Here is a 143163-nt window from a genome sequence, read left to right as displayed (position 1 = left end):
CTGGGCTGGCATTTGTGTTCTCTTAGGGTCTGTATGACATCAGTCCAGGATCTTCTGGCCTTCATAGTTTCTGGCGAAAAGTCTGGTGTGATTCTGATAGGTCTGCCTTTATATGTTACTTGACCTTTTTCCCTTACTGCTTTTAATATTCTTTCTTTATTTTGTGCGTTTGGTGTTTTGACAATTATGTGACGGGAGGTGTTTCTTTTCTGGTCCAATCTATTTGGAGTTCTGTAGGCTTCTTGTATGCCTATGGGTATCTCTTTTTTTAGGTTAGGGAAGTTTTCTTCTATGATTTTGTTGAAGATATTTACTGGTCCTTTGAGCTGGGAGTCTTCACTCTCTTCTATACCTATTATCCTTAGGTTTGATCTTCTCATTGAGTCCTGGATTTCCTGTATGTTTTGGACCAGTAGCTTTTTCTGCTTTACATTATCTTTGACAGTTGAGTCAATGATTTCTATGGAATCTTCTGCTCCTGAGATTCTCTCTTCCATCTCTTATATTCTGTTGGTGAAGCTTGTATCTACAGCTCCTTGTCTTTTCTTTTGATTTTCTATGTCCAGGGTTGTTTCCATGTGTTCTTTCTTGATTGCTTCTATTTCCATTTTTAATTCCTTCAACTGTTTGATTGTGTTTTCCTGGAATTCTTTCAGGGATTTTTGCGATTCCTCTCTGTAGGCTTCTACTTGTTCTCTAAGGGAGTTCTTTATGTCTTTCTTGAAGTCCTCCAGCATCATGATCAAATATGTTTTTGAAACTAGATCTTGCTTTTCTGGTGTGTTTGGATATTCCATGTTTATTTTGGTGGGAGAATTGGGCTCCGATGATGCCATAGTCTTGGTTTCTGTTGCTTGGGTTCCTGTGCTTGCCTCTCGCCATCAGATTATCTCTAGTGTTACTTTGTCCTGCTATTTCTGACAGTGGCTAGACTGTCCTATAACCTGTGTGTCAGGAGTGCTGTAGACCTGTTTTCCTGTTTTCTTTCAGCCAGTTATGGGGACAGAGTGTTCTGCTTTCGGGCGTGTAGTTTTTCCTCTCTACAGGTCTTCAGCTGTTCCTGTGGGCCTGTGTCTTGAGTTCACCAGGCAGGTTTCTTGCAGGGGAAAAGTTGGTCCTACCTGTGGTTCCAAGGCTCAAGTTTGCTCGTGGGGTACTGCCTAAGTCCTCTCCGCGGCGTCAGCAACCGGGAAGATCTGCGCCGCTCTTTCCGGGAGCCTCCGTGCACCAGGGTTCCAGATGACGTTTAGTGTTTTCCTCTGGCATCTGGATGTGCACAGAGTGCAGTCTCTTCTGGTTTCCCAGGCATGTCCACCTCTCTGAAGGTTCAGCTCTCCCTCCCACGGGATTTGGGTGCAGAGAACTGTTTATCCGGTCTGTTTCCTTCAGGTTCCGGCGGTGTCTCAGGCGCAGGGGTCCTGCCGCTCCTGGGCCCTCCCCTACGGGAACCCAGAGGCCTTATACAGTTGCCTCTTGGGCCAGGGATGTGGGCAGGGGTGGGCAGTGTTGGTGGTCTCCTCCGCTCTGCAGCCTCAGGAGTGCCCACCTGATCAGGCAGTGAGGTCTCTCTCCCACGGGGTTTGGGAGCAGAGAGCTGCTGCGGGCGGGGATCCGCAGTTGTGGGACTTCCGGTAAACCTTGTTCCCCTTTTAAAGAAGGAGTGAAGCATTCACATTTTGATCATCCGTCTTGAGTTTCATTTGTTCTAGGCATCTAGGGTAATTCAAGCATTTGGGCTATTAGCCACTTATCAATGAGTGCATACCATGTGTGTTTTTCTGTAATTGGGTTACCTCACTCAGGATGATATTTTCCAGTTCCAACCATTTGCCTACGAATTTCATAAAGTCATTGTTTTTGAGAGCTGAGTAATATTCCATTGTGTAGATGTACCACATTTTCTGTATCCATTCCTCTGTTGAAGGGCATCTGGGTTCTTTCCAGCTTCTGGCTATTATAAATAAGGCTGCTATGAACATAGTGGAGCACGTGTCTTTTTTATATGTTGGGGCATCTTTTGGGTATATGCCCAAGAGAAGTATAGCTGGATCCTCAGGCAGTTCAATGTCCAATTTTCTGAGGAACCTCCAGACTGATTTCCAGAATGGTTGTACCAGTCTGCAATCCCACCAACAATGGAGGAGTGTTCCTCTTTCTCCGCATCCTCGCCAGCATCTGCTGTCACCTGAGTTTTTGATCTTAGCCATTCTCACTGGTGTGAGGTGAAATCTCAGGGTTGTTTTGATACAAATACTTTTTAAACTTTGTTTAAAATATGTCCAAGTCTTGGGAGTCCATCAGCAGCTAATCATCTACCACAACAATTCTGACAACCTCCATTTGATTCCCCAAACCCACAATAAAGGAAGAAGGAGAGAAGGACAAGGATCACATGACCACACTTCTGTGGGGAATACAAAAGCTCTGGTATCAGAACTGAAGGCTACAGGGGGGCTGCAAAAGACAGTGTGAAGGCGGGGATGTAAAAGATCGGCCAAAGAGTACTAAGCTACAATTAGAGGAAGAAAAAGGACACTACTGCAAAAAAGAGTGACCAAAGTTGACAACAATGTATTGCATCTTTGAAAAGCTGGAAGGGTTTCTAAATATTCCTACCACGAAGAAATGTCAGGGATTTAAGGAGATAGGCTTCTTTAAACTGACTTCAACTTGCTTTGTACTGTATTACACAATTCAGCCTTTCACTGTCTTTGAACGGCTTCCATTTCCTCACAAATTAGAATCATGAAATTATTTGAGTGGGTTATGAATATCACTTTTTAAAATAGAAAAGAATAAAAATCAATAATGCTGATAATAATTTTATACATTTCCTTTGATCATATGATACATCTGGTGGGGATAGAAATTTTATTAGTGTTGCATCATCAAGAGTGCTTGAAAACATCACTATAACAGTGGTAAGGGAAAGGGGGAACAGGGGTGTGGACAGAAGAGAAGCCCAGAGGGCCAAGAGAATGGATGGATATATGCAGCCTCAAAGGGTGGGAAATGAGGGGACCCTCTAGAAAATACAGAGACCTGGGAGGTAAAAGGCTCTCAGGGGTAACTCACATTGGAGGTGACCTTAGCCAAAATGCCCAACAGTGGGGAGAGGGAACTTAACGAGTCCACCTATAGTAGATAAACAGGGCCTCAAGTGGAGGGACTGAATTACTAATGCACAGTCAAAATTTCTGACCTAGAATTGCTCCTGTCTAAAAGATCTGCAGTGACAAAAATTGAGAAAAGACTGAAGGAAAGGAAGTCCAATGGTTAGCCCAACTTGGGATCCATCTCATGTGGGTTAGGAGGAACACCAAGGCCTGACACTATTACTGATGTAGTGATGTGCTTACAGATGGGAGCCTGGCATGGCTGTCCTCCAAGAAGCCCTACCAGCAGCTGACTGAGACAGAGGCAGATACTTACACCCAACCATTGGACTGATGTCAGGGATGCCTAAGTCTGAGCTAGAGGAAGGATTGAAGAAGCTGAAAGGGAGGTTCAATAGACTCAACTAACCCAAGGAGCTCTTGTGAGACTTGAGTCACCAAGCAGGAGCATACATGGACAGGTCCAAGGTCCCTGGCACAGATATAGCAGAGGTCTGCCTGGTCTGCCTGCAGTGGAAGAAGATGTGCTTAATCCTCAAAAACTGTGATGCCTCAAGGAAAGGGAGGCCTGGTGGGGGATGGGGAGCAAGGGGTAAAGAAATGGGATGAGGACCTGTAGGAGGGGGGACCGAGGGGAGGGGGCAACAACTGGAATGTAAATAAAATAACTTATGAAAAAAGAAAGGGGCTAGAGAGATGGCTCAGAGGTTAAGTACACTGGCTGGTCTTCCAGAGGTCCTGGGTTCAGTTCCCAGCAACCATATCCATTGATAATGAGATCTGGTGACCTCTTCTGGCCTGCAGGTATACATGTAAGCAATAATAAATAAATCTTTAAAAAGGAGAGAGAGAAAACAAGCAGAAAGGCATTAAAAGAAATAACAGTGGGAAATCCTATAATACTGATTAAAGTAATTTTAAAGTTATTAGGCACCACCAAATTTTGTTCCAATTCATTAAAAGTTGGTATCAGTATGATAAGCTTTTCCCTACTTTCATCAAGGGTCATATAGGAAATATCCCTGCAATCTCTGCTTACCTCTATGATTGCCATCACAATCTAATGTAGCTCTGCTTATAAAAGAAAGAATAATTGGTCTTCTGTCCTTGGACATCAGCCTCTATTCTTTATTCAATAAGTCTATCTTCAAGTCTACACACACAAACAAACTTCCGAAGGACCCTAGGGTAACTCCACCCAATCTCTTTTAAAAGTGGCTTTAAGAACTATTGAATTGGGGTTGGGGATTTAGCTCAATGGTAGAGCGCTTGCCTAAAGCACAAGACCCTGGGTTCAGTCCCCAGCTCAGGGAAAAAAAAAAAAAGAACTACTGAATTGTACTTTCTCAAACATACTCTCTGAAACATCACATTTTAGGCAACTGGTAACTTTGGTAGCTGTTCAGGGGAGAGCTTTCTTCTATCTTGATCACTTCCAGTAATATTCAGCTTTTTGGAGAAATGGCTTTCCGCAGAGCAGCCTTGCTGACCTGCTCCTTAACCACCCGGACCTCACCCTTTGTTGGGAAAAGCTAGTCTAAATCCAACAGACTGAGTAGCCATCCTGGCTGCGTCAAACGAATGCTCTGGACACTTGTTTGGACTCACTGTATCCTCTCTAGTTTCTTCATATTCAGACAAGGAACACTCCTGCTTTACAGTCCTCTCCAGATTTTTCTAAATCCATAATCTCATATAATGAGTGAATACTTCTCTACCCCCCCAAAAGCTGAGTATTTATGAGGGTAGAGTTCAGAACTCAAAACCATGCCATCCTTTCAGCCATTATTTAAAAAAAAGGTTCTATTATAGGGTTGGAGATATAATTCAGAGGTCCAGTACATGTCTAGCATGCTCAGGGCCCCCGGTTCGAACTTTAGAAACATAATGGAAAGTTCTACTATAATTGTTTCGTTCATTAAATCCTTCTATTTTGTTTGGATTAAGGTACCCTGGAACATAATAATAAATATGACAATCCATTAATTCATTTCAAACCTTTGTTGGGTAAGCTCTAAATGTCACACACATTGCTACATGATGGCATTTTCTTATGAACAATAGATGGGCAGCTATCATAATGCCCAATCTTCCACAGGACAGTTACATGAAGGTCACCTGTAAACTTGAAAGCACAGTGCGAAACAAATATGTTTACATACATTAACTGGGTGCAATTTTGTTTTAAAATTCTCTGGCTTTGCATAAAATATTCTTTTAACCCAGCATTACTGGTGTGTGGTGTTGAGAAAAGCACAGCTGACAATATCTACATAGCCAACTGCAAGACAAAAAACACTTTGTGAACATAGCTGAATTAAGTTAATAAAGATTAACTGAAATATCATGTTTCCTCTCAAATGAAGAAGTTCTGAATGTCCACACCGTTACAAAGTGAGAGTACAGACGATACAAACATGAGAATGACCTGACCTTATTGATCTGACTCTCAGCTTCCCTTAAACAGACTTCGATATTCCTGGGCAGACACAGCTGCCACACGTTTGGTTCTTTCATAGTAACCACAGAAGGCCCGTACCACAACACATTTGCTTAGTGAATAAAATCTGACGTGCGCTTGATTCTCTGGATAATACTCCGTGGCCCCCTCTGAGATAAACAGAGTGGATACTAGTTTAAAGTGACAGTTAAGTCCCAGTTCAAAGAGAAGAATCACCTGCTTGTCCAGCTATAAGCCTCAGTTACAAACATTCTGCATTTCAATTACTTTTAAGGCAAGAAATTCTAGAACATTCTCACTTAAGTGCCAGATTTCACCTTATTCTGTGAATAAGCAGAGCAAGTGTAGACTCTGAGAAATATTTCTTGTTTCACCTCTTTACAGGATCTCCGGAGAGCAATGATCCTTAGAAAAGGAGATGTCTTTGAAAGATGAACATGAGCACTATGTAAGCTTGCCCTATAGAGACAACGACACCAGGAAAGTTGACTAACTGACAAGTCTCAAGTGACAATAGGATTTGGAAAGAACCTTTCACATAAATCCTGATGGTTCTCAAAGTCTAGCAGGTGAATAAACCGTATGCCGGTTACATCCAGAGATTTAGGGAGATAATCAGATCACATCTGTTAATAACTTTGAGCTCCACAGAAACGGATGCCAGAGAAATTCCTGACATTGTTAGAGGAATGTCACAGAGGCCAGAAGGTAGAACAATTCCTCAACATTATAATTCCAGAGAAATTATCTTCGCATTGGTTTCTGTTTCCATCACACACACACACACACACACACACACACACACACACCCCATATACACACACACAGACACACACACACACTGTAACATTTACCAACTTGTGCCCTAACAGCAGCTCTGGAAAACTGAAAAGGGAGCAAGGCTGATGATAATGGTAACATGTAGCAGTAATTTAGGGAAATGTGTGTGTGTGTGTGTGTGTGTGTGTGTGTGTGTGTGTGTGTGTGTGTGTGGTATATGGTATGTATGGTGTGGGGGGGTATATGGTATGTATGGTGTGTGTGTGTGTGTATGTGTGTGTGTTTAACAGAGAATAAAATAAAAAACAAACTATGTCATCTTTATTTGCATAAATAACGTTCAAATGAGGATGCTGAGGGATGGTCTCATTAGTCTAGTGTCTAATTATGGTTGGACCTGAGAGTGGCTTCCCCAGTTCTATCACAGCTCAACACATTCTGGATGCCCTTAAGAAAACATCTAAGCAGTCTACTTCCCAGAGTTAAGATAATGCCCACCCGGTCCTAGAAGTCCAGAATTAGAGATTTCAATACAACCATAGAGAAAATCTAAATATGGGTTTCCCCTCAAGGTACTCTCAAGAACAGAATTGCCGGGGCTTACATAAGGATGTGTACCCCTAGCTCAGTTCTCATAGTATGGTGGCCTGCTGCTGTTCCTTCTTCTTCCCTTCATGTTTCTTTACCATCTAACTTTTTATCTGAAAGTGACAAGTCACTAACCTCTCCAATTTTTCATTTCTTCACTAGAAAAATTGATGGAGATGTTGGAGGTGGGCTACATCTAGATAAAACCACTCCTATGCCCTTACAGAGACTCTCATTTTTTTCCGGAAACAAAGGAACAAGTTCCATCCCCACACCCCGCCTATCCTGGCAGAGTATGGAGACCAAGGTGAGAGGAGACTGAAGCATAGACATCAAAAGCAAGCTCCAGCTGTTGCTACAACAAAGAGTGATTGTAGTGTAATCAGAGCCATCCAGCCTCCATAAAACACTTCATTTACCCATAATACTCATTTCAGCTCCTTCCCAGTTTCGTTCCTCTGTCCTCAACTTGGACATACAGGGGCCAAAGAGACTCACCCATTTATGGCCCTTAAGCCATTGCTTCCATGTTTTTAGACCTACATAAAAAGCATAAAACATAAAGCTAGAAGGGTTCTAGCGTCCTCCCAAACAATAACCAACCACGTGACCTCTATCCCATCATCAAGGCCATGCAATGAAACTTTTGGTCCTTATAAACTTTAACACCCCTTCTGACTTAGGAAACATCTCTAGTTTTCTAAAACGTTCAATTCTTTTCATACCCCTTACCTTCTGCCTTCCTTAGCTTTGTGTTCCTAAGCTCCTGCTTACACAGTCACCAGAGACAGAAGAGCCAATATTAAGAAGCAAGAATTCAGGGTTGGGGATTTAGCTCAGTGGTAGAGCCCTCGCCTAGCAAGCGCAAGGCCCTGGGTTCGGTCCCCAGCTCCGAAAAAAAGAAAAAAAAAAAAAGAAGCAAGAATTCAAGGTCTTATTACATACAAAATGGGTGAGAACTATTTTTCCTTATTTACTTATTCATAAAATGAGATGGATAATAGTATCTGCCTTAAAAGGTTGTAAGGATTTTAGGGCGTGCTGCATGCCCAGTGTTTCACACACACATGCGCGCACACATACACACACACACACACACACACACACACACACACAGTTACTCAAGCATTTACTATGCAATAGACTCTGAGACTGAACACTGTGAAAAAGAAAGTGTCTGCCTGTGCAGGTTGCCAGCTAGGGAGGTGGCAAGCTCTTGAGCAAACTGTAGCTAGAGAATGAGAGTGATAAGGGGAATGTGGGGGTGATACAGAGATATAGTGGTGAGCAACACAGTGAGGACAGAATCCTGCTGGTAATATAGCTGAAAAACTTCAAGTGGAACGAGGTCCAGGGAAAACTGAGAATGAGTCAAAGCAATGTTAGGGAAGGACTTTGAAAAGAAGCTATAGTGGTTCCCAACCTATGGGTCAGGACCCCTTTGGCAAACCTCTATCTGAAAAAATATTTATATTACAATTCATAACTGTAGAGGAATTTTAATTCAGTAATGTGGCTGTTCTGGCCCGGGATCACACCCAAAGACCTTCCAGGTCTGTGTGATCTGGCTGGAATACAGACACACCTTTAATCTCTCTGACTGGAATACAGACAGGACGTTAGTACACACCTTTAGTCCCAAACAATGTAGGTAAAGTTAGTTTGTAGAAGGAAGCAGCCATGTTTGAAAATGGTGTCTACTGAAGGGAAGACAAAGTGACAAGTTAAAGAAAGATTTGACAGAATGAGTCAGAGATAGGATACACCCAAGTCTCATGAGAACAGACAGGAAAAAGAGGCAACTTAAAAGAGTAGTGCAGAGTGAGTCAGGAGTGGAGAGCAGTTCAGTGAGTGCAGTTCAGTGAAGTTTGGTACAGTTCGGTTAAATACAGCTGAGTTCAGGCAATTTTATTCAGTTCTATTCAGTCTGTGCAGCCAGTGCAGTTCTGTTCATGGAATTCAAAGGCAGTTTTTCCAAGCAGAGCAATTCAGGGAGAAGCCAGAGGAAGCCAATTTAAATCAGTCAGCTTGGAGAGGAGTTTTTGAGCCAGAACAGGTGAGTTGAACCAGGCCGCCAGAGCTCAGAAAGAACTAGAAAGGGCCAGGTTATTCTTGGAGTCTTGGAGATAACAATTACATCTGAAAATCAAAGTTACTTTTTCACATAACAGTAGAAAAATTACAGTTATAAAGTAGCAATGAGAATAATTTTAGGGTTGAGGGTCACTACAACATGAGGGTTGTGACATTAGGAAGGTTGAGAAACACAGATTAAATCTTAAAGGGATTACAATGGCCAGAGACCTTGAGTATGAGAGAAGTAGGCAAAAAAGGGGGGGGGGGGGCCGAAGGAGGCTGCTGTCCTCTTAGGCAAACAATCTTGCAAATGTTAGTTGATGTTAATAGCTCTGCCATGGGGATTTAATACACGCTAAACAGAAACTCCTTTTTCATTGGAACCCCTCTCTCCAGTCTTTCCTATTCTGTTGTCATAGTAATTCTACTCTGATGACTAATATTTGAGGTTTTGGGGGGACTTTTCTCCCCTATGCCTTCCATTCCTACTGTCTGTGCTGAAGATACAACTTGTAGCTTTTCAAGTTTTGGGGACTTCCTTCTAACCTGTATTCTTGTTTCCCTCCCCATGGTTTCCACACAACCCTTCTAACCTCATGCCTGAGTTATTGCAGTAGCCTATTTACTAGATTCTTATCATTTTTATCAACTTAAAGGAGTCATGCCCTTACATTAAACATCACAAAACATTACTTTATGAATGAATTTTAGAAAGGCTTATAAAAGATCAGAGGCCTCTGACCAACTTTGAGATAACACAAGATTTCTAAGTCCTTTGAGGTGTTGTCTTCTACTCATACACTGGCCTGAGTGTGGGTGTGTAGAGAAACATCCATTCTCTCCACACCGTCTTGCCCTCTTGAAACACTTAAGACTCATTCCGAAAAGTGTTTATCACTCTGGAGACCAACTCACTATGAGCTGTACTTTTTGAACTAAGTCAGAGTATTCAAATACGCTTGCATGGTTGAGAGCTACTGCATGATACATTCTGTCCTGCTAGTTCAGTGCCAAGGACCCCTGCTATCCTTCATTCCCTGATCCTATCCTATCACCTCTGCCCTGTAGATTCATTAATTCTGTCTCTCCCTGTCTGCTCCTTATTTCACCCTTCTCAAGTTCTTTACAGTATTATCAGTTTGGATCCATTGTTTGGGGCCATAAGGAAACTAGTGGAAGTCACATAATAGTGACCTCTGATATACTTTAGAACAAAAACAACTAACAAGAGCTAGTCAAGCTACTACGAAAGTCCATCAGAGGGAAGGCAAATCTGCTCCTATTGGAGATGCTAACAGTCATTAGAGAAATGAATTCAGACTTCCAACATGGCCCACAAATCTCTTTTGCTCTATGGGAATGAAGAATTTTATTTCCACAGCCTCTTACAAACTGGCAGAAAGACAAACTTTTTGAGGCCTGGTGTTGGCTTCTATGCTCTCAGGCAGCTACCACCATTTAGAGAGTTTATCACTTTAGTGAGTGTAGAGTGCTGTGTTCTCTTCTGGTCTTGAAATAAAGCAGTTACTATAGATGTATTTTCTATGTAACCGAGTATTATTTGTCCTCAGTCACAAAATATGGACTTACTCATTTTATCGCATTCTCCACTGAATGTAAGTAAGTAGTAAGTTCAGTGAGTAGACTGAAATCACTGTTTCTGCCACTGAAGGTCTTATCCTGAGCTCAGATTTATGTGATGTCATACAGATCCCTGGGAAGGTTTCCACAGCACTTACACGGTACCTCATATGCATGCAATTGGCATACACCACTGACAGGAGGGAAAGTGTTAAAGATTGACAAAGGGTTGCTGCGATCTGCCTGAACATTACTGTGCATGCCCTGCCCCCTGGCCACAACAAAACCTTGCTGCCTATATTCTGAAAGGAAGTCTGAGGGTGACAACGTCTTATCTGACCATGAGTAGAAGAAACTTGATGACAAATACTTTTTTTTTCTTTTTTGACGATGTCGTCTCATAGAGCATTAGGTTTAAGGAGCCAGAAAAGAATATAAAGAAGGGATCTTCTTGTTTTATGACAAGTGTTTTCCTTGCATTGGTTATGAAAGTGGTTGAGGTCTCCTTTGGTAAGAAATTTGCAATGACTTTCAAGTTACTATTTCACAGCTGGCAAAACAGATAAGGCCTTCTCCCCACCCTTACCTAACCACAAAACATAAATTATTGAAACCGCATAGTATGGCACTGAACATTTGCTTGCGATTAACAAAGCTATAGGCTCAGAATGTTAAAAATGTTCTTGTGACCCCCATACTCAGAGCTTGAATGTTTCATGATGAAGACAAAGTTATATGTTATACCTCTATATAGCTTCTTGAACTCCTTCAAAGGCCGCATCATATCTCCAAACATACTAACGCAAAGCAAGCTCCCTCAGATGGCAAGTTATCAGGAGCCTCAATTATAATACTACTTGCCCTAATTAATAATTTTCTGATTGCTGAACTTGTGGTGAGTGTCCTAATATATTTTCTTCCTGCTCCTGATATTGCTCTTTCTCAAAGAAAGATAAGATTATTATAATAATCAATATTACTTCTCCATCTACACCATTGGATAACACCTTTCTTTTTTGTTTGTTTGGGTGTTGTTGATGATGTTGTTTTGGTTTTGAGAGTGTTTGTTTTATTTTATTTTGAGACATGCCTTCTCTATGTAGTCCTCACTGTCCTTGTCCTGGAACTTACTCTGTAGACCAGACTAGCCTTGAACATACAGAGATCCACCTGCCTCTGCCTTCCAAGTTCGAGAACTAAAGGCATGGACCACCACCATCCAGCAGATGCCCCCTTTCTAAATGCATGTGGATTGATTGCTGATCCTCTCTCTCCCTCTGGCATTCCCCACCCCCACTGTTCATAGACATTTAAAATGAGTCAGCAAGAGCACTGGTGCACTTAAGGCAATTTGTGATCCAGTTCATAACTTATGCATTAGAGCCTAGAGGAGCTTAAGTACTTAACTCCTACTTTACGATAAAAGAGTGTGTAATGGCATCTCTCATCTTTCTCTGATTCAACTTGCTCATTCAGCTCTTTGCACATCGAATAGGTTCTCAGTCAACACCTTAAACCCTAAATGTGGAGCTACAATCAAATATGTGTGGTTATCCAAAGGGCCTTATCTCTAGATCCAAGGCAAGGCGTTGTTTATAAGGAAATATACAGGGAAAAGAAGGAAACACAAAGGAGGACGTGAAACAACAGGCTCGCGGTTTGGGTCTTCTAGACTAATAGTCAACTATTTCCCAAATTTTCTATTTGTATCTTTGAGATTCTCGCATAAAATACAAACTTTTCTCTATGGTGTTTCACTGGGCACATTAACTACACATAAGGGTACACCCCACGCCCAGCAGTGGATGGACAACACAGAATGAACCCAGTGGTACTTTTGTAGACATCTCATCTCATACAGCTTTGTTTAGACATTTTTGACATATGAGTATTTTGCTTTTATGTTATGATTTCTGATTTTGTACCTATACAGGTTTCCTTTGACTGTGTATGAGTGCGTGCACGGTTCTTGCGATTCTTCTTTGGCTTGCTGTTTTTGTTGTTGCTGCTGTTTTGAGTTTTTTTTTATTCTGGTTTGTTTGTTTGTTTGTTTGTTTGTTTGTTTTCCCAAGAGAATAAGAAGGCACATGAAACCGGAAGGGGTGGAAACCGTTATCAGCATATATTGTATGGAAAAAATCATTTTCAATTTAAAAGAAACAACTCCTTCCCTTCACTTATATGCGGGGAAAGAGAGGTCCAAAGAAGCTGAGCAATGAGTATAGAAGTCTGAAGAAGCCACACATTTTCAGAACTAATAGTAAACCCTTGGTGATTCATCTTAGCCATCAGATGAGGCTACACAATCTTCACAGGCTACATCTGCCATCAGTCAAGATCCATGAGTCCATCTCCCTTGGAATTTCGTGTACCTATATGTGGGAATGTAATTTTTCAGTTGCTGCAAGTTGCCCTGAGGATGCTGGGATGTTACGATGCCCACGCTACAGGTGACCTGCTGCTTCCAAGTTCAGTCCCTCGTGCTAGGCAGCTTGTACCTATGGAATGCTGAGAAGAGTCTGTTCTGTGCTTCTCAGGTGTCTAAAATGATTCCTTTCTAGGAACCTATAACCAATCCTGCCTAGACTTCTCTGTAGCCAGCTCAATTTCTGCGTGTCAGCCAAACGTAATACTTGCTGTTCAAGATGTGGGGAGAGGCCAGTTCTGGATTCATTGATGCTTACAGGCAGATCATTCTCAAATTTGGTTTGGAGAAGATGTCTTAATTCCTAGATCAAGAGCTTCCTTTCTTATGAAATACTATTTATCAGTGAAATGGTTCTGGGGTTTTGGTTTCATTGTGCAGTATGCAGAGCAGAAGAGTAGAGGAAGGTACAACCACTTCAGCTAACAATAAAAGCATCAGGTAAATTAGCACCGGCAATGTTAGTGATGGACACTAATCCTTCTAAGCGCTTTTCAGCAGCCACCTCATTTAATCCTGAAGCGATATTAAAGTAAGCACTAATGCAATACCATTTCACAGACAAGAAACTGAGACACAAGTATCTTCAACAACTTGCTCAGAGTTGTTACAGCAAACAAACTTAAGACCAAGATTGCATGCCCAGCAGCTGCATCTTTTCCACTGTATACCTAACACAAGAAATTTGGGGGGTGGGGGGACACAGAACTTTTTTTTGTTGTTTCAAGTTAGAGAATTTTGGAGTCTGAGACAATTATTTGGATGACAAATTAAGTAAGTCAAGACTGAGTTAATCAACTGATAATTTTTATAATCTAATTCACAGCTTTATTAAAACTGAAAAGATCCAGTTAAATGAATGAGAAATGTTCCATATCACATATCCTCAGTGATAAACTAATTCACCATCTCTCTATCATGTGCACGGCTCTCAAACAATGCCATGAGTTGGGTAAGGTCGTTTTGCCTTGTTAATAAAAACAAGAATCAGATAAAAGAGAAAAAGAAAGAAAGAAAGAAAGAAAGAAAGAAAGAAAGAAAGAAAGAAAGAGCGAGCACAGGCAATGCATGCTATATGTCAAATTGACAATCTGACAATAAATACATTTTTTAATTCTTCTAGAAATAGTTGAACATTCGACATTCCATGTATTAAAGATTATTTTTAATTTGAAAATGATAAAAAGTAAAAATCTCAATCGTTTTTATAAGTTTTATTATAGTTATGGCAATATTGTTTTTTCTGAATTTAATGAAATGAAATGAACACCTTACTAGATGCTTATCTTAATTAAATATTTTTATGAAATTTAAAAGATTATGAATTGGATACCAGGTAAATATTTCCTTTGTTACTAAGTGGCAACCTCAATTAGAGCTTCATTTTGTTTAATGTTTACACTTTCTTTCATCATTTTGGTTTTTCTTCCAAAAATAATAAAGGAAGTACCATAAATCCCTTTGACTATAAATTGTAGAAAGGTTTCAAAACAAACCACTCAAACATGAGAAATGCAAGCAATTTTGACAAGTTAATTCTCCGACGCTGCAAATGCATGACTTCTCTGACAACACGCCATGCATTCACTGTGTAGCATAAAGTCAGTTACACTTCAAATTGCCCATTTACTCTTCTTATCTAGTTTTCTCCATTTGCATAATGTGTTGGTAATCACCCTCATTCTTCAGTGAGCTATCCCCAGTTAATTTCGGTCTCAGGATTTCTTATTCATTCATATCCTCAATTCATTTTCACTGGGTTCTGTCAGAATAATAAAGAGCCCTGTAAGAATTGTCTTCCCGTGGGCTGGATTGGGCTGCCCACTCTCTGAAGTTGAAGCTGGGAGTCCCAACTTCAGAATGCGACTACCAGTAAAGAGGGAAAGGTTCCCACGGGAGTGAGCAAGGTGACGTGTGTTAGGGTCGTGTGTAATCCAGTCTGACTAGTATCCCGACAAGAGGCAGGTTCTCTGGGAACACAGAAACTACAGAAGCATGAGATAAGGCGGTAAGAGTCTGGCCATCTGTATAGCACAGGGATGTGTCTAAATCTTACCTTGCCAATAGCCTTTTAAGACTTGCAGCTTCCACAACTCTAAGGAAGTCTGTTTACCTTGCTTAACCCACCTTGTGTGTGGTATGTTATTTTGGCAGGACAAGCAGACCATGGAGAACCTTGCTCAGCTCCCCCACAGAGCCAATTCCATTGAAGCACAGCTCGAGAATTCAGGGTGATGTCTTCCTTCTCATTTTTCACCTTTTCGTTCACAAATTTTCCCTTCTCTAGTCACTCCTACATAAATGTAACCTCATAAGATGAGCGAAGTACATCAGTTCAGAAACACATGGTCAAATCTTGATGATGGGTTTATTTTTAGCAGGGAGAGGACAGGAAGTGGAAGATAATGAAGAAACCTTATGGAAATAGACTTCTGTGTTGCTCCAGAGTTTGGTCAGAGAAGCTCCTTTTTTGCAGTAGGTATCGTTTAATTCAGAGACTCATAACTGGGCAACGTATCCAGGATACGTTAACAATGAGGGCTCAGCTGCGAGTGAATCGTCTGCTGGATCAACTGTCCACTATGGAAGGATCAGGCAACAGGGTCCGAGAAGGAGAGGAAAGAACGCAAGAGAACCGTGAAGTGCTGCTGACTTCCGGACACAGCATGACAGATGCAGACAGTACTTATGGTGCCTGCGCAAGACCAAACCGGTCAAAATTCCAGCATACATGGGAAAGTAGCCCTGAAATCCCTACCGTTGGTGGAGTAGTTCTTGGCAGCCGGTGGTTGCTGAGCACGGGAGTCACTCTCCTTTAGAACCTGGCCACCGGTAGGTTGCCATGCCCCAGTGAACAGCCCTACATTCCATGTACTCATTGGACTCGGAATTATTGATAACAACAACAAGAAAAAGAGAGCATAGAGTTGAAAAGAAATGGAATGGGGACATGGGGGGGAAGCAGTAGATTGATAGGACCAAGATACATTGAATAAATGTGTGAAAATTTCAAAAAAATGAGGAAAATATTTTAAAGGCAAAAAATAAATAGAGGTTCAGGGGAAACATTTGCAGCTGGTGGATACGTCGAAAGCATTAGCTGTAGTGACGATTACACAAGTGAGTATTTGTCTTCAAGTTCACTGTATTGTATACCTTAAATGTAGACAGTTCTTTTAGATGTCAGCCTAGCTTGGTCCAATTGTTTTGGTTTGTTTTGCTTTGCTCTGTTGCTTCCTTTTTGTTTGGTTGTTTGTCATGGCATTTTTACTCTATATTTACTTATTATTTTGTAATTTCATACATTTACACAATGTACTTAGATCATATACAACTCCTCCAAAGTCCCGCTCACCAGCTCTTCAAGTCACAACCTGTGTTAACTCCATGACTTTTTCTTTTCTTTTCTTTTTTTTTTTTTTTGAGATAGGGTTTCTCTCTGGATAGCCCTGGCTGTTCTGGTACTCACTCTGTAGACCAGGCTGGCCTCACCCTCAGAGATCCACCTTTCTCTGACTCTTGAGAGCCAGAATTAAAGGTGTGCACCACCTTTTCCTTTTTCTTTTTCTGTTTTTAATGACCCATTGAGTTCAATTAGACTGCCCTATCTATGTGCATGGGTATGAGGCCACCCATAGGAGTATGGGAAACCTACCATAATCCAGTTTTCTTCAAGAATTAAATTTGCTTTTTCAAAATTGAGCTGACTGTGCAGCCCAGGTTAGCCTCAAACTTGTAATGCCTCTGAGCAAAGGGATTACAGGAGCAAACCACCACATCCAACACACAATCTAATCGCTTTAAACAGATAAATGGATCGTTTTAGAAGGCTCTGTGGAACTCTGCTGCTGCCTCCTCACACCGTGCAGACGTCCCCCACCCTGACACAACGTAGCTCATTCTTTTTGAAGTCAGTGACTAACCTGTGCCTTCAAGATTACTTTCTATTGCTGTGATAAAGGCTCTGACTAAAAGCAACGTGGAAAGGGAAGAGGTTATTTGTCTGACAAGTCCACATCTCAGTCCATCACTGAGGGAATTCAAGCAGGAACCTGGGGTCAGAAACTGAAGCGGAGACCGTGGGAGAAGGCTACTGACCTGGTTTGCTGTTTTTCCACAACCCAGGCCCCATCCATTGTGGGCTCAGCACTCTCACATCATTAATGAAGAAAAGGCTTATATCTTCGCCTACAATCCAGGCTGATAGAGACATCTCCTCAACTGAGGTCCACTCTTACCAGATGCTATTGACACCTAGAGCAGACAGAAAAGCAACCGGCCCAACAACATTGGCATCTGCCAGCCAGAGAAGGACGCGCCAGCCTTGACTCCTGATAGTTTTCCCTAAAGTCCTCGTAAAAGCCTCACAGAATTGCTTAAACATTAGATAAGTACAATTCAGATTTATTTGTTCCTGACACAATGTGGCAATCCTTGCAGTTGAAAATTAAACTATAGTATATTTCCCCTTCTGCTTCACAAAGCAATGGCCTGTTTCCCTGGTGGGTAATCAGAGGCCAAAGGGTGGGTAATTTGTCATAAAGGAGAAATGGGAATATTGCCAAGAGTAACAAAGTGGCAATGATATGGTAGCTCTTGCTGCACTGGTTTAATTAAGGTAGAACTAATAAACTTCACCCCTGACTCACAACAGTGTGAGGTCAAGTTCAGTCTCCTCTCTTCAAGGGGACCAGTCAGATCTCAGGGACACATGGGAAGTAATCAATACCTCAACAGTAGCCTTTTTCTGGCCAAGAGCTGTACTCTTAGGAACTAAAAGACTAGTGTGTCCCAGTTTGGTAGATTTCTTTAAGCATTTGTGGCATTTCATACAGTCACACTAATTAATGTAGGCCATACTAAAATAAGTCAGGGCCAGTCTCACACAAAGATGAAAAGACATTAAGTACAAGTTATATGTCTTTCTAAGAAGAAATAATTTTTAGATTATGTCTCACAAGGGGAGTGTGTGTGTGTGTCTGTGTGTGTGTGTGTGTGTGTGTGTGTGTGTGTGTGTGTGTATTATAGTTATATATGAAACTTTCTGTGCCCACTCTTACAATCATATAACACCCAGGTCCATGTAGTGACTTGTCGGAAACAGCAAGGGGAGAGGTAATAGTACAAATAAATAGGTGAGAAGTTTTCTCTAGCGTCGTTCTGTTGCTGTGATAATACACAACAAAAGCAACTTTAAGGGGAAAGAAATGATTCAGCTTACAATTCTGGGTTATACTTCAGAGGTTCTCAACCTGTGGGTCTTGACCCCCTTGGGATGTCCCATACCAGATATCCTGTATATCAGATATTTACATTACAATTTATAAGAGTAGCAAAGTTACAGTTCTGAAATAGCAACAAGATGATTTTATGGTTGGGGGGGGGGGGTCAACCCAGTGTGAAGAATAATATTCAAGGCTCACAGCATTACGGAAGCTGAGAATCACTATTCCGTCACATCCAGGAATTCAAGACAGGAAAGTGAAATAGCTGGTCATGCTCAGAGTCCAGAGCAGAGGAGATAGTAAATGTCTGCATGTCCATGTGTGTTCAATCCACTTTCTATACTTAAATGGTCTCAGACCTAAAGCTCAAGAAACAGTGCCACCCATAGTGGACTTAGTCTTCCCACGGTAACCAATATAATCAAGAAAATCTCCCAAAGACATGCCCACAAGCCAATATGATCTGGACAGTCCCCGAGAGTCTCATACCACGTGTTTCTAGCTTGTGTTGCCTCAACAGTAAAACTATCACAGAGTTCATACGTCTTTCTCGATTGATAAATTTGTTTTACAGCTTCAACCTTACATATCTAAAAGGGGTGGTTTGGACCATTTAAACAAAATGAATCAAAAGTCAGTGCTTAAAAATTAAATTTAAATTTTTATATAAAATGCCATGCTTCTTGATTTTGGTGCTAGTTATAAAGTTGTGTTTCTCTCACGAGAATCCATCAGGCAGAGTTCTTGTGTTCTGTGAATATTTCTGTAAATGACTAATCCTTTGAAAAATGTAATCAATTTCTAAACCAAAGCCTTACTGTATGTTACAGTACAATATTCTCATGACATGTCTAACATTTTGATTCATTTATTTTGTGTTAATTTTTTATACATGTCATGCAACACCTGTGCAAGTCAGAGGACAACTTTTGGGACCCCAGGGATCAAATTCAGACTGTCTGGTATATTAGTTACATAGCTGAGGTGTGATTAAAAAAAAAAAAAAAACCCGGCATATTGCAAATTAGGAAAGAAAGGGCTTTTTTTTGGCTTCCAGTTCCAGAAGGGATATAGTCCATCAGAACAGAGACCGCACGGCAGCAAGAAACCTGCAGTGAGGCCACACTGGCAGACAAAAAGCAGACTGATGACATTTCATCTGCACTCAGGAAGTGGGGTGTCAGAACAGGAAACAGAGTGTCAGAACCGGAAGTAGGGCCAGGCTATAAAACCACAAAGCCTGTCCTCGGGTTACAGTACTTTATCTGTCTCCTAACAATTTCATAACCTTCCCAAATAGCCCCACAGGTTAGAGACCAAGAGGGCAGTTTATATTGAAACGATAGCATCAGGTGTTTCACCCTCTGCCTGACTGACTTCTTGCCTTTCAAATTGACCACTGAAGTGTTACTAGCCTGAGAGGTGCTGCTTTTTGAGACTATAAACTGAAGCAAGATTTTTGGAAAACAGTTTGTGAGTTGATACTTGTTTAAAGCTTTTAAAATACTCCTGGCTGGTCTGGTAATTGCATTTCTCAGAATCTATCTCACAGAGTGTGAGCTAGTCTTGTGTCAACCTGACACACAAGCCAGAGGCATCTGAAAGGAGGAAAACTTAATTGAGAAGATGCCTCCTTAAGACCCAGTCGTAAGACATTTTCTTAATTAGTTATAGATGAGGAGGGCCCAGCCCATTGTGGATGGTGCCATCCCTGGGCTGGTAGTCCTGGGTTCTATAAGAAAACAGACTGAGAAAGCCATGGGAGCAAGCCCAGTAAGTAGCATCAATCCCTCCATGGCCTCTACATCAGCTCCTGCCTCCAGGATCCTGCCCTGTTTGAGTGCCTGTCCTGACTTCTTTCAATGATAAATAATAATATGAAAGTGTAAGCCAAATAAATCTTTCCCTTTCCAATTTGCTTTTTGGTCGTGGTGTTTCATTGCAGCAATAAACACCTAAACTGAGTCAGAACTCATCAGCCAAAGACAGAAAGCTATAGAAAGAACCACTGAAGCTCCACCCATAAAGTCATCAACACAACTGGGGACAGTGAAAGACCACAAGGCTTCAACTCTACACAAAGAACTACAGGAAGCTAAGGATTTCTGAGAGTGGGAGAATCAATCTTCCCAAGGGAAGACTACACCAACTGGTTATCCAATACTAAATGGTCAGCCCCGGATACATACATATACATACATTATACAGACTGAGCAGGTTATGTTAAAAACACATAGCAATTAATGAGGAAAGAGGCCAGGAGTTTGAAAGAGAGAAGAGTAGATACGTGGAGAGGTGCATTGAATAGGTTTGATCCCCATGTGTTTCAATGCTTGGCCATTAGGAGTGGCCCTATTAGAAGGTGTCTCCTTATTGGAGGAGGTGTGGCCTTGTTGGAGGAAGTGTGTCGCTATGTGGGTGAGCTTTGAAGTGAGGTCTTCTATGCTCAAGCTCCACCCAGTTTGAAATCAAAGTCTCCTCTCAGCTGCCTGTGAGTCAAGATGTAGAACTTTCCGCTCCTCCAGCACAACCTCTGCCTGCATGCTGCCGTGTTTCCTTCCATGATGATAATGGACTAAACCTCTGAAACCACGTAATCCAGCCCCAATTAAATGTTGTTCTTCATGAGAGTTGCCTTGGTCATGGTGTCTCTTCACAGCAATGGAAATTGGAACTAAGTCAGGAGGATTTAGAGGGGAAAAGGGAGGGAAAAATTATATAATTATAATCTCAAAAGAAAAAATAAAAATAATAGCTACAGTGGGTGAATTACTAAGTAATTTTAGCATATCTTAGTTTATATTAACTAATATAAAATTTTAAAAAAACAGCAAAGAAAAGAGACCTAATGCTTAGGTGGGTTGGGGAGCGCCCTCACAGAAGCAGAGGGGTAGGAGTGGGATGGGGGTTTCAGGAGGGGAAACAGGAAAGGGGGATAACATTTGAAATGTAAATAAATAAAATAACCAATAAAAAATTTAAAAAGAGAAAGAAAAGAGACCTAGTAAGACAAGGGAATAGGAAACACTCTGGAGCACAGTGGGGGAGGGGGGCAATTAGAAACAAAGTATGGTGACACGTATGGGTGAAAATGCCACCATGAAAACCATTGCTTTGTGTGCTAACTCAAAAATAAAGTTTGAAATATATGAAAACCTAAAAAGCAAGTCAGTGACTTATAAAATTCTTGAAGCAACTGAGGAGTTAGGTACAGGGTCTTCTAAGTGTCTAGTAACATTTTATTAATTCTGAGTGGTACACACACAGATATTCTATCACTGCTGTTTAACCAAACAAATACATAATAATGTATAAATGTAAGAAAACTATAGAGTTTACAGTATTCAATTATTGATATAATCCACAGGAGAAAATGCTCACAGAACATTATCAAGATGATGTGCATGTCAGAAAGGAAAAATTTTGATTGACATAGTACAGTATATAAGTTGAGTAGAAGGAAGTTAGTTCAAATACACAGATGTTAAGTTCAGGATACCAACCAGGAGACTCCGGGCAAGATCCCTGTGAACTGGCAGTCAAGCTCAGTGGTAAAGCACTTGCGGAACAAAAGCAAAAGGGAGAAAGGAGGAAGAGAGAGAGGAAGGAAGAGGAAGAAAAGGAAAGGGGAGGGGAAGACAGAAAGAGCATATCTACAGTGACATTCTTTTCTGATTGAGACAGTTGACTGACAATCCCAGCAGGAATAAGCTTCGTAATCTGACCGAGAATTACATAAGGCATAACAGCCAACAGTTTTTTGAGGGCAACACGCCAGCCACTGAAAACATGATTTCCCTGTATCAATTCCATGAATTTCAAAATTATTATTTTCATTTTAAATGTATTTATTGTGCCAAATTTTAAAGGTACTTAACCCACAAGGAAAAGAGGTTGAATAACTGTATGTAAGGTCACACAAGTGTGGGTGACAACCTGACAGAGATTGTGCACAGAACCCTTACGTGATATTGTCACAACAATATGCAGGCCTAAAAACATAGTATGGGTCATGCCATCCTACTCATAGTGCAACCAGTAACCCCGGGAGCCAGCCGACTGAAAGAAATCAAAACAAGGAGACAGACGGAAGGCTTAGGGGCAAACCTAAGAGCAAAGGACCAGCAGACTTCAAAATGTACAACACGATGAGACAGGAAGAACCAAGTTTTCAGTATCTTGAGGTCAGCTCTTAAGAAACAACAAAGCCTTTGGCAGGAAATAAGCGAGCTGTCTAGTCAGCTGGTCATCCGTCGGGACATCCTCTGCAGACAGGACTACGCAGGATGCTACACTCAAGGAAGGAGATACAGATCCACAATGCTGCTCAGCAACTTTGAGAAATGGCCTAAAGGAACCCCAAATAATTTAGAGCTCTGCCTCAGGCCCCACCTGGAGCCAACCTCTGAGTATGACAGCCTGGCCATACTAATGTGGGCTGGGTCTGTGGATGGGCACTGAGTTCCTGGTACAGATGGGTGCAGCTGTATACATGCTGTCTACTGCATTACCTGCATCTATGGGCAGAAAAGGAGCCTGAGACCCCAGTCCAGAGGATTATTTTGAGGCAGATATAGAGCGCTAAGTAATTACCCTGACTTCCAGTTCCTGACAACTGGATTATCCAATCCAGATTCGTGCACAGAGACTCAAAGCACCGTACTTATTTGGTTAGCACACAGGTTTGCAGTTCTACATCAAGCTAGCAAGCATTACCTGATCTTTGGACATTCACCCACCACCTTTATGCTCTTGCCCCATTTACATATTATTTCTAATGGCATTTACATTACATTTAATGTATATCTACTTTTTGACATATATTAGGTCCATCCCAAGCAACAAAATCCACGAAAGTGCAAATGAGACGTATATTTTGTTAATGCATCCGAACCAGTATCTGTCTCCTAAAATGACAGCCTCTATCTGCCTGAGAAAAGTAAAGTATCCTTCGCCATGTTTGCAAAGATATGCTCTGTGTGTCCCAGGGAATTGTCCTGATTGCTCCCTGTTGGTAGGTGTCATCAAAGAAAGAGAGCATGAGCAAATAAACCTGGGATATGCTAACAGAAGCAAACTTAAAAGTGTTGCTGCCTAAAAATGTTTAAACCCCCTGGAGCCTTCAGTCGCTTTGTCGCGCAATGAGATTCTTTAATAGAACTTACGAAGTTGATCTGGCCTTGACATTCTCTTTTTCGAGACATTCCCACTGAAATGATGCTCAAAGCTGCATTAATTTCAAAATGATACAAGCTCTTTTTTGAGCCCTTAAATGAGAAAAAACAGTTGTTCTTTTTAATAATTTATTATTCCTATAGACGCAATCCAAGTATTTGTGAAGTAGAAGGAAAGAATAACTTCTTTCTAACATTTCCAAAGAGTTAGTTTCTTGTAGTAAGGTAACTCACTTCATTCATGATGAAACATCTTACAAACTTGGGACTTCCAGAAATACGTAAATTCTATCGATAAATTTGAACGACCCTTGAAATAAGCAGTGAGATTATTAATTAGCAAAGTCTCCAATATAAAATGCATAATACAAAAACTTAGATGCTGTGTCCCATCTTCCACATGACCCCAAGTTGATGCTAATCCCTCACGCCCATTCTTAATCTGCCCTCATAGAAGAGATGTACAAGGGGCTGAGTGCCTAAGGGTCTTTAATGCCCTTAGCATACTGTGGCCCAGAGTTTGGTTCCCTGCACCCACACAACCGCTCATAATCCCCTATAATCCAGTTCCAGAGGATCTGGCATCATCTTCTGTCCTCTGCAGGCTCCTACACATACCTGGTGCACATAAACTCACACAGGGTCACGCTATATGCATAAATAAAATTAAATAACTTGATTTTAATTTAAAAAAGAATACATGAAAATTTTCTTCATTTCATCTCAATGGAAATTCATCTACTTTCTTGAAGAATCTAAGGAGTCTAACAGTGTGTGCACTAACACATACCCAATGTACATATTAAAGTCATGAATAAGCAAACTTCTAGGGGTGTGGCTCCTCTAACTTCTTGCCTAACATGTACAAAGTTTTGGTTTTCATCCCCAACACCACATAAACTAGTGGTAATGGTAGACACCTGTAATCCCAGGAGTTGAGCAGTGAAATCAAGAGAAGCAAGAGTTCAAAGTCATCCTTGGTAACAATGTAGCAAGTTGGGAGGCAAGCCTGGGAGAACAGAGACCAGGAGAGAGAGAACCAACCGCAGAGAGAGGGGGGAATTACGTTATTGTTATTAGAGGTAACCATAGCAATGACATTTGTTGACAGAGCAAAGAACCTAGATCATATGCCCAGTAAAAACTCACAGCACAAGACTTTCAGGAAGTCACACACTTAAGAATGGCTGAGGCTTGGTTGCTCCCCCACACCCCTCTTCTTCCTACTACAAATGCCTTCCTATAACAGAGTATTAGGAAACCACTCTCCTCCCGTCTCCTCCCACTGCCATCCTGAAGAACTTTCAGAAAGTCTTTCTAAGGCTCAGTATACATTTCTGTAAATTACTGCTGTTTACTCCCCTTGTAGAATTAATAAAGATAAAATGAGGGGTTGGGGATTTAGCTCAATGGTAGAGCGCTTGCCTAGCAAGCGTAAGGCCTTGGGTTTGGTCCCCAGCTCCGAAAAAAATAAAAAAGAAAAAAAAAGATAAAATGAAGGGTGAAATGCAGTCCCAGAGTACAGGCTGCACATTTTCAATGACTTTCCTTATTAACATGAACAACACAGGCAACACATACGTCTTTGTCACTATGCACTGGCCCAACCTATGCTGGATTGTTGATTTGGGCTGTGTTTGTGAACCGAACAAACCCAAGAGTCACAAGGAAGTTTAATGGTTTAACTGTCACAGAAATCAATATCAGCCCTATCAGCAATTTCACAACTGGTCGCCGTCTATGCATACCACAGCAAGTTAAAATACAGGCCATCGTATCAAGTTGAGGACTTTGTGCTTCCTGCTTCCAGCAACAGTTTCTTGGGGGTATAGAGAGGGACAGTGGGTAGATAAGACAAATATGCCACTGCTGTTCACAAAAGTGTCACCTGTATTCAGTTTGGTGAGATGTGGTGCTTTTCAGTTGCTGGTGGTGGTGGTGGTGGTGGTGGTGGTGGTGGTGGTGGTGGTGGTGGTGGTGGTGGTGGTGGTGGTGGTGGTGGCGGTGGCTTGATTTATTTTTAGGGACAGGTGAGGCACTTAGGAGTAGAATAGTCCTATCATCCAGTGATCAGTAACACATGTTCCCTATCACAGAACGATTGAGCTCTGTGACCTTAGAACAATGACTTTGGCCTGCTTTGTCACGGCAGCCTCACTTGCTCGCTGTGAAATGAGGAGGGGGGAGAGAAGAGGAATTATTCAGTAAGTACTTTGCACATTTCCTTGTGTTCTTCCTTGTGCTCTAACATGATCTAGTGTTCACTAACGGCCAGTTATGAAGACCGTTAAGGAACAGTGAGAAAGGAAAGCAAAACAGGGAAGAGGCAACGAGAGAGGAGAAGAGAACAAAGATGCTGTAAAACTCGGCCAGCTTGTCTCTGAAAAATACTGTTAACCACTGTTTAGAACCCTGGCTGTCTGAGTTCCTAGGCAGCTGACTCACAGTTCACTCCACAAATGCCCTGATACCGGAGCATGATGGGAACATCCCTGCTGCAGAGCATTCTCTCCAGGGGAATAGCAGCATTGTGGGTAAGCTTCCAGAATAATCTTATCTTGAATTTTCAGAAAGGCAAACAGGAGATGTGAGACAGCCGACTTCTCTACACGAACAATGTCACACAAACTTACATAACAGCTCAAGGATCATAGGTTGATACCAGCTCTGCAAAGAAAATTATTCTCCAAGGACCCTGTCTTAGGGTTTCTATTCCTGCACAAACATGACCAGAAAGCAAGCTGGGGAGGAAAGGGTTTATTCAACTTATGTCCATGTTGCTGTTCATCCCCAAAGGAAGTCAGGACTGGAACTCACACAGGTCAGGAAACAGGAGCTGATGCAGAGGCCATGGAGGGATGTTACTTACTGGCTTGCTTCCCCTGGCTTGCTCAGCTTGCTTTCTTATAGAACCAAGACCACCAGCCCAGGGACGGCACCACCCACCGTGGCCTGGGTCCCCCCCCGCCCCCCGCCTTGATCACTAGTTGAGAAAATGCCTTACATCTGGGTTTCATGAAGGCATTTCCTCAAGGGAGGCTCCTTTCTCTGTGATAACTCCAGCTTGTGTCAAGTTGACAGCCAAAACCAGCCAGTTCAGATCCTAAAAGCAAACCTCCTCACAGCTCATTTGGGATTACCTGCAAAGAGCATACACTTTCTGATAAGAAAAACATTCTTGAAATCACTGAATCATAAATCTTTCTCTAAAGGTGAAAGTGTGGGTAAATCTACAAAAGGGGAAGTTGTAACTTGTAACAAGCAAGCTGTAACTTGTAATAAACAAGTATAACTTGTAGCAAGCAAGCCGTAACTTGTAACCTGTAACTCTTCTCATAAAGACCACCGTAGAAAAGTGAGGTAACAGACTAGTGGAGCTAGCTCTCAGCCCTGGGCAGAGAAACCTCTTTTTGCAGCAACCATTAATTAATGCAAAAAAAGGTAAGGGATCCTTGAGCACTCAGTCCTCCACAGGCATCTGTGTCACCCCTTTAAGGATGATCAAGAAAGAACAGAAAAGGTAAGAGCTGAATGATCCGGAGGAGAGTCTTGAACCATTGTCTCTTGGGTATAAGAAAGTCGCTGCACTCAGATTCCCAGCAGCCAGGATTGCCTGCACAGAGCCTGACTGCATCCGTTAACACATGTTTATGGAAGATCTCATGGGAGTCCATCAATGAAAGTAAATTTTCTCACCAAAATAAATAAAAGAGGGTGTCAAAATTATCTGAATAATCACCTTAAGTTTCTCTTTGTAATTTTCATATTTAACTATTCCTTGCATATTTAGGATTAGGCCCAGACAAAAGTATGGATACCCACAGATGATAATAACTCTAATAGTGGGTTATTAGATATTGTTTTAGAATTTTTTATTTTAATGAGATAAACTCGTTTTTAAAATGACTATGGGTTACAGGAGTGATCTACAACCTTAAGCCCAGATTTTAGTTTTTTAAACCTAGTGAGGATGGGAGACTGAACAAAAAGAGAGAGTAAGTGGTATATTTGAAGGTGCAGCTTGGGCTAGGAGATACAGAGGTTGTGAGTATAAGTTTGGGGACCAGGGAAGCCTATAATAAAATCTTTGTTATGCTATTATCAGTACTGTAATCCTTAGTAATTTGTTCAACCTCTCTATACTCGGTAAATCTATGCATGTATATACACATACCCATATTCCTTCCTAAATATAACCTGTTTAGTACCTATGATATTATTTGCATATCTGTTTGCTACTAGACTATGTCACAGTGGACCGTGCCACCAGGCAGAAAACCTGGTAAGGTCGAGCAGATTCAGGAACCCCAGCAATTCTCATAATTGAGAAAGGTGGGCATTTAAATCTACTCCCGACCATTTTCCTGTCCCAGAACACGTGACCATGAAACCCACTGAGAGGACTACAGCAACCAGTCACATAGGGACAGCCCCAGAAGTCCTTCCACATGCAGACGAGGCATCCCTAACAGATAAGACCAAGCCAATAGAAAGGATCTGCCGCTCAATCCCACTCCACCCCCAAATGTTTATAAGGTTCCATCCACAAGGAATAAAGTGCACAAGTTATTTCACCAAAGATCGTCTGAGACTGCCTGTCTAACTGAGCTGTAACACTCCAGGGAAGAGTCTTCTCTCCAGAAGCTTTAAGTCACTGGACCTCTACCTGGCCCAAACAGCTGGGTGTGCGAGTCACTTCCTGCTCCATGGCCCTGACTTTGGCCCCTAGCTGCCCACTGCCTTCTCACCGCCTACTAACTGAGTCCAGAACAGCGCCCTTCCCACCCCCACCCGCCATCCCCCGTCCCCAAGCAAACCAACAACAGACTACTAATTGTTGTGCCCTTCCTTGAGAGCACCCACCTCTCCTGCTCCCAGCTTTCCTCAGTTTCTTCTGGTTCTTTGTGTAGGATTGAGACTTCGTGGGCTTTTTCCATCCCCTCTATGGTGTCATCCTTGTTCAGCTCATGTCTGGGCACATAATTTTATGTGTAAATACTTAGTTTTAGTAAATTTTTGTCATCTATGTCAACAGTGCTCGCTGCAAGAGCCAAAGACCCCATGATAAACCCCAATGCCAGACACGAAAAGCCCTCTTTTGAGTTGTTGGCCAAGTCTGTCCAAGAATCTCCCAAAACATACAGCTTCTTACTGTTTAATTTTGTTACTCCCAGGAAGTGGAAGGTAAACCCTCATTGCTGTGTATCTTTTAACGTGTTATAAAACAGAGATTTGGGTGAGAAGAAACTGAAATTGAATTCAAAGACCCTCCCTCCTCTGGAAGAGATTATTATTATCTGAAATAATAATGTAGTATCTGTATTATCATCCCCCCCCCATATTTTCAAATACAGACAAGTAAAGGTAAATTATCTCCTTCCTTTGCCATTGGCCTAAACCACAATAGAGGTGTGACAGAAGTGTATGAATTAAAACAATAAAAGAGGAGAAAGCCATTCCTTTGCAAAGTGCAGCTGTTGGAGCAGGAGGCAACCTGAAGCAATCACTTGTGGAGAGCTGCCCTCCCAGCAGGAGTTGGTTGACACATAAAGACAGTGAGGGAGTCAGTCACAGCACTGACATGTGTCACAACTCCAGGCAATAAACTCAGCATGAAGCTCACACTTAGGAAATGAAGGCAATTAGGGGAGCCCACACTTGCACCACTAAAAAGGTTGGGGCACCATTAGGATTACAACTGTGTGAGCCTCTTTCCAGACCCAGTATCAGGTCAGCATCCTGTCTGTAATCCACTGAACCCACTGGAAGACAAATGTGTCTAAGGTTACTGTATTATTGAGGAAGATAGATGCATTTGTCCTGTTTTGAGTCATGAAAGACAACTGGCTTCCTGTTATTTTTACCTGTGTGAATGTTAGTACATGGGGAATGCTCTAAGATCTCATGAAAGGGTTAAAGCCACCGGCTGCAGAGATGACTCAGCAGATAAGAGCTCTTGCTTCTCTTCCAGTGGACCAGAGTTCGGATCCTAGCACCTTTGACAGATGGCTCACACTGGCTCCAGAAACACTGAAAGCCTCTAACCTCCTCAGGCACCAGAACGTGCCCATAGTCCTCACACATCTGCACACAGACAGGTAGCTAAAAGTTAATAATAAAATAAATTTTAAAAGAGGTTGTGACCTGATCTGATTCATCTTCCTGATTATCCCTTTCATCCAAGGAAGATCCAGACTTGTTGAAGCTCGGACCAGCTGAAGTGCGTGTGGGTGGCAGCCTGCCTCACACAGTCTTCGGTTTTAAATGGCTTCTTGCTTCAAGTTATTGACTTGAAAGAGCAGCCAAACAATTGACTAGAAAAGGACAATCAAACCATCAGTTCTTGAACTATTTCATCCTCCAGGGAGGGATGAATGACAGTTTCAAAGGACAGACCTTCAATGCAGAGAGGTAGGGAGAAGACAGAAACTGCCAGGGAGAAGAAAGAACACAGATTAGAATAAAGATCTCTTCATTGAAATATACAAACAATAACAAGAGTTGCCCACAGGATTATGGCAAGTCTCTCCTTTTGCAATGTGGATTCCTGGCAGAATGTGAGGGAAACTGGACTCCACTGCCCCAGTTTTCCAAACCAAGGAAATAAAATGTTTCCCAAACTTTCAATGCTCCCTTCCAAGTATTAACCCTGCCTGACCCTGCTTAGCTTCCTAAGCAGAGGCATGCTGAAGACAATATGGCTGAAGATGAAACTTTCAACTTTTACTTCCGAAGACTCACTTTAAGTTTTAAGGATGCTGAACCAGGGCAGGAGAGATGGTCAAAATCACTTGCTGTTCTTGCCGAGGATCCAACTTTGATTCCCAGCTTCCACAGCCTTCTTTCTGGGACACCAGGTCCGGGGGGTCCAACTACCTCTTCTGGCCTCTACAGGCAGCAGGCACACATGTGGTGCACAGGCAGAGGTGCAAGCAAAACACCCATGCGCATTGAAAATAAATACATCTTAAGGAGAAAGAGGAGGCGACTTCTTACGGTACATAAGAAGGGACACTGTGTTTTTAAAAATGGTCAACCAAAAGAAGGTATAGGTAAGCTTCATTGTATTTGTTTTAGCTTTGTAAACTGGAGTCTCGTTTTCTGTTAGCTGAAAGCTATTGGGAAGAAAGTTTAAAAGGCCTCCGTTGATAACACAACCAATAATAGACACTAATTTATCTCAATAGTATACCTCAAGATATTTAATAATCTTGCTTTTTGGGTACGTTTTAAACAAGATCTCACAACAAAGCCCAGACTAGCCTTGAACTCAATCTTCCCACCTCAGTCTTTCAAATATTGTGAATACAGGTCTAAACCTCTATGCCCAGCTTAGTATATTCCCCATCATGAAAACTTAACACCACCAACTTTTAATTAAAATTTTCTCTGAAATTTCATAACTATACACAATGTGTTGTTATTCTCTTTCCATCCTTTCTCTTACTTACCTCCTGGATCTCTGTCTCCCTCTCAACCAATCCCTTTTCCCTTCCCAACCAATCCCTTTCCAAGACTTATATCTAGTTTAGCCAAGGCCATCTGTATGAACTGAAACTATTTCCTGTAGCCTGAACTACACAGATCTTAACTTGTTCATTTCAGGAGCTTCAAGAGGAAAAAAACTGGAAAGAATATGTTAGCAGGCTATGGGAAATGCCACCTTGTCCCTTCACCTTTTTTCCGGACAACCAGTTAACATGAGTAACAATCATGCAATGTGGCTAGTGAGGAATGGGGTGTAGGGTAGTTTCTGTTTTTATTTTTCTGGTATTGATTTGTGTCCTATGCTGACACCATTCTAGAGATTACTACCTAAAGGACATACAGACACCAAAAAAAAAAAAAAAAGAAAAAAAGAAAGAAAAAGAAAGAAAGAAAGAAATACCCCTTGACATTAGTGGTAACAGCAGACTCAAAAAATGAACAATCGGGGGAGGGGGATAAAAAAATGAACAATCAACACCCCCTTTTTTAATCGGCTAAGAATGCTTTCCTTTGTGATGTTCATGAAGAAAAGGCTTGCACACGGAATGTATTACTATGACCACATGTTCCCTTATGCAAGTAAACACAATTCTGAGTACTTTTCTAGCTGAAATCGGGTTCTCTCATTACTCGTTTGTTTCTGAGACTTGCTGAAGAATCAGATAAATTCTTAGCAGATTTTTTTTTATTCATAAAGTAACACTAGAGGGGTACCTACTTGTCTCATACAAGATTCAAGCCACCTAGTTACCCTGTAAGATGATGCTAACCGTGAGTGTTTCCGATGGAGTGAGGTTTTTCGAAGAATTTGAATTGTTTGGAAAACCATAGTACACTCTCTTGTGTAGTGTTTAAAGGATCTAGTGACACGGTTTTAATTGCCCCCTGGTGTTTTCCGATCTTAAATTCTGTTTTTTAGGACAATAGTCGATAATTAAAAAATGATCGTTCCTCATCAAAGAAACTGAACAAACTATAAACCAAAGCGTGGGGAAAGGCAAATAGACCTTTTCTGAGTTAACAAAGAGGCAACGCCTGGAAAAATCCGTTTATTTGCTTGAGTGTCAAACCCCTTCTCATCCTGCAGGTGAAGGCAGCCAGCAGAAACCTAACCAAGAAAGCGGAAGGTGTTGCCAGCTTGTTTCAGCTCAGAAGCCCTCCTGAGGAAGAATGCTGTCTACAGTTAAACAGTCCCCTCAACTAAATCTCAGGTGTAGCTGAGGGCCACGAGTCTCCAAAAGAAAGCCCTAAAACTGCCACCTAAGCGAGAAGTTGCAGTTCCGTGTCGCTCGCCTTTCTCCCCGCCCCCGCTTTGGTGCCCTATTGAACGCAGCTAGGGCACTGCCAAGTAACTCCTTTTATGGTGAGAGGATGGATTCTTCGTCTTCTCCCCGCCCAAGCCTGGTACCTACTCACCCGTCCACCCATGCCTCTGCCAAGTCCCACCCGGAGCGCTCGGGCGTACACACCCATGGACAACCACACACCCACTTCTCCTCTCCGCTCTGTGACTCCCGGGTAGAGCCCTAAAGCAATCGTCCCGACATCCCAAGACCCATCTGCGGGTGGAAGGTGCGAGAATAAACCCACTCCACCCAGCAGAACAACGTAGATCAGACACCGGTCCCAGCATCATTCAACTAAATGCCCAGCACGGAGTGACAAAGCTCGAGCTGGGGTTTCCTGGGGAATCGGTCCGCAGGATCTCCGTACCTCCGAGGGAGGGAAGGCAACTGAAGCTGCACCCACAGCCCAGTGGCACCCATGCAGGTCCCTCCAGCCCTCTCCAGCCTCTCCGCCCCGCCCTCCATCACCCGGCTCCCGGGCGGTGCTAGAGGAAGTCTCGCTCCGCCCCCTTTCCATGTCAGCCAATGGAAGCCCGGGCCGCGCGCTGACTGTCTCCGCCCCCTCCAGGGAAACTTGCGGGTGGAGAAAAGTTTGTTCAGAGGCTGGAAACGCGGAGAGCGAAGCTCGAAACCCGGCAGCGGGAGAGGAAGATGAACAGCTCCAGGTCAGAGCCCCAGGCCCAGTGGACCCCGTGCCGCCCCCAGAGCACAAGGAGCGGCCTCAGCGGTAGCCGCCGCCTCCGGTAGCTGTCCGTTCTGCCCGCGGCTGGGGAGGAGGGAGCCGGGACCTACGCTCCGTTCCACCTGCACGCGTGGCGACACACCTGGACGCTGACCTCCCGCGCTAGACCTGCGGGCTCTGCAAAGCAGAGACTGGTCTTTGAAAGAAGAAGGGGTTAGTAAATCAAACAGGAAACCCCAGACCGGTCTTCACTGACCCATCCCCGCTAGCCTCTCTTGCTTTCCAAGCTTTTTTGAAAGCGAGATACTCTGACCTCAGTTCCGGAAAGTTGGCAGCCTTCGATCCCCGGTTCCGAGAGCGGCAAAGGCTTGACAAGTTCCGCACTGAGTGAGAAGAGACTGATGGCTGAGGTTGGTGGTAGGTCCAGAACGACTGAGGCCTGAACCGTGGGGCGCACCCCACCCTACAGGTAAGTCTGGATGGAGGTCTTTGCGTGGTCAGGCGCTCTTCCGGGAAGCCAAAGAACAGAATGTCCCATAATGTCCCCAAATGTCCGTAACTTGTTTCGATGAGAATTTTATCCACTCTGTGGGGAATATCACTAGAGAGTCACTTTTCCCTTGAGAAGGGTCTTGCTCATCTTGACGAGGGAAATGATCTGAGTATGGGGGTGGGGGTGGGAAAGGCAGTTACCAGCTTATAAATATTAATGTCAGCAGAGTGGTGCTCTTGACAGAACGGATCCAGAGCTTAAGGATTTAAGTAGCTACAGTTAAGTGAGTAGCTACGGATGAGGAAGTCGGATCTGGTTGCTCTCCTTGTCCGCGACACAGCATTTTTGGCCAAGAGGTCGAACACCTTGCAAGTTGTAAATGGCTCATCGTTCCTTCTCCTCTCTCTAGATACCATCCCTAGATCGAACCGTGAGCTCCAAAGCTGTGTACTACTGACCACCATCATGTCCATCCCCGGAGTCAACGCGTCCTTCTCCTCCACTCCGGAGAGGTTGAACAGCCCAGTGACCATTCCCGCAGTGATGTTTATCTTCGGGGTGGTGGGCAACCTGGTGGCCATCGTAGTATTGTGCAAGTCGCGCAAGGAGCAGAAGGAGACTACCTTTTACACTCTGGTATGTGGGCTGGCTGTCACTGACCTACTGGGCACATTGTTGGTAAGCCCAGTGACCATCGCCACATACATGAAGGGCCAGTGGCCCGGAGACCAGGCATTGTGTGACTACAGCACCTTCATCCTACTTTTCTTCGGCCTGTCGGGTCTCAGCATCATCTGTGCCATGAGCATTGAGCGCTACCTGGCCATCAACCACGCCTACTTCTACAGCCACTACGTGGACAAGCGGCTGGCCGGTCTCACGCTCTTCGCCGTCTATGCATCTAACGTGCTCTTCTGCGCACTGCCCAACATGGGCCTGGGTAGGTCCGAGCGGCAGTACCCGGGGACCTGGTGCTTCATCGACTGGACCACCAACGTAACGGCCTACGCCGCCTTCTCTTACATGTACGCGGGCTTCAGTTCCTTCCTCATCCTCGCCACCGTGCTCTGCAATGTGCTGGTGTGCGGCGCGCTGCTCCGCATGCACCGCCAGTTCATGCGCCGCACCTCGCTGGGCACGGAGCAGCACCACGCGGCCGCTGCAGCAGCGGTGGCTTCGGTGGCCTGTCGGGGTCACGCGGCCGCCTCCCCAGCCCTGCAGCGCCTCAGTGACTTTCGCCGCCGCAGGAGCTTCCGGCGCATCGCGGGTGCAGAGATCCAGATGGTCATCTTACTCATCGCCACCTCTCTGGTGGTGCTCATCTGCTCCATTCCGCTCGTGGTAAGTGTTTGGGGCTGGGGCCCACTGGGCCTTTCTCCCGCGTCCATCCGCCTTCCTGCTCCCCTCCGTTGCCCTGAATCCTTGGGGATTCAGTTTTCTCCAGTTCTGGGCTGAAAACAACCACTTCAAGGCTTCTCAGAGCAGACCCAGGTTTTTCCTTCTAAGCCCTGACCTTTAAGAGACTCAGCAGGTGATTTCCCCTTAGGTCCCCCGAATTTATTCCCCCCCCCCCGAAAGCATGAGTTCTGAGGTCCCCTGGACAACCCCCCTCCCCAGGTTCCCCGATTGACCCATGTTTTTCTTTGTATCTTCCCTGAACCTTCAGGCAGGATCAGCTAGATGGGGGGTGGGGACAACACACTAGCGTTACTTACTCTAGCGCTCCACTCTGTGGCCCAGAGTCAGCAAACTAAGGGAGATAAAACTGTTGAATTCATTTCTGTAGGAGAGTGCGGGTTCAAGCGTTTTGATTTCTGCAACCCTTTTACTTTTTCCTAGATTATGCAGCATTTTAAAGTTAGAATAGACGAGATGCTTTTCCGTTTAAAAAGCCTAAGGACTCACTTCACAGAAGAGTCCTTAGAATAATCTTGTAGACACATTCATGCTGCTCCCTGCCCCCACCCAGCCCCCGCCTCCCTTAACCCCTCCACCACCTACCCACCCAAAACCTTGAACAGACTCTTGAACTGGGTATGGTCCAAATTCAAGTTCCTTATTCTTTTTGCTAGCTAAGAAAGCATGACAGACTAGTTAGTGTGCATTCTCAATGACCAGGAGCGGTGCAGTTTCTCCCTTTTGGAACTCCAGTCCCCACCACTGTAGTATTAGTGTCTTGCTGGAACACTTCTAATTTGGACCTTTGTGGAGCATCTGTTGGTGTCTTGGTGCGCTTCATCTCTGAGGAACACACTCTTTAACGCTGCCTTCAGTAATGTCTTAAATATTATAAGCAGAGAGGAGCAAAAAGTAAAAGTTCTCTGCTTTTACATGTTACTGACAGAACGCACCAGAAACAAATCAGTGGTCAAGCATTATTCTTCATCTAGAATTTATCTTGTTCTGAGCTCTATCTCTCAAAAGACTACATTACTAGAAATTCTAAACCACCTATTCAAAAAGAGATTGTTGTCTATGTCCGGGGCTGGGGGGGGGGGGGGAGTAGCAATAGACGTAAGGGCTCCTGTTCTTTACTTTCTCTTATTAAAACTACCAGGTATCTTTGATATAGAAATATTTTTATCTCTTACAAAGGTGACTGTAAATGGAAGAAAACTTAGTGGCGACTGAGAGCCAGCATACAGTAGCTTCTTGCCAATGTGTATAAACAGACGTAAATAGGACTGGTCAGAAGAGCCTCGAGGCTATCTCAGAAACTAATGTAATTTACAGAGTTAAGTTACACTCAAAATACATAAATATATTTTACTGTCTGTAATGGCAGCTCAGAATAAAGGGAGATCTGGAAAGGAAGAGCTGGGGCCTCTAGTCTCTACCTTCTATTTTATGGGACAGTAAAGGACAAAGTAAGTAGCTGTGATTTACAGGAGGTCCACTTCACAGAACGGAGGACTCGGAGCTAGGCCATTAGTAACCGTGCACAGACTCTCCAAATGTTTTGGTTAGAAATGAGCATGTGACGCTACAATTCACATGAAGCTACCAATAAAGTATCCCCCTGTGTCATCTGGGGAGGCGTACAAAACCAATTCTATGGGCTAGCCTGTCCCTCGGGTTCAGGGACATTTATGACAAAGCCTGAGTGTGTGAGGACCCAGAGCTGTATCTACAGCTGCCGTGTCGATCACATTTTAACTAAAAAATGCTGTCGAAAGTCAGTGCTGGATAGAGGATATTAAGTAACAATCTCTGAGCGCAGAAACTGACTCAGCTAAGGGGGGATCCTGCTGGTCAGAACCCTGCTTGCTTTCCTGAGAAATAAGTAATCAAATAAATAAGAGTAGCTTCTGATTGCTGACCTTGAGTTTGGGCTAGGCAAATCTACTCTTTCAGAGACAGTTTAAGTAAAAACAGTTTGTGACAAGTACTGAGGAGCTATGGAGCCCATGTGGTCACCTGCAATGCAATGCTTACTGAAAGGATCGAAAGAAACTGTCACAGTTAACAGTCTTTCTTGGCTGTTTTTACAGCCCCGCCCCCATATTCTGGGAATGCGCGAGATTGAAGCTTTGCAAACTATCTGTCAGTTAGAGCAGTTGGGCGCACATGTTTTCAGTTCAGAGGGAACTGGTGAAATGTCTGCTTTGACATTATAGAATGAGACCGAGCGCTCATCCCACCGGTAGGAAATGAAAGCCTCCAGGTCACTTCCAATGCTTTAGGATGGCCACCCGGCAGAGCAAATACAGCTGACTTGGACTCAGAGAGCCACATCCAATGTATGTACCAACAGGCTGCCACTGCAAAGCAGTGTGTGTCTTCTGGAGGTGTGGGAAGAAGAGGCTAGATGAGGTCTTACAGAACAGTCGATACTTTAGTATGGAAAGTGAATTTTAATTTGTTATGCAAAGTAGAGCTGAGCTTGAAAACTAGAGCTGAGAGAGACTAATGAAAGTGTCAGATCTGCAAAATTCTCCAAGTGGGTCCTAACCAATGAATAGAGAAAGTGGAAGCATACACTGTAGCCCAGGCAGCGTTTGGTAGGAACATGGTTCTTGTCGCCATGTCCTTTCTGCTATTAATAACCAGTCTCAGGGTTGGGTGGCTATTGTTGCTGAATGCAGGAGATGGTGAAGAAATGAAAGACAAGAAATTAAAGCATGCTTAATATAATATCTTGCATCCTTTAGAAACATGAAATCAACAAACTCCTAAGGTCATCATGTTAAGTACTGTAGCTAGATCAATTTCTGGTACTTAATGTTGCGGTTATAATGCTAATGTTGAGACAACAGTCATAATCAGACCTTTTGCCTCGGGGCTAAAGAGCCAGACTGTCAGATTTGGAAAGGCATTTTCCCCCTACACGCAGGAAGCCAGGGACATATTTATTGCTTATTTGTTTTTTCTTTTATTTTTTCTTCTTGCTTGGAGCAAGCAGTAGTACGGCAAGTTAATTAATCTTCTGCCTCAGTCAGGTGAATTTTCCATCCTTAGGGAAATAGTTCCCTGCGTTTCTCTGGCTGCTTACTGGAAAGTCTATAAAGGCATCACCAACAGCCTATAAAAGCAGATGAAAAGCGTAAACAGGAACGCTTTTTGTAGGAGGCAAACTGGCAGCGGGCCCTTTAAACGCTCGCATGAGCGAAAAGCACAGGCGCAGGTAGCAGGAATGTGATTAATTTAGATGCCACTGCAGCAAAACCCATGAGATCCATCACTTTTCTAAAAAATGCGACTACGTTTTTAAAAGAACTGCACTTCCTAGAAGCAATGTTTGAGTCAGAGAGTGAAATGGCAGGACCTTTAGGAGCCCTCGGAGGACTGCCGAGCAGTACAGAAAAACATGGTTTGCCCAAACCCAGCAGCTTGTTGGAATCGACTCAGAGGGCTGGGCTCCTGTCCCTGCCGGCTCCACCTCAGTTTCCCCAGCAACAGAGGAAGAACTGTGTCTAACTGGATGGCCTGAAACGGATCTGTCTTCAATTCTTCTCATCCTCTTTACTGATATCTCAAGCTTTGCTTCTATTGAACATCTCTAAGAGGACCTTTTCTCTCTTAGAGCTGAAGTGCTGAAGCTGTGAATTAGGGGAGCAAACAAACTTTTAAAATAGGCTTGCAATGCAGATATTAACCAGTAGGGACTGAGTAACTTGCATGCAACGAATGGCCAGTTAGTGGCCTAGAAGGAACAAGGAATACAGACTCATACCTGCACTCAGTTAAGAGCATGAACATTTGTTTTACAGGGGTGTGGTAAGAACTTCTAGTAACAGCTGTGTCAATTCTAGCCTCTTCACGAGGCAGTGAGATAACAGAGCACACAGAGATAATCCCTTTCCTGTGCTTGCAACAGAACAAGTAGCCCCATGCTCAAATCCAGTTAGAGATCCTGCCATTTACTGGACCGTGTTTCAATTCAGACAATCGATTATTCCATTAGTCAAGAGTTCAATATTTCGATTCAACATTCCCTTCAAGCAGGTTATTCATAAGTATGTTTTTAATGCCAGCCACCAGCTGTACCCCAAAGTTGTGTTTTACCTGCAGTCATCAGTAGTCCATGTTTCCACACATGGGTTAAAAAGAAAATAGTAAGTGATGAAATATGTGTTAGTCTAGGTGTTGCTCCAAGCACTTTAAGAATTTATGCTCAGGTTGGGGATTTAGCTCAGTGGTAGAGCGCTTGCCTAGCAAGTGCAAGGCCCTGGGTTCGGTCCTCAGCTCCGGAAAAAAAAAAAAGAAGAAGAAGAAGAATTTATGCTCAGCTCAGAGTGCTGGCTCACAGCTTTAAACCCAGCACTAAGGAGACAAAGGCAGGCAGAGCTCTGTGGGTCCCAGGCCAGCCTAATCTGCAGAGCAAGTTTCAGGCCAGTAAGGGGTACATAGAGGCCCTGTCTCAAAACAAAACCAACAACAAACAACAAAAAACCCCAAACCACTTAGGTATAAATGGTAAATACCTACACATCACAGCCAAACTATGGAAAAGTTTGTCTACTGTCAAATCTTAGGTCTTTCTACCATAGTATCCTACATCCTCCCATTAACTTTCCTGCAGTCATACCTTCTAGTTTTTATTGGATCCTCTCCAAGCTCTATTCCAGCGCTCCTAGGCTTAATGTCTAATCAGTCTTAAGACGTTCAGACCCGTAGAATTGCTGCCAACATTAGGCACAAGTTACATTCGCAAGGTCTGCAGCTGCTTGTGTCTGAAGTGGGAGAACGGAGCCTTGTTTACATCCAGCGAGGTTTTTAGGATTTTCTCCCCTCTCCAGCTCAAAGGTTCTATTCTATCAGTAACACATGCTTCCATAGCTGCAGGCAGCCTGGACTTCTGCATTTATATAACATCTAGCTAGGGCTTGCTGGAGAAGGGGTGTGTAAAAGTATCCTTACCTCCCACATGGCACTGCTGTAGATGGTTCTACCAACCCTGTCACTGTTCTTCAGGGACAGGAAAGCAACTGGCCTTTTGGAGTTGGTTTCTTGTTGTTGTTATTCTTTGGTTTTTCGGTTGGTCCGTTGGTTGGTTGCGCAAGACAGGGTTTCTCTGTAGCCCTGGCTGTCCTGGAATTCACTCTGTAGAGTAAGTGGACCTTAAAGTGAAGCCAGAGATGCTATACTTACTCAAGTGCTATAAAATGCGCAAAGGTTCTGGGTTTGTCTCTTTTTCTTTCCTCTTTCTTGACACCACACTGAGCATTGGAGGCAAAGTCAAGCTGCTCCATTTGATTCCCTGAAAACAATTCGAAGGGCTTTTCAGAAATTTTTATATGAATTTAGAATTTGGAAGTACTTATTGAATTTATTCTGCAGTTTTGGGAATTAGGCCTCAGGCTTTATGCATGCTAGGCTGTATCTGCCACTGAATCCCATCCTAGCCCAGAAGGCTATATGTTATACTCATCCTGAAAGACACTAAATGATCAAACCCTGGGGCCTGTGCCAATGATAAGCTCCCCTTACCCCCAGCCCCAGTGGAACTCCACAATAGAACTTTAAATGTATACTTTGTTTACATTCCCTTCTGTAGTCATCTGATTTAATTATGGCTGAAAATAAAATTAAATGCTACATCACTCATTTTTGTTTTACAACAGTGACTTTTTAAAATATCACAGAAACTTGAAAACACAATGTGAATTCCTCCTGCATTCCTTTAAGTGACTACAGCTTTTTGTTTTACCTGTTCAGAAATTTCCTCTTTTCGGAGGTAACTGTGTTTCCGTTGAGGTTTCGGTGGAGAAGCTACGAATATAAAAACATATTAATATACATAATTCAAAGTTGAAACTTAACCAAGCCTCTGTTCTCAAAGCTTCTTAGAAAGAAAGTATTGGAAAGTATCTGCAAAGACCAGTCCAGGAGATACAGCAGTAGCCGCTCCGGGGTAGAGCAACACTGCCCTCTAGAGGCTTAGGATGTCAGGTTCCCGCAAACCCTGCCACAGACAGGGCTAACCAGTGGGTTCCAGCCCAACACTTCTTTGACCTTTAGAAACATAATGTGGAGTGTGAATAAAATAGAGACCACATTGCTTCCTAGCAATGACTCCATTACTAAGGATAAATTTTCAGACATAAATCCAGACTGGTAGAACAAGAAAACAAGATGAAATTTGTCTGGAAAATAGAGCCCAGACCAGACCTGATTATCAGGAAGATAGAGAGCTTGCAGAGTTCCTCAGCACTTTCAAGTCTCTAGTTTATACCTCCTCATCCCAACCCTTGGGAAGATGAGAGAGGAAGATTGCCAAAGGATTGAGGCCAGCCTGGTAAAGATCACACACACGCACACATGCGCACGCAAGCACGCACGCACGCACGCACGGCCTTTCAGGAAATCTGAGAAAAGAAGAGGGGAAATTTGCTCAGCTACTGAGTAGCACTAAGGACTTTTTTGTTTGTATGCTTGTCTTTGAGGCACTGGAGAACAAACCAAGGGTCTTGTGTGTGCTTCACAAGCATTGTCCTAACGAGCACCATCGCAAGTCCAGGTTTTTACTAGTATTTGTAAAGATTTTGTTCAACTAAGAATGCTTTTCAGTTGTTCCGGCAGAGACTCTAAGACCATTTTAAGACAAATCATCATATCCTGCTATTTAGTTTACATCCTTTTTTCTTTTACTTAGCCACCTTTAAGAGAACAAGATATGAATGTCATCTGAAGTCCAGTTGAGTCTTTTATTCTACAAGACTTGCAGTCCATAATCCTTTATCCCAAATCTTTAGAACTCACAATTTCTTGGCTCCTTGCAGAGTAGTTGTTAACATATTGGAGCAGGTGGAAGTTTAGGTTAGGTCAAGTTTTACAACCAAATAAATATATTTCCAAAACCAGTGAAAAAAAACAATGACAAAGAAAATTACTGAGAACGTTCTTATCAAGGGCAGATGGGCAGTTGCCTAATTGGGATTAACAAAGAGACAGAAACTGTACCATTGGCTTAGATCACCAAGAAATAAGATGTATCTAAACGGAGTTTTACAAATTAATTTAAAATATGTCTTTAATTTTTTAAGCTTTTACCCAAATTGCTATTTTTCTTAACATATCCATGCTCTTTCCTGGTAAGCAATACAGCCTGAATCATTTATTATTATTATTATTATTATTGTTATTTTATTGTTACTAAACCTCAAGCCCCACCCAGTGAAATCATCAAATCTTGTCACAAGCATTTGTTTCTAACTGAGGCTCTTCATGAGTATTCTTTCTCCCTTTATAACACTTATTCCTCTTCCCTAACTACGAGAGTTATCCTTACCTAAAATAATTCCCACAAACGGGCAATGATTATGATCTCAAAGCTTCCTTTTACCTGGGTTACAAGTAGGTTTTACCACATACATTAGGAACAAACTCAAGAGTAGTGACAAGCACTTTCTCCACTAAAAAATTAGATAATATTCCCTAGGCTTACGATGGCCTTGCTCATTTCCGTGGGGCTTTTGAAGATGACGTACCACTTCACTCTTCCGTGACTCTGCATAGGGAGCTTTCTCTCTGCTGAATCTTATTTCCTTCCTTGGGAAGCTGGCAGATTGCCCCTCCTCCATCACAACCCAATGCTGTTGCTTCTCCTAAAGGACTCTTCCCACACCTGCTCACCTGCAGTAGCTGTGCCCTGTGTGCACTTTTCCTGGTCCTGTTGGTTGCTGTGTGGTGATGGCTGATCTTCCTTCCCTGTCCTCTGCACTACATACATTGCTGTCTGCCTCCAAGTGGCGTGGGGCATCTCATACAACTGTTGCTTCCCAGAAACTGTCATAATACCTCAAACATCATACGTGTTCATTGTTAAATGATGAGATACGTAAACAAATATTGTTGAGTCAGTGCAGGATTTTAAGAGTAGTTTTTTTAACTGTTCAAATTAAGGTTCCCAAATAGCAAAGCTGCTAGGGTGTTCTGGTATGTAGTCCATCTATTTATACCATGCCTAGTACATGGTAGGCTGCTAAACATGGCTCTTGCCTTCATAGCTTAAGCTGTACCACAGCAAGTTGACATCCTTACTACCCTGTTTGCACACTGGTCTCCGAGTACTTGGCTACTAGCTAAAAGACTTTAGAAACCCAGAGGAGGGTTGCTTCTCATTGGAGTTGTGGAATGTCAGTGAATTCAGCTAAACCCTATCTTTTACTTTTTTTTTAATTGGGTATTTCTTATTTACATTTCAAATGTTATTCCCTTTCCAGGTTTCCTGTCCACAAGCCACCTAGCCCTCCCCCCCTCCTATAAGGCTGTAACCCTCCCCATCCACCTCTCCTTACCCCCCTACACTGGAGGTCCAACCTTGGCAGGACCAAGGACTTCTCCTTCCATTAGTGCCCAGCAAGGCCATCCTTTGGTACATATGCAACTGGAGCCCAGGGTCAGTCCATGTATAGTCTTTGGGTAGTGGTTTACTCCCTGGGAGCTCTGGTTGGTTGGCATTGTTTCTCTTATGGGGTTGAACCCTATCTTGAAAAGGTTTTAGCAGCTGAACTGAACAACAGGACATTGACTTCAGAAATACTGTTCTGGGACAGTCTGGAGGAGGGACAGGAGAGATGGCGGATGGAGGCATTTGGAGTTTGCTGTAATGTTATCTCCAGTGAGAAATGCTGATAAAGACAAGGTTAGAGAAAGCTCTGGGTTCAGAGACAAGAATACCAGGTAGCTATTAGGGAGAGCAAGGAGAGCCAGGCCTGACTCCAAGCAGATACCACCTCACTGAAAACATACGATTCTCCAGTGATTCTGGGTGACAGGAGATACTGACGGGGGGTCAAAAGTACAAAGTATTTTCTCTTAGGGTAAAGCATAAGCAACTCGGCCTTTTGTAATGGTTACACCATTGACCGGCTTACAGAATTAGTCTCTCAAAATACAGTAACTGGCTTGTTGTGTAAACCGCTGTTGCAAAGCAGGCATTGCCACCTAAGAGCTGCTACATCATGTCACGTTGCAAAGGTAAATTCAGCACTTAAGTATTTTGCCAAATTGCCTAATTATAAAAGCTCAACATGGTTCTCTCATCTATGCAGGTGCGAGTGTTCATCAACCAGTTATATCAGCCAAGTGTGGTGAAAGACATCAGCAGAAACCCGGATTTGCAGGCCATCAGAATTGCTTCTGTGAACCCCATCCTGGACCCTTGGATCTACATCCTTCTTCGGAAGACTGTGCTCAGTAAAGCCATAGAAAAGATCAAGTGCCTCTTCTGCCGCATTGGTGGTTCTGGCAGAGACGGTTCAGCACAGCACTGCTCAGAGAGTCGGAGGACATCTTCTGCCATGTCTGGCCACTCCCGCTCCTTCCTCTCGCGGGAGTTGAGGGAGATCAGCAGCACCTCTCAGACCCTCCTATACCTGCCAGACCTAACTGAAAGCAGCCTCGGAGGCAAGAATTTGCTTCCAGGTACGCATGGCATGGGCCTGACCCAAGCAGACACCACCTCGCTGAGAACTTTGCGAATTTCAGAGACCTCAGACTCCTCCCAGGGCCAGGACTCTGAGAGTGTCTTGTTGGTGGATGAGGTTAGTGGGAGCCAGAGAGAGGAGCCTGCCTCTAAGGGGAACTCTCTGCAAGTCACGTTCCCCAGTGAAACGCTGAAATTATCTGAAAAATGTATATAGTAGCTTAAAGGGGGGAGAAAGCACTGTTTTTGGAATCTTATAAAATCCTGTGCAATAGACATACACGTGTTTAGCTGTACTCAGAAGGGCTGTCTTCATCTGGGACTCCTACTAAAGAACATTCGAGCTCCTGAGGACTCTTCAAGGCTGCAGATTGAGGCCCTTGAGTGCCCAGGCCTGAAGCACATTGGCTGTCATTCTGATGTGACTCAAGATTATGGTTGCAACTTGACAGCATTTTCTACTGGACAGGAAGATGGCAGAAACTATGCTATTTTCATAGCAAAAGAGCTTCAATTTGGCACATACCAGGGGTCCAGCTACTGGAAGGGCTCTACCCCATACTCTGAGGACTACCTTACAGCTGACTTAAGTGTCTCACTAAAGCATGAAATGTGAATTTTTATTGTTGGAAATATAATTTAAGGTATTTATGTTCTTCTCTGTGAGAAGGTTTATTGTTAATACAAGGTATAAAAAAACATATGATACGCCCTCTCCTGCCAATATAACCAGCTAATATTGTTGATGTTAATTTTTTCCATAAACAAGTTGAAGCCAAGGTGTTGAAAACAGAGTGAAACTAATATCTATAAAATAGATATAAATTTTTAAAATAGTTTAGTATCATCAAAGAAAAATATTAAGATGTGAAAAATAAACATCCTAAAATATATTTTCCAAGCTATATATAATAATGAAAAGATAAAAACGTAATATTACATTTATTTATCCAGGAAACTGTGATTTCAGGAGCACCTAACATTGCTGGTAAATATTTTCACCCTTTGTCCCCACAAATTGGTATTTTTAAAGATGTAACATACTATTTTTAAAAGTCTTTAGCTACCCATTAGGAAAGTGTATAGTATAAAACGTCTAAGTAGCTTATTCTGTCCTGAAAGCCTGTGTACTTACTCTCTAGTGTGGTTCCCTCTCTGGTGTGTGTGTGTGTGTGTGTGTGTGTGTGTGTGTGTGTGTGTAGACACACTGACAGTTTCGTGTAACTCCCAGTAATACTGTACCTGTGTTTGGAGGAGCTTTCTCAGAGAAATATCAAGCATGTTTTGTTGCTTAACGTGTCCTTGTGAACTGCTTGGCTGTGATTAAATTCTGAGCCTGACACTGATATGGTTTTAAAGAGTAGCTGAACAGACTGAAATTATTATGAAGATTACAATAAACAATTGCGTTCAATCTGAGTTCCATAGTCTCAATCTTGGAAAACATCAACAGATCTTTTCCTTGCTGTTTTGTTTTGGGACACCTACATCATTTTAAACTTAAAGGGTTTGGGGTTGGCTAGTTGGCTGGGTAGCTGGTTTGTTGGTTTTGTTTTGCTTGAATTTGGAAGACCCTTTTATTAGATTTTAAAGAAAAACTCCAAGGCAGCAAATTGTAAATCTCACCAGCTGCCCAGGAAGGAAGAGAGAGTAAAGGCTGTGCCATTCAGTCAAGTGGGCACGGATGTCAGCCACATCGCACACAAGCAGCCGCATGGTAGGAAGAGGCACTTTCGGAAATAAGGAACCCCTAAGTACCAAAAAAGCACACCCAGGCTCTAGCCAGCATCTGAAAAAAATAAAAAAGGAAAAAGTCACGCTTTTCTGGGTGAGGACTCCAACAGATGGGCAGACCCAAAAGAAGTTTGTGGCAGCCATGAAGCGACTGAATAGAGGGAGGGAATTCTGGAAAAGTACATAGAGAATGGATATTGTCTCCTGAGTTAATCCTGTTGGCCCAATCAGTCACCTGACCAAGGGACCATATATATCCTCAGGAAGTAAGGTCCACCTTAAACTGTGCTAAAGAGATAGGAGGGATTGATTATCCCCTTAACGAGGTAAATTAAATTTTTTAAACTGATTTTTAAACATAATTTTAAAATGGTATTATTAAATTGTCAAGCACAGTATAAAAAGCCTTCGGTCTACTTACTTGGGAACCAAGTGACAGACTAGTACTCCATTTCACCAGTTATGTCACTGGTGGGAGAACCAATATCGGGCTTAACTAGCTTCCTGTTCAAGATCCAAATAATTATCACCAACTATTGACATTAGTACTTCCTATTTGCTTCCTCTATATCAGTGTTCCTAAGACGTTTGCCTGCATACGTCACCTATAGAACCTGTTTTTCTTTCTTCCTCACTTCCTGCTCCCCCCCCCTCCACCCTCCCCACATTGCTCCAGAATCCTTCTCTGTGGTTCAGGCTGGCCTGTAACTCAGGTGGTGTGCTGAGATTACAGAACTGCACCAGCACACCCAACACGGTTCCCATTCAGTAGGTGTGGGGATCTACATTTCTAAATCATTCCCAGGGCACACAGATGCTGCCAGTTTTAGGAGGTACTTTTAATGATTGTCTTGTTTGTTTGTTTGTTTGTTTGTTTGTTTGTTTTGTTTTGTTTTTTCCAGAGCTGAGGACCAAACCCAGGGCCTTGCGCTTGCTAGGCGAGCTCTCTACCACTGAGCTAAATCCCCAACCCTTTAGGAGATACTTTAACAACAATCAACCTAGAGGCTTGAAGTCACGGTTTACTATTTGCACATGCTCAGAGACATCTTTAGAAAGTAGCAGAAAAGAAAGACATTATCTTTGCAGGCCTTGCCTCAGGGATTTTAAGGTAAGAACGGCTCAAGAAAGGAACATGAAGCTTAAACTTCCAAAGTTCTGTTACCATCTGAACCAATGCCTAATTGGTTTCAAAAAATGTGTGTTAAACTGGATTTTGTTTTGCCTCCACGAACATAATCCATAGAGACCATCCATCCCTAGATTTATATATAAACTAATGTGTATATAGCTTCACCTATGTCCATGGAGCAAGCAAAAATCTCATTCATGAATTAGTATTACTAATAAGCAAGATATATCTCACTCATGTTTACCTCAGATTCGCTCTCCAGAACACTGATTTGGCTTACTCTTGTTTACTGAAACATCATATACTATGACATTTATTCTTTAATAGATACATCCTTTAAAACGTTTCTGTATGTCCAACTAAAAAAGCGCATCGATCACTGATGTCCAATTCCCAAACATTTTCATCATCCCAAGGAATCATATTGCCCCTTGCAATCAATAGCCATTATTCTCAGCCCCTTCTTGAAAATCTGTATATGCCTATTGATTTCTCTATTGTGAACATTTTCTACAAAGAAAATAATGTAATAGCTGGCATTTCTGTTGTCCATTTTTATGGTAGAGTAACATTTTCATTAGTCGCTAATATGACTTTAATCAGTACTTTAGCCCTCTTTATGTCTGAGTAACAGCCCATGAGATGGATACGCCATTTTCCTAATTGATCAGTTTTCACTGATCTCATTCTTCGGCTATTGTAAAAATGCTAAGAACTTTTCTGTGTATAAATGTTTTTAAACCTTTTGGGCTCATAACGGAATGAAAGTGCTAGGACAAACAGTAATTCTAAGTTCAGTGTTTTGAGGCAATGTTGAACTGTTTTCCACATGACTATACAATTTCACATTCCCACCAGCAACATATAAGACCCTGATTTTTCAGTAACCTTGTCAACATTACTGTCCCCATTGATTGATATTTTGAAAGCATATATATATATAGAAATTGGCTACTTTTCTATTTCAGAGAAATGTCCATTGAAGAATTTTAATTTTTAGTGGTTTATCTAAAATACAATAATCTTCCAAGGCTGTCACAATAAATACTATAGGGTATGGCTTAACCAACAGGAATTTATTTTCTCGAAGTTCTATTGGCAGGGTGTTGGCAGGGTTGACTTTCTTGAGGTTTCTCTTGTTGGTTTGACAACTTTACCAATATATTCCCACATGGCCTTTGTGTGTATTTCCATTTGTATGAAAATCTCCACTCACCCCACCCCACCCCATTATAAAAACACCAGGCACCCTGGAAAGGATCTCATGTTGATATCCTTCCTGTAAACACTTAATCTACAAATACAGCCATATTAAGGACATTGAGAGTCAACAAATGAACTTGACAGATATACAATTTCATTTATTGTTGAATTTAGTATATACTTTTAAGAGCAGCCAAGGGAAAGAAAGCCATCATTGTTCCGTCTCTAGTCCATGGTGGACTGTAAGACTTAACAGCTACATGGTAAAGACTGTTGTGTTGCTCTGTTCCTTGCTGTAGAACCCTTGCTCAGACTACTTGGTTTTAGATTTCTACGTGAGAAAATTCTGATGGCCTAACTGTCTGGTACAGAGTCCTGTCTTGTCTAGTATGACACAGTGAACAAGAGGGTAAATGCAATCACCTGGGTCAAGTTTGAGAAAGAAATGTGATCGCTAAAACTGTTGAAATGCAATGGGCCAGGAGTCTTGGAATCATTGGTATTTCCCAAATGGCACACATTTCTCTCCACGGGCTTACACGTGGAGACACAACACAAAAGGCCATGGTAAAATCCAGGCACAACAATATTTACTGTTAGCTATACTTTTTAGCTTTGAATATGAAGTTAGAAAAATTCATGCAATACTAAACACTTATTTTCTATAAACTACCTGAACTAGTCTCAGGACAAAAATTAATGAAATGATCTCTACCATCCCCCTGCATCATACCTTCTGACTACCAGATCCAAGCCTGAGCCTGACTCTGAAGTTTTGATCACATGATTGCTTTCCAGGTCCAGGAGAACAGGAACTAGACAACAAAGCTTTACAGCAAGAGAGATCATCTAGCAACACTGGACATGCAGCTGCCATGGGCCACAGTTGGTACTTTAGAGCCAAGCAAGTATCACATTGGGTAAAGGAAAAGAGCTCGACCTCTAGTTCTCAAATCAGCATCAACATCTCTGCCACTCACTCACTCACTCACTCATTCACTCACTCACTCACTCACTCACTCATTCACTCACTCACTCACTCACTCATTCACTCACTCACTCATTCATTCACTCACTCACTCATTCACTCACTCACTCACTCATTCACTCACTCACTCACTCATTCACTCACTCACTCATTCACTCACTCACTCATTCACTCATTCACTCACTCATTCACTCATTCACTCACTCACTCATTTACTCACTCACTCACTCACTCACTCATTCACTCACTCACTCATTCACTCACTCACTCATTCACTCACTCACTCATTTACTCACTCACTCACTCATTCACTCACTCACTCATTCACTCACTCACTCATTCACTCACTCATTCACTCATTCACTCACTCACCCACTCACTCACTCACCCACTCACTCACTCACCCACTCACTCACTCACCCACTCACTCACTCACTCATTCACTCATTCACTCACTCACTACTCATTCACTCACTCACTCACTCATTCACTCACTCACTCATTCACTCACTCATTCACTCACTCACTCACTCATTCACTCACTCACTCATTCACTCACTCACTCATTCACTCACTCATTCACTCATTCACTCACTCACTCACTCATTCACTCACTCACTCACTCATTCACTCACTCACTCATTCACTCACTCACTCATTCACTCATTCACTCACTCATTCACTCACTCATTCACTCACTCACTCACTCATTCACTCACTCACTCACTCATTCACTCACTCACTCATTCACTCACTCATTCACTCACTCACTCATTCACTCACTCTCACTCACTCACTCACTCATTCACTCACTCACTCATTCACTCATTCACTCACTCACTCATTCACTCAATACTTTGCTGTGGCACTCTCTCCAGTCCCACCATGGAAAAGGGGGACAGAAGAGAACGTGGAACTTACCTGTGTCTTAAACAACGTGCATTCACAATGTCAACAATTACATGAGTACTTTGCTTTCTCCAGAAGCATAAAACAGAATCTAATTCAAATGAGAACAGAATTCCATGCATGGGGAGAGCAGTCAATGACCACTGTGCAGCAGACCAAGGACAAAATGAAGCCACATAGAGGGAGAGAACACTAAGCCATGCCTAAGTTTTTGTTTTGAAGATAGATAGTTTGATATTTAACATTACTAAATTATAAATTATAAATTTATTAAAGTTGGAGAGGTTTTGTAATATATACATAGAAATCAAAAAATGCTTACTGACTCCAGGAAAAACAAGGAGGGATGCAGGAATGAAAAGATAAGTATGATATACCTCAGTCCACTACACGTAGCAATTATATACATAGTCATTAAACAATGAATATAGACTGAAGCAAATGACAATGAATTACATGGAGACAGGTAGTGAATAAGCATGCCACAAGCTAGATCTATGTACAACAAGAAAAAATAATGTCTTATTTATAAACATTAATAAAAAGACAGTAAAACCATAAAAAATTTGAGAATACCAAGTACACTAGAGATTTTTCCACAGTTGGTAGAAGTGCAAAATTAATATAACTACCTTGAAAATTAAATTGCATAGTAATTTGGGAAACAAAACATACCAAAATATGTCTTAATGCAGGGCAGTATAAGATACAACAAAACTAAACAGTTCATTGGTCTCCACTGGAGAATGCTAGGGAACCAACACACTGTTTTTCAAATGCTAAACCATTGGAAGACTTGTTTGTGGGAACATGGACAGAACCAAAGATCACTCCATTAAGTGAGGAAGCTAGATTTGGAAAGACAAATGCTGTTCTTATTTCCTTTAATATGTAGGACGGAGAGGGAGAAAGAGAGGGAGAGGGAGAGGAAGAGGGAGAGGGAGAGAGTGAGTGTGGTTTGGGGGTATCTGTGTGCAGAAGGTGTGAAATATAAAACTAGAGGACCATGGGAGGAAGAGATCTGAGGGAGGCCATGTGAGTACAACAGTTCATGGACTGTATATGACAATAAAACAGAAAGGGGGACTACCTGGGCTGAGGGAAGGGGGAACAAGGCGGTCCATTAGGAGGAATGAACAACAAGAACGAAGTACAATGGCATATGTGTGACAGGGTCATAATCATACCAACCATGTTGTATGCTAACTTCACATTTGAAATTTTAATGAGAAAAAAAAAAAAGAACCAGGTCTTTACTCCTAAATGGCTTCACTAAATAAATTGTTTCCCAGAGAAAGAAAATAGAGTTGATTTAGGGAATCTGTTCTCAGTTTTTTCTGGGAACAAAAGACAATCAGAATTATTACTGAGATTATGATCTCTAGTGAAATAATGACCTAGATTGGATGGTTAATCTCATCAACTTGATGCTATCTGCAATCACCTGGGACACAGACTTCTGGGGTGTTTGTAGAAGCACCCACTCTAAATGGAGGTGGCACTGTCCCCTAGGCTGTAGTCCTAGACTGAGCAAAGAGGAGAAAGTGAGCTAAGCACCAGAACTCAGCTCTTTCTGCTTCCTGACAGCAGATGCGATGTGACCTTAAGCTCCTGCCACCTTGCGTTCCACTCCAAGGTGGACTCCATCTTCAAACGAGAAGCCAAAGCAAGCCCTTCCTTCAGGTTTGTTTGTGAGGTGTTTCATCTCTGCAACAAGGAAAGTACACCAGAAAAGGGCAATCGGTACATGCTGGTATGATATTTAACTACCACCCTCCTCCCTGACTCCTGCTCCCACTAAGAAATGAATCTGACCAAACCTCTATATCTAACAACCAATGTATAAGCAATATGACACCCTCACAGACATTCATGCAAGCAAAACACCAATGCACATAAAGTAACAAAAAAAAAAAGAACGAAAAGATCAAGGGATTTGTTGCAAGATTGTGTCTCCTAGAAACATTAGACGCTACATTTATAAAGCCCCACCAACATGACTGACCAAACATAGAACAGGGATGACACCGATGGACATGCCATACTGGACAGGGGAAAAGCCGCAGGTCTCACTCCTCCACAAGCAAATACAGGCAACTGAGGAAAGCTAGGAGCAGATAACTGTTTATCCAGAGTCAAATGCACTAAAAACACACAAGTAACACATACAATAACATTATACAGCCTGGACAGATTATATTAAAGAATGTGTGTGTGACAATCAGTGAAAAGAGCCCATAGATTGAAAGAAAATGGGAAGGGGTATCTCAGAGGGTTTAGAGAGAGGAAGAGAAAGGGAGAAATGATGTTGTGTGTCATAATCTCAAAAAATCTTTTTAAAGTGGTAGGGGACAGGAATGAGACTTTAAAATAACAAAGGACTGTAAGGCATATCAACATGGCCATGAAAGGGCTTTCAGAACTTTAACAGTATCATTCAATATCACATAATACGTGCACTATAGCTATTTTTAAAACTAAATTTGTAATTAAACATCTCCCAATGAAAAAGCCAGGCCTAAGTGACTTCGTGTGAAATTTCTATTAAGTATACAGAACAATAATTACACCTAGAAATGTTCTGAGAAGAGAAGGTAGAGGTGCTTCTCATCTTAGGGTAATGCAGCATAATTCCTATTTGAAAATGAACACAGACATTAAAAAAAGACTACAAGCCAATATCCCATTATGAACAGATACAAAATCCTTAATGTGATATTACCAAATTGAATTGAGCAATACTTAAAATGGATAATCCATCATGACTCAGAAAATTTATCCCAGATGTAACTGATTTAACATTTGTAAAATAACTATACTTTATCACAAAAAGACATAATTTACTTTATTTATTTATTTATTTATTTATTTATTTATTTATTTACATATATACTTGCTTATTATTTGAGCTGTCCTGGAAGCCACAACGGTGCCTCTGCTCCCAAGTACAAGATAAGCCTATGTCAGGTAGAGACAAATTGTTTTTCTATGAGCAGTGCTAGACATCAAAAACTGAACCTCAATTTTTACTATGTATTACATATAAATACATATAAAATGAACTTAACAAACAACAAAACTAGTCACAAAAAGCTAAAACTAAAAATATATAGTAGAAAATATAGAAATTCTTTGTGACTTAGAGGATCTCTCACCACATAAGTACAACTGAAAAAGGAAAAGAAAAATGTATATACTGGCCTTCATCAAAGTCTAAAGTGTCTACTTTCTGAATAGTGTTTGAAGAAAACTACGGGAGAGAAAATATTCACAACAGTAACTCATAAGGAATTCTTATCCAGTGTTAGTTATACAACTGAGTAAGGAAATCAAAATTTAAAATGGGGAAATTTGGATCTATACTTCTCCCCAAAAGATAATGCCAAGAACATTCACAAAAAACAGCACCAGGTACTGGGAGTCAGGTCAACCGGAAGTGCTTACCGACCCCGGGGCTCAATCCCCAGCATCGTATGAACCAGGTGTGATGGTCCACACCACCTATAATCTCAAAACCTGAAGGGAGGAAAAAAGGGAGATCAGTAGTTCAAGTTCATCGCCACCTACACTGCAAGTTCAAAGCTGGCTTAGTAGAACACATGACCCTGTGTCAAAAAGGGAAAAAAGGAAGAAATGAAGCCCCACATCACCAGAACACAACATCCATGAGCCCGGCTAACCGAGAAAGATGGACAATGCCAAGACTGACAGAGGGGTGAGAAAACGAGCACGGTCCAGCAACTGCTGAACACAACGGAAGGGTAACTTTGGAAAACAGTTAGGGAGATTTTAGGTTTCATATTACGGTCCACATACAGCAGGGGTCGGCCTTAATCACTTAGGATACAGTAAGCAGTGCGTCTATAACAGAATGAATAATTTGTAGAGAGCAGCTTTACTCACAATAAAGCAAAACAGCAGAATGCCCATCGTGACCAACAGCTAAGCGGTTGTACACTGCTACAAGAGAATACTAAGGAGCAGGAAACATCACTGACACGAGCAACACCACGGATCAACTGAGCATGAAGAACTTCGAACACGCATGAGTACATAGTGTATGTCTGTTTGTTTATTTATTTATAGTTCTATAAAAATAACGTCTAACTTACAGCCACAGGAAGCAGAGAGCGTACCGGGGTGGAGGTGAACCAGAGAGCTTAAAATGTGTGGAGACTTTGGGTGGATATGGAACCCCTCATGGTGGCAGTGCCAGTGGGGATGCGATAACTCTCAGTCGTCACAAAAGTGAGCACAGGACACTGTACCTCGCTCCACATTCCTCCCTTCACCTTTCTGGCTTCCTACCATTCCAAGCAGTAGACCTTCCGCAAAGGTAGGCAAGTCATCCTGTTGTTCATTTTCAATAAAATTTCCACAACTTAAAAAAAAAGGCAAAAATTAGGATTTCTACATTTTGTGTTTTTCTAAAATTCATGCTTACTTTAAAATATACTCAATCTTTATTAGTATTTAAGGGGGTCCTAAAGGATCCTAAATGAGTCCAAAGCAAATACTAGCATTTAAAGGTGTCCTTGTGGCCTCTGAACTACCTAAGAGAAGACCTGGGGACTGCCCAATGACTGCATATAATGGCCAGGTAATACTGAACCTAAGGTTATAACGAGAGACCTCACAGACCTACTGGCAGCTCTGAAGCACAGGCATCATCCTCCCCACACCCACCAGCTCTTCACTGCTCCCCTTCACAAAGCAGATGGAGGAGACATGACCAACCCAGAGAACAGGAGAAAGGGACTGACCAGTACATCCTGTCCTTCATCGCCCCAGGAGGTGGGTGGCAGACCAGGATTCCTTGGTTAATGGACTTGCTAAGAAGTAAGATGAAAGGAATTCATTCCTACCTAACCTGCCTTCCCCAACAAAGTCCGTTCACATTGACCAGTCCCCCACCACCCTCCAAGTACCACACAGTAACACTTACTAAGGAACTGTGTACTAGCCAAAGGGCCACCACAGCTCCTGCATTCATTCAAATAGTCCTATTCAATTCTGCATGTGGCTAGGGGACACAACTTCAGATAAAAAAATCTTCATTTCACTTAAATTGACTTCGGTAAAGAGGTAATTTATAAAGTGTCGTGCTTTATTACTGGCGGTAGAAGTGAGCTTCTCTAGCCTACAGTGCCGACAATCATAAACTCATCTCATCTCAGAAAATCCCATTTCAGCACACACACTGAAGGAAGACGATGATCACGGTTCTTGTGTTAACTCCGAACTCATTTAGACGCATGCCGCGTCATGAAACCCAGCCTAGAATGTCTGCTACCGAGTGCGGTTTGAAGGCTTTCTGACTGAAGGAAATGTAAGAGCTGATTAATAATTAATTCTCTTAGTGCTGGGAAAGTGAAGTCGGCCTGTGAGTAACCGTGCAAAGTATAACCTGCAAACTGACAGAGGCTGAGCTGTCCAGCTACAATCATGAAAATACCAGTTTTCTGAGATAACTCCTTTTAACCCCTCATTAGTTTGAGCTAATAGCAATTTAAAATATTTACATGTTTATGCCATCAGCAGCCTGTTTTGTCCAGCTGCAGCAGATGTGAGTTATGTCTCCCTCATAACTTTCCCATACTGTTAGATATTTACGATACAACGTTTTATACACTAGGCACCTGCATCTGAGAGATTAACATGAGTGTCAAGTTTTCCAGAATGGTCTCAATGTGTAATGCTCGAGTAAGTATCTACACCATACAATTTGACGCCAGAACAACACAAATCCATGGTCAATATAATTCTATCACTAATGCTGTTGTTTATGATCATTTATTAAACATAATTATATTGTTATGAGTATCATTTTCTCCAGATTCATAAAATTTGAGTTTTATTAGAATTAACGTCTTAGTGAACTTTTATATATTGTTGCTCATACCACAGCAAATTAACAGATGTGTGTTTCTCTTCCTGCATGGAAGGTTCTTCACCTTTTGGTAAATGAACCTTTCCTTCCTCTTCATAACTCATTCTCCCTTGCCCCCATCTCACATCTATCTTGTGTCTTATACCTGGATAGTAGAGGACTAGCATGGCCCACCAATACCAGCCAGTACAGTTGAACAACAGGATCGTCAGTGGGGAGCGACATGCAGGCCACGCGGGGACTTGAGGCACAGACTCTATGCCAAGAACAATCTCCAACTGACAACCATCTTTCAGTATCACAAGCGGTAAGTTCAGATAAGACTATAAAGATCTTTCCAAAATTCAGAAGAAGTGAGAAGAAATATTCCTAACTAAGACAAGCTCTTCCTGGAGCTAGCAAGCATGTATGAGGAAACGTGCAAAGTGTTTAAAAAAAAAAGATACAAATCTAATTTTCAAAATCTAAGAGGAAACTCTCCAAGACACAGATGGAAAACTATTCACAAATCATATAGTAAACAGACATTTGTATGTAACATATCAAATGTGACATATTCAATTCTCTAGGCATCTAGCTATTCTCTGAGAATATCCCTTGTTATTTAACAAAATATTTTTTTAATCATTCTAAAACTCTCTGCTATCCTGGGGCTAATTATCTGAAGATATAATTGGGGGGGGGTGAATATAATACTTAAGGAAACTGCTGATTCTCTAACTATGGAAGAAAAACTAGAGAACATTCCGTTAAAATACTTTCAAAAATATCATCCTCATAAAAATACAGACCATATTTATATGTCTCAACAGTTTTTGCTAAGATTACATAATACAACAGAGATAACTTTTATCTCTAAAAGAAAATGTTACATCAATCATAACTGCCTGAGTATCAGAGTTGAACAGCACCTGACAGTCGCATATGTTTGTACTATAATATATGCAATAAAAACAGTAATTCACAGCAATAGCATTGGTTTGTGACCGTGACTCAGAATTTCTAATAAACTTTTTCTTGAGTTGTTTTATTTTTCGACTGTTTTTGCTTTGTTCTGAGGCAAGGGGCTTGCTATGTTGCCCAGGCTGGCCTTGAACTTACAACTCTCCTGCCTTAGCCTCTTCAGTGCTGGGATTATAGGCATTAGCTACCACACCACGCACTGAACTCTTCCTTACCGTATCCATCTCATATTTGTGGGATTATACATTAATCACATTCCAGCTCCTTGCTTGTCTGTCAGTCACATACTGACACTCTAATAACTTTGTCTTTTTACTTTTAAAGAGATTTGATAGTGATTTGAACTTGTAACTATTTATTTTCATTTCACTGTATAGTTCCCCAAAAAGCTATTTAGAAAGATGTTTTTAAATTGTGCACTATAAAGTTGCAAGCAAGAAGTATTAGTCAGCTCTAGTAGATCATACTTGTATCCCCAGCAGTCTAGATGCTGAGTCAGGAAGATAACCTTGAGGCTTGCATGGGCTAAAAGTAAGAACTTGTCGCTAAAAAACAAAAGCCAAAAAGGGAAAAAAGGTTTTCAAGGTTCTTCATACTTTCAAAAATAAGAACAAAAGGTATGAGGATCTAGCTCAGTGGCGGGTGCTAATCCAGCGGGCTAGTTTAGGTTAACCTCCCCACTGAAAGAAAAAGGAAAAGAAACTCTTTTTTGATCAGGATAATGCAGGAGTAGACTTTACTGACAGATGATCTGCAAATGCCATCCATCTTTACAAAGGACTGACTTATGGTAAAGATGACTCCATCTTGAAGAGGAAGACGAGTCCGTCGCTGACACACCAGTATCTGGTTACCAAGTACTGAGGGACTTACCACTTCTTAACTTCAGTCAAAATGGAAGCACAAATTAGAACATTAGGACAACAAGAACAAAATCTTCAAAGAAATGTTCAGGACATATACATCTGCATGCATTTTTAGGCAAACTTCAAAATATTTCAAATATTCACATATAACATATTCAGTGATAACGTTGAATCCAAATGAACGTCAGAAATATTCATCTTGATGAAAACTTACACCAGTGAAGCAAGAAAAATGGGGGGATGACAGCAGCAGATTCACAGGAGGGAAGAAGCCGCACACTTCCTCTATCACAAAGCAAAGTCTCCATGTGGGCACTGCAGTAATGGCCTGTCTAGTTACACTATTCAAGAACATCCTTTCCAAACTGCGGCTTTAAGGAAACTCCCATAAGGTCAAGTCAAATGCTTCTCATCAAAACACATTTCACCTAAGATGCTAACCTTAAGTATATAACACAGTCCACTCACTGAGAATAATTCCACAACTTGATTCTGGTATGTATCATCTAAAAAACTCACTTTAAAACAGGATCTTTTTTCCCTTTTCCTCCAGAGTACATATGCCTATGTCAATCATCTAAGCATTAAGTAGCAACCGAAAAAAAAAAAGAAAGAAAGAAAAGGTTCAAACACCTTTTCATTGTGTATGGCTTCATCGGGCTTTGATAAAGACAGAGCCATCTGGGGCGGAAGAGCCCTCTTCCTTCTCGTTTACTATCTCAACTGTCCCAGAAGCTGACACAATAACCATTGTTTTATTTGCAGACGCTGACTTCTGTTTTTCCGCCACAGCGGCACAAACAGCAACGATCTCATCGCTCTCAAAGTCATAGTCAGGGATCGCCCCTGGTGAGAGGTCTGGTCCTTCCGGTGGAATTTCCTTTTTTTCAATCCTCTGTGCTACCTTCTGCTGTTCCTGGAGCTTTCTGGCCCAAGAAAGGTCTTCCTTCCATATTTCAGGGTTCATTGGATATATGTGCAGGGCTACTTGAAAACTTCGAATTGCCTGGGAGAAGAGATTTTTTCATTTGGGTTATTTCTAAAAACCAACAAGTTAGGTAGAATTATATACCTTCAAGTAAGTATGGTTATATATGCGTGTATACACACACACACACACACACACACACACACACAAATATAATTTTTACAATTAATCTTTTTAAAAAGACAGGCTGTCGTAATAACTAGACAATTATAGTAGAGAAAACACATACATGTGTGAGGGAAAAGACAAACAAAATGCTGGTGTTTAAAAGCCCCTAAATCGAGGGCACTGCTACAAGGGTTTGAGCATCTTAAAAGAATCATTAACTATGGCCATATGAGATTTATTCCTCGGATGCTAATCACGCAGTTCAGTATGGGACAACTAGTATAATATACCACATAATAAAAGATAAAAAAATCATACAGTTTGTACCAATAGATAAAGAAATGCCATTTGACAAAATTCAGTATCTCTTTAATGATTAAAATGGTAATGATATCTAATAACAGAGAGAAGTAAAAGCCATACACAGAACACCCAAATCCAACACCACACTCACCAGTGAAAGTCTTTCCAGCAAGATCAAGAATGAGTCCAGCTCTTCCTAGCTCTTTTTTTTTTCTTTTTACTTTTAGAGACTATAATATAATCACATCATCTCTCTCTTCCCTGGAAATGCTCTCAGATGCACTTCCCTGTTCACTTTCAAGTTCAAGGTCTCTTTTTTCATTAATTGTTATTACATGTACACATATATGCATATATTCCGAAATGTAACCTGCTCAGTCTATATAATGTTACTTTTATGTTTGTTTTCAGGGATGACCATTTAGCATTAGACAACCATTTCTTCCCATTTCTACTCATGACTAAACTCTAAGTCCTAGCCAGAGAATTAGGAAAGAAAAATATATAGATCATTCAAAAATGGGGTGTGGGGAGTAAAACCGTTCCTGTTTGCTGATGATACAATCTTACAGACTCTACCCTGCACAAAACTGAACTCCAAGTGGATCAAAGACCTCAAAGTAAAACCAGATACACTAACTCTAATAGAACAGAAAGTGGGGAATAGCCTTGGCCTCACTGGTACAGGAATCAACTTCTTGAACAGAACACCAGTGGCTGTGGCTCCAAGATCAAGAATTGATGAACAAGACCTCCTGAAACTGTTAAGCTTCTGGAAGGCAAAGGACACTGTCGTTAGGAAAAAACGGCAGCCCATAGATTAAGAAAATCTTCACCAACCCTAACAATAGTTCAACCTGACCTAGAACTAATAATCCAAAATTTATAAAGCACTCAGAAAGTTAGACACCAACAGCCCAAATAACCCAATTTAAAAATGGAGCAGAGCTAAACAGAGTTCTGAATGGAGAAATCTCGACTGGCTGAGAAACAAAGAAATATTGAAAGTCCTTAGTCATGGGGGAAATGCAAATCAAAATGACTCTGAGATTCAATCTTACACCTATCAGAATGGTTAAAATAAAAACTCAAGTGACAGCATGTGCTGGTGAGAATGTGGAGCAAGGTGAACACTCCTCCACTTCTGGTGGAAGTTCAAACTTGTACAGCCACTTTGGAAATCAATTTGGCAGTTTCTCCAAACACTGGGAATAGTTCTACTTCAGGACCCAGCTAAACCACTCCTGGACATATACCCAAAAGATGTCCCACCATACCACAAGGACACTTGCTCAACTCTGTTCATAGCAGCTTTATTCAAAATAGTCAGAAACTGGAAACAACCTAGATGTTCCCCAACTGAAGAATGAATAAAGAAAATGTGGTACATCTACACAATGGAATACTATTCAGCTATTAAAAATAAATACATCATAAATTTTGCAGGCAAATGGGTGAAACTTGAGTATATCATCTTGAGTGAGGTAACCTAAATCCAAAAGGGCATACATAGTATAGGCTCACTAATCAGTGAGTATTAGCCATAAAATACAGGATACCCACACCACATCCCACAGACCCAAAGAAGCTAAACAAGGAAGGCACAAACAAGGATACTTGAATCCCACTTAGAAAGAAGAATAAAATAGTCATAGGAGTCAGAGGGAGGGAGGGAGGAAGAAAGGGAGGGAGGGAGGGATCTGGGTGGGAATTGGGGAGAAGTTAGGTTCAGGACCAGGTGCAGAGAGAGGTGGGGGAGATAGCCAGATGGCCATGAGAATGAATGGAAATCTGCAGCTGGTGGGAAGTTGGGGGTAAGTATATTGAGGATATACCAGAGACCTGGGATAGGGAAGGTTCCCAAGAATCAATGAGGGATGACCTTAGCTGAGATTCACAATAGTAGGGATATGAAATTTAAGAGGCCACCTCCTGTAGCCACTCAAGAATCCAAGTGGAGCAATAGGGACACCAAACCCATCTACAAAACTTTCAACCGAAAATTTACCCTGTCTACAAGAAATTCAGGCACAGGGGATACAGCAGAGACTGAGGAAAATAGCCAACCAATAACTGGCCCAACTTGAGATCCATCCCATGGGCAAACACCAATACCTGTTACCTGATCCTAGGCCTCCCTACACATATGTAACAGATGTACAGCTTGGTCTTCATGGGGGTCATGAACAACTAGAGCGGGGGCTATTCCTAAAGCTGTTGCACATCTGTACTGGCTGGTTTCATGTGTCAGCTTGACACAAGCTGGAATTATTACAAAGAAAGGAGCCTTAGTTGAGGAAATGCCTCGATGAGACCCAATTTTAAGGCATTTTCTCAACTAGTGATCAGGGGGGTAAGGCTCAACCCATTGTAGGTGGTGTGGTCCCTGGGCTGGTAGTCCCGGGTTCTATAAGAAAGCAAGCTGAGTAAGATCAAAAACTCAGGGGACAACAGATGCTGGCGAGAATGTGGAGAAAGAGGAACACTCCTCCATTGTTGGTGGGATTGCATACTGGTACAACCATTCTGGAAATCAGTCTGGAGGATCCTCAGAAAATTGGACATTGAACTGCCTGAGGATCCAGCTATACCTCTCTTGGGCATATACCCAAAAGATGCCCCAACATATAAAAAAGTCACCTGCTCCACTATGTTCATTGCAGCCTTATTTATAATAGCCAGAAGCTGGAAAGAACCCAGATGCCCTTCAACAGAGGAATGGATACAGAAAATGTGGTACATCTACACAATGGAATATTACTCAGCTATCAAAAACAACGACTTTATGAAATTCGTAGGCAAATGGTTGGAACTGGAAAATATCATCCTGAGTGAGCTAACCCAAACACAGAAAGACATACATGGTATGCACTCATTGATAAGTGGCTATTAGCCCAAATGCTTGAATTACCCTAGATGCCTAGAACAAATGAAACTCAAGACGGATGATCAAAATGTGAATGCTTCACACCTTCTTTAAATGAGGAAAAAGAATACCCTTGGCAGGGAATAGAGAGGCAAAGATTAAAACAGAGACTGAAGGAACACCCATTCAGAGCCTGCCCCCCATGTGGCCCATACATATACAGCTACCCAATTAGACAAGATGGATGAAGCAAAGTAGTGCAGACCGACAGGAACCGGATGTAGATCGCTCCTGAGAAACACAGCCAGATTACAGCAAATACAGAGGCGAATGCCAGCAGCAAACCACTGAACTGAGAATAGGACCCCCGTTGAAGGAATCAGAGAAAGAACTGGAAGAGCTTGAAGGGGCTCGAGACCCCATATGTACAACAATGCCAAGCAACCAGAGCTTCCAGGGACTAAGCCACTACCTAACATGGACCTACCTAACTATACATGGACTGACCCTGGACTCTGACCTCATAGGTAGCAATGAATATCCTAGTAAGAGCACCAGTGGAAGGGGAAGCCCTGGGTCCTGCTAAGACTGAACCCCCAGTGAACTAGACTGGTGGGGGGAGGGCGGCAATGGGGGGGGGGGGGTTGGGAGGGGAACACCCATAAGGAAGGGGAGGGGGGAGGGGGATGTTTGCCCGGATACCGGGAAAGGGAATAACACTCGAAATGTATGTAAGAAATACTCAAGTTAATAAAAAAAAATAAAATAAAATGTAAAAAAAAAAAAAAAAAAAAAAAAGAAAGCAAGCTGAGCAAGCCAGGGGAAGCAAGCCAGTAAGTAACATCCGTCCATGGCCTCTGTATCAGCTCCTACTTCCTGCCCTATATGAGTTCCAGTCTTGACTACCTTTTGTGATGAACAGCAATGTGACTGTGTAAGTTGAATAAACCCTTTCCTCTGCAACTTGCTTCTTGATCATGATGTTTGTGCAGGAATAGAAACCCTGATTGAGACAACATCTGTGGAATCTGTTCCCTTAACCCAGCTGTCTTGTTTGGCATTAGTGGGAGAAGAGCCTAGTCCTGCAGAGACTTGATGTGGCAGTGTAAGGAGATACCCAGGGAGGGCCTCCACTCTCTCACATGGGAAAGGGACTGTAGCGGGGGGGGGGGGGGGGGGGATTAGGAGGGGAATAGAGTTCAGGGTATAAAGTGAATAGAATGAAATAATAAAAATAGTTAATGGGGGTTGGGGATTTAGCTCAGTGGTAGAGCGCTTGCCTAGGGAGCGCAAGGCCCTGGGTTCGGTCACCAGCTCTGGGAAAAAAAAAAAAAAAGTTACTGTTCACAAAACAGTAGTACGGTGATGCAAAGAAATACCAAATTATGCAAATGAAACATCTATTACAAAAATTGTCACAGTATTAAAACCACTAAGTAAGATGAGACTAGGGAAAACATCACGAATTGACACTTTTAGGCAGTGTGTATCACAAACAGCCACCAAGGCACAGAAAGATAGAAATAATACCATGCGTGCTATCAGACCACCACAGCCTAAAACTGGTCTTCAATAACAATAAGGGAAGAATGCCCACATATACGTGGAAATTGAACAATGCTCTACTCAACGATAACCTGGTCAAGGAAGAAATAAAGAAAGAAATTAAAGACTTGTTAGGATTTTAATGAAAATGAAGGTACAACATACCCAAACTTATGGGACACAATGAAAGCTGTGCTAAGAGGAAAACTCATAGCGCTGAGTGCCTGCAGAAAGAAACAGGAAAGAGCATATGTCACCAGCTTGAGAGCACACCTAAAAGCTCTAGAACAAAAAGAAGCAAATATACCCAGGAGGAGTAGAAGGCAGGAAATAATCAAACTCAGAGCTGAAATCAACCAAGTAGAAACAAAAAGGACCATAGAAAGAATCAACAGAACCAAAAGGTGGTTCTTTGAGAAAATCAACAAGATAGATAAACCCTTAGCCAGACTAACGAGAAGACACAGAGAGTGTGTCCAAATTAACAAAATCAGAAATGAAAAGGGAGACATAACTACAGATTCAGAGGAAATTCAAAAAATCATCAGATCTTACTATAAAAACCTATATTCAACAAAACTTGAAAATCTGCAGGAAATGGACAATTTCCTAGACAGATACCAGGTACCGAAGTTAAATCAGGAACACATAAACCAGTTAAACAACCCCATAACTCCTAAGGAAATAGAAGCAGTCATTAAAGGTCTCCCAACCAAAAAGAGCCCAGGTCCAGACGGGTTTAGTGCAGAATTCTATCAAAACTTCATAGAAGACTTCGTACCAATATTATCCAAACTATTCCACAAAATTGAAACAGATGGATCACTACCGAATTCCTTCTATGAAGCCACAATTACTCTTATACCTAAACCACACAAAGACCCAACAAAGAAAGAGAACGTCAGACCAATTTCCCTTATGAATATCGACGCAAAAATACTCAATAAAATTCTGGCAAACCGAATCCAAGAGTACATCAAAACAATCATCCACCAAGATCAAGTAGGCTTCATCCCAGGCATGCAGGGATGGTTTAATATACGGAAAACCATCAACGTGATCCATTATATAAACAAACTGAAAGAACAAAAAAACCACATGATCATTTCATTAGATGCTGAGAAAGCATTTGACAAAATTCAACACCCCTTCATGATAAAAGTCCTGGAAAGAATTGGAATTCAAGGCCCATACCTAAACATAGTAAAAGCCATATACAGCAAACCAGTTGCTAACATTAAACTAAATGGAGAGAAACTTGAAGCAATCCCACTAAAATCAGGGACTAGACAAGGCTGCCCACTCTCTCCCTACTTATTCAATATAGTTCTTGAAGTTCTAGCCAGAGCAATCAGACAACAAAAAGAGATCAAGGGGATCCAGATCGGAAAAGAAGAGGTCAAAATATCACTATTTGCAGATGATATGATAGTATATTTAAGTGATCCCAAAAGTTCCACCAGAGAACTACTAAAGCTGATAAACAACTTCAGCAAAGTGGCTGGGTATAAAATTAACTCAAATAAATCAGTTGCCTTCCTCTATACAAAAGAGAAACAAGCCGAGAAAGAAATTAGGGAAACGACACCCTTCATAATAGACCCAAATAATATAAAGTACCTCGGTGTGACTTTAACCAAGCAAGTAAAAGATCTGTACAATAAGAACTTCAAGACACTGAGGAAAGAAATTGAAGAAGACCTCAGAAGATGGAAAGATCTCCCATGCTCATGGATTGGCAGGATTAATATAGTAAAAATGGCCATTTTACCAAAAGCGATCTACAGATTCAATGCAATCCCCATCAAAATACCAATCCAATTCTTCAAAGAGTTAGAGAGAACAATTTGCAAATTCATCTGGAATAACAAAAAACCCAGGATACCTAAAACTATCCTCAACAGTAAAAGTACTTCAGGGGGAATCACTATCCCTGAACTCAAGCAGTATTACAGAGCAATAGTGATAAAAACTGCATGGTATTGGTACAGAGACAGACAGATAGACCAATGGAACAGAACTGAAGACCCAGAAATGAACCCACACACCTATGGTCACTTGATTTTTGACAAAGGAGCCAAAACCATCCAATGGAAAAAATATAGCATTTTCAGCAAATGGTGCTGGTCCAACTGGAGGTCAACATGTAGAAGAATGCAGATCGATCCATGCTTATCACCCTGTGCAAAGCTTAAGTCCAAGTGGATCAAGGACCTCCACATCAAACCAGACACACTCAGACTAATAGAAGAAAAACTAGGGAAGCATCTGGAACACATGGGCACGGGAAAAAATTTCCTGAGCAAAACACCAATGGCTTATGCTCTAAGATCAAGAATCGACAAATGGGATCTTGTAAAACTGCAAAGCTTCTGTAAGGCAAAGGACACTGTGGTTAGGACAAAACGGCAACCAACAGATTGGGAAAAGATCTTTACCAATCCTACAACAGATAGAGGCCTTATATCCAAAATATACAAAGAACTCAAGAAGTTAGACCGCAGGGAGACAAATAACCCTATTAAAAAATGGGGTTCAGAGCTAAACAAACAATTCACAGCTGAGGAATGCCGAATGGCTGAGAAACACCTAAAGAAATGTTCAACATCTTTAGTCATAAGGGAAATGCAAATCAAAACAACCCTGAGATTTCACCTCACACCAGTGAGAATGGCTAAGATCAAAAACTCAGGTGACAGCAGATGCTGGCGAGGATGCGGAGAAAGAGGAACACTCCTCCATTGTTGGTGGGGTTGCAGACTGGTACAACCATTCTGGAAATCAGTCTGGAGGTTCCTCAGAAAATTGGACATTGAACTGCCTGAGGATCCAGCTATACCTCTCTTGGACATATACCCAAAAGATGCCCCAACATATAAAAAAGACACGTGCTCCACTATGTTCATCGCAGCCTTATTTATAATAGCCAGAAGCTGGAAAGAACCCAGATGCCCTTCAACAGAGGAATGGATACAGAAAATGTGGTACATCTACACAATGGAATATTACTCAGCTATCAAAAACAACGACTTTATGAAATTCGTAGGCAAATGGTTGGAACTGGAAAATATCATCCTGAGTGAGCTAACCCAATCACAGAAAAACACACATGGTATGCACTCATTGATAAGTGGCTATTAGCCCAAATGCTTGAATTACCCTAGATGCCTAGAACAAATGAAACTCAAGACGGATGATCAAAATGTGAATGCTTCACTCCTTCTTTAAAAGGGGAACAAGAATACCCTTGGTAGGGAATAGAGAGGCAAAGATTAAAACAGAGACTGAAGGAACACCCATTCAGAGCCTGCCCCCCATGTGGCCCATACATATACAGCCATCCAATTAGACAAGATGGATGAAGCAAAGAAATGCAGACCGACAGGAGCCGGATGTAGATCGCTCCTGAGAGACACAGCCAGAATACAGCAAACACAGAGGCGTATGCCAGCAGCAAACCACTGAACTGAGAATAGGACCCCCGTTGAAGGAATCAGAGAAAGAACTGGAAGAGCTTGAAGGGGCTCGAGACCCCATATATACAACAATGCCAAGCAACCAGAGCTTCCAGGGACTAAGCCACTACCTAAAGACTATACATGGACTGACCCTGGACTCTGACCTCATAGGTAGCAATGAATATCCTAGTAAGAGCACCAGTGGAAGGGGAAGCCCTGGGTCCTGCTAAGACTGAACCCCCAGTGAACTAGTCTATGGGGGGAGGGCGGCAATGGGGGGAGGGTTGGGAGGGGAACACCCATAAGGAAGGGGAGGGGGGAGGGGGATGTTTGCCCGGAAACCGGGAAAGGGAATAACACTCGAAATGTATATAAGAAATACTCAAGTTAATAAAAAAAAAAAATCATTTTATTTCTTCAAAATGAAGCACATGTATTAAAAAAAAAAAAAAAAAAAAAAAACAGCCACCAAGAAAATCAAAAGGTGACAATGACCTATGCCACAGTAACAAGGCAGACCCAAGCTAATTTCAGCACTGGAGGCTAAGGGCCACAAGAGTGAGCAGTTGTTCATGAACAACTACTACTCCTTTCCCTGCTCTCCTTTCCCTTCCAACTTCTCCAGGACATCCTAAATATTTTTCAGTGATCCAATTCTTTGTTGTTGTTGTTGTTGACGACCCACTTTCCTCCATGTTCTTACTTTCTCAATCCTGTCACCCTAAACTAGAGTTCTCCTAACCAGCCTTTCCTCCTCTGCATTGCTAGTCCTGTTTGCTCAGTCTGGATGGATGCATTCCGTGCAAGTCTTTCCTAGAAAGCAGGAAGACGCACTGATGTGAAGGGGAACAGGGGAAAGGATGGAGGGAGAGGGAGGTGGGGAAGACAGCACTAAAGATATTTGAAGGATGTCCTCAAGGGTGATTCTATTTCATGTACCTACAATTACAGACAATGTGGGCTGGAGAGATGGCTCAGATCACTGACTGCTCTTCCAGAGGTCCTAAATTCCATTCCCAGCAACCACATGGTGGCTCACAACCATCTGTAATGAGATCTGATGCCCTCTTCTGGTATGTCTGAAGACAGCCACAGTGTACTTATATATAACAAAAAAATGTCTTTAAAAAGAATTACAGACAATGCATATTCGTGTCTCTGTATACATATGCATACATGGCTTAAATACCATTATGCCACTCGGACTAATAATGTTCCCCTCAAGAGCCATAGACTAAAAACAAATTCCAGTACCAGGCATGAGAAACTCACTTTCAAGGTGTTGGTCAGAGTAGTCCAAGAGAGTCCCAAAACATTATAGGTTATTGCTATTGCTTTTGGTTGCCTCTCAGAGGTGGAACATTAACTCCCTATTGCTGAAGAAATCATAAACTTCAGAGAGAAGACTCAGAAGAGCTGAGCTAGATCTGACCCAAAAGTCCCCTCCTGAGGATGAGCTTCACAGCACTGGAGGGGAGTATGTAAACTACCAGTGGACGGGAAGCAACCAAAAGTCCTATTTGCTGTGATGCCTCGGAAGCACTACAACAATTAGCATGGCCAAATATTCCTATGGGTACAATAATGATATTCGTATCTTGGTGGTAACTAATGGTGATCTCATAGGATTTATTGCCTGCTCAATGATGCTTGGTACCGGAAACCTAGCCAACTTCCTGAGGCTACTGAGGTCACTGATCTCAGAGGAAACCTTGTCCTGCCACTTTAACAAGTCAGCACAATTATAACTGCACTGTAGATACTTATCCTTATACCCACAAGTAAGTGTAGCTCTCACCACTCATTAAAGAAACTCCTCTTTGCAACAGATGGAAACCACTACAGAAAACCACAAGCAGCCAAAATACATGAACACTGATCAGCAGGAGCCCAGCCTCAATTCAAATCCACAACTCGACTTCTGAACCTAAGGCCCAGGGGCCATCAAGGAAGAGGGGGACAAAAGACTAAGACCCGGAGGACTAGGAAATCTACCTGGAGACTCTATTTCCCAGAAAGAACAGAACAGCTTCACCCATTAAACCTCAACAATCTGGGTGCCTCAACAAGACCAAGTACACCTCCACCAGACATAGTGACGTGGAAGGGGTAAAGCACACAGGACCCACGACCACCAAAGGAACTACAGACACATAAGGAATCCTGAGAGGAGGAGAAACAGTCATCCAGGGATCAGCACCCTGACTGGCTATCCAACACCAAGTGCTCAGTCCTGAAATCACACCAAGTAATGAACACCAAGCAGATTATATACGTGTAGAGTTATATACGTGTAGATTTATATATATTATATATGTCTGTTTACATGCAGATACAATAACAGAAAAAGATCATGAATTTGAGAAAGAGCAAGGGGAAGGACATGGGAATGGTTGGCTTCAAGAAAGAAAAGGGGAAAACAATGTAATTAAACTTTAACTTTAAAATGTCAAACTAGAAAAGGATGAAATACAAATGGCCAATAAACACGAAGAATGTTATTCCTCATTAGCTATCAGAGAACATAAACCAAAACTCGGTGAAATTCCGAGAAAAGCATAGAGGGTTTTTAGGAAAAACAAAGTAACTTACTCAACACTGATCTATCATCTGACCCAGCTTTGATCCAGCTACACCACTCTGGGTATTTACTCAAAGGACACCAAGGAGACATGTCACAGAGATTCTTACACATCAATATCTATGCAATACCACTCCCAACAGCTAAGTAGGGAACAACCCGGGTGTCCAACATCAGAGCAGATGAGGAAAAAGTGGAGGAAGAATGACGTCATACTATTCTCAGGAAAATGAATGCAACCATAGACAATCATATTAAGTGTATCAAGCTGAGCTCAGAAAGACAAACATCATATACGTTCTCTCATCTAATGTTCCTAGATTGTATACAGTCTCATAAAGTCGTCTATGCATATATTAAATGACACAAAAGTAAGTCAGTCTAAGGGAAGAAAGTGCACCAGCAGGGTAGGGTAAGGGAGAAACAAGAGGGTAGAGAGAATCCAGGAGAGCAGGCTGAGGCAGTAAACAATAACATGCACCTGTAAAAATTTTATTTTGAAAATCAAAATATATTTCAATTTGAGCATTATAACAATCTAATTTCCTTACCAGGACTATCTCTCCTAATCCAAGCTGAGCTCGACCTAAAGTCTGCCAAGACTCCCATGAGTGTGGGTTACGCTTGACAGCCATTTCCGCCGCATGTACTGCTGGAAACATTTCATGAAGAGACATCAGGACCTGTGTGCCAACCAGAAGATGTATAAACAAAACCTGCCATAAGCACTTTAAGATAAACTGACAAATCCTGGCTGATGATCACACACAGATGATGATTTTCCTTTACAAAGTGTATTGTAATCTGGCACCCAGCATTTCCACGACTTACTCCCTGCTTTACATCCATTACCGGAAAGTCCACACTTTTCTTCACTCCCAAAATAAATGAAAATATAAACCGTCTCTATGTCCATCTGGTCAAAACCAAGATGTACTATGTACATGTACTTTTTAGGAAATACAGGAGTCTTGCTACTAAAACTAGATAACTAAGTTTGTTTAACCAGCACCCAGTCCCAAGCATATATCTACCTGTTGAGAAAATGAGACAACCTGTAGACCTGAGAACTGAGGTTTTCAAGTCACGTAAACCAGAAAATGTACAGAACTGGAGAGCTCAGTGCTTCACTTCAACCCATGGAAAACAGCTTATTTCACTTAATCTTTGGGTTCATGAACATTTTGGAACATTCTTGACACAAGCACCATTCTTAGGTTCTAAATTAAACTCTTCATATATTTCACTATAAATCTTACCTTAATCTACACATATTTTATCCGTGAACCTGAAAGCATGCAAGAGAAGGGCTTCACAGATCTGCTTTAGTGGACCTACTTTATTTGGATTCTTCATCTGTGAAAGAACTCGAAGCTGGTAGAGCAGTTACTCTCGTTCCGGAGTATTGTGGGATAACACTTGTTAACACTTGTTAACAGAGATGAAGGCTCAATTGCAATAATTCACTGTTTGCCAAAAATTATACTTAATGCTCTTTTAGAGACTTTGCTATTTTAACTTTGAGTTTCCCTGTGAAGCTCAAGCTGGCCTGGAACCCCCCCATTCTCCTTGTGTTAGTCTAAGTGCTGGGATCACAAGCATGTGCCACCACACCCAGCTGTTTGAGACTTAAATACTTCTTAGATACCTAATTCAGGGGCTCGGAGGCTTTCTGTATAGAATTTTTCCACAAAATATTAGAAGTGTATGTCTAATATGTCAGTTTTACTGGTGATAACTATGCTGGCCTTCACCCCTTCATCTGTACGCTTGTTTTTCATCTGTCTGTATTTACTTTTCGGGCAGATGTGACATGAGAAGTCCATTTCCATTCTTAAGCCTCACTTAAGTTACTGTGCCATTGGCTTTTCGAGCCTAGGGAGGTTTAAAGGTTTGTCCCTTGGTACTTCTTTTGGGCAACAAGCCCTGGTGGGGATTCCTTCTCTCAAGCAGATTCAGCTTATGCACTTACTTCTAAGATTAGCGCATGAAGAAATAACTAGCGTGGGTGGGAACTCTGGAAGGTAACCCTAGTACACAAACTCACTGCATCTTAACATTTGTGCTTCTTTTAAACGATATATCCCAGAACCCCTCAGTGCGAGATCTGGTCTACCAAGAAATCAAGCTTGAGATCAATCACAAAGTTGGGTTGGGTTTTTTGTTTTTGATTTGTTTGTTTGTTTGTTTGTTTGTTTATCATCCTGGCTTTTGTAGTTACTTGTTGCTTATTTTGAGACAGGGCCTCCTGTAGCCCAGGCTGACCTTGAACTCAGGGTGAGACTAACCTCTGATCTTCCTACCTCCACCTCTTGAGAGCTGGGTTTTTTGGGCATGTACCACCAAACTACATTTATGGGGTACAGGGAATCGAACCCAGAGCCTTGTGCCTCATAGGCAAGCACTCTGTCCACTGAGCTACACCATCAGTTCTGATATCAATCACAAAGTTAACATAGTTACATGACTTCCTATAGCAAATGTTCTAAAAACCTATTCAAGTAAGCCAAGATTAAACCAGAAAAGGCATTTCTAGCTTTTCTTTAAATGACTAAGTAGAAAGAACCATTATGTAGTCTTTATCATGTCACAAAATTTTTTTTTTTTTTTTTTTTTTTTTTTTTTTTTGGAGCTGGAAACTGAACCCAGGGCCTTGCACTTGCTAGGCAAGTGCTCTACCCCTGAGCTAAATCCCCAACCGAAAAATTATTTTTAAAATGTTAACAAGAATAAACCAAAAGAAAAATCCTGGAAAATAGAAGAAATGAATTTAGTTACTGAAAATGTAACGACTGGTTCTTCCGATGAAGCTGGTCTCCTTCATCTCCTTCTAGGAGCGTCCTCTCTTCAGTCTCAGGGGCAAGAGTATCGTGGGTAGGTGGTCCTTCATCTTCAACAATACCTAGACCAAGTCGGAGGACCCTGGAAATCCTGTTGACATGTGTCTGAAGCCACAAGTACAGTTTCGGGCAGAAGATGACCAGATCCTTCAGCGCTGTGTCATATCCAAGTAACTCGCTGTTGAACTGTCTCTTTAAGGCTTGATTCTTCTGTATTCACTGTCCACTCATGTACTTGGGACAGACATTCTGGAGAAGTTACCAATAAGTTTGATATGACTACTTTTTCCAACTTTATTTCCAAGGGTTCTTTCTATAATTTTACAGAAATTTTGTCTTCTTCTCTCCCTATTTTTTTCCTCTTATTTTCTAGAAGTTCCATGCTCTCCCTCTTGGTGGCTCAGATTCCCTCAACTGTTGGATATAGTACTCATCAACAGGCTTTACTGTTCGTATCATTCCTAACAAAGGCCAAAGTAAGCACAAGTTCTTGGTGACGGAGTAGATGTCTTTCTGGCTTCCCTTTACTGTGGTACAGCAGTCCTAACAACCATCGCATCCCCAGAGCAGATGGAGTTCTAAACAGCTCTGGGAAGTTCTTGCAGTTTTGAGTCTTCAACCATTTCCAAGTTATATTTTTCAAGAACTGCTCATAAAACTTTATCTTCTGCCAGTTTAGTGAACAGTTCTAAGCAATTTTTGACCAAATTCATTTTGATAACATTCAAAATATTGCTTTGTTACAACTTATCACAGGAACTGCTTGGAGGGAGATCTTTGGAATATGCCTCCCCTGTAATGACAATCATATACTCAGGGATTAACTTCTTCAGGTACCCATGATAGAAACAGTAGGCATACAACTTAATGTGATTCTTTTTCCTTTTTCTTTTTTTCCTCTGCTTTCAAAGAGACCAAAACCAGGTCTTGGGATAAAAACAAGCAAATGCCCTTCAACAGAAAAGTGCTTCCCTGCCAAGCGTGCTTCCCAACCATTGGCTAAGCACTTGTAGACCTGTCCACATTCATTACTAATATCCTCAGGATTTCTGCCCCAAACAGGATTGGTTTTGCTGAGTGATTTTTGATCCATGTACCTTTTCTTTTTCTTGTCACCATTTGTCTTAGTTAAAGGTTTCTATTGTTGTGAAGAGACACTATGATCACAGCAACTCTTGTAAAGGACAACATTTAATTGGAGCTAGCTTACATTTCCAAGATTTAGTCCACTGTCACCAAAACAGGAAGCACAACAGGATGCCAGCAAAAATGGTGCTGAAGAGGTAGCTGAGAATTCTACATCTGGATCGAGCAGCAGACAGCAGAAAGGGAGTATCACACTGGGCCTGGCTTGAGCACTTGAGACTTCAAAGCCTACCCCCCAGTGACACATTCCTCCAACAATGCCACACCTACTCCAACAAGGTCACACTTCCTAATAGTGCCACTCCTAGGTGCCTATGGGACCATATTCTTTCAAATCACCACACCATTCTCCTACCCTCCCTCTTCTTCACTCCCACTTCTTCACTTCCCTCTCCTTCTTGTCCTTTTCCTCCTCCTCCTCCTTCTGAATGAACAACTTCTATTAAGGTTTGTCACCAGACTTTTCTTGTCTTCAGTCTCACTGATCACTGATTTCTCTACCATACTCCTCTACAAAGGAGTAATAGGTTAGCCAATAAACAGAGACTACTTCTTAATATTTTTTTTATTATTCTTTCCTCCAAGTACTCAGTTTGGTCTTCTTTTGGAGGTACAATAGCCTTTGTTCCAAGGTCCATGGAGTCCCCGTGACAGTGTGCACTGTAAATGATGAGGATTCCCAGGTATCCTGGGCACCATTCTTACTGTGGGTGCTCACTGTCACTTTCTCAGCAACCAAATACACAGTAAAAACTAACACCAAAGTGGCCAACCTCAGAGATCTCTGCATCAGCCTCAAAGCCCCCATGAAGGCTCCGGTCCCAAACCTGGCACAGTACCAAAGTTGTTGATCAAGTCATCCCTGGTCATTCTCATTCCAGCATCCATAACAGTCAGAGCTTAATCCTGTGTGCAGAAGTAGTAACGGATACATAGCCCCTTCCCAAAGTCTTGTTTCTGTTAAGCTCTCACATTTAATTTATCCAAAGCACCTGAAATTTTGAAATGAGCCCCCTAAAAAGATCTCTTTGAGTAGAAATTATTAATAATCAAGTGACATTAACTGGGCAATTTGTACAGGAAAGCAGTCTCAACCTCTTCCTCTTCCATTAGTCAGGCTTAGGTCTGGGTCTCCTCAGGCATCTTCACTGAGTGACTAATACATGTTCAGTAGCAGCTCGGGATGCTGAAGCAATGGACCCATAACACTTTTTAAGTATCTTCCAAAACACAATGAATTTTCATTTTGAAAAAACAAAAAGAGATACTAGTAGAGAATTAATTTATAAACAATGTAGAAAGTTTGCATCTATTTAAAAAGTAACTAGTAATTTTATCTATATGTTGTATCTTCTTAAAGTTAGGTTGAAATAATAGTTGAGCTCATTGCAAAAGCAAATGGATTTCTAATTTTATACACAAAACAAAACTATATGTAATATGCTAAAATTTTTAAAAACACTTGTATTAGAAAAGAGAATGAGAGCGCAGACAAATGCCCATCGCTGCTCACTGAACAGTCGCAGAACAATCACATAGTAAAAGTCAGATTCCTTAGCGTTATTACCTGTGACTTCATCTCATAAAGGGTGGCGTCCTCGGGGGTTAGCTGGAGTGCTTCATCCCACTTCCGAATCGCCTCCTGATACCTGTAGTTGTTAACGTTACATCAGCATCATGTTTTAACTCTTTCAGAGTACACGGTAAATTTGAAAATAATCACTAAGAAAACTTTCTATTAAAGATTGCTAATAATGTTGTTTTAAAAGCATAGGTAAATTAAAGAAATGAAAGGAGAAAAAAAAAACAAGAGAAAAGGGCAAAATATAAATAAGAGATCTTACAAACTGCCTTCTAAGATTCCAAAGCCTTAGCTAGCACAAGGAGTCAATCACCTGAGTCAATCCCTGGATCCACCTAAAGGTGGAAGCAGAGAACTAACTCTAGAAACTTGTCCTCTGACCTACACACACACACACCCTAGCATCATCAGCATCAGCATCATCATCGTCGTCGTCATCATCATCGTCGTCGTCGTCATCATCATCATTATTATCATTATTATTATCTGAAAGATTTATGGGCTGAGAAATCAAATGTCTTTCTTTTTTAATTGGCTTCAATGATAGGATATATACTACTAAGGATTTGTCTTAAAAGCTTGCAACCCAGTTTCACACCTAGGTTCTGCTATAGCAATCTACCTTGCAGAGATGACGGTCATCCTGACTAGTTTTATATCAACTTGAGACATCTAAATTCATCTGAGAGGAGGAAACCTGAACTGAGAAAATGACTCCATAAGACCAGACTGTTAGCAGGCAAAGTTGTAGGGCATTTTTTAAATTAGGGATTGAGGCTGTTGTGGGTGGGGCCACTCTGGGCTGGTGGTCCTTCTCTTTAAGTGGGCCCAGCCAGCCAGTGAGCAGCATTCTTCCTGAGCCTCTCTACAGCTCTTGCTCCCAGGCTCCTGTCTTGTTTGAGTTCCTGTCAAGACTTCATTCAACAATGAGCAGTGATATGGAGATGTAGCAAAATAACCCCTTTCCTCCCCAAATTGTTTTTAGTCATGGAAAGGTCAAATATCTATTTTTGTTCATAAATAAGCACCTGCCAAGCTTAAGAGATAGGTAAAATGTGCCCAAAATATGCAAATAACTTCTAGTGTGCTGTGGTTTGACCGTGTCATGTCCCTTAAAGGGACATATACTTATGCATAGACACTTGGTCCAGATGGTGGCACTATTTGGAAAAGTTGTGAAACCTTTACGACATAGCACCTCAGTGGGGAATGGATCACTGTGGGCTGACCTAAAAAATTTTAAATATCAGTCCTGCTTCCTGCCTCCCCTCTTTGTCGTGTTCCACCAGGGTATAAGACCTGAGGAGTCCCAACCGCACACTCCTGCCTCAGTGGAACCATTCCCACCATGCCTTCTCTACAACGATGGGCAGCATTCCATCAAACTGGGAGCTAAAATAAGCTCTTCCTCCCTAAAGTAGCTTCTTGTCAAGTCTTTGGTCACAGCAACAAGACTAATAATGAATGCATACTACTACCTTCTATTTTAAGATTGATAGCCAGGTACTCAATTAATATCTTCAACTGTAGCCGCAAACAACAAAACTAACTCAGCAACTCTAAAATTGCCCTTAGTACACTTAATGCAAAGTCTTCAGAGGGAGAGCACTGCTCCCTCTGCTCTCTAGGCAATGTTAATGATCACTGCTCCTATTTCCAAGTACTTGAACAGGTCTGCAGTCCCAGGCCTGTGAATCACTGACAATCTCTGTCATGTACTATCACGAACTCTCTTCTTTTAAATCATTCTTGTTGTTTTTCAGACCCTTCATTTTCTTAGTATTTATATGTATGTACAATACACAGTACTCAGTAATAACTGCAACTGATACATATTCTCTAATATAAATTATAATCATATAACGTGTGTGTGTGTGTGTGTGTGTGTGTGTGTGTGTGTGTGTGTGTGTGTGCGGTTGTGTGTTTAGGCATTAGGACAGCATCTTCCTTTATTGGTCTCAATGTTATTTTCTTGAGATAGGTCTTTTGAGCCTGAAAAATCCAGGTTTTGTAAGGCTAGCTGGCCAGTGAGCTCCTGGGATCCACTATGTCTCAGCCAACAATGCTGCAGGTACACAAGTACAGCTTTTAAGCAAGAGCTGGAGATTCAGTCAAAGGTCCTTATGCTTATTCTTATCAACTGAATTGTCTCCCCATCTAACCCACTAACTTTTTAGTGCTATTCTAGAGTTCATTTCTTGTACTTAGGAGAACAAGTTTACTGTACAAGATATTGTACATACACCAGAAGTGAAACTCCATACACCCTGTTCTCACTGACTCGCTTAACCACATCAAAGCCAACTCAAGGGACTGACCTAAATCACCTAGGTTGTTATTTAGTCCAATTATTTTTCTTTATACCACATGCATAATTGCATGGGCCTTAAACATATTTCTCATCTTTACACTGCACTTGGAAACAGCAAAGAGATCTGTGAATTGTATATTAGCAAACGCTAACGGTCACTGAGCACGGGGTACAATGCTATTACTTTACATTCGTTACTGTACTTGACCCTCACCAGAACCCCGGGTAGCCTTAGTTATTATCTCCATTTCAGAAGAGAGCCGAAGACTGAAGAAGCTAACTGCCCAAGGAGTTAGTGCTGCAGCTACAAGGGTGGGGGAGGATTCGAAGGCATCAAGTGCAACATCAGGCACTTCTGAGCCCACTGAATAGTCACCATGAGCAAAGTCCACCCTCTGGAACTGAAGTTTATGGACAGGAAGTTATCACTGAAGTTAAATGGTGTCAGGCGTGTACAAGGACTACTGCGAGGCTGTGATCCCTTTATGAACCTCGTGATTGATGAGTGTGTGGATATGGCAACCAGTGGGCAACAGAACAAATTGGGATGGTGGTCTTCTGAGGAAACAGCATCATCATGTTAGATGCCTTGGAAAGTCTAACCAGTGTTCAGCAGTGTGTCCACATCCCTCCCCAAAAGACTGTTTGACTGTGATGTAGAATTAGGCCTTGTAAATTGCCATATGAAACTGTTTGCTAAATAAATTTTGTGATACTCAGGGGAAAAAAAGTGCAACATGAGAGCCTCAGGCTAAGCCACATTTGGTCCTATTTCCTCTCTGGGCATCCTTCTCAACAGCCATGTAAGTTTTTGTAAGTATACTCCCTAGGGTTCACCCACAGATCTACCCAATGAGCCAAAGCTCAGAACATGTCCACTATACTGCGGAAAGTCCGCTGTACATAAAGACCAAACTCCCAGAGGCAGGGAGGTGTCCACTGGGAAAGTCCTTGCTGCACACACATGAGGACCTGAGTGCAGTTCCTCTGCACTCACGTAAACACCCAAGCGTGGCAGCAAGCTTTGAAATATCACTACTGTGGAGACAGAGAGGACGATCCCTCAGGTGGGCTGGCCGGCAAGGCTATCAGCAAACTCCACATTAAGTCTCACACCATCTTGACAAAGCACAGAATACATAGAGGGAGTATGCTTTACAAAGTTTGCCTTATAGTCATTAAAGGTGTGGCAGTCAACCTACAGTTACAATGAACAACTGCTGCCGTGCTCGAAGCTTAACTACAAGTTAAATGTTCAGCTCAGAGAAGGTGGCAACCTCTGACTCCAGACAAATCATACAGAAATAAGTAAGCCTAAACTACTGCTGCAGCCTTTTTGGGCTTTGAGAAGCTTTTGTGACCGGTTCTTACTATGTAGCCTTGGCTGGCCTAGAACTCACTACATAGACCAGGCTGGCCTCAAACTCAGATCCACCTGCCTCTGACTCCTGTGTGCTGGGATTAAAGGAATGTTCCACCAAGCTCAGTTCCTCCATAGCCTTTAGCTCACAGAATTCCTCAATAAGAAGACAGCTACCTGAACACTTTAATTCTAGGTGAAAGGCTGCAGGAATTACTTTCTAACAATGAGAACACAGTGCGGCTATCTTGCTCCTCATTACTCAGACCACTGCATTATTCATCTCAGTTTTTTTTTTTTTTTTGTCAGTATCATTTTACCAAGTTTTCTATTCTTGAGAGTTTCTTGCATGAAATACAGTCACATCCACCCCGTTGCCCTCTTGCAGCAACCCTCTCTCACTAACATGTTTCCTCCCATTTCTCCTTCCTTCTCTTCTCCGTAGCCCATTAAGTCCACATGAGCATGGTGGCTGGGCTGCACAGGACGGTGGGCAACATGCCAGTTCCACCTAACTTCATAGCTTTTGTATGTCAGCACAATTCTGGGTATTTTCCCAAGAAATCACAAATTTCAGTTTTTAAATGCATTGTACTTTTTATACACACATGAAACCTTTCTTCATGCCTTTACACCACAGGATTCTCTCTATAGCATACTTGCTTAAAGGCTGAATATCATACAGTTCTAAGAAACAATACAGTTACTCAGTAATACCGTTCTTTATTGGTAGATCTTAAATATGGGGTTTTAACCACTCCTTTTTTCAAGGGAAAGCAACCACAAGTTCTTTCACCCAAGTCATAGCTAACTAGAACAAAGAAAAAATGCAATCCAAATAAGCCAATCCGCTGTCTAGCTGACTTTGTATAATTTCTCTGACCTGGTCCAACTAGTATAAGCCTATCAGATTCCTCTTTGTGGAATCTGAAAATAGGAAACTGAAGAGTTGAAACTGTATAGAGGAGCAAACTGATAAAATAAGGAAAGGAAGTAGGGCACAGCACAGAAACTCAACAGGAAGCCGTTGATTGAGAAAATCAACCTTACTGAGAAAATATGGCTGTGCTACTTGGAATAAAGAGGCCCCCAGCCTCCCATTCTCAGAGGAGAAGAGGGAGCGTATGTGAGGAGGGAACTGGGAAGGAAGGGGGGCTGCACTTGGGATGTAAAGTGAATAAGTAAATAATGGGAAAAATGGCTCCCAAAGGCTCATATATTTGAATGCTTAGTCACAAGAAAGTGGCATTATTTGAAAATATTAGAAGGATTAGGAAGCATGGCCTTGTTGGAGCGGGTGTGGCCTTGCTGAAAGAAATGTGTCACTGGGAGGTGGGCTTTGAAGATTCAAAGTATCATGGAAGGCCCTTGCACATACATAGTGTTCTCGTTCTCATTCTCAATCTCTTGCTGTTCGTTCTTTGTGCCTAGGGATCAGAAGGTAGCTCTCAGCTACTGCTCCAGCAACCTGCCTACATGGTACCATCCTCTCTGCCATGACGGTAATGAACTGAACCTCTGAGATGTAAGAAAGCCCCAAAGCAATGCTTTCTCTCATTAGAGGCATATTGGTCTCTTCAGCCAAATCTACAGTGAACACACACTCGGAGGTACAGGTTGGGCATACAATAATGAAGGACACAAAATGTCTACTTACACAGAACCTACATTCTAATAAGAAAAACAGACATGAAAGGAGTACTTGAATAAAGATGACTGCTGTAAAGAAAATATAGAGGACAGAAGGCTAAAAGTGCCAGGGGAAATTCACCCACACTGTTCTAGTAGCTACAAAAGGCTTGTCTGAAATAGTATTATTTGGGCCATCACTGAAAATAAAAATCAACTTGCCATATGAAAATCTGGAAAAATCTAAGTAGAGAATGCAAGAACAGAGATGAACAAATTTGATACTATTTAGGGAAAAACATAAAATCTAGCCTGAATTTAGCACAGTGATGAAGGGATAAAGTGAAAAGAAAGAAATACACATGGCCCTGAAATTTAAAAATAGCACTTTAATTCTACTTAATCTTAGTGTTAAGTTGATGCTGGTACTAAACTTTGAAACAATTATAGGCATACTATCACATCAGGAAAATTTTGTTAAATCCACTAAGAATCCTTTTAAGAATAAGAAGAAATAGAAGTATCAAATGCTTACATTTTAAGTTAAGACTAGCTTTAAATAATTTCTCATTAACAAAGTATTTTCTAGAGCTAGGAAAATACCCTGTTTGATGAATTACCTGCCACACAAGTGTGAAGCCCTAAGTCAGAACCTTGAAATATAACTCTATCTGTTCTCGTCAACTCCCGGCTTCGGTGCTCTCTCCTCAGGCATTGTTTTTATGTGATCCAATGCACCCTCTTAATAGAGCAGTCCAACACTAGAACTAGGGGTAATTTTAAATAACATAATCAACAGAAAGCACAGAACTATAAAAAAGTGTCCAATACCACAAAGAGGGTAAAAATTATAGTAGTATCAGCTGGAACAAGGGTAGACCTCAGCTGAGAATATAGTGAGTATCCACTAACAAGGACTGACTGTAGTTAAAATACATTTTAGTGAAAGGGAGTGGGATTCACATGGGGCTGGAGGGCAGATGTAGTGAATGATATAATTGATCTAAATACACTGTATACGATGTGGAAAATACATTTTACTAAGTAGGTAAAGTTAATATGCAGCTAAGACAAGCACATATAGGAGACAGGAAACTGGTCAGTGGTAGTGCTGACTGAAAGGTCTAGTATGGTGTACTAGCCCTAAAGTAAACCCTAACCTGCTCAGAGGTTCAGCAGTATCGAGGCTTGAACATGCTTGGCCCAGGGAGTGCCACTATTAGGAGGTGTGGCCTTGTTGGAGTAGATGTGGCCTTGTTAAAGGAAGTGTGTCACTGTTGAGATGGGCAATGAGACCCTCCTTCTAACCACATAGAAGCCAATCTTCTAGCTGCTTTCGGACAAGAGGTAGAATTCTCAGCTCCTCCAGCACCATGCCTGCCTAGAGGCTGCCATGGTTTCAACTGTAATAACAGACTGAACCTTTGAAACTCTAAGCTAGCACCAACTAAAGATTGTCCTCATGAGAGTGCCATAGTTGTCATCTCTTCACAGCAATGGAACCCTAACTAAGACAAGCAGATATCGCTTATTGAAATTATACAGTTATGGGAATTAAACCACAAATCTACTCCAGCATGTAAGCTGCTTATTTACACAAATGGGCAAATGCCTTCAGAAGTTCCTAATTAAGCAGGACAGAACCAAACCATCTATCTACATAAGACTGACTGTGACACTGCACAAAGGTGTACACAACACGGGATAAAGGGAGTTTCCAAAGCAAGTTAAACAATGCTGCAGCATCCACCAGTACAAGAAACATGTAGGGTTTTACTGTAATGACCACAATTGGCTACTTCTCACATCCTCTGTACACCTACTAGAGCGGCGGTTCTTAAAACGCTGTGACTGTAATACACTTGCTCAGGGTGTGGTGACCCCAAGCCCAAAATTATTTCATTGATACTACATAACTGTAATTTTACTCTTGTTATAAATAGTAAATATCTGCTATGTCACCTCTGTGAAAGGGTCATTCAAACCCCCCCAAGGGGTCAAGACCCACAGGTTAAGAACCTCTGTATTACAGAATATATTTTTCTGAAATATGTACAAAGTCACAGTTTTAATCTTCTAAGTTTGGCTTCTGATAGAGGGATAATTAAATATATGCAGTACTACATTTTCATTCATTTCATACATGTCAAAAAATTGTAGGTCAACAGAAATTAACATCAATGTCACAGAATAATTTTGACCAAATAAAAAAAAGATAAAAAATAAACCTCATGATCACAGCAAGCTGTCTTGTCTTATTTAACTTTTCATTGATTCGTTGTGAATTTTACATCATCCAGTCCAATTCTTCTCATCTCCCCCATCCCTTCGTAACTACCCTCCACTCAAAATAAGCTAAAATTAAAAAAAAAAAAATCTTGTCATGAGAACTGTAGTGTGTCACAGTGTGTCTCACAGTATACCCTTTTGTCCGTACATCTTTACTTGCACGAGTGCGTTGCAATGAGTCATTGGTCTGTTTTGAGGCCTCTGCCTTCTGCTACATTATTAATACTAGATGCTCACTGGGAACCTCTCAGATGTCCTGTTGTTGCCCTGTGTCATGGAAGTCCTGGTGCCTTAGATCTGCAGGGCAGGACTCTTCACATGCTGTAGCAGATTACAGGTGGGGTAGATGCTGGGGTAGCCAACTCAAATCCCTGGATCTGGACCTGGTGTGCAGCTGACGTGGTCAGTCCACCTGCTCTCCTGAGCCAGCACCACTAGGACAAGCTCTCCAGCACTGCTCTGGCTAGCCCGCCCAATGCCACAGCTGGCAAAGGGTAGGGAAGGGTCAGCGCTTCCCACTATCATGCCCAAAAGGCTGGGGCTGGCTCACCAGGACCAGCTCTATTGTGAGGCCCAGGGGAGATGCAGGGCAAGCTCTCCTGAGTGCTGCAGCCAGTGAGGGGAAGGGTTAGTTCTTCTGCTCTAATGACTCACGCCTCAGGTAGAGAAAGAAGAGACAGAAGAGGGTATCTCGCCCTCGACCATGCACTTTGTCTTATTTTTAATGATAAATCTGCTTATTTTAATGGTAAATCCATAAAATATGCAAATGGCAAAACATAAATAGAATCACTCCTTCCCTTAAATTAAACCCAATCCCTTTTTCATCAGAAAAGCCCCCTGATCAAATTGGAACAGGAACATACTGGCAAGATAGCTCTGCAGTAACAGTGCTTTCCCCAAGCTGGATGATCTGACTTTGATCCCCAAAACCTATAGGGTGAAAAGAAAAAACAAAATCCCTCATGCTGTCCTCTGACATCTACATGTGAACAATGGCATGTGCCCACCATGCACATGTATAATAAGTAAAAATGAATGTGTACAAAGTTATTCTGGTAATATCTGTAATAGCACTCTCTAAATAACTGATTAAACTGGAACTGTGAATTTGTTCAGTGTCTGTTACAAGCGCTGTGCATGCAGTGGAATGGGTACTAAGCTCCCTAACAGGGACCCACATTTCTGGAGGAGTAAGGTAGACACAGAGTAGTCTAGAGTAAAAACACGGGATGACATACAACAGGACATGACTAGAAAATTGCTGCGTCTGTCTAATCTGAAGCATTAAATTTCACGATTAAAATTTAACCTGGGCTAGGAATGGAGCTCACTGTCCTGACATCACTTCACCCTATCTGGAGAATTTAAAAATGTAAGAGAGAATCTATCCTTGTGATTTCTGAAGACTTTGACATCTATCAGATGAATATGCAAATCGTAGATTACAAATTACATCCAGAAATTTACAATACAAAATCTATATTCAAAAATGTTAAGTGCATCTCAGGAGAACATTAGAAATGTGACTTTATGAAATGGATAACAGAGGAAAAATACATGAGCCATTCAAAAGCCAGAAATGTGCCAATTTCTGGTTGTGTATACATACTTTATGTAAAACTCTCACAAATGTTACACAGAGTATCAAACAGTCGGTGACAACTATTCTGTCCTAAGTTTTTGTGACTTATCCACAAGGCAGTAACCATGTATCACATGAAAAGCAAATGCTCTCCCTCTTTAGTAGACTGTGAGTACTCCCAAACCTCTAAACAATGTTCCCAGTGTAACAGGAAAAGCTGGGAACTTCACAGTTCTAGTTCTTCTCTGGAATTCACAGTAATCCTCCCATTCACAATTTCCTTACAAATATTATAGCAATACACTTTCTAATACAGGGGTAGCAAATGTGTTTCCCTTAGCACTTGCATTTCTGCCCAATCTTTTGTCTACACTGCTCAGCACACCTCTGCTCTGTTCAGCTCGCTTTACCCTGAGTCTAGTCATTTACCATGCCTGTTGGATGGAGCTCCTAGCGAAAACATACCCCAATATCAGGACTGTCTTTTCTACCTTGTCATCTTTCAATGCACGAGGATGTTCTCTAGTGAGTTAAAACACCCTGGTCTTCCCACTGCTATTCTTTGCTGATGGTTCCACACTAGCCGCGATACCACTTGACTGACCTCAGAGGAACTCTTTCATTTCTTTTTTTTTTTCTTTTTTTTTTTCTTTTTTCTTTTTTTCGGAGCTGGGGACCGAACCCAGGGCCTTCCGCTTGCTAGGCAAGTGCTCTACCACTGAGCTAAATCCCCAACCCACCTCTTTCATTTCTTAAGAATATTATGGGTTGTCTGAACAGTTACAGTGTAATATAAGTATAATAAATAAAAAAGAATATTATGGGTTATTTTTTATCTTTTTAATGTGTGTTTTATGACTTTTTGAAATGGAGAGAGATAATAGAATTATTTAACATACAATGGTTGGTAGTACTCAAAGTCCTATAAAATTGGCATGACTTGCTCTGCTTTTACAAAGCAAAAGCAAAGAGCAGCTACAGGACCAGTCAGTCCCAAGCTTCCTGGCATCAATCCTCCCAAGGTAGTATAGTATGTAACGTAGCCCTGACAAGGCCACAGTCCTTCTACAACTACATCAACAATGTCTTACTTAATTTTCCTCCAGTCCTTCTGTGTCCTTTCTTCTGAACTTGGAAATCAAAGTAGGTTTGCTTTTTTGGGGTCGTTTTTCGACAGGGTCTCACTCTGCAGCCCTGGCTGGCTTAGAATTATTGTAGCCCAGGTTGGCCTTAAACTAAGAAATGTATGCCTCTGCCTCCTGACTATGCCACAATAGTTACAACAACTGGCCTGAGCTGGTGTTTGGGTTTGGGGTGTGTGTGTGTGTGTGTGTGTGTGTGTGTGTGTGTGTGTGTGTGTGTGTGTGTATGTGTGTTCTAATTCTTTTAAGCCCATGTGTGTGTGTGTGTGTGTGTGTGTGTGTGTGTTCTAATTCTTTTAAGCCCATAGAAAATGTCAGCACTTAAAAGACACTAATATCACAGTTTCTATCCACTCCAGTTGTCCTCCCTGCTCCATGAGACTTCTGCAAAGAGAGCTAAGCATGGAAGATATGCTGAGAGGGAACAGGAAGTAACAGCACGGTGTGCAGGGGCTGTAAAAACAAGCTCTCCCCAGAAACGCAAGTAGTCACCATTCTCACTTTAGTCCATTCATCATTTCAGCAATGGGAACTAGAAAACTCCTAAGACAGAGGACTGTGAGTAGGGAAGAAAGAACACAGAAGAGAAAGGGGTGGGGGAGGAGAAAAGAAGAGAGGAGGGGGCAGGAGGACAGGGAATTCTAGGAGCACAGAGAGGCCTTAGTTCTGAGATGTTTAATGTTTCAAACATCTCTGCAGCTTTTAAGGCCCTTGGAGGGCTTTGGTCTCTAGAGCAAAGGATGACACGCTGATAGCCCATCTAGTGCGTATTTTAGATTTTGTGAACAGTATAGTTTCTGTCACGACTACTTAGCTCTACCATTGTATCATAAATCAGCCATTGACGTGACATAAGCAGATGACCATGGCTGTCACTATAAAACATTTACTTTCGGGGCTGGGGATTTAGCTCAGTGGTAGAGCGCTTACCTAGGAAGCGCAAGGCCCTGGGTTCGGTCCCCAGCTCCGAAAAAAAAAGAACCAAAAAAAAAAAAAAAAAAAAGAAAAGAAAAACATTTACTTTCTAAAGCAAGCAATGGTTTAGTCACCAATCCCCGCCTGGCCTAGGTACTGATGGAAGTTTGTTGTGTTAGCCAAATGTCCTTAACTCACATGTTATGCTCTGCCTAAAGAAACTAGAAGCAGTTATTACAATATAGTAATCATTTATGGAAATTCATGGAGGTCTTTTTGTTCAACTGTCACATGTGTTTAAGGAATTAGTGGCAGGGGCCACATGGGGCCAGGGATGTTAAGATCCTACGAGGAAAACAGCTGTCAAAAGGTTGTACTATTCAAAATGTCACTGCCCGCACTGCTGCAAAGGAAGAAGGCTTACCATATCTCCACCCAGGGGTTGGGGACTTAGCTCAGTGGTAGAGCGCTTGCCTAGCAAGTGCAAGGCCCTGGGTTCGGTCCCCAGCTCCGAAAAAAAGAAAAAAAAAGATGCCCAGGCCATATCTCCACCCAACAAAGCTGTTCATATACAAAGAACAAGATAAACTAGGAAATTCACCGCGTAGTAACGATCACTCTATTTACTCTTTGCATTAGGCAGCTATGCATGCATACACACTGAGACATGCACACATGCACAAACATACTTCACACAGATTTGTATAGAACACAAGAGTAGAGAAGCTTGCCTTCTCACCCACCACTTCCGTTCTCAAACTACACTCCATGCTGCCAGCTGAGGCCTTTCTTGCCTAAATATACAGGTATTTCAGGAGCAAATGAGCTACTGTCCGATAGTTAGGGTGAAGCAAGCAACACAGAGCTCCCCTCCTAACAGATCCCCTCCTAACAGATCCCCTCCTAACAGATGCCCTCCTAAAAGATCCCCTCCTAACAGATCCCCTCCTAACAGATCCCCTCCTAACAGATCCCCTCCTAACAGATCCCCTCCTAACAGATCCCCTCCTAACAGATCCCCTCCTAACAGATCCCCTCCTAACAGATGCCCTCCTAACAGATGCCCTCCTAACAGATGCCCTTCTAACAGATCCCCTCCTAACAGATCCCCTCCTAACAGATGCCCTCCTAACAGATGCCCTCCTAACAGATCCCCTCCTAACAGATCCCCTCCTAACAGATCCCCTCCTAACAGATCCCCTCCTAACAGATGCCCTCCTAACAGATGCCCTCCTAACAGATCCCCTCCTAACAGATGCCCTCCTAACAGATCCCCTCCTAACAGATCCCCTCCTAACAGATGCCCTCCTAACAGATCCCCTCCTAACAGATCCCCTCCTAACAGATCCCCTCCTAACAGATCCCCTCCTAACAGATGCCCTCCTAACAGATCCCCTCCTAACAGATGCCCTCCTAACAGATCCCCGAGCTGCCCCGCCCCCTCTGGCTCTCATTCATGCCCTGGTTCATGTCATAGGAGATCCTTCCTACAGCTCAACAGAGGCACCACTTAGTTCCTCCACGTGGGGGGCAGAGGACACTTGGCATCTACTAAGTCGGTCTGTGGTCTCTCCCAACTCCCGCAGCCTATCTCCTAATTCAACTTTAGTCTGGAACAGATTGAAGAGACACAGCCCTACTGCAGCTGCTGGATAGGAAACATTAAAAGATAAAAACTTGGTTTAAAGTCACTGTGGTTAATAAATGACCAAAGTCTGATTCAGCCAGTTTAAAGGCAGCCTTAACAACATGGAACTAAACCAGCACAAGGAAGGAAGCAAGGTGAATAGCTCAGGGATCACACAGGGCAGGGTGAGCTAATGTGGACAATGAGACAAAGAACAGCTGGTGACCAAGCCAAGTAAGTCAGATAGCAGGCTCACTCACCAGATGAGACGTCACCTGCTCAGTTACTTTCCTCCCAATCGTACTTCTCATTTACTGCTGCTCAAATCTAATGAGCTATTTAATTAATAGCATATTTAATAAATATTTATAGGTCACCTTCTCTGGGTGAGGATGGAAAAGGTCTCTACTATTCTTCTAGAACTTTCTAAAGTACTTTATGGGCATGAGAAAAGGACATGAGAAAAAGACTCAAACGTAAATTCCATGATTTAAAGAAGGATGTGACAGGTAAGGATCAAGTATCTTCTCACAGTGGGTGATAGGTGAGCAGGAGAGTCTTCTGAGGAATGTATATGACCTGAGTGACAAGATAGGACAAACATCTGAATATCTGAAGAAAGTCCATTCCAGACAAAGACAAGAGTCCAAGGCAAGACTAAGCACTTCATGTTCAGAGGACAGAAAGTCAAACCAGTGTGATTATAACATAGGGAGAAAGGAAGTGATTATACTGGAGAAGTAGCCAAGCCATGGGCACAGGAAACCTAACAGGCTAGGGCTGGGGGTGTTGGCTTAATGCAGTTGTGGTGGAGAATCCATAGGCTTTATCAACACTGACATGATTTACATTTCTAAAAGATGTCCAGATCAAGGGAGTGGAATAACTATCAGGATATAACAACATGCCCAAGGAGACCAATACAGGTTTATTAAGAAATTCAGGGGTGAGATAACTCCCAGTAAGACCAGGGTAAGTGCAGTGAAAACTTAAAGTGGATATAAGAGCATACACAGTATAAGAGACTCAACTTGGGCCAGGCCTGAGGAATGAAACAAAGAAAGGCATCTAGAATGATGTCCATTGGTTACCTGGACAACAGAGCAGGAGGTCAAAGCTTCCTGGCTAACTCTACTGGGATCTCAAGGAAACAACATGAGGTCAGAGGCAGAAGGGGAGGAGGAAAATACAGGCCTATGGGAAGCTGCCAACAGCTCTACAAATAAATTTAGATGACCACTATCTTGAGAAACTTCTTCAGTGATAGCTACGAAATCAGGGTGCCTGGGGAGCAGCCCATAAATGGGGGTTAGGGTGAGGGGTAATCTCCAGGCTCTTTCCTATGTGCTGTTCTCCCACAAGTCAAAGCTTGCTGCACACATCCTTAACCTTCACCACTCTCTCCAGAACTTCACCAAGTCTCATCTGGTCAGTGTCAAGGGGTAAGAGCCTTTCTATCAACATTACAAATGGGGTCTCACTAGTCTATTACAATAGTAGCAGCCAGAAATGCATGGCTGCAGAAACAGAGCGAGCTACCAGACAGGCAGTGACTTACAAGCAAGTGGGGCAGAACAGCTCTGAGAAGGTGAGTAAGCCCTAGAGTTGACTCATGGTGTAGGGCTAAAGTAACTAGAGGAAATGGCAGTGCCTTTCACCTATATGGGAAGGCAGCAGATGTCTAGGTAAAAACACAGATGTCCTGCTTGGTAAGTTTGATGCTTTTTATGCATTCAAGTAGGTGCAAAGAGAAACTTAAAAGAGCTGAGATCGGATGGTAGGGCAACACAAGTTATCAGGCATCCCAGCATGTTAGAGAAAGGACAAGTGGGAGGAACAGGTAACACAGACACCGGGAGATAGGAAAAATGACAGAAGTGAGAATGGATGAGTCCCCTTGTATAAGTGGAGGGGGAAATCTTTCATGAGAATTTGATACTCATTACAACATCAAGATGTGGAGCATTCCAAGGACATGAGAGTAAGGAAATGCACGTACTACACTGACTGCAGCCACTCTTTCCTAAAATGTGGGGCATAACCACTGGCTTCAAATACACTGAACTTGGAATCAAAGGATACGCATCGCACTGTGAAAACATACTCAAATTCACTGTCACTGTTATACTTTCCTAAATAACTCTCATGATAAACTCTAATTACACTTGGCCTTCACACACCCACGCCACAAGAACAAAGCTACTTAGCTATGCAAGTGTCACCATCTAGTGGTTGAAATTATATACCAATTTTAAAATGTTGGGAACTGTTATACCTTAGGAAGACAAATCCTAGTCAGAAATAAGTCTACAAAAATAGTATTTGGAGACATTAATTTCTTAAAAGCTTAGCATTATTATAAACCAGTACCATAAAGTTCTAATACATAATATCTAGCACACATTTATTTATTTATTTATTTATTTATTTATTTATTTATTCATGCTACATTTTCTTTACATGTACTTGTTCTGAAATCTTTCAATAGTCTTTAAGACGTATGTCATCATTTATATACGAGGAAACCTGAAACTGGTAGAGAAGTTAACAGCCTGCCCAAAATTTATACAGAAAGAAATGATAATTAGGATAAGATCTGAACAGAGCTAAATTTGCTTCAAAATCCACACTTATAACCATTATATTCAATTGCCCATATTAAAAGCACCAAGCTTCCTCAAGGCTGGACACGGAAGTAAGTCTTCTGTTGTGAAGAATCAATAATAAGAAGAGAAAATTCAAATTGCAAAGTGAGTCTAAGGTAATCTTGCTACCATCAAGCAGGCAGTAGAAAACCAAAGAAGGAAGCCTTCTCTAGGGGAGAAGTGACAGCAACCTATTTGGACAAGACCATAGTCATGTGTTTAAATAATTCTACATGCTCAATAAAGCTCTGTGAGAAAATCTGAATTTAGAAAGCAAGTCACAGGGACATATAAACAAGTAATTTATTATGTAAAGTAACTTGAAAATAGTAGAAATACAAAAAGTAAAAGCAAACTGCTGTGAAGGGGGAAATAAAGAACGAAGGAAGGGAGGGAGGAAGAGAGGGAGGGACAGAGGGAGGGACGGAGGGAGGGAGGGGGCCTCAGAGTGCTACTGCATAGCAGCCTGCCTATCAGAGAGAACTGAGAACAACCCACGGGCAGGAAAACACACCGGAGAAGCTCCTCACACATTACAAAGAACTACAGGGATGAGAGGCTGGGAGACAGCTCAGTTGGGAAAATGCCTGTTGTTGTGTAAGTCTGGTTCCACACTCATACAACAAATATGTATGCACAGCCACACAGAAGCATGTATGTGTATACACACACTGTTGGACGGAAAAAAAGGCCAATGTGGCTAAAGGCCATGATAACGATAAAGCTGATCTGACAAGGAGAACTGGGTTGCTTCTAATTTAAATTTCACTGCTACTCCTTACATTGCTGCTGTCAAACTTCAATATTTTCAGGCATTTTCAAACCATTATATATTTTCTACCTTTGTTTGGTTTTAAATAGCCAAATTACTTAATTCTACTCGATCCCTTTAATCCTGTTTACTTTCCAAAAGCTATGTATACATTATTCTGAAACAAATGCTAAACAGAAAAAAACAAAAAAAAAAAAAAAAAAAAAACTTCATGATCCTAAACTTAGCTTCTGACCGAGCTGATTTTAGTGACATGACTCAATGTTTTTAAAATGTAGGCAGAAACTTTGAGCTATTTTATTAATCTCTGAAGTTGTTATCTTTCCTTGACCACAGAAAATCCTAAGGGAATGTCCTGACAGGAACCAATGGCTTTTTCCTCTTCATACTAGTGCAGTCTTGAGAAAAGGCAACACAACAATGCAAGTGAACAGGAGCTTACTGAAAGTTCTAGAGATGTTTTATATATAATATTATATATAATATATATATATATAAATAATGAGGCCCTGTCTCAAAAAAACAACAAAAAAACAAAAACAAAAAAAGTTAACCAATGTTGACTGCTATTTGGGGTGGAGGGGGTTCATGAGGGCTCACACTTCCATAAGGATCCATAAGTAACTAATGCTTGCTAGAAGAGGTAAAGACATTTTCTTTAGTAATGTAAACACTAAAATGATCCATGTGCTTATAAGTAGCCACTCACCCTATGGGCAACCCTAATGAAATTCACTGGCTCATCAAAAGAGAAAAAGAACAAAAAAAATCAAGGGATTCTGCAATGTTGGGGTGAGGGAGGGTAAGAGAGGCTTGCAGGAAGAAGACTATGACCACAATACATTATATATGCTATATACACATAAGACAATGAAGCCAATGAACCCATTAATTATGTATAGGTAATGCCTGATAATAAAAACTTTAATCTAGGCATACAGAATATATCAACTTAATACAGACAGGACCTTTTTCAAAGTAAAAAAGCTGCACTGGAACAGTGGATGGTGGCACCTGCCTATGACCCCAGCACTCAGGAGGGACAACCAAGATCACAAGTCCCAAGCAGCCTGAGCTCTTTAAGACCTTGACATCTTGTTTCAAACACTGAAAAGGCAAAAAAATAAAAAATAAAAAAATCTTTCTTACTCGAGATTTCTTCTATTAACTGTATATTTTATACTTAGACTTTTCTAGGCTAGGGTGTAGCTCAGTTAAGGAAGAGCTTGACTAGCATTGCTAGCACCAGATAAAGCTAGATACAATGGCTCACACCTGTAATCCTAGTACTTGGGAGGTAGAGACAGGAGGGTCAAAAGGTCAAGGGCAACCCGGGTTATAGGAACCAGTTGCAAAGGGCCTGACTCTTACAGGCATCATTAATTAATTAATTAATTAAAGTCCATTTTTATTTTCTTCTGATCTTGTTTTCCATCCCATACTATGAAACATTTGTCTGTTCTCTATTGACTTGTGAAGAAATTTCATTCCCATTGAAAGATCTAAGCAAGATAAAGAGAAAGGAAATAGGAAATCCAGGGGAAAATAAAGGAAGAAACAGGTACATATGTAGAAATTCAGCTAGGGAAGGGCTACAAATAAAAGATGCTATTATCAAGGTCCTGTGTACCCACCACATTTACAAAAGCACTTAAGAATCAAAGCAAGTAGTAAGGCAGCATGGCTCTATAATCCTAGCACTACGGATACTGGTGGAGGGACGGGGTGGGCTCAGCTAGGCTACACAGCAAGACTGTCTCAGAACAAAAGCCAATGAGAAAGTGAGAGGACAGTAAGTAAGAATGTTTCCTGCTGTGGGCACACTGTGCTATGCTGCCCTAACACCTCTCTAGACGAACAACAGAGGGTAAAATAAAGCAGTGTATAGATCTTCATATGACTATAAACGGCAATTTTGCAGGTGACTCTGAAACCTGTCTTTTTAAGAAATGAAATCAGATATTTAAAACATGAATCTGTGCTGACTAGTTTTATATCAACTTGACCCGACAGTAGTTTTGAAAAAGGGACCCTCAATTGAGAACATGTATCCATCAGACTGACCGGTGGGCAGGCCTGGGGTGCATCTTTTCTTGGCTGATGTCTGATGTGGGAGGGCCCAGATCACTGTGGGCACCCCTACATTGGTGGCCCTAAGTAATATAAGAAGGCATGCTGGGCAAGCCACGAGGAGCAAGCCAGTAAGAGCACCCTCATGATGTCTGCCTCAGCCATGCCTCCAGGCTCCTGCTTGGAGCTGTTGCCCTGACTTTCCTCGGTGATGGACTGCTACCTGGAAGAGCAAGAAGAAATAGACCCGTTCCTTCCAAAGTTGCTTTAGCCATGGTGTTTTGTCATAGTAACAGAAAGCCTACCTCAGACAACAGTTGATTCCATTAGAGATCATGAACCAGAAAAAGTAAACTGTCCGCCATTTAAAAAAAAAAAAAAAAAGAAAGGAAAGAAAAGAAAACTTTCTGGGGCTGGAGAGATGGCTCAGCAGTTAAGAGAACTGTGAGTTCAATTCCCAGCAACCACGAGGTGGCTCTCAACCATCTACACTGGAATCTGATGCCCTCTTTTGGCACGCAAGTGTACCTGCAGATAAAGCACTCATACATAAAATAAATCTGTTTTAAAAATCCAAAACCATACCGTTTGTTTTCAGCCAGATGAGCCCCTTCGTCCTTCAGCTGCTTACTCCTCTGTTTACAGCCTTCCTGCAGGGTTTCCTTCCTCCGTTTGCTGGCGTGGAGCCAGTTCCCATCCTCACTCTCAGCTGCACCCTTCTCATCAGCTGCTTCAGCTTCAAACTGCTGGGACGTGGCCTTGGACACCTTCTCGCCAATTTTCCTCTTCCACCCAAAGGAAGCCATTCTGTAAAATCCCAGAAACATAAACTGCTATGAACGTATTCTAGTAGTGACAGACACAGACTACCAGGAGACTATAGCCTCTTACAGCCTACTTGTGGACTGAGGGAAGAGTCACCAAGGACTACTAATTTCAAAGGTGACATCTGGACACTACTGCAAACCTCCTCTCCTAATGGGAGTGCTGTGCTCTTACAGACTAACCCTGAATCCCAACAGGCCTCTGCCAGTTCATACAGAACACACAATACGGTGAAGCATGCTCAATAACACCTCAGATGTGGGTAGGAGGAGGCACACAGTGTAGAAAAACAAAGCAGTTTCCTCAAGAAATGAACAAATCGGAGAAGGGATGGGAAGGAGAGAAAGAAAGATGGCAACCCTTAGGTTAAGAGACTGATGAGACACAACTGAGTCTCGTGTGCATATCTGCTTTTACTCCTGACTTAAAAAAAAATTAAAAGGACATTTAGGAATGCACACTAGACATGACAGTATGAATAAGTCACTCCTGTATTTTAGTTGTCTTAATAACAGTATGAATTTCAATAAGCCTTTTCCTTTAAGAACAGCAATGTATTTGCTATGAAATTATATGATACCTAGAAATTCTTTCAAAGTCACTAATGGTGAGAAATGGCATGGAGCTGGTGACACAGATCACTTCGAAGGTCCCTGATGAAGTTGGGAGACAAGCATGGATGACTCATTGCTCCTCTCCCCCTTTTATAAATATTGAAATTCTCCTTAATACAAATTTTTATGCTTTGAGTGGTTTTTGTTTTCTTTCTGAAACAAGACTCACTATATATACAGCTGTCCTGAAACTCTGAATAATAGCTCAGGATGAACTCAAGCTCATTAGCCTCCTACCTCACATATGCTAACTTACAAGTGGGCACTACTACACCTGACTACAGGAGAGTTTTACAAGGTTTACATATTGAATGGCTCAACAAAACTATTGGGAAAGTCAAAAATAAAAAAGTTTAAAAACAATATAAAATGGCTTTGTAAGCCTAGCATGACATACAAAGGTTAAGGGAAGGAAGAGTAGTAGAACAAGTCAGTTCTGGAAGTCTTCGATAGTACTTAGCAACAGGACTAAGAAACCCAGTCACTCATGAGTACACAGCTGGGCTTTAAGATACACGGTAATCCCTACAACTGGGTATAGAGATCTTAGACAGGGGTTGGGGATTTAGCTCAGTAGTAGAGCGCTTGCCTAGCAATGCAAGGCCCTGGGTTTGGTCCTCAGCTCCGGGGCGGGGATGGGGGGATCTTAGATACTGTGTGCATTCAGGAGCATGTTAGATTTTATCCATTCTTGGAGGAATCTGTAACCCTAAGGAGAAAGCAATGAACTCAGGTCTTTTTGAAATTATCAAACAACAAACATTATGAGAGGGAGGGAGGAGGAGGGACAACAGCAGTAAGTATGTGGCAATACCAAGGTCACTGATGTACATGACTGCAGTGGAATATAAGGAACAGGAAGAGAACAGCAACACAGTGAGGGTGGCTATCAGAAGGAATTGTAGGTCACAGGCCTGCTACTGAACAAGAGGAAATGTAACAGATCACAGCAACCACATAACAGTGAGTACATAGTCTGATATAGTTGAACCATGTACTATGGGAAATCCTGGATACATAATGGAGTCCTAGGGAATTAGGACTATGGAAGCCTCCTCCTTGGACTCATCATCACATGGGGAAATGCATTTCCTCTGTCTGAAACATCACTTTATATACATCCATCCCAGGAGAAAACAAGGACATGTGTAAAAATGAAAGTGTGGCTTCTATAGATAGCAAATCCAGAGGCACAGAGTGAACAGGCTGGGAAAATGGATGCTTAAGATTGCCTTCAAAGGATATGAGAATACAAGAGGAGGAGGAAGAGGAGGAAGAAGAGGTGGCCGTGGTGGTGGTAGCTCTGTTGTATTTAAGGCTGTTCCTGAAGGTAATGAGAATTTGGAACTTGCTTTCTACATTACCAATGCAGAGCACCAGACAGTGTAACAGATATATTAATGACAAAACCTAGTGTGTTTACTGGTGTGTTCACTTTAAATACTGGTCAAATCTGTTAGGAGAGGGGGAAGGATGAGGATGAGAACAATGAGAAAACCAAAGTTAACAAATCACTGAGATTCCAACCACCCTCCCCATCTCCCAACCTAAGCTACTATTGTTAAATGCTGAGGTCAGATTCGGGTTAGGTCCCAGAGGGAGGCTCTCTGTCACACACCCTGTTGCCTCCGGAGCATGTTCCTTCTTCCCCACAGACACCTTGAATAGAAGGCTATAGAAATCAAAAGAGAAATGAAGCTGTTAGAGTATGGAGGCAGAGACCATCAGAAATTGACAAGTTCCAACTTGAAGAGGGAGGGACAAGAAGACACTTCTAAAGTTCAGGAGCAGATAGGGATTTCATGTCCCCAGATTTCACACTACTCGGGGAAGTAAGTTGTAGCCATCTACTCAGCATAAAGGAAAAGTAAATAAACAAACAAATGTATGCATACGGGAAAGATGAAAAATCTAACGCAGTCCTTGTGGAGAGTAGAAAAGACATAATACTGAAGAAACAGCAAGCAGCATCACGGACAGCATACCATGACAGGGACTGCCAGCATGGAGACATCTCAGAAGCCTGCAGCAGCTCCTTGTAAAAAAGGATGGTGTCTGGGATCCTGAGAAGCAGGAGACACATCCCTCCAGGGCACCCGCCATCTGTAATAAGGTACTGCCTACAGTAGCAACATCTCAAGTAGCCTACAGTAGCTCTTTGTAAAAAAAGGTAGTACCCATTTCTCCTAACCTCAGCCCTGCACAATGGCTGTATAGATTTCATCTGTGCATGAGTGCCTTTCAGTTGGCCTTGGTATGCATATTTGTTTTGTTTTATCTGACTTTCCTACTTCTTTCTCCTTCTGCTCTGGTAAGTTCTGTGAAACTAGATGTTCCTTGATGTAATGATTCTTAAACAACTGGAAATTGAGGCATAGGGGCACAGCACAGCACAGCCCTAATGGCCCAGGTGCATGCTGTGTTCTCATCTTGGAAACAATGTAATAACTGCACGATGTTCCAGATTAATGCTTGACTTGCAAAGAAAGTTTGAAGAAATTATTAGGAAATGAATCAGAGCCAACATTGGGACCCTAAGAAAGAAAAAAAATCTATTAAAGTTATGAAATAAGTTTCCTACCACATTTGAGAGTGGTTCCTGGATAGGCAAGTATAGAATACATAAAATCTTACACTAGTAAAACTGAGTCAAAACACTGGGACTCTGAGGAGTGTTATTGTGTGCAATGTGCAGAAGCAAAAAGCTAGCAGAACTGCTAAGTTAAGGGTTAACTTGATTCTTTGTGGCCACTGCCTGATAGCTTTGCCCATGTCATTTATCATTAGAGCTTCACAGAACAATGCAACTAGAACTTGGAGCTCTGAGATCTGAAGTATAGTAAGTCAAAAGTTAAAGTTTAAATAATGATAAGTTTGCAATTATTATTATTTTGGTCACAGGCCTGGGAATAGGGGAAGCTTGAAACTTTCATAATTCTTAATTCTTCGTGGGATGTAGTTATTTTTTTAAATCTGATTTGGCAATGATTATACAATATCTTTTTTTCTACCTGATTTTGTGGTATCAATAAAAGACTGGGGCAAGAAAAAGACAAGAGAGCATGTGAGGTGGATATAAAGAGCATGTAGGAGCATGAGAGAGTATGAGAGAACATGTGTGAGCATGTGCGAGCATGTGGAGACTGAGTGGAGAGAATGAGGTGCCTGCCCATGAGATGTGTGTGTGTGAGAGAGAGAGAGAGAACAAAGAGTGAGAGAGAAGAGAAACTTTAAGCCTTGAAAAACTGCCTGTCAATTTGTACCCCAAAAGTAGTCTGTGTATATTTATTATGCGCCTTCCAGATATCCCTGCTTCCAGTTGAGAACTCCCCAATCCTGTGTCGAGGCTGGACCCCCCATACCTACTAAGGTGAAAAGCATGAATGTGTTACCAGGACAATACCAAGTTTATATTTTCTCCCAAACTGCCTGTGGATGAGGAGACTGAATTCAAATACAATACAGGTAAGTGCTACCAAGTGCGATCCAATGACCTGTCAGACAATGCACCCTGGAGGCTTCAGGAAAGTGAGCTTTAAAGAATAGAAGTTGACCAGGCTTACAGGAGGGAAGGCATGTATGAACATCTTCCCCAAGGAAAATGTAATGCTCTGACTCGATTCTGAATCTTAAATGCTGCTGGGGAGAAAATACAGACAATTGTCAATTAATGTTTCTGGGTTCCTCTTTTCAGTGATTAAAACGTCCTAAAATCAACTGGCATAATGGCATAATTTTGTGAACAACAACCAAGGCTACTGAGTTATACAACCTACAGGGAGGAATTGTATAACACACCACTTACATCTCAACTAAACTGTTTTCATCTTAGGTTATGCGCTTCTTGCGCCTCTAGGTTGTGTTTTTAATTAACTTATCACTAAAACCGCTTACAGAAGGAGCTTTGGTTGATCTGTATTTGGACAGGTAAGGCGCCAAGTTTCTAAATACTTTCCACCGGGATAACATACCAAGTGAGTAAATCACAACTGTACAGGTTTGGTGTTAATTCTCATCTGGAGTTAAAGTCTAAGTGCTCTACAGAATTGATGCGTGGCATTAAAATTCGAAACACCTGTATTCTAAAAATCCCATACAATGATCTCCACAGCAATCGCTCGACTTGACACTTTACCCGGGCACAAGCCGGGTGCTTGTGACAGAGTCAACGTCCTCTCGTACTGACTGCGTGAGAGGATGCGGCACCCAAGATGGAAAAACACCGGCGGGAGGTAGAGAGTCACAACGACTCTCAGAACAGGAGAGATGAATCTGGAGGTGAAGAATTAAGAGACCCGGATACCTCAAAATGCTACCAAAGGAAAATCCAGTATCCAAAACTTGCACCCTGCGTCGGCTGCACTAAAAATAAGCGCCCGCTATAACAGCACCTCAGGCCGCAGGGCCAGCACACAGAACCCTGCCACGGCGCCCCGTGCCCAGGACAGAGGCACCCCTGAGGGCTCTGCGGACCTCACCGGGCCACCCTCGTCCCTCTCTCCCTCGTGCAGCACCCTCACCCCTTGTTTCCCTCTCCCCTGCCGCCTACCGCCTACCCGTAGCCGGTTACCTGAAAGCCACTCCGTGGTCCGTGTTTACATTCCACTTGCCCTATGGCACCGGAAGCGGAAATTATCCTGTCTGGAGTCTAATCTGCCTTACCTGCCTGTGCTTCCTAATTCTTTATAAAAACCCATGAAATCATCCTGGGACGTTCTAACAGTTCAGCAAAGCGAACAGAAGAAAAGAAGAATTTCTTACCCGCTAGCGCCCTTCTACGAGACCACTGATCCCAGAAGTCACTGCGGCACCCTCGGACCTATGGGATTTGTAGTAAAGACACCAGACCCTAGCACCCTCTAAATGCAGCCGGGAGTGGACTCCAGGCTTGAGAGTCAAAGCTATGCAACTGTTCTTTGCAATACACACAGTCCTCGGGTAAATGGCTTACAGCCTAGCCTAGACAGGCCTAGCCGCTGAGGGTCCGTGAGATGCAGAAGAGGAAAAAAACTGAGCTAAAATAAGTACAAAGGGGAGCTGTGCTAGTTTGTTTTTGTCAACTTAACACAAACATAGACATAGCTATGGAAGAGGGTATCTTAATTGAGAAAATGCCTCCATAGATTGGCCTACAAAGAAATCTATGTGAGCATTGTCATGATTAACGATTGATGTGGGAGGACCCAACCCATTATAGTCGGTGCCACACCTAGGCAGGTGGTCTGACCGTATAAGGAAGCAAACTGAGCAAGCCTAAAGGACCAATTACTGCCCTGCTTGAGTTCCTACCTTGATTTCCTACCAGACTGAGGAACTAGAAGCTGAACCTTTTCCTCCCGAAGTTGACTTTGGTCATAGTGTTTTATCCCAGCAACAGAAACCTTAACTAAGAGTTGATCAAGGAGAATCAGGCTGAAGGGCAAACTTCCTGTAGGAATCCACAGCAGAGCCTGAAAGTAACACCTGTCCCCTTCTTACAAGAAAATTAGCAGGCAGATGCTAACACCGGTACACATTGAGGAAACTAAAAACTCGGTAAATTTATCCACATAGCTGTGCTACACAAAGCAAGGTCCATTGATAGAGACCACCCTTTTTCAACTCACCACAGCATTTCTTACTGGTTAGTTATTTATCGAGGTAAACTGATAACTTATTTCTCCACTGGGAGAATGAGTCAGATTAAAATATATAAAAATGCAGGTTTATTGAGAAGCTGCTCTTGGGCAGGTGAGTTCACTGGCCCCAAGGAAGGAGGCCAGAAAAGGGAGAGAGAAGAGGAAGATAAAAAAAGAAAGCTCTCAGGCAGAGAGAAGGGGGTGGGGTGGGGGACAAGAAAACAAAATGTCTGGGTTATATAGTGAAGATCCTCTGGGGGAATGGCAGCCCAGGCCCTGTGCTGGAAAATTCAGGTTTGGGAGGCAGTGTATACTACGTAGGGACTGAGGGATTCTGGAAGAGCCTGGAAGCAGGTCTGCTTTGGTATGTAAAATATGCACCTAAGCCATTTGTTCCTGGGTCTGAAACCAAACAAAAACACTCCCTACATACAACTCATCAAAAGGACCACCAACTTGTTTCTCTGCAAACTGTCAAATATTCCCTGGAAGAAAACTCTTACCCAACACTGGCATTAAAGTCACTGATGCTGGCCCTGATGCTCTAGCAGAGGACCTGGGTTCAGTTCCCTACTCAGCATAAAGACTCAAAACAATCTGTAACTCCAGTTATAGGGGAACTGTTGCCCTCTTCTGGCGTTCACCAGAAACCAAGCATTAGGAGGCCCTTCCATACCCAAAGTTCGTACATATTGCCATTTTTCACAAAAGTGAGCATTGGTACCAACTGTTAAAACGCCACAGTGATAGAACTGCTACGTCGATTTGAGGTGATTGACGACAAACTCTAATGGTAGTGATGTAGTCCTCTATCCCACCCCTACAGGTGAAGCTCTGAAGTACAAGTTCTTCCTGAAATGAGGCCTGGCTATGTTACCTGGCAAGACTCCTGATTCCCAGGATCACTGTAATAAGCCAAATATCAGTGCTTCATCAAGGGTATTTATTTCTAAATAATGGCATTCATTTTTCTACGATACCAAGGTGCTTTTGCTGCCACTGAAGTGTGATGTCTTGCAGAAGTGAGTAAAGATTCCATTATGATGACTGGACAGAGAGTTGAGCAGTTAAGAGCACTGGCCACTGCTCTTCCACAGGACCAATAAAAGTTCAGTTCCCAACACCAACATCAGGCAGCTTACAGCCTCCATGTAATTACAGCTCTGGGCATTTCCAACACTGCATTCCGGCCTCTGCAAGTGCCTGCACACACACACACACACCCATCAGAATAAAATCAATTCTCTTTTTTTCTTTCATTTTTTAAAAATTATGTATGAACACCCTGTGCCTGTCTTCAGACACACTAGAAGAGGGCATTGGATCTCTTTACAGATGGTTTGAAGCCACCAAGTGGTTGCTGGAAACTGAACTCTGGATCTCTGGAAGAGCAGTCAATGCCATCTCTCTAACCCCAATAAAATCAGTTCTTTAAGGCTATTATAAAGTTCCACGATTTTGTGGAACACAACTTTTTTTTTTTTGAACTGCTGACAATCTGATTATCCATGTCTTTGACCTTTTCTTGAAATGAACAAAGCAAGGGGGCTTGTGAAATGGCTAGCAGGTAAGGATGCTTGCTGCCGAGCCCCATGACATGACTTCCGCCCCTACAACCTATTGCTTGGAAAGACAGTTGTCATCTATCCTCAGGGAGTGTGCTATGGCGTACACACACACACACACACACACACACTTTATTAGAAAAGAACCTCATTTTAAAAAAAAGTTGACAATGTCTGTTACCAATGACAAAATTGTACTCCTTATATAATAATCTTGATAGCTTCCCGGTGTGCCTAGACTTTGAGATCAATGGTGACTTCAGATGCAATGTTTATTTATAATTTGATTGCATTCATTAATGTTTGTAAGAGTTGTCAAGTAAGTCAGTATATTCAAAATAACCAATGCATGACTTTAGGAGCCAGCTTCTAAAACGGGCTTCAGTGTTTTCTACCCTTAGTGTTCACACCTCTGTGGAGGTCTTCCCATGTCAGAGTTGGTTTGTGGCACCTCATGGTTATATTAATCAGAATAGACATTCTGTGGGAGGTGATGATCTTTAATCTGGATGGAGGTTCATGTGGTCACATTCACTGTAACTCTGAAACACTGAGTATCTACCCGGTCCATTCTTACATTTTTGTTCTTTGGTGTCTGTTTATCTCCATCCATCCCTAACAAGATGGTTGGAGCAGGACCTGTATCTCACTGTCCTGATGACATATGTCATGAATGACTCATGGTGACCATATGATTAAATACATAGTGCTTGAGGCTCTGTTCCTCTTCCTAGTCTCTTAGGGTAGCTTAACTATGGTGCACTCTACTCTGGTAAAGGCTTGGCGATGCCTCCCAAGTCATTGAGCAGCCTCTAAATTTTTGGCACAATTGACTGGCCTTTACAACAAATACAGGCTTACTCATTCATAACAGGACAGTTTAATGGATGGCCGTTTTCTTTTTTTTCTTTTCTTTTTTTTTTTTTTTTTTTGGTTCTTTTTTTTTTTTTTTTGGAACTGGGGACCGAACCCAGGGCCTTGCGCTTCCTAGGTAAGCGCTCTACCACTGAGCGAAATCCCCAGCCCCCCTGGATGGCCGTTTTCACATGCCAGTTTTTTTTTTTTTTTTTTTTTCCAGAGCTGGGGACCAAACCCAGGGCCTTGCGCTTGCTAGGCAAGCGCTCTACCACTGAGCCAAATCCCCAACCCCCACATGCCAGTTTCTTGTGTAAAGTTGTAGAGAATGTCTAGAAAAATGAGCTCTCCAAAAGAACTTTACATGCTGTTCATAACATCCTGAATAAGCTTTTCTAATTAAATATTTAGAAAGCTAGCAATCTAGCGAAAGCCTCTAGAACTCTTGAGTTCTAGATTAAATAGTAACTGAATTCTAGCAGCGATGGACTTCAAGTCCTGTGTTTGTGATTGGTCTGTGACAGCCACTTCCTCAACTTCACTGTCTGCATCCTAATATTTTGTTTCCATGGTTGATTTCTAGATGAAATCTATACAAATTCATGAGACAAAATCAGCATTCTGAATACGAAAATATAACCAAGCACTATTCTATATTTCAGTACATGAGAGAGCCCAGATACTCAGCGATGAACAAGTGCCCACACCCACCCCAAATCTTGATTAAAGAAGAAAAGACAGTGTAACAGATGAAAAAATGAATGTTTTCTTTATTATGCCATCTTTCTAAATCAGGTTACTCTGGGCAAACATACATAGACCACAATGATTGACTCCTCCCAACAACCGACTTACAGTTAGGCTGTGTGTGGAATTTCATTCATGTCAGAGCCCACAATGAACGGTGGAGGGGAGGAGTTAAGAAGAATTTAGACAACATGGTTTTCTTTCCCAAGATGCCACTTGGAATACAGATCTTACACACCCAGCCACTTTAGTTCATAGGTGAATGGTATCAAATATCCAAAGGATGGTGCAAGGCAGGGAGAGAATTTATATAAAATTATCTAAAACTCCAAAACACTACAAAAGCATCTTAAGAAAAAATATAATCAAAGTAAAAGCAATGGTGTTTATTTCGGTGAAATTATTTTAAATTAGATATATTAAGCTCTCGTGTCTCCCAACTTGATAGAAAAGTTCCTTTCATGAGAAATCAACTTTAATGGCAAAATTTTTACATATCAGCAAAATCTGTTATATTTAAAACTATGTATACAGTACTTTTCTGGCAAAAACATCATACAGCTTTCAGTTGTCAAGACGAAGTAAAAATATGATTGCATAAAATCACAAAAAAAATATAAATTGCTGAAAAGATAAAAAAAAAAAGATTAAAAATCATTTGCATTGACTCCCCTTACATTTTCAGTATAAGAATTTGCAAACTACAATACATTTGTGAAAATTCTGTCCTGGCTTGACATACTGAACTGAAAGTTGTCATTTCAGATATCCTAGCTTTAAAAAAAATTTTGACTGCAACAGTCTGCATTTATCGTACTTTTTATACAAGTGCAATATTTAAATATCTTCAAAATAAAACTCAGTAACTAAAAGGAATCACAGAATAACTTATAAAAGAAGCAAAGTTTACAAAATTAACAAATTTTAGAAGGTCCTATTTAATTGGCTCCTCCTTTTGTGCCCCGTCCCCCCAAACAGTTTATAGAGATATTACTTAGTTCTATTTACAAATCTGTAACTTTAAAAATGCAGTCTTCTGTTCTACACATTGGGAACACAGCACTGCACTCAGACAGCATAAGTGACATCTGTGAGCCCCACACAGAGGGCACATACACAGGTATGAATACAGTTGGGAACTCATGTAAACGGAGTCTCCATCACTTTATACAGCATTCGAATCAGAATAAAACAAGCTCCAAACAAAAAGAAGCGCCATTTTTTTTGTCCAGAAATCAGTGCATAAACTGTAGCGTAACCTTTTATGCAGCTATCATGTCCTCCAAATTTGTTCCCATCTGTTTACATAAGTGCTAAACAGATTTGAGATTGGGGCAACGTATTTTAAAATGAATGCAGTGGGGGAGGGGTCTCTCTTACATGGCGGGGGGGGGGGGGTGTCAGTGATTAATGTTTAAAGGAAACCTATTTTCACAATGCCTTTCACTCAGCCTTTCCAATGAGCTGGAGCCTCTGACCAATTTCTTAAACTTAAAAGAAACGAAATACAGTCAATATGACATGAATTATTAGCTCATACAATACCAGCTGACTTTTGTGACTTTAAATCTCCACTTACACCTATTACGCTATGCTATCACTGAAAGAGGAGGCATAAAAGTCAGAGATTGAAGAAAGATCAAACTTCTTTAGCCACTCACTTTTCTTAATTAAAACCTGGAATAAGTTTGACCATTTTGAAGAAAGGATTTCTTCTACATCTTTTCAAAAGAGTGTTATTAACCTGATCAAAGAACTACAAATGAAATCAGGCTGTAACTTTAATGGGATTCTGGGCAGTTACAGTTAAATCTGGAGACCAGGCACTATCTGGAAATTATTGATTTTATAATGGATTCAGGAGATTTTTTTTAAAAGGACATTATCACTATTTTTAGGGGATGTTGAAGTATTTAGGGTATATGTATCTTAACATCTCAAAGGTTAATAATAAAATCAAACATACACTCATATATATGTGCATATCTGTATTTCATACACGTGTGGCTCTAGAGAGCAAATATGGCCAAAGAGTGGTTGTAGGAGCCTAGTAGTAGATATACATGCAGTCACTGTATTCTTTCAACTTTTCTTTCTTTAGAAATTGTTCAGAATAAAATCAGGGGTTAAAAACCCAATCCCAGCATTCAGAGCTTTTAAACAATGTCCGTTCTATGCGCTGGATTGACTTAAAAAAATACACAATCAAATGACATTCAATACTGGCTGACATGATAGCATGTCTGTGCACTGACAGAAGCAACATGATTCGGTACAGTGTGAGCAACTCGGCTCTTGGATCCAAAGCAGCACTTCATACACAAAACGTTTAAGGGGGAAACTGTAAAAGCAAGTTCAGGGCTCGGAGGGTCTGAACATATAAATTCTGGTGGGTTGGGGGCTTACAAGCCAAAGAAAAATTTTAAATTAGACTGTTATCTGAAATGACTTGCTACATAAAAATAGTATTTTAAGAGGAATATGGAAATAGTTCATAATGTTACCCAAAATGGGAAACAGTAACTATTTCGAAAGTTAAGGAGCCCAGAAAACAGCATCGCCTAGGTCTTGTATCATCTAGGAAGGTCTGTGGGGATTCTAGGCAAACTCACTCAATAAATTCATGAAGCTAATATAAAACACATCAACATGTACTGATATGTAAAGGCTTTATGGTAAATTTATGGTCAACAGAGACCTGTTACAGCAAATTCAAATGGCCAAAAATCGAGTGAGCCTGAGGCCTATAGTCCACTGTGTGTTACTATGCGATGTGTGCCTACTGAATAAGGGCTAACAGAATGATCCTGATTCCTTTCTGCACATTAGGCTTAAACAATCGATCATTTTCCAGGCCCTGTGCAAGCTGCATTGCAGAAGGCCAGTCCTTAGTTATATATACACACACATATAACTCGGTAAGTGGAAGTATTTGGCTATTATTTAGTAAGCATGCTTATTGCATCAAAGAAATAAGCAAAGTTTTAGGTTTACTGTGCAAGAATTTTAATTAGATTTGCACACATTTCAAAAAATTCTATCGTGTGACTTCCTGGTCTTGGAGCTACGTCAACAGGAGAGGAGTCGAGGGAGGTCACGGATGAGGTAAGAGAGACTTCTGAGGGCTTTCCTTGAGCCTCGGCGTCGGAGTCGCTCCTTTGGCAAGATCGATAGTTGCTGATGGATCCCGATCTCTGTGGAGTAGCAGTCCCTGATTTGGCTTCTGTAATCTCATCTGGGTGAAAAGAATTTCAACATTTTATTATGTTTCTCCCTCAAGTGTTTAATCAGCACCTGAGTGAGACTACTAACCAGCTCTCCAAGCAATGGCCGGTCAACACAGGGTGTATCATAGAGTGCTCTTGACTTTGACACTGACTAAGAACCAGTAAACTAATAACACGGGTTCTAATAAATATCTCACAGACTCACTGGACAGTGGCAAGCATGCCTTTAATCCCATTGCTCAGGAGGCAGAGGTAACTCTGTGGGTTGGAGGCCAGCCTGGTCTATGGAGTAAGTTCCAGGACAGCCAGGACTATACAAAGAAACCCTGTCTAAAAAGCAAAACAAAACAAAAGATACAAAATCGATCACTTGCAATATGGAAGGTGTCTTGGAACTTAATCTCACCCAGGAATCGTTTTCCTGAAATAAAGCAGCCTGGGAAACGAGGGGTTTGCCCAAGTAGCCAAGTGGGCAGTGAGCTCCCACAACTCAGGCTCCCGCCACTCAAGCGCTTCACCCTTCCTACTCAGGTCAGTGCTCTTACCCTGCACTCTCTCAAATGTCACTTAGAGCAGAAGAGAAAAACAAACCTATATACTTTTAAAGATTTTACAGAACAATAGTCATTTTCTACCTTGGGGAAAATGGTGATGGTGACTGAAGCCAGTGAGGCAAGAACTTCAGTACTGAACTAAATCCCTTGCCCCAAGATAATAATCTATAAAGCATATACTACATGGAGCAGGAATGACAAGTTTCACAAATATCCCTCTTGCAGGACATAGGAAGTCACATTTCCTGCTGAATTAGGGCGGTGAGGACAGAGGACAGGTATGATAGTGCAGACTGGGGGCCGGGGAGAAGGCTCAGTAGATAGAGAGACTGCCGCACAGCATACAGACCCTGCCTGATGCTGATCCCCAGACCCATGTCAACATCAGACCAGTAAGGGCATACCCATAATGTCAACACCGGAAGTCGGAAATGAAAGGAACCCTGGAGCTTGCTGGCCAGTAAGTGTATCCTAAAGGGCAACCTCCTGTTTGCAGAGAGACCTTGTCTCCAAAGTGAGAAGGAAGGTGAAGAAGGGAGACACCTGACATTGACCTCTGTAGCCCCTCCAAGATACAAACAAAGGGAGGGAGAGACTAAAGATAGAAAGAGAGGAAGAGAAGAAAGTGCCGTAGTGAAGCTTACTACTTTGCATGCTTAGTTTTTATTAAAAAAACAAAAACAAAAACAAAAAACAAAGACTATAAACCAAATTAGGTAACCAGGCCAAACACATCACCTCCATGGTTTTACGTGTACATACCATCAATACTTCGGAAATCCAATAAGTAAGTCCTACTATCCACTTGGTATAGCTGTAGACTCATTTTGGAAAATGTGCTTGTCACAGGGTTCTTCCTTCGCACACGCAAATAATAGGGGTTTACAACCTAGCATTTGATGTGGATGGAAACAAAGGCATATCAAATCAGTTCTTCTACAAAGGCCTTTTGTCTACAATGCTCGCTAAATGTGTTAGAGCACCTGCCTTACCTTCCATTCATAGTCCAACTGCTTGATTGCTCTACACACTTCTGCCATGATGTCATTGGGTCGGCTTTGACTTCGAATCCCCAAATGCCACTTTGCCTTCCGTACGCCTTGGTGTTTGGATTTCTGTGGGTTTAATTCATCTAGGGTGTGTCGGGCCCTTGGTGTTTCGGCAACCAAGAATGGTACTCTCTCAGGGTGAGGCCGAGTTAAATGGTGATCATCGAGGAAAGAATCGGGTGGGCTTGTTGCCAAGTAGAAATCTTTGGCTTCGTTCATTATTCTCCTGTTGTCTATTATGAGGTGGTAGGCAACTGCCAGTGGGTCCTGGTGGTTTCTGTTGTACAGGCAGCTGAGGACCTCCTCCTCTGAGCACTCGAACTTCTCACACACTTCTTTTAAGGCTTCATCATCAATCATGGTTGAACTATAAGACGGGTCTTCAGGAAAGAGATATTTTGGAAGGTCCTGCTTAAACCATTCATGTTCCCTAAGAGAGACAGCAATGTTGGAAGAAGAATTTTCAGTAAAACCAAGAAAATAAAAGTAGTAGTTTCAAGAGTTTAGGATATGAATTAATACTCACGCTACGTTACTACAGCTTTTCTCTTTAAACTGTTTTCCCTTCTAGCTCATACTTCATTGAATATGCTGAGAAAAACATTAAAATCTGCCACTAATTTTTTATTTATGTACTTTTATGTGTATGGGTACTTTGTACAATTTGCACACCAGAAGAAGGCATTGGATCCCATGGGACTACAATTACAGATGGGTGTGAGCCACCATGTGGGTGCTAGGAATTGAACTCAGGACCTCTGGAAGAGCAGCCAGTGGTGTTAATCGCTGAGCCATCCCTCCAGCCCCTGCCACTAATGTTTAAGGATCGAGGCAGTCAAATGAAAAGGCATGTATGGGGGTTGGGGATTTAGCTCAGTGGTAGAGCACTTGCCTAGCAAGCGCAAAGCCCTGGGTTCGATCCCCAGCTCCAAAAAAAAGAAAAAAGAAAAAAAGAAAAGGCATGTATGTCTACCCAAATGACAATGACAGAGTACAGTCTTTTTCCAGCCCACAAAGAAACTGTGTTGTGTGGCATCACTGTTTACACTGTTTCATGTTACCAACAAAAAGTGTGCAATATCCTATGGGTTCTTATGCAAGCTTAGCTTTACAACAAACCATTCACCCATGGAAAATCTATCCTCATCCTTACAACCCAGCTGCATATGACTCAAAAGACCATCCTCTGGACGATTTGTATTATATAATTGTATATATAAAAGGATATGGAACCATAACAAGAACTATACTAAAACTTAAACTTTTAACAAAAAATAAAAACAGGGCTGGAGAGATGGCTCAAGAGGTTAAGAGCACTCACTGCTCTTCCAGAGGTCCTGAGTTCAATTCCCAGCAACCACATGGTGGCTCACAACCATCTGTAATGGGATCTGATGCCCTCTTCCGGGGTGTCTAAAAACAGCTACAGTGCACCCATATACAATAAATAAATAAACAAACATTAAAAACAAAAACAAAGGAAACAGAAAAGAATAATAATTTGTTTCCAACTGGTGACTGGTTTTTTGAGACAGAATCCTCACTGTAGCCCAGGCTGGAATCAGACTCATTGTCATTCTCTTTCAGCTTCTCAAGTACTGGGATCATGGGTGTGCACCACCATGTACAGCATTTTATTGATTTAATAGCCTGAGTTCCCCTTCCCATCTGCCATGTGCTGCCACTTGGGGTCTCCTTTTCAGCAGGTCTTTCTGTGTTTGTTTTTTGAAACAAAGTCTCTCTTTACATTGTAATTGCTGTCTATATGCAGGTGAGTGCAGGCGACATTACATAGCTCTGACTGCCCTGAACTATGTAAACCATGTTGGCTTTGAACTCGCAGGCATCTCCCTGGCTCCACCTCCCAAGTGCTGGGGTTAAAGGTGTGCACCACCATACCCAGCTTCAACAGGACTTCTAGCATAAGAAGTAAGTGGGAAAGAACCAACTGAAAGTTCCATGTGCCTTAAGGCTTCCTACTTGCTACTCGTATATGCATGGTCTGTCTTTAGTTCTTTCCACTTCCGATATCAGGAAAATGTACAGTCTAGCTGTGATGGTTTGTATAAGTTTAGCCCAGAGAGTGGCACTATCAGAAGGTGTGGCCTTGTTGGAGGAAGTGTGTCACTGTGAGGTGGGCTTGGAGACCCTCCTCCTAGCTGCCTGGAGATGCTCAGTCTGTTTCTGGCTTCCTTCCGGTGAAGATGTAGAGCTCAGCTCCTCCTGCACCATGCCTGCCTGGATGCTGCCATGCTCCTGCCTTGATGATAATGGACTGAACCTCTAAACCTATAGGCCAGCCCCAATTAAATGTTGTCCTTTATAAAACTTACACTGGTCATGGTGTCTGTTCACAGCAATAAGACCCTAACTAAGGCACTAGCCATCAGAAGATCAAAGAATTAAGGAAAATAAAAACATCAAAAGATGAAAGAATTAAGAAGAAAAACAAAGGTATATTGGTGACAAAATAAGGTGTCCAGGGAGGACGGAGTGTTCCTGAGATGTGACTTACCACAACCTGAGCAGCACAGCGGCCACCATCAGCCCTGCCTTATTTAAGCTATTAGGTTAAACCATCATACACAATGCAGCATGAGCTGTAAAACGCAATCTCCTATGACTCAATGTGTATTGCTACAAGAAAAACATCTCATTAATAAAATGAAATTTTTCTTGTGTCTTGAGATTTGAAAAGGTAGAAAAATACATTGGTTTAAAATTATCTGATATTGCTGGGCAGTGGTGACAGCACATGCCTTTAATCCCAGCACTCAAAAGGCAAAGGCAGACAGAGCCAGCCTTGTCTGTAGAGTGAGCTCCAGGACAGCCAGGGCTACATAGTCTCAACAGAACTATGGATGGAAGGATGGATGGGTGGGTGGGTGGATGGGTGGGTGAGTGGGTGGGTGGGTGGATGGATGGGTGGGTGGGTGGGTGGATGGATGGGTGGATGGATGGGTAGATGGATGGATGAGTGGGTGGATGGGTGGATAGATGGGTGGATGGATGGGTGGGTGGATGGGTGGATGGATGAGTGGGTGGATGGGTGGATAGATGGGTGGATGGATGGGTGGGTGGATGGGTGGATGGATGGGTGGGTGGATGGATGGGTAGATGAGTGGGTGGATGAGTGGGTGGATGGATGGATGGATGGGTGGGTGGGTGGATGGATGGGTGGGTGGATGAGTGGGTGGATGGATGGATAGATGGATGGATGGATGGGTGGGTGGATGGATGGATGGGTGGGTGGATGGATGGATGGGTGGGTGGATGAGTGGGTGGATGGATGGATGGATGGGTGGGTGGATGAGTGGGTGGATGGATGGATGGATGGATGGATGGATGGGTGGATGGGTGGGTGGGTGGATGGATGGATGGATGGATGGATGGATGGATGGATGGGTGGGTGGATGGATGGATGGGTGGGTGGATGGGTGGATGGGTGGGTGGATGGGTGGGTGGGTAGGTGAGTAGATGGGTGAATGGATAGATGGATGGATGGATGGATGGATGGATGGATGGATGGATGGATGGATGGATAGGTGGGTGGATGGGTGGGTGGATGGGTGGATGGGTGGATGGGTAGATAGGTGGATGGGTGGGTGGATGGATGGGTGGGTGGATGGATGGGTGGATGGATGGGTGGGTGGATGGGTGGATGGGTAGATAGGTGGATAGGTAAAGTGAGTTACCTGATATCTTTTATTGTGGCCCTCTTCATAGGATCTACCTGCAGCATATGCTTCAAAAGGCTTATTACAGAGGGATTCAAATACTGAGGGGTATAAAATATCCCGTCACATATCTTCTTAAAAAGAGTTGGCACGTGGTCATCATCAAAAGGGAGAGTTCCACACAGCAAAGCATAGAGAATGACCCCGCTGCTCCAGATGTCTACTTCAGGGCCTGCGTACAATCTGCATAGAGAATGCTAACTATTAATCACAATAACAACACCATCCATCAACGGTCTTCAATACAAATACTTTATGAGGAATACAAGAAAATAATTTTTAAAGAAACCAGTGGTCAGAATATGGTATCTATAGCAACCGCTGAACACAGCACATAAAGATTCTAGTCTTACCAGTATTAACTTTTTAAAAATAAGCTGTTTTATAACTTGTGACGCACGGGTCAAATTGTTGCACTACCTTACTATGACCCTCAAAGTTCCTACCAATAAGCTCAAACCCTGAGCCATCATGATCAGTGCTGAATTAGAGCCACAGAGATAATTTTTTTTAAGTAAATGCTATTGTGGATGTGTACATGTGCATGTGCGTGTGCCACCGTGGGTGTGGAGCTGAGAGGACAGCCATGTGGACTCAGTTCTCCTCCCTTTACACAGGCTTCAGAGGTCAGACTCTGGTCACTTGGCAGCAAATGTCTGACCGTCTGGCTGGACCCAAGATTCAAGTCTGTAGATACACTCTGAGCCCATGTCTCCTAAAACCCTCACATCAAAGTTCAAGAAGCTAGAGCTGCAGAAGTGAGGCAAGGGAAGTGGAGTTCACAGAATACTCTACGTGAGTGCTTCTACACGAGGCACTCTAGACAAGAATCTTAACTAGCTGCAAACAAGATGAACCATCCTGAGTCTGCCTTCAGGGGGCAAATGGATCCTTAAAGTGACGAAGGTGCTTCCTATGGATAGCAGTAAACACTGTTTTCAAAACCAGAGCTCCTACTCACGCAGACCTCAATGAACCACTATCCAAACCGAACAAATTACATTTCCGTAAGGGCCCATTTTATGCATGCTAGAGAGTTATCTCTTTTCTTCTTGATTTTTTTCATACCAAAGGAATTTAGATAGAAAACACAAATGAATTCTCAAAATTACCTTTTTTTAATTACCTTTTTCTTTGAACAGTTTGTTAAAATGTGATTGTGAACATTGGTGAGGCTTTCCCGGTAATGATGAAGCGTTGTCTTTTTAAGTTTGCTTTGATTTCTACTTGTTTTTTATTTCTTTGTCTGCTTGTTTGTTTTGCAACTGCATTTTGCTTTTTAGCCAAGCCAGCCCTGTCTCAGGATGTGGCCTGCGCTCACATCAGCCTGCTGTCTAACCTCCTGGGTAAAGAGATGACAGAGGTGCATCACCCAGGCTCTCCATGGCATTGATTTTAAATAAGGCTGCCATGAACATAGTGGAGCATGTGTCTTTGTTATATGTTGGAGCATCTTTTGGGTATATGCCCAAGAGAGGTATAGCTGGATCCTCAGGTAGTTCAATGTCCAATTTTCTGAGGAACTGCGAGACTGATTTCTAAAGTGGTTGTATCACAACAATGGAGGAGTGTTCCTCTTTTTCCACATCCTCCTCAGCATCTGCTGTCGTCACTGAGTTTTTGATCTTAGCCATTCTGACTGGTGTGAGGTGGAATCTCAGTGTTGTTTTGGTTTACATTTCACTAATGACTAAGGATGTTGAACATTTCTTTAGAAGCCTCTCAGCCATTCAGTATTCCTCAATTGAGAATTCTTTGATTAGTTCTGTACCCCATTTTTAATAGGGTTGTCTCTCTGGAGTCTATCTTCTTGAGTTCTTTGTATATCTTGGATATGAGGCCTCTATTGGATGTAGGATTAGTAAAGATCTTTTTGGTTGCTGGTTTGTCCTATTGACAGTGTCTTCTTCCTTACAAAAGCTTTGCAATTTTATAAGGACCCATTTGTTGATTCTTGATCTTTGAGCATGAGCCATTGGTGTTCTGTTCAGGAAATTCCCTGTGCCCATGTGTTCCAGGCTCTTCCCCTCATATCAAGTGGCCATAGGTGTGTGGGTTCATTTATGGGTCTTTAATTCTATTCCATTGATCTACCTGCCTGACTCTGTACCAATACAGTACAGTTTTTTATCACTATTGCTCTGTAATATTGCTTGAGATCAGGGATGGTGACTTCCTCAGAAGTTCTTTTATTGTTAAGAAGAGTTTTCGATATCCTAGGATTTTTGGTATTCCAAATGAATTTGCAAATTGCTCTTCCTAACTCTATGAAGAATTGATTTGGAATTTTGATGGGGATTGCATTGAATCTTTAGATTGCTTTAGGCAAGATGGCCATTTTTACTATGTTAATCCTGCCAATCCATGACCATGGGAGATCTTATCATCTTCTGAGATCTAATTTGGTTTTTTTTCTTCAGAGACTTGAAGTTCTTAAGATCAAGTGTCACTTAAATACTCATTCCTTTGAGTATTAACTTGTACATTAATTGAACCATGCAAAGTAGATGTAAGTCAATAATTTAAAAATTCACTTAGGGGTTGGGGATTTAGCTCAGTGGTAGAGCGCTTGCCTAGCAAGCGCAAGGCCCTGGGTTCAGTCCTCAGCTCCAGAGGATAAAAAAAAAAAAAAGACAAAATAACAAAAATCTACTTATTTTAGTTAAGCTTTACATTTTACTTTAATAAAATAAAGATCAAAAAACACATAAAAAATTTCATTAAAATTTCAGGTTAAATTAATAAAAAGTAGAAATAATGAATTATACTCATTTGTGATAGAGGAGATGATTTTTTGTCTAAGAACACCATTTATCGAGAGTATTTCAATAGTCAGGTTTTCAATGAGTTACCTATCTACTTTACAACTGATTAGCTTTAAATTCTAACTACTTTAACATAACTTACAAACCAACATTCCCCTCTCTATATATGGATTTGTTAGTTTATACCCCTGTTTTTTCTATCTCTATTGTTATTATATTATTATTATTATTATTATATTATTATTTGTGTACATGTGCATGTGCGTGTGCATTGGGGTATGTATGCACACACCCATGTATGCAATTGCTTGTAGAAACCAAGAGTGTTGGGTCTCCTGAAGGTAAAGTTACAGACAACTGTGAGTCACTCAAATGTTATTGCTGGGTCTCAAACCCCAGTCCTCCAGAAGAGCAGCAAGTACTCTTAACCATCAAGCCATCGCTCCAGCTCCTTGTGTATTATTCTTAAAACAGACAATCTGCAAGTACGAAAATGCGTTCCCTTCTTTCTGTTGCAAGGTATTTTATCACACTGTGAACCCCAAGATTGTGTTCTTTCCTGAAAATAAGCTGCTTCCAGCTGTGGCATGGCCCAGCCTCAGCGCACACCTTTACTTCCTGTGCTTGGAATTCAGGCATGCCCTTAGTACACACCTTTAATCCCAAACAACGAAGGCAAAGTTAGTTTATGGAAGGAAGCACCCGTGTTTAAAAGTAACTTCTAATTAAGTGGCAGACAAAATAACAAATCAGAGAAAGAACTGACAAAATAAGATATGCCAAACTCTCACAAGGAGGGAGAGGAAGTACTTAAGGGCAGTGCAGAGAGAGGAGGCCATTTTACCAGGACAGCCAAACAGAGACAGGGTACAGAGGAGAACGAGCCAGAGCCTGAGAAGGAACCAGAAGATTAGAACAGATGGACAGAGCTAGTTTGAGGTCATACAGAGCAATTCACGAGAAGCCCAGAGAAGCCAGGTTGAATCAGTTATTGTGGAAAGGAGTTTGAGTCAGAACGGCTGAGCTGAAACTAGCCATAGATCAGAAGGAACAAGGAAGGGGTGAGCTTTTTCAGCAGTAAGTCTCAGAAGCTGAGGCTAGAAGCTTCCAGGACTGGGCCTAGGTTAGCCGACTGAGGCAGGAAGCAGTAGAGATGACAGTTAATGCAGGTACATAAAAGTTTCTTTTACATCCTCATTGGTACTCCAGATGACCCTACAGACTATCAAAAGCTGAGAGAAATAAGCACAAATGCATCACAAGTAGCATAATGTCAAACACTACCTTCCTGAAATTACTTCTGGTGCAGCATAATTGGGCGAGCCACAGCTCGTTCTTAAAAATTCACCATCTGACATCATGTTTGAAAGACCTGAAATGACAAAACATGGCCACTCAAGATTTCCCAAGAACAGAAAGAAAGTAAGTCCATTAAACAATACACCTAAATTTGTATTAACAAGATCAGCCATCATTTTTCTGTTAAAAAAACAAAACAAGGGGTTGGGGATTTAGCTCAGTGGTAGAGCGCTTGCCTAGCAAGCTCAAGGCCCTGGGTTCAGTCCCCAGCTCCGAAAAAAAAAAAAAAACTTTAACGTGATCAGTCTTTATTTCCGAAATAGTCTGACCTTATAAAAAAATGTACAACATATTTCAATATCTACAGTTTAATGTGTAGGTACCAAACTAGTGGTGGTTTTGAGTACTAGCATAACCTTGAAATGTTTACATTTTAATACAGACATTGTTAGGCAAAATACACTCAGATGAACATAAAGATGTCTACCGGCCTCCATCTCTGGGATTCTTAGACTAAAGGCATGTGCTGCCACATCTGAAAACCAACTTTACAGCATTTAAATGTTAAATTTTTTAAAAATAATTTCCTCATAGAATTCATCTTTCTAGATTTCAATTTTATCTCAGTAATTCCATCCCGCTTCCCATTTTCACCATACTTGACCAAAAAGAATATATTAGAAATTAAGTTGCCACCTTCTTGACAAATAACAGTCACTTCTTCTCAAGTGATCTCTCTAATGTTTACAGGTTGAAATATTTATGACCACAACACTGAATTCCATGGCTGGCAAGTAGGCTCAGCAACCTGAATTCAACCCTAAGACCCACGTGGTGGAAGAACAGAAACATCCCCCAAAAGCTATCCTCTGACGTGTGTGTGTGTGTGTGTGTGTGTGCGTGTGTGCGAGAGCGTGCACGCAGGTGTACGTGTGTGCACACACAAAATAATTAAATCTCTTTATGACCAGCTTTGAAGACATAAGATTAAGTGCATACCTTACTGTTCTCCCTTTTGAATGCTCATTTGCAGAGTGGGTTTCTGGTCTATCCCATAAACACTATCAGAAGACTGTTATTTATACTCATTAAATAGGTTACAACCGTCCTTACCGAAGTCGGCTATCTTTGCATTCATGTGTGCATCAAGCAGGACGTTTTCAGGTTTCAAATCTCTGTGGACCACCATATGCCTGTGACAATAGTCCACACCAGAAAGGATCTGCTGGAACAGACGTCGACTCTCCTTTTCGTCCAACTAGGAAAAGCAGAAAAGCACTCTAAGCTGTGCCTCTCACTGGAAACATTCTCACTTATAATTCTCCAGCCTACAACCTGTCAAAGCATGGAAACTTCCAGGCGAACTCCACCCAGGAGGTACTTTTGAAATGGACAAGTAAGGCACACAACACTACACTAAACAGCAAGGGCTCAAGGGATCAACCAGCGACTCAGCTTTCTAACCCTATGTGTATAAAGTACACTGAGAAACCCATCTTCTTCTGTAGCTCATGGGCTATTCTAGTACTTTCAACTGCTACCTGAATCTGGGCGTGTTTTCCAATTAGTGATGTTTAATCCTTCCCTCCTTCAATAAATATTTATTGAGCACATTTGATATGCTATACAGGTGAGACATTCCCAATACAGAAATGAATAAAAGGAAGGTCTTATTCCTGCAGACAAAAATAAGCCCCTCCCAAAAGCAAAAAAAACAAAAACAAAACAAACAAACAAACAAAAAAACCCATCAGCCTAACAAGTGGGGAGAAAGTCACAAAGTAATACAGAAAGTGCTCCAATGGGGAGATCCAAACCCACGGTCAAGCAGAGGCTCTTTGTCAACCTCAGTGGGCCACAGAGCAGAACAAAGTGATGCAGGTAAAGAGGGATCTGTAAGGAGGGAAGGCAGGAGTGGGAGACAAGAGGGGACAGGGAGGGAGAGTAAAGAGAGGGCGAGGAATACATGGGTGAAGCTGTCAAAGAGCCAATCTAATCAGTGAGAAGGGAAAGAAAAAGAGGATACAGAAAGTGACGCTAGTATGGGGGACAGCTACAGACTGTAAACAAGTGACAGTAAGTACTGTAATTGAACCACAACGCAATGATGGCCTGTGCTCTGAAATTTAAGCTATTTTTTAAGTTTTGTGTGCATGTGTGTGTGTGTGTGTGTGTGTGTGTGTTTGTGTGTGCGAGCGTGCGCGTGTGTGTGCATATGCATGCAGGTTCCCACAAAGGCAAGAATGCTGAGGACACTGGATCCTCTGGACCCGGAGTTGGAGGCATTTGTGAGCCCCCCTAACATGGGTGCCAGGAACCCAGCCCTCTGGGGAAAAAACAAAAAAACAAAAAAACAGCAGACTCTCTGAGCCATCTCTCTAGGCCCAAGATGCTTTCATTTAAACAAAAGCACATTTACATTTTGCCTGTTTACTGAATGGGGGGAAGGGGGGTATAAAAAGCTTATACTACAATTAAAATTTTTAAGCATAATCTTTTAAAAATAATCTTCAAATCTCTGTATTTTCTGATGTTTGCTCAACAAGGGATAAGTGGCACGGCTTTACACATGCTCCAGGACAGAGTATTTAACAGGTAAACTACGGATTCCATAAGCAAGGACTCTCCCATGCGCTCCTCCGGTAGGTCATGAGTGAACATTCTAGATCCGGAATGCTCCACCTTGATGATGGATAATGTGGGGACAGGAGAAAGCAGTCAGTGCTCTGAGTACAAAGTGAAACCTGCTGCTGAAGGGTAGCAGCCCCTTACACTGAAGTCTCACATGCCCTTCCTGAAGAAAAGTACATCGATACTTTGGCAATCTCACACCTTTATTTGCTCTATAGGTGTTTATTTTTTTAACTATGCAAGAGGAAGAGAAAATTTAACCAACGATAAGAAGTAACAGAGGGGCTGCAAAGGTGGAGAGAATTTTCTTTACTAAAATAAAGAATGGCAGGGACTGAAGGAAGATGGGCCAAGGCAAAGCATACTCCCAGCTGACAAGCAGTACACACTGACTCTCTTGTGTCACTCCCGGAAACAGCACTAGGGTGCTGTCAGCAGCACACAGGGCCCATAAAACAAAAGGATGGAGAGAGAGACAGCAGCCATCAAGAGGAGTGTGTGGACAGCAGATGAAAACTCAGCAAAAACAGAAAAGCAAAACCAAGTCCTAGAGGAAAATAAACTCATCTGCACGTGGATCCCTGGGAAAGCTGAGGAAGTAGGAGGGCCTCAACTCTTTGAGGCAGAGTAAGGGGCGGGCCAGAAACAAGCCAGCAGGCCTCTGCAGGAAGCTTTCGATTCCTCACCAATGGGGAGTGAGACCTCTGGCTACAAAGGCGAGGCAAAGCCAGGTCGGCCTCAAGGCCTCCGTGGCAGGAATAGGGCACTGTAAGGAAGATGTAGACTGCGCACACGAACAGAAGAGACCTGACCCCACCTCCCAACTCAGTTCCAACAGCTAAACCAATACCTTCAAGAAAATAGGAAAACGCAGACGCTAAGTTAAACAAAGAAGAAAAATCCCTGTTCTCGTTAGCAAAGAATTTACCCTACCAAATTGGGAAAACCATAAATGGCACACATACATGAGCTTGACATTTGGAACTTTGTTCTGAAATTTAAGTGGACAGCTAAGAATCACCAGGAAGAGTGAGTCATGGGGGGGGGGGGGTAAAATGAGCAGAAGAAAGAGTGAGGTGAGCAGAAGCACGGAAAACGGAGCAGTGCAGGAACCAAAAGACATTTAAAACCAAAATGTCGTCTCAAGAAATTAAGGCTATGTCTGTGAAGCCAAACAGCAGCTATCCAAAGAGAATTTCAGAAAATATGGTAGAAGTCTGAAATATAAACGTGACAGCTCAAAATTCAGCATTCAAAAGGTAACACTAAATCCACCTCCACAATGCATAGCAAATGACTAGAAATGACAAACAGGAGGGGAAAAAGAGAGAGAGGCAGGTACTGACTAATTCAGGAAGAATTCCTTCCATGCATAGGAATGGGGCCTGGGAGAATGGGAAAGGGAAAACTAAACAGAAATTAACCACATTGAAAAATAAAGATTAACGTGCTCAATGAGTCTGATCTGATTAAAGAGACACACTACATAATATGAAAGAATGAACAATGCAAATAACTTAGACTGAAATCGAGGGGAGCTCTTTCCTCTGCCAGATGTGGGTCTTTTAGAAGGGCCTATGCCCGTCAGATAACCTGGGAGTCAGGGTGGGCGGAGACAGTGCTCAGGATTTGTATTTATAACTTCAATGTCTCCAAGGTTCCTTTAAACACTAAACTCTTTAGGTCTAATTTCTAGCTCCTTCAGAATCCCTATTTCTTACTACTCCAGGTACATCAGAGTTCACAGACCAAAACATAATGCAACCTAAATGTGACCAGGGTTGAACAACAAGGCCTACATCTTTTAAATACTCAATGAGTTATGGCGTAAGGAACACTTAGGAAAACATATTAAGAGTGTGCACAGGGACGGAGAGATGGCTCAGAGGTTAAGAACACTTCCAGAGGTCCTAAGTTCAAATCCCAGCAACCACATGGTGGCTCACAACCATCTGTAATGAGATCTGAAGCCCTCTTCTGGTGTGTCTGAAGATAGCAACAGTGTACTTATATATAGTAAATAAATAAATCTTTAAAAAAAAAAAAAAAAGAGTGTGCACAGGCCAGGAACACCTTTAATCCCAGCAGTCGGGAGGCAGAGGCAGGGAGATCTCTATGCATTCATTGGAGGCCAGCCTGATCTACATGGCAGCCGCAGTGGCATAGTGTAACCTGTCTCAAAAAAAAAAAAAAAAAAAAAAGTTTATATAGCCAGAAACATAAATCTAAGGATTTGTGAGTTTTAGGGACTTACTTGAACTCTGTGTGGGACTGATGAGTCATGTGACCTTGAAGAAATACTTAACAGGTGGGCTTGATATCCACGTCTATGTAAATGGGCTCAGGGACCATCTTTGAGATCCTTTCCCTGTGAGTCTGCACAAATCCATGCTAAGGGAGCTGCTTACTAAACAGACCTCTGGAAACTGCTCACTGACGTTTTAGTGCGATAAGGGTTACTGAGGAGTTACCAAAATATGTACAGGATTAAATAAGAACTGCTTACCCTTCCATTTTTACAGATATAATCAAATAGCTCTCCTCCTGAGACATATTCCATGACCATGAAAATATCAGACGGTGTACTGATGACCTGGTACCTGGCGAGAGAAAACATGATCTACTAACGTTAAAACGTGTGTTCACCATTCAGTGAAGATTGACTAAGCATGTAATACACCAGGCGCTGTGCTGGCTGCTACAAGTCTGTGGTGAGCAAAGCAAATCTCCTGGTTTTGTTATGGACTTGAACCTGGTGCCAGCAGACAGACAGACAGATAGTAAGTGGCAGAGCATGCGATGAAGCAAAGAAAGCAACCCCTTCTTCTATACAGAGTACACCAGAACGGAGCCCGAAGGAAGGAAGGAGCGGACCACCTTTCCTGGGAAGAAGAAGGTGGAATGGGCAGAGGGAAGGGAGAGCAGGGGCCAGGGCCCAGCTGGGAGCCTGCCCGGTGCACTCGTGGTAAGGAAGAGCAAAAGAAGCTGGAGAGAAACAGGATGTGAAGCCAGTCGTTAGAGACCAAAGACGCAGAACCCCACAGGCTGGGAAGAAACCTTCGTTTTTTATTTACAGGAGTATGGAAAGCCAAGAGCGTTCTTAGGCTAGCAGTCACGCCATCTGCATAGTCAAAGCGTAAGCAGTGGTGGCATGGAGCGCAGAGTGGACGCTCAGAAGAAGCCAGTGAGACGTGTGGTACTTCAGGCCAGTGTGATGGTGATAAAGGAGCAAAGGTCAGAGACACATTCTGGTGGAAGAGACGGAGGGGCAAGGGATAAACAGGATTATTAACGATGCCCCTACTCCCCCGGGGTTTAGTGACAATTGACTGGGATGGTGTGGCAAGCAGAGCTGAGGAGATGGTGGGGAGATGAGACCTGACGGGGTTCTTTGAGAGACCCCATGGACATCCCAATGAGTAAGGAGCAGGCATGGGGCCTAGAGTTCAGAGAATGGGTCTCAAGCAAGGAGTGTACAGTTAGGGGCCATCACTAGGTATGATATATCAAAACATTTCAATAAATGAGAGATAAAAGCGAAACAATTTTTGAACCAGCTGGTTCAATAGAGAGGTCCCAGCAGGTTTAAATTATAGCCTACATGATAACACAGGAGGTAAGAAATAAGCCTAACTGGGGCTTCCTCCAAACAACCGTTAGGATTACTATCCTTCTGAGAAACTGGAGTCCTCAACGTCTGGTGTGAGTATGGTCAAGTACAAGCAGGGTAGGGGGAAAAGCATTGCTAGTGTACAGTCTCTCGTGAGCCTAATTCCCAGCAAGTAAAAAAGAATTGAAATTTGTAGCTCAAGAATTTTTTGCCTTTCTTTTTTTTCCTTTCCAGGTGGTACTGGAGCCCAAACAGGGCCTGGCACCTGGTACAGAAACTTTTATTAGAAACCCAACAGTTGGTACTGTCCATAAAAACAGTAGCACAGGGCTGGAGAGATGTCTCAGAGGTTAAGGGCACTGTCTGCCCTTCCAGAGGTCCTGAGTTCAGTTCCCAGCAACCACATGGTGGTTCATAACCGTCTGTAATGAGATCTGACGCCCCCTTCTGGCCTACAGGCACACATGCAGGTGGAACTCTGTATACATAATAAATAAATCTTTAGAAAAAGAAAAAAGAAAAAGAAAACACGGTAGCCCAGAGTACTGTCAGAAGGGCCTCTTTCCAGACAACAGGAAGAACAGGAATAGGGGAGATATGAACCTTGTTAAAACAGGAGGGCGGGCTCTGTAACTGTTGTGAACTGGGGTCAGATATGGGAGCAGGACGAAACCTCCAGCCTCGGAAACAGGAAGAAGGCCAGGCCCCTGTCTGTTTGCCAGGTCAGGCAGGTGAACTAAAGGGCTGAGCGGAGGCAGGACCAGGCTAACGAGCTGTGCTGGTTAACTAAAGGGCTGAGCGGTAGCAGGACCAGGTTAACGAGCCAGGCTTACAGTTTGATTATATGAGGGTGCCTGAAAAGCTTCAGGTTCTGGATCTCTCTGCGGATTTTCCCGACCACGTCCAGGCTTCGAATCTTCTGCCGGTTGAGTATCTTCACAGCAACTTTATGTCCAGTCAACTCGTGCTTGCCCACTACAGAAGGAATAATTTTAAAATGTTAGTACCAGTTCTGACTGATAATATCCTCTGTGTGTTATAATAGTAAGCTAACACTCAAAATACTGGAGCACATTTGCTGCCCCCCTCCCCAATTTTACCCTTGAAAGTTTAGCCTTAAGTCAGGAGGAGACACAGGCAGGGAACTGCTCACTAGAAGTAGATTTGGGGAAAAGGGAATTTGGAACAGTTATTATAAGAGAGAAAAAGAAAAATGTCTTTGTTCTTCCTGTATGCCTTCAGGTATTCAAACCCTTTTAACTTACTATTAATGTTTAAACTTCTGTACACATAAGTTCAAACTAGCTTTTGTTTGGAAACTTTCTATAGGTGTTCACACACAGAGAAAGTATTATGCCACCACTGAAATCCTATGGTAAGGATCCAGACATGGTGTCTTATGCCTGCAATAGTCAGAAGCAGAGGCAGGGGACTGAGAACTAAGGGGAAGCCTGGGCTATTTTTTACAAGAAAATCAAGGAAAAGCCATGACATAGAATAGGTGCCCTGCAGGGCCAAAGGAGATGATGGTTCACAGAGTAAGAGCTACACAAGCAGGAAGCCCAACATTCAAATCCCCACAGCCCACGCTTTGAAAACAAAAAGGAAAAGAACCTAGCACGAGCCATCCTATGTGCCCAACGCTGGGAGAGAGAGGGCAGGCGGGCAGAGATGGGGACTACTGTGCTTACTGGCTCACTACCTAGATTCAGTACGAGATCTCATCTCGGGGAAACAAGGCAGAGAATGGTAAAGCAGGCCATGTCCTCAGGCCTGACGGGTCGCACGGAACACACACATGCACAAGACTACGTAAATGAACTCCCTATGACACCCACATGATTCCTTATCATTAACAGCCCCTGTGATTGGCTGCTGTTGTTTTGGTCTGCTTTCAGTTTTGGATCAATGGGACGCAGTTTCCATTTTCAAACAGCAAATTTAAAAATAAGTGATTTTAGGCTAAAGAGACGGCTCAGTGGTATCAGCTGCACTTCGAGAGGGCCCAGGTTAGATTCCTGGCACTCACATGGTGGCCTTTGGTCATCTGTAACCAGTTCCAGGGGAGACGAGAACCTCCTCTAGCCTTTTTGGACACTAAGTACATGCATAGTGCACAGATATATAGAAAGAGAGACAAAACACCCATGCAACATAGTAATAAATAAATCATGTTTAAAGGGATTCCATCTTGCCCATGACCACCCAGACAGTTGATGGGCACAGAAGAATTCAGATACTACCACTGAGGCAAAGGCTCCAAAAGTCTAGTATCTGTGTGCCCTTTCTCAGGGACCTATGGGAAAACACAGAGCCTATCAAAATCAGAACGGACACCAGAGCACCAACAGAGAGGCTTCACGTCTGAGCGTGCCAGCTCAGACTTCTTTTCCTGGTCTTGGGAACACTGCTGCTAGCTAACTCCAGGCCATCGAGGGCTGCAGCATGGGACAGGGACACTGCCTCAACACTGTCTACAGCAAACAAAGCCAGCTGTGGTACTGCATGCCTGGATTGCCAGCATGTGAGGGAGGACAGGGAGCTTCAGGTCAGTTTAGATACAATGGTAGCTCAAGACCAGCCTTGGTGACATAGACTCTAACACCAAAAGAGCCCACCCCACCCTACCCCACCACCCTAAAAAAGCAGGAATCTAATGCAGGAGGAAAATTAAGAAACCTCCCAAAAGTGACAGATGTACTGGTCAGGACAGCAGCAGATGTAGGCACAACATATAAAGGAGGCAACGTGGTTATTTTGAGAGAACAGAGATAATCCTATACCTTTCAAAGTATGGGGTCCATACAGTGGAAGAAGAGAAATTACTCCCTAAGGCCATCCTCTCACAAGCACACTGTGGCACACATGCCCCTACATACACACACATATACACACACATTAATAAATGTTTTTCAAAAACACTTGAGGTTTGTCCAGAACTGCAGGTATGATTTATTTCATCAAGTAAGGAAGAAGGGTAGGAGGCTCTGAACATTCTCTTTGACTCATTTGAGATTACGTACTTAGCATTTAATATATAAAACCAGCCAATCTAACCTAGTCCATGAGTTCCAGGCCCGTGAGAAGCCCTATCTCAAAAAACTAGGTGGACATCTTTAATCTCAGCAACTCAGAGACAGAGGCAGGCTAGCCTGATCTACACAGTGAGTCTAAGCTGACCCAGGCTAGACACTTTGCTGGCCTGCCTTCCTCCTTCAACTACCTTGGAGCTCCAGGCTATGCTTGTATCTGTCAGCCTGGATTCACAGACAGGAGCCTAGCATAACTGTCCTCTGAGAGGCTCCACCCAGCATCTGGCAGAAACAGATGCAGAGACCCACAGCCAAACGTTAGACAGAGCTTTCGAAGTGGGAAGAACTGAGGAAATCAGAGGGCACAGGGACTCCACAAGAAAACCAGCAGAGTCAACTAACCTGGACCATGGGGGACCCCAGAGACTGAACCACGAATCAACCTAGGGCTGCTGCCACTTGGTCTTCAAGCGGGTCCCCCCAAAACTGGGGCAGGAGCTTATCCTGACTGGGGATCCTGTTCCCCTAAGTAGGCTGCCTTGTCTGGCCTCAGTGGAAGAGGATGTGCCTAGTCCTGCAGCAATGAGAGGTGCCAGGGTCGGTTGGTTCCCCAGGAGGGACTTCCCCCTTCTCTGAGGTGAAGGGAAGCGGGGCTGAGAGAAGAAGGCAATGCTGTGGTAGGATGTAAAGTGGATAAACAAACTAATAAATAGGGAAAGCAACCAGAGTGTTGGCAGACACCTGTAATTCTCGCACTAGGGGCTGAGGCAAGAAGACTGCCAAGGATTTGAGGCTACTCTGGGCTACAGGGCAAGACCCTGTCTCAAAGTAACAAAGCAGAGTTGCAGGTGTAGCTCAGTTGGTAAAGTATTTGCACAACACAGACCAAAGCACTGGGTTTGAACCCCGGTACTGTGTAACTGAGTGTGATGGTGCACCCCTGAAGCACCAGCCCACAGAAGGTAGAGGCAGGAGGATTACAAGTTCTGAGTCATCCTCCAATGTATAGTCAGTTCAAGGTCAGCCTGGGATACATAAGACTTCAACACTTAGAAGTCTGAGACAGGAGGATTACCATGAGTTTAAGGCCAACTGGTTTAGGTAAGACTCTTTCTCAAAAAAAAAAAAAAAAAAAAAAAAAATCTAGCTAGACTCAGCCTGATGACCTAAGTTTAATTCCTGGGACCACAAAGTGGAAGGAAAAAAAAAAAAACCAACTCTTCAAAGTTGTCCTCTGATCTGCACCAACACAACATGGTGTGCACACCCATATACACACATATACATGCACACATCCATACACACATACCCATGTGCACACCCATATACACACATATACATGCACACATCCATACACACATACCCATGTGCACACCCATATACACACATATACATGCACACATCCATACACACATACCCATGTGCACACCCATATACACACATATACATGCACACATCCATACACACATACCCATGTGCACACCCATATACATACATACCCACAAACATACACTATTTTTTTAAGAATACACAAATACAAAGGGTACAATAAAAATTCTACAACATGGGCTGGAGAGATGGCTCAGAGGTTAAGAGCACTGACTGCTCTTCCAGGGATCCTGAGTTCAATTCCCAGCAACCACATGGTGGCTCACAGCCATCTGTAATGAGATCTGATGCCCTCTTCTGGTGTGTCTGGAGACAGCTACAGTGTATTCATATAAATAAAATAAGTCTTAAAAAAAATTCTACAACGGAATAGTTCACATCACTTAAAAGTCAGTGCTACTCGGCAGTAATATGGCATGTTTCATGGTAGGATACTAAAAACTGAGAATTTAACAATAAAGGGTGCCACGGGAGAGGAATCAAGCAAGGAGTATTTCAGTATTTTGCCTGCAAACACTAGAAGTTCCTCGGTTAAAAAGGCAAAATGAATGAGGCCAACGACCAATCAAGCTCACCACAGTTCGTTCTCATACTTGAATATTTGACCAAACTACAAATAGTTAGGAGCGCTTAGATGTAAGTTCTCACTTTGAAAACAACTCCAGAGAGCCTTCCATGGGCAAACCGCTGCCTCCTGAGGCCTCCAAGCACGAGGACCCTTGCTCAACCCCTGTTCTCACATACGTGGGCAGGGAGAAAGGCTTCTGCAGCACGCACAAAGTTGTCCTCTCCATTCCATATGTCCCTGCACACATATATCAATAAAAATGGAGGGTGGGTCTACTGATTTAAATGACAAAAAACAAAAAAATCACATTAAGTTCAACTGTGTTCAAACAAAAACTAAGGACAGTTAACTGGGGGTGGAAGGAAGCTAATTAGCAATCATAGAGCAAGTCAGCAAGTCATTCAAACCTCCCAGCACACAGAACTAAACAGTCAGGAAGCAACAAAGAAAGAGTGATATGATTGGTTTTCCTGTTTGCTTAACAGAAAATTAACATAGTAATTCCTTTCGTTGCTGTTTGTGAGGGGGCTGGCAGAAAGAACCAATGGAACACTTTAGGGAACCAAAAAAAAAAAAAAAAAAAAAAAAAAAAAAGTCTTGAGTTAAAGGTGACATCACACTTAAAAAGAAAAATACCAGGTCTCCAAATTGAACTAGAAAGTAAACTGAAAACATGCATAAATGTGTTTCCGTTTACTACAGCTTATTATGTAAGAACAAAAGACTGTATCTCCTAATGACTAATTCATCCATTGTATTGTTCCAATACAGCACTCTTGTAGGAAGACTATGAGAAAAGTTCCTTCCTATCAACATGGAGAATAAAGTTACACAGGCTTCCACAGTGCTGGCTACAGAAAAGAATAAGAAGGGGATCCTATAGCTACTGTCTTTCAAATTGTATTGTTTTAAACTCTTTTTCAGTTTAAAGAAATAAAGAAAGGAGAAAAGGAAGGAAGGGAGGGAGGGAGAGAGGGAGGGAGACAGCCCAAGGAGAGGACATCAATACTAGGCACTGGCAGATCCAGCCTTTCACAGGAGCAGACTGAACACCCAGATACCTTCCAACCCAGAAGGCAGTGTGTCCCAGGTGTTGTTCCCCCTCGGAAGGTACTTAGCAGACTTCAGACTTGCAAGTTTAAAACCCTCTGTAAATACAATCTCCTGCTCTATAAGAGTAGCCATAGGAGGGCTGGAGACATGGCTCAGCGGTTAAGAGCACCTGACTGCTCTTTCAGAGGTCATGAGTTCAATTCCCAGCAACCACATGGTGGCTCACAACCATCTGTAAAGAGATCTGATGCCCTCTTCTGATGTATCTGAAGACAGCTACAGTGTACTTATATATAATAAATAAATAAATCTTTAAAAAAAAAAGAGTAGCCATAGGATACATGAAACAGTGTTTGTAAAAGATTTTCTACCCTGCCAGCACATAGTAAGTGACCAGACAATGTAGCTATTGGTACTGAGGGATAAGTTTCCATTATTCCCAAACCAGTCAATCCCTCATCCCTATTTAATCAGCCCTGAACTACCCATTTGGATGCCAGGATAGCCATTTTGGATCTTAACTCTTCAAACAGTGCCTTCTCTTCACTTGTATTCAATAGCCTGCCCTTATCAAGAGCCTTGGACATCACCCTCTCCTCAGCATAAATCCCACCATCCCAACCCACCACTCCAAGCACCAAACCTACAACTTCTGGATTCCAAAGTTCAGCCCATTTCCTCGACAGTTAATATTCAACAGGTCACTCATACACATGGCAGCAAGTCCTTTACAACAGGGCTGCTTTCCATCTAAAATTGTCAAAAACGTTCCTATGGCCACAGTTGGGAAAGGTCCACTTCTGTGTTTCACAGCACAGCCATTTGACTATAGTTTAAATCATGCGAGTTCTTCTTAAACAAATACTGTTTGCTATAATATGAGTCTAGCTGATTTGTATTGTGTAATACAATGAAGCCATAAACCTCTTAAGTCAATGGCACATCCACTTTGCACACAAACATGCTCTGACTCTCAGCAACCTTGGAAGACTGGCATTCTGAACAACCTTCTACAGGGCACTGAGGCACACAAAGACACAACTTATCCACAAGGACATGGCTGGTGAGTGGCACAGCCAAAAGCTCAACTCAGACTGGGTTAAAAACTTGATGCTCCTTCCAGGAGAGGAAACGTGAGAACATTCTTTAGACATTCTAAAATTCTTTATTTTGTGTATTATTACTGTATGCATGGTACCCGGGTGTGCGTGTGGGGACCCTTGTGCCACAACACACAGGCAGGCTCCAGGGACGGAATTCAGGATCAATGAGCTTGCACTGCACAGTAAGGGTTGGTACCCACTGAGCCCTCTTGTCAGACTGTAATGATATATTTTTATAAACACTCTGGGAGCTGGAGAGATCACTCAGGAGTTAGGAACTCAGAATGCTTCTGCAAAAGATCTGAGTTCAGTACCCAGCACCCACAACAGCTTTTTCCTAGCGCCTACACTGGACTGCTTCACGACTCCCAGTAGCTCCAGCTCCAGAGAGACCCAAGACTTGAGGCCTCTGCAGACACCAGCGCTCACAAGTACAGGCATACACAGACCCACACACATGTACATGAATTAAAAATAATAAAATAACCAGGTCTGTAATGCCCACCTTCAGTCCCACGACCCAGAAGGCAGGGGCAGGTGGATCTCTGAGTTCAAGGCCTCCTGAACAGAATGAAATCCTAACTCAAATAATGGTGATAATAATAAAATTAACCTTTAAAACAAGATAAATCAAAGCAGAACTTGTATAGCATAACGTATATGTATACATCCTTCTACTAAAACATATGAAACATATGAACATATCAGAAATATCTTCTCATGCTTTATGGTGAAAATTTGAAAACAAGAGATTGAATTTTTCCATAATTAAAAAAAGAAAATCACTCTAAAATTTTACTCTTTCATTTGATCATTTTCCTATATTAGAACATAAGCCTGATCTACTAAAAACCCACCGATCAATTTCAAATTTTTATTCTAGTTTTTTTCAATTTCAATTCTTTTTATTCTAGCTTTTTAAGCTTAAAAATCTTAAGACATATTATAGAGACATTTGGTTAATACATTCTCTCAAATCAACTTAAAAGTTACCCTCAAGGTATGCCTTTGCAACATGATGATATAACGTTTGGTTGACATCCCTGGATGACCGGCCCTTTCTGAAGGGAAACCTGATGGGGGAGAGGACATCTGGGGAAGACGGGAGGTAAGGAGGAGAGGAGGGACTGGGAAGAAAGAAGGGAAAGTACAGTGGGATATAATGTATGAGAAAAGAATAAATTTTAAAAATTAGCATTAAATAATGATAATCTTAAATGTATTTTTAAAAAAGTTATCCTAAAATTTAGAAAAGGGGCATGAAGGCACACAATTTTAATCCCAGAATTTGAGATTAAAGGCAGTTGATCTCTATGAGTTCAAGGACAATTTGACCTTTACAGAATAAGCTCCAAGGCATCCAGATCTGTATAGAAAGCCCTTCCCCCTAACACCCCTCCCAAAAAGTCAACACAATAAATTAACTAAATCCTTTCAAGAATCCTTTGAAAAACCATACAACTTAAAAGGTGAGAGAGACCTTCCTGATAAGGAAGTGAGAGAACCTGAATTCAAAGCCTCAGCTCCCACTGTCATCTCAGCATCCAGAGGGCGGAGGCAGGCAGATCCCAGGATGCCAGTCAGCCTAGCCCCAAGAGTGACTTAGCTTCAGGTTCAGTGGGGACCCTGAACAACAGAGAGCAATATAGGAAAATGCTCGACACTGATGCCTGTGTCCACAAATAAATAATAAAACATGAAACAGTACAGAGAGTCTGGCGAGCTGAAATCCATGTCAATCTGAAACCTCAGAACATATCTCACTTATAAACAGTTCTTTAAAAGTAGAATTAGTGGGGCTGGGGATTTAGCTCAGTGATAGAGTGCTTACCTAGGAAGCGCAAGGCCCTGGGTTCGGTCCCCAGCTCCGAAAAAAAGAACCAAAAAAAAAAAAAAAAAGTAGAATTAGTAAGGGCTGGAGAGAGGGCTCAGTGGTTAAGAGCACTGACTGCTCCTCCAGAGTTCCTGAGTTCAAATCTCACAACCATCTGTAATGGGATCCGAGGCCCTCTTCTGGTGTGTCTGAAGACAGGGACAGTGTACACATATACATAAAAATAAAAAAATTTTAAAAATAGAATTAGTAAAGGGTCTCAAAATGGTATGATGGTAGATTCAGGGTGAGCATAATCATCTAAGGGCTTGCTCTCTTACGAGGAGCACAGAAACAGTTGACTAGCCATACGGTGGCGGTGGCGGCGGCAGCGGCAGCAGCAACAACAGCAGCAGCAGCAGCAGCAAGCAGAGAGTGGAGTTATGCTACAAGCCAGGCAAAACCAGGAATAATCAGAAACTAAGAGGTAAGGGACACATATGCCACTGACTATTAAAAGGAGCACAGCCCTACGGACCCCAGTTTTCACTCCTCTGACCTTCAGATTGTAAGAGAACTTTCTCTTGTTTTAAGCCACCAATCTTTAGTGCTGCCGCTGTAGCCCTAGCAAGGTGATGATAGGCTTATTGACTGAAAAAGCCAGCGTTCTGGAGGAGGAGCCAAAAGAACTGGGAGGCCAAGGCCAAACCAAGCTATAGGACGCAAGGGGGATAGTTACAGAGATGGCTCAGCAGTTCAGAGCACAGACTGCTCCTCCATAGGACCACTGACAACAGGAGGCATACAGCCATCTGTTACTCCAGCTTCAGCAGGATCAGTCCAATACCTTTGACCGTTATGGGCACCTTCAGTCAGATGCATATATACAAACACATACACAAACATACCTTAAAAAATAATAAGTTTTAAAAATCGCATTAATAACAACAGTCAGATTAAAAAGGCTTTCTACGCTGGATTATATACTTCCAAGTTTTCAAAAATATAGCATTCATGAGGACAGGGATGCAAATGTTCCTCTTAAGTAAAGACATACAAGGCGCCTGCATATGATTCTTCTCAGGGAGCTGTTTCACCCACAGGATTTCCTATGGAAGTGGATGATCCTGTGGTGTTTTGCTTTTGAGGTTAATTGGCATCCTTCACAGCCTATCAGGAGTCACCTTCCACAGCCCCTTTTCTGGTGCTCTAAGTACTTCCTATTGGCTGGAAAACGTCATACAGCTAAAAGTACTGGAACTGAGTTTCTTGAGTCACATTGTTCAAGTATACAGTATATTGCTTTTTTTATGTACAATATATGCATACAATACGTGGAGGACTAGAGCCTCCACAGAGACTTCTCAAACCCAGGAAAAGATATGCATTCTCCCTTCTACAGACTAACAAGGCTCTGAGACACCCTATAGTTTATTTTTAAAAAAACAAAAACAGTATTTCTTTGTGATAGTTTGAATGTTTGGTTCTTGGTGGATGGTTTCGGAAGGATTAATAGATATGGCTATGTTGGTGAAGGTGTGTCACTGGGTTGGGCTTTAAGGTTTCAAAAACCCATAACAGGCCCAGCGTGTCTGTCTGTCTATCTGTCTTATCTCTGTCCCTGCCTCCTTACCTCTTGCTTATAATCAAATATAAGCTCTCAGCTATTGCTCCAGTGCCCTGCCTGCCTGCTGCCATGTTCTCCACCACCATGGTCGTGAATCATCCTCTCACCTGAGTCTCAAACTCAATAAAATATTTCCTTTATTAACTGCCTTGGTCTTGGCGTCTCTGAAAGAGACTAGACAGTAACTAAGCCACTCCTACTTCCCCATCCCAGCCACTAAGGCATTTGATCTGGGTGTGAGCATTGACCCCCCTGGAAAGAACTGCAGCATTTTCCCTCTGGTTTGTTCTCATTTTACCCCTTCATGGTTTATCAGAGAGAACAAAACTAGACTAATGGGATGGCATTTGCTAGACCTCAACTCGCACACTAGTTAGCCAAGTGAGGAGTAGGTCCTCCTACACTTGTTTTGACTGGCTCTGATCCCCTAGAGCAAGCTGGTTAGCTAAACAAGCCAAAGGTGTGAGCTCTGACTTAAGATGAGAGATCCTGCCTCCCCCACAAAAGGTGCACTAACATACACAGAGACAGATAGACAGACAGACAGATAGAGGTAATAAAACAATGTCTCAACCTTGATGATCATAAAATATTTTCTCTTTCAGCATAGGCCTTATCTCAGCTGGTTCATGCCTTTAATCCCAGCACTCAGAGGCAGAGTTCAAGGCTACCTTTGTCTGCAGAGAATTCCTGGACAGCCAGGCCTACACCACAGAGGAACCCTGTTTCAAAAATCAAACAAACAACGTCTAGATATTAGCTCCTTCCATTTACCCATCCTTCCCACCTTCCTTCTTCCCAGTTAACTCAGTCATTTAAAGCTACAGTGTTACAATGTTGCCAATGTTAACCTGTAGGAACACAGAAATGTTTGCTTTGAACATGATTGGCAACATTAACATTTCAACAGTGTAACACTTTTAAAACATAGTATCCCAGGCCTCAAGAAATGTCTTCAAAGTCTGTGATTTTAAGGATGAAGAAATCGGGAACTCTCAGGGTCTGTAATTTGTCAAGGTACAGATAGCTATTCTGATCAAGTTCTACAGCTCTTCTGACTGTTAAGTCTTTTAACCTATCCACTCTTTCCTACCAACCATATGCAGTGAGAAGAGGGGAGGGAATGGCATCATGTCAGAATCAGAAACTGTTTTTCTCAAAACTGGGCTAAAGATTCTCTATTGAGCAAACTTAGGCGGAGTCAAAGTAATTGCTGCTCCCCAGAATTGCTGTTCCCATCAATCAGTGAATGTAATAAAAGGACTTTGCCAAGAGTATATATTCCCTAAGGGCCCTGCCCTTTATCAAAGCTTAAGTGGTATTTTTCAGACTGTTACTATGTTTTCAACAGTGCTAAAATGTTGCTTTTAAGCAAATTGCAACACCCGCTTTAACCACATCTACAAGGTCCACCTCCAAAAAGCAGCAGGTTACTCAACTAAAGATGAGCTAACTAGAAACTCACTGTTCTCTCTACCTTGGCCTCTGTTTAACGACAAAACATTGTCAACAAATGATCTAACCATATACAGAGTGCAACAAGATCCTATTTTTAAACAAAGGATTTTAACAGGCTAGAGATGCCACAGAGATGGAAATATCCCCTGAAAGCATTCTGGCTGCCGAGCCATTTCCGTCTCCTTTCTAAAATTAGAAGAAAATTCCACTAATAAAAGTGTAAGGAAATAGCTTAATCCTATTGAGATGGGAGCTTAAAGGATTTCTTTTAGGCATACCAAAACATACAAGGGCCAGTGAGAAAACACCAGGCTGCTCTGTAAGGCAGCAGACTCCAAACCTGGTTTCCTGAGTTCACACCTCAGGACCCACAGGGTAGAAGCAAAGAAAACCATCTCCAGCAGCAAGTTCTGCTCTAAGATCTACACAAGACAGACAGACAGACAGACAGACAGACAGACACACACACACACACACACACACACACACACACACACACTAAATTAAAAGGCAAAGTTGCTTTTTTTAAACCAAACAAAAATACTCAATACCAACCACTTAAGCAACACATTACAGACATATGTGAAGTCTTAGATGATTCCTCCCAGAGCATCTCTCCTCAGAGGTGACAACTAACTCTCATTACAGTGTCCCTCTCCCACACACTAACATATTTCTATTATGTATGCATAAATCTATAAAACTACCGTAATACCTCATACTTTTCATAAAATTTAGGTACTTAAAAACGACTATGACAAGCTGGAGGGATGGCTCAGTGATTAGGAGCACTAGATACTCTTCCAGAGGGAGAGAAAATTATCTATTTGCCTGAAATAATGGCTTAAAGTAGAAATGCTCACCAACTAACATGTTATATGTAGAAGTGACTCATTTGCTTCATGAAGTCACAATTTCACTGTACTATTCGCACGGAAGCAGGACTCTCTTAGTCCATGCTTCTGTAACTGTTTATGGGGGATGGGAGACAACAAGGGGGAGAGACTAACACCTTAATAAACACAGAAAAGGATACCTCAGAAATAATTCAAGCATTATCCCAACCCTTAGTTTTCTGCTTAAACTTTCCCCTCCAAATGCTATCATTAAGTAACCCAATTATTTTCATTACTGTTTATTTCATAACAAGACAACCACTATCAACTTAGCCCCAAAATTAAATTTCTAAGACTGGGGATGTGGCTCAGTTGGTAGAGCATTTGGCTTAGCAGAATGAAGCCCTGGGTTCAATCCTTAACGCTATATAAAACCAGGCATGTTAGCACGTAGGCTGGTAGTCCCAGCACCAGGGTGGTAGAAACAGAAGGATCCGAAGCCCAAAGCTGTTCTCAGTTACACAGCAAGTTTGAGAACAATCTGGCTAAATGAGACACTATCTTAAAAAAATAAAAAGAAATAAAAAAAAAAAAAAAAAGAAAACCAAACACACGTATATCCCCCGGAAGCACTAAATATCATATGGGTGATTTATCCATCTATAAGTATCACATTTCTGTTAAATTCTCTTATGTTAAATTTACCAACATATATAATAATTGAAAAATATTTTTTCAATAAAATTTTCAAAAAATAAGTACATTTTCTCAATTAGAATTTAAGGCTAGGGTAGTGGTGGCACACACCTTTCGAGCCAGGCAGAGGCAGATAGATCTTTGAGTGTAAGTGTAGCCTGGTCTACAGAGTGAGTTCCAGGAGCAGGACTACCAAGAAAAAACTCTGTCTCAAAAAAAAAAAAAAAAAGAAAGAAAAAAAAAAAAAAGATAGATCGATCCTACATACATACATACATACATACATACATACATACATACATAGAATTTATGACTGATGCAATTATCTCTAAAAATTCTTAGAGATGGGGGAGGTTGGAGAGGTGGCTCCGTGGTTAAGAGCACTGGCTGTTCTTCCAGAGGTCCTGAGTTCAACTCCCAGCACCCAAATGGCAGCTCACAACTGTCTGTGACTCTAGTTCCAGGGGATCTGACACCTTCACACAGACACACATGCTGGCAAATACCAATGCACATAAAATAAAACTAATTTTAAAAAATTTCCAATATGACCAGACACTGTGGTTATTTTTACCCCCTTTCTGCACTTTCCTGCCTTCTGCTTCCTCTCCTACCTAATAGTCCTCCTTCTTCATAGTGTCGCAATAGGAAGAGCAAGCACACACATAACTGTGCACTGTAGCCAGAGACTAAAAAAAGGAAAATGCCCCTCCCTCCCCAACACACATACACATCCAAACCTGGGTCATCCTATGGTCATTAAGATGGTTTGTATATGCTTGGCCCAGGGAGTGGCACTAATAGAAAATGTGGCCCTGTTGGAGTAGGTGTGTCACTGTGGGTGTGGGCTTTAGGACCCTTATCCTAACTACCTGGAAGCCAGTATTCTGCTAGCAGCCTTCAGATGAAGATGTAGAACCCTCAGCTCCTCCTGCACATTGCCTGCCGCCATGTTCCCACCTTAATGAAAAGGGACTGAACCTCTGAACCGGTAAGCCAGCCCCAATTAAATGTTGTCCTTATAAGAGTTGCCTTGGTCATGGTGTCTCTTCAGAGCAGTAAAACCCTAACTAAGGCAGTCATGCTAACCCCTTTCTGATGCAATAAAATGACATATGGCAGTCCAGCCATTCCTTAGTAAAGAGAGGATCATAGCAAAAATCATGGTTTCTATTACTAATGTCAAAAAAAAAAGCATCCCGTTTAACAGTTTTAAATGAAATGACTGAATATTTAGACCCACATCAACTAACAGGTTCAAGGACAAGTTTAATTATAACCATGAATATAACCTCTGACTCACACTGGCCCTCTGTGTTTGAGGAGGTTTATGACTGACAGTATAGTATTTCAAGAGAAGACTGTGTGGGTGGGTGGAGCAGTGAAGGTTAGGGAAAAGCAGAGTCACTGGGAGGGAGATTCGAGTCACTGCTACTTCACAGGTCAAGGCCCAGAACTGAAAACAATCTCTTCTTCCTTTCCTTTCTGCTTGATCCACTCTCGTCCATGTCAAAGAAATGGCAGACCGGACGCCACATTCCAAGCAGGACCTTCGGAAGGAGCCTTCTGAGTCCAAGCCTGCCTTATCATTTCAATCAGAGCCTTAATAAGCTTTTCTTACCAGCACGTGTCAACTAAAAAGCACTATGATGGCAAACAAGGAACATGCCTAGTTAAAGCTAAACAAAACACTGGAAGAGAAGCTGAGGCAGGAAGAATGACAAGTTCAAAGCCAGCCTGGACAGCATTGTAACAGTCTCTCGAATGCACGTATGCATGCATGCATACATACATACATACATAAAAAGAGACAAAGCTGAAACTTCAAAGTGTTCACAAACATTTCACTGGCTTACCGTGATCAGTGCTCCTGCCCTAGACTGTACTCCCCCTCCTCATTCACACTGTCTAGCTTACTGATTTTCCTTAGGAAGATTTATGCATTTGCTCTGCTAAGAGTTACACAGCATCTTTCAGTTCTAGGACTGGGAAAGAGAAGGAAGGGGTCTTCTGCTCCTCCTGGGAGAACGAAGCTCAGTTAGCTTGCTGTGTAATTTGACAAACTTCATTTCAATCAAATATCTACTAAGAGCTCAGTATGTGCAGGTCTTAGTCTATTATTTCTCCAAAACCAATGCATGAATTATTTCTTATCAGCTCCAAACTTCCGTCCTCTAAATACTTAATAGCAGGCTTAAATATTTTAAAGGGGAAAAAAAAGTCCACTCACAAAGGTTGTAATCAGAAATGACCTTGTCACAGACGGTGGGCTAGACTACAAGTTTGAAGACAATACTTGTGCTTTTGCTAAGGCAGGGGATTCTACCAAAACAAACAAAAAGTTCAAAACATGGGCTCTGAATTACTAAAATATAAATATATTTGAGAATGAATGGAAACTGTACCTATAAGCTAATAAATACCATCTGGGCTAACATAAGCCCTACCTACCAGGTACGGCTCTCAGAAACCGCAAAACTTCTGAAAACGAAAACACTTAAAGCAGAGTCTGCATCCAACTGTAAACCACGCATAGGAAACACAGCGCCAGTTCGCATGCATAGCCATCAAAAGTCCTGATGGAGATCAATAGTCCTTACAAGGGCATTATTATTTCTGAAAGATATCTTCACAGCTACCTTACTTTTGGAAGAACACATTTCGATTCAGGAAAATGAAGAAGCACATAAGTCGACAACCTCCTAAAAGCAAGGCAGCGACAACTCCAAGGACCGCCAGGGCGCGATGGGCTGGCTCTGCGCCGAGGGCGCACAGGGGATCCGAAGAAGAGACCCTCTCGTCCGCGCCGGGCTCCCCCGCGCGCGCAGTGTCCAACTCCCTCGCCTGGGAAAGTTGCACCCAGAGCCATCCCCGCCCCTCGGGCGCCGCGCCGTCGCCATGGCGACCGCCCCCACCCCACCGCGACGGACCCCATAGCTCTGCAGCCCGCGGTGGCCTCGGGCTCCGCTCCCAGCGCCGCCGGGATCGGGAATACGGAGCCCAGACACCCGGAAGGCGGGCGCGGGGAAGGATGCGGAGTGCGAAAAGGCGCGGTCGCCCGCCGTTCGCGGGGTCCGCGCTGGCCCGGGCGTCCTCACCCTTCACTTTCCCGAAGGTGCCGACGCCCAGCGTGTCCCCCAGGATGTAGTGGCCGATCTTCACCCGCCCGTCGTGCTTCTGCTTCTCGGCCGTCGCCATCTTTCTCCAGGAACTGAGTCTGCGCATGGCGCCGCGGGAGGGGGCGGAGGGGGCGGGCAGGGCCGTGCCGGGGGCGGGCGGGCGCCGAGGGGGTGGGGACGCGGGTGCGCCGCGGTGGGGCGCAGTCGCCGGCCGCCGCCCGCGCAGGCCCCGCAGTCCCCGCAGCCGGCCGCCGAGCGCACTCGCTCCCCCTGGCGGGCTAGGCGGCGGGGCGGCGGGAGCGGCGCCGGTACTCGCCTCGGCGCCCCGCATCCCTCTGCGCGCGCCTGCCCACCTGCGCGCGGGAGGGCCTCCCCTGCAGCGGAGCGGGCCGCCGTCTCCCCTAGTTCACTCGAGGGTCTGCGGGTGAAGAAGATACAGCCCCTCTGTAGTTCCCAGGAGGACCATGCGTACTCTTGCCCGGGGATAGTGCGGCGTGCTGTGAAACAAGACAGGGGACACCGCCCTACCACTGTCTTCTAATCTTGATTTTCATCTCCCTGTCATCTGGAAGCCAAGGATGTTTCCACTTGCACTTTTAATACTTCCCACTGTTTAAAAAAAGAAAACTCTGAGCCAGTAAATTACTATTGGACACCGCACAGCTCAAGCAGCCTAGAGGGTCTTCCTAGGAAATTTACTACCCTCAAATTTCCCCGATGGAATGTGTGTGAGTTATGTGTACTCCGGAAAGAGACGTGTTATCCCGAAATTATGGTGTATCGAAATTAATATTGTTACATTTTCAATAAAATGTATATTTTCAGTGCACTAAAAAAAGAGAGTATGTTGTTTTTATAAATGGGGCCATAGCATTTCACCAAAAAGTATGTTTATTTGAAATAGGATTTTGAAGTGAATCTGTTACTCGGTTCTAACGATAGGCAAAATAAGGGTATTATCATAAACGTATATAAACAGATGCCACCCTTCGATTTTTTAGTTTGAATTTCTGTCGTTGCCAATGGAGAGAAAGGTCAGTCTCCATGACGGTGTACTTTTTTTAAGAGCCTAGAAATGTCATTTTTCTTTGGGATGCAAAAACTCCCAGTTTTCCCATCTTCTGGCTTATGACATTAAAGCAATGTAATATTAAGCACTTTGTTCCAAGGAAACCTCTTCAGGGGAAAGAAATCCACTTTAAGCTTAGAGCAGTGAGTGGTTCTCAACCTTCTTAATGCTATGACCCTTTAATGCGGTGGTGGTGACCCCTCTCCCACCATAAAATTATTTTCAACGCTACTTCATAACAATTTTTGCTACTTTTAGTAATCACAATGTAAACATCTGTGTTTTCTGATGATCTAAGGGGATTGATACAGTAGGGGGTCGCGAGCCACGGGCTGAGAAACAACTTCTTCTAAGTAGAAACCAGTAACTGAGAACAGTCGTGGCTAATCAATTCCCTATTTTACACGTATTACTATTAGGCAGAAATAGCTCTGGATTCTCTTAAGGAGGGGGAAACCCTTTAAATTCTCCCACCCCATGAACTGACATTTTAAATTACTTCACATTTGCATCCTGGATAAGATTTAACCCAGGAAGGTTCTACTGTTTATTTTAATCTACAAGAAATAAGTGGTCTCAGGCTGTAGCTTTTGGTAGGGTGCTGGCCTGGCATGGGCTAAACCCTGGGTTTGATCCCCAGTAGCATGAAAAGTGAGCATGATAGCTCATGCCTGCAATTCCAGCACTGGAGATTATCACCAGTGAGATCAAATGTTCAAGGTCATCCCCTGCTACCTAGGGACATTGAGGCTGATTTGAACTACATGAGATTCCCAAAACGAACACAAACTAAGGCAGGATAAGTGGCTCAGTAGTTACAGGAACACAGCATAGAGCCTGAAGACCTGAATTGGAACCTGGAATTCACATGGTTGAAGGTGAAAATGGACTCCCAGTTAGGTTATCCTCTGACGTCCACATGTGTGCCTACGATACACTTGCGCACAATAAGTAAATGCTTACAAAGAGAAATAATCACAAAACAGTCCAGTTACATCAACAGGATGGTGTCAAGGAGCAGAAGGAAATTTTTGGTAAAACCACTTGCCAATTTTTCCTGAAACTGTGAAGCCTTAGGCTGTGCTACTGCATCAAGCACAGAGGCACACTTGTTTAGCTCCAGCACTCCGGAGCAGAAGCAGATGGGACTACATGGAGAGCTCCGGGTTAGCAGGACTGAGACTGTCTCAAAGGAAAAGCAAGTTTCTGGGGAGTCTGGATTTAGATTTTGGTTTTAGATTTGGGTTGGTTTGGTTTTTTACAAAATGTTATTATCAGACACAATAATACTTAACACATAGAGTACAAAGTCTCAAAAATCCTAGGATCAAAATAAAATACTCTGAGAAAGTATAAAAACAAATGTTTAGGGGTTGGGGATTTAGCTCAGTGGTAGAGCGCTTGCCTAGGAAGCGCAAGGCCCTGGGTTAGGTCCCCAGCTCCGGAAAAAAAAAAAAAAAAGAACCAAAAAAAAAAAACAAATGTTTATCAAAAACCTTTGGCTTTCCTTCGAAACATCTTACGTCAATTTGACACTTTGATTTGCCTTTCCATAGTCTCAGTTACAAAAATGAATCTAATAAATAATACATTTTAAAATTTGTAATTCAATAACATTTTGTTGTTTAATCTGTCTAAGTAAAAGATACTTAAGTTAAAATAAATTAATAAGTGTATCCTGGTATTATTTTCACGTTTGGATTATTGCTTTTATTGCTGAAACACAGTTATGGTTTATTTTTATTTTCATTTATTATGTTTTATTGTAATCTAATTTTATGCTCATTCTTAGTTTGGGTTTTTTTTTAAGATTTATTTATTTTTATTTTATGTGCATTGGTGTTTTGCCTGCATGTATGTCTGTGAGAGGGTACCAGGTCCTCAGGAACTGGAGTTATAGACAGTTGTGAGCTGCCATGAAGGTGTTGGGGATTGAACATAGGCTCTCTTGGAAGAGCAGCCAGTACTCTTAACCCCTGAGCCATCTCTCCAGACCCTACTTTTTAAAAAATGTCTTTAATCAAGCCTACATTTTCTAATTGTGTAGAAGGTCTGAAATAGTAAGTCAGACGGTTAGGCAGGAACTTAGAGATTGTCTTATCTATTCACCACAGCTCAGACTTAAGCAGCTTTACATGCTCAGGGTTTTGAAGGTTTTGTTTGGAGGGACTTTGTTGTTGTTAAGGTTCTCTCTCCCTCCCCACCTCCCTCTCTCTGTGTGTGTGTGTGTGTGTATGTGTTGTTTTGTTTCTCTTCTTCTGGGTTAAAACTTGCATCCAACTGAGTGTCTGAAATAGTAAATAAGCCTTCTATAACTCCTTTCTTCTCTTTCCTTTCTGGTTTAAAAAAAAAGTTACTAACACCTTCATCTACCTTCCTTTCACTCATTCTCTCGCCAATCCATCTCCAAAGCTTCACTTTCTTTCAACTCTTTTTAATTACAGTCACTATGAAGATTGACATTTTTCAACGATATGAAAAGTCATGGTCCCTACCGTTGAAGATGGTGAACGGTATGATATTTTACTGAAAGAGTGCTTTGTATTTCCCTG

The 143163-nt window shown here is 42.2% G+C and overlaps 3 protein-coding genes, 1 long non-coding RNA gene and 1 pseudogene across 12 annotated transcripts; 2 read left to right on the top strand and 3 right to left on the bottom strand.

Annotated features, from left to right (window-relative positions):
* The first annotated feature begins 32828 nt into the window (after nucleotides 1-32828).
* Ptger4 (prostaglandin E receptor 4) lies at nucleotides 32829-45724 on the top strand. 3 transcript variants are annotated; one of them, XM_039103261.2, is made up of 3 exons: nucleotides 32829-32925; nucleotides 33845-34776; nucleotides 43932-45724. In XM_039103261.2, exons 2-3 carry the CDS (start codon nucleotides 33901-33903, stop codon nucleotides 44520-44522), a joined length of 1467 nt encoding a protein of 488 aa, XP_038959189.1. In that variant the 5' UTR covers nucleotides 32829-32925; nucleotides 33845-33900; the 3' UTR covers nucleotides 44523-45724. The 3 variants fall into 3 exon arrangements, with proteins under 3 accessions (XP_038959189.1, XP_006232058.1, NP_114465.3); XM_006231996.5 differs by having other exon boundaries at nucleotides 32851-33411; NM_032076.3 differs by lacking the exon at nucleotides 32829-32925 and having other exon boundaries at nucleotides 33901-34776; nucleotides 43932-44528.
* On the bottom strand, nucleotides 37270-43125 carry LOC120100730 (uncharacterized). The gene is made up of 2 exons (XR_005500711.2): nucleotides 40586-43125; nucleotides 37270-40135 (listed from the first exon to the last, which is right to left on the bottom strand). It is a non-coding gene; the product is annotated as an uncharacterized LOC120100730 (long non-coding RNA).
* Nucleotides 45725-53110: 7386 nt separating the features above from the next.
* Ttc33 (tetratricopeptide repeat domain 33) lies at nucleotides 53111-100046 on the bottom strand. Of its 5 annotated transcripts, none has more exons than XM_006231994.4 (5): nucleotides 99953-100046; nucleotides 94338-94559; nucleotides 75393-75474; nucleotides 70391-70522; nucleotides 53111-58996 (listed from the first exon to the last, which is right to left on the bottom strand). In XM_006231994.4, exons 2-5 carry the CDS (start codon nucleotides 94556-94558, stop codon nucleotides 58643-58645), a joined length of 789 nt encoding a protein of 262 aa, XP_006232056.1. In that variant the 5' UTR covers nucleotide 94559; nucleotides 99953-100046; the 3' UTR covers nucleotides 53111-58642. The 5 variants fall into 5 exon arrangements, with proteins under 5 accessions (XP_006232056.1, XP_006232055.3, XP_063137589.1 ...); XM_006231993.5 differs by lacking the exon at nucleotides 99953-100046 and adding an exon at nucleotides 99854-99942; XM_063281519.1 differs by lacking the exon at nucleotides 99953-100046 and adding an exon at nucleotides 99748-99812.
* On the top strand, nucleotides 78053-87471 carry Snrpg-ps5 (small nuclear ribonucleoprotein polypeptide G, pseudogene 5; annotated as a pseudogene).
* A 3926-nt stretch (nucleotides 100047-103972) lies between the features above and the next one.
* On the bottom strand, nucleotides 103973-139657 carry Prkaa1 (protein kinase AMP-activated catalytic subunit alpha 1). Of its 3 annotated transcripts, XM_039103097.2 has the most exons (10): nucleotides 139522-139657; nucleotides 131825-134155; nucleotides 123682-123823; nucleotides 121745-121858; nucleotides 117721-117865; nucleotides 116593-116680; nucleotides 112502-112726; nucleotides 108750-109236; nucleotides 108520-108646; nucleotides 103973-107211 (listed from the first exon to the last, which is right to left on the bottom strand). In XM_039103097.2, the coding sequence occupies exons 4-10, from the start codon at nucleotides 121853-121855 to the stop codon at nucleotides 106967-106969; spliced, it is 1428 nt and encodes a 475-aa protein (XP_038959025.1). In that variant the 5' UTR covers nucleotides 121856-121858; nucleotides 123682-123823; nucleotides 131825-134155; nucleotides 139522-139657; the 3' UTR covers nucleotides 103973-106966.
* Nucleotides 139658-143163: the final 3506 nt, after the last annotated feature.

This window comes from Rattus norvegicus, chromosome 2, assembly GCF_036323735.1.
Source record: "Rattus norvegicus strain BN/NHsdMcwi chromosome 2, GRCr8, whole genome shotgun sequence".
In the NCBI taxonomy this organism is placed as follows: Eukaryota; Metazoa; Chordata; class Mammalia; order Rodentia; family Muridae; genus Rattus; species Rattus norvegicus.
This window is presented reverse-complemented; position numbering and strand designations above follow the sequence as displayed.

What these genes read in the sequence shown, in the direction of transcription:
- Ptger4 (XM_039103261.2), top strand. Translation starts at nt 33,901, where the DNA reads ATGTCCATCCCCGGAGTCAACGCGTCCTTCTCCTCCACTCCGGAGAGG. An exon ending in TCTGCTCCATTCCGCTCGTG is followed by an intron (nt 34,777 to 43,931) that starts GTAAGTGTTTGG and finishes TCATCTATGCAG; the next exon opens with GTGCGAGTGTTCATCAACCA.
- Ttc33 (XM_006231993.5), bottom strand. Translation starts at nt 99,888, where the DNA reads ATGGGTTTTTATAAAGAATTAGGAAGCACAGGCAG. An exon ending in GAATTAGGAAGCACAGGCAG is followed by an intron (nt 94,560 to 99,853) that starts GTAAGGCAGATT and finishes GGGATTTTACAG; the next exon opens with AATGGCTTCCTTTGGGTGGA. An exon ending in CATCTGGCTGAAAACAAACG is followed by an intron (nt 75,475 to 94,337) that starts GTATGGTTTTGG and finishes TAACAACTACAG; the next exon opens with GTATCAGGAGGCGATTCGGA.
- Prkaa1 (XM_039103097.2), bottom strand. Translation starts at nt 121,855, where the DNA reads ATGTTTTCTCTCGCCAGGTACCAGGTCATCAGTACACCGTCTGATATT. An exon ending in ATATCTGTAAAAATGGAAGG is followed by an intron (nt 117,866 to 121,744) that starts GTAAGCAGTTCT and finishes TGCTTTTCCTAG; the next exon opens with TTGGACGAAAAGGAGAGTCG. An exon ending in GCCACAATAAAAGATATCAG is followed by an intron (nt 109,237 to 112,501) that starts GTAACTCACTTT and finishes TGTCTCTCTTAG; the next exon opens with GGAACATGAATGGTTTAAGC.